We start from the raw sequence: 104,385 nt of genomic DNA on the forward strand, positions 1-104,385 counted from the left end.
TTTGGTTAGATTTTGCCCCCCCCTAAAGGTGGTGTTTCACTGCCAGAAGGGTTTGAACTCCCGGGAGCAGCACAAGCTGGAGCAAACCCTGGGCTTGGGGCAGAGATGAGCTGTTTGAGACCTGATCTTAGTGATTTAATGATATTTGAGTACCCAAACGCAGGAGTTTGGGTAGGGTTTGGGTAGGGTTTGGGTAGGGTTTGGGTAGGGTTTGGGTAGGGTTTGGGTAGGGTTTGGGTAGGGTTTGGGTAGGGTTTGGGTAGGGTTTGGGTAGGGTTTGGGTAGGGTTTGGGTAGAGTTTGGGTAGGGTTTGGGTAGAGTTTGGGTAGAGTTTGGGTAGAGTTTGGGTGTTTGTCAACAAGGGGTGTGCTGTGACAAGCTGCTGGTCTGGGCAGAGATGGGTCTGCAGATTGTGGTGGGACGTGCAGACCAAGGAGAACCTGAGCTTACCCTGTCGAGAGGATCTGAAGTGGTTGGGGCTTTGTACATATGGGATTTCTGAGCAAAGGAAGTTGCTTTTCAATGAGAAAGTGGCTCTTGAAAGGAAGGTTGGAATTTGTTTGAAGTTAAGAGTTTGTTAAAACCTTTGTTCAAGGTTTGTTGAAACCTAAAAGCTTTTCTAGCGTGAGGAGGGGGTCAGCACTGGGGATCACGGTGCCCTGAGGGTTGCGCGAGCATCCCTAGGAAATACTTGCCCAAGTTTCCCAGCTGTGCAAGGGAGGAAGGGGGGAAAAAAATTAATTGGGGTGGAAAAATGTCCTCTTGCCGAGGAGGTGAGAGGGAGAGCGATTCTGAACAGGGTTCCTCTTGCTGCTCTGCCACAGCTTGTCCATGGGCTGGCCTCGGGGCTGGTGTTTGGAAACGCTGGTGCTTGTGAAAGCAAAGCAGGGAGGGAAATTAGGTAGTGATAGGAGCCGTGTTTCAATCGGTCTGTGCGTGCTACGATAATGCTGGTGTTTGCCAGGTTATTTTGAAATCCACCCAGTCTCCTACAATTAAGCTGGGTTTTGTGGAGTCGCTGAAAACGGCTGATCCTTGTTCAACTTTCCCCCAAGGACGGAGCCGAGGTCACTTGTTCAGTGCATGTCGCTTCTGACCAGAGATAAGCACGAGCTGCAGAACTTAAATCCGTATTTTAAGCTCTGTTGGCACTAGGAGCTGGGTTTTGAGTTCAGTCTTTTGAGTTCCAGCCCCAGTGCCTGAATGCTGTTTTCTCCCCGCACCTGATTTTGGTTCAGGTTCAAATAAATCAGAACTGTGAAAGGAAGGTCCCTGTGTGTCCCACTTAACTCTACTATTCCTTGCTCTGTGTGTGTGTATGTATGTAATATATCTGTTCTATGTAAAAATAGATGTATACACATATATATACACACACACAAGAGGTTTAAAATAAATCTCTTCAAAATATTACTGCTGCAATGCATTAGCATGAAATTGCAGAGGACGTTTCGTGGAAGTCTGCCTTCACAGTAGGTTTTAAAAGCTTAAAAAAAAAAAATATCAGGAGCTTGCAGTAGAGAAAATGAAAAGCTTTTGCTTTACTGGTGAATAAATAATTGCAGGAGACAACGGTGGGGGGAAATTCAGATGTGCAGCTACGGGAGGGAAAGCAGCTGGAGTTTTGGGTGCCGCCTGGAGAAACAGCATTTGGGCAGAACAGGAGGAGGCAGAGCTAATAATGCAGTTTGCCTTTTTTTTTTAGAGCTTATTGCTTTGTTACTGGCATCCGAGATGCTTTTAGCGTCGACGGAAAGAAGTTTGGGTGTTCCTACAAAATGAGATGTTTACTCAAGCATTTTTTTAGAAGATGTGTCCTATCCGCTCGCTCCTGCCTGTTGCTCTCTGAGGAGCTCAGCTGAACGTCCCCTGACGAAGGTATGTCAATTTGTCATTTGTACCTGAAAATTTGTCTGTAAAGACAACTTCGTTTTGATTTCTATTTTTTGGGGGGGTTGTTTTTTTTTTTGCTCTTTGTCTAGTCCTCCTGTCTCCTATTACCACTTCTGTAACACCATTTTATCTCCTGCTCTGTAATTTGGATTGCTTCCTGAGTTTAAAATCCAATATGACTTCCCCCCCCCCCCCCCAAGGTGTTTTTGGGAGAGCTTTTCTTCAATAGGTTGATGTTCAAAATCCTGGGGAAGAAAATTTTAAAGGGGCCCTTTATCAAAGAAGAAGTTCTGCTCGTGTTTTCAGAGCCGTTGTCAGGCAGAAGGCAAGAGAGAATCAGGAAGAGATTTACGCGTTGTTTGCCGTTATTATTTTGGGAGAAAGGAGGAAAACCAAAGAAGTTACAGTCCCTGTGGTTAGTTGAAGTTCCCGGAGCTGCTGCAGGTCTGTCTGTCTGGCTGCAGCAAGGAATGTGTAACAGATCCTCACGCATGTGACAGTGGGATGGCGTCTATTTATGTCTCCGTAAACACGAAATCATGAAATACACGCCAGGGAAGATGGCGCTGGTGAAGTCCTTGTCTGACCTGGTCGGCAGTGGCTGGACTTGCACCTCTCCTGGGAGTACACAGTGAATTGGAACTTGCTGCAGAACATCGTGCTGCTGGGAGATGTTTATTGAAAGGGAAGTGGGTCAGACAATAAAGCAAAGAAACCACCCCCCGTGTCACCGGTCGGAGGGAGGTGCTGTGAGTTTCTGTGATAATATCTCACCCACCTTGTGGAGGTAAGAGCACTTCCCAGAGACAGTGTCTAGGGGGAAAAAAAAAAAAAAATCACCAAAAACCCCCATGTTTTCTTTTGCACAGTCCAGTTTTGAAATAAATTCTTGTTGAAACAGATGCGCAGCTGAGGCTTGGATCCTTTCTGCAAAATTAAAAAAAAAAAAGTGTCTCAAGATTGCAAAAGATGGGGAAAAAATATGTGGGAGAAATTGTCCACCCGTGCTTTGCTCTTGCCATTGTTAGGTGGTACCGATGGTGACCTGCAGGGTACAAGGCTGTGGTGGGGAAGATTCTGGTGGTGCTGGTTCTGCTGGAGCCTGCATGGGTCATGCCAACCCCTGCTCCTCTCCTGCAGAAGATGTGTCCCACTACCTGGGACATCCCTGGCACCTCTGCATCATCTCCAGTGCTGAGCCTGCATCCTGGCTGCAGTGGTCAGGCATGGTCCTCACCCCAGATGCTTAATTCCTCCCCAGATACTCAAGGACGGCCATAAATCTGCCTTGGGGTGGTCTCTCCCAGTCCAGCACCAGTACTGGGGGCAGCTTGATGATGTAGGGAGGCTGGGGCAGGCTCCCTGGGCTCGGGAGCCCGTTGGCAGAGGGGGATGAGGAGGCAGGGAGCGGGCTGTGCCCTGGGTTGCCCTGGGCAGGAGCTGGCTGGGACAGGCAGGAGCCTGCCTGTGCAGGCAGATGGGAGCTGGCAGGAAAAGCAGAGCCTGTCCTGGGGACTGGGTGAAAAAGTCATTCAAGGAGGGAGAGCACAAACACGGAGGGGGGGGTGGTAAGGAAAGAGAAGTGACACCTGGATTTACTTAATTCCCTGTTTTTTCTTCATTTCCCAGAAGCAGCAATCGAACTCCAGCCTTATTGTGGTAAGTGCCGGAGCAGACAGTCCTTCTGAAAACAAATAGTGGCCCCCCAGTCACATATAATGCCCCCAAGCCCCCCGGAGCAGCACGTGCCTTCATCTCTCCCCTCTGTAGCAGAGCCTATAGGGCATGCATTGCAACCCTGAGCCTGCTCCCTTGAGCCTGTATTTCTGTATTTCCCCAGAGAATAATCTGCTCCCAGCCCTGGTTTTTGGGAAGGTTGGGGGGGGGGGGGTGGGGTGGTGGAGGTGGGGGTGGAATTGTGTTAAGACTGAAAAAAAAAAATCAGGTGAAGTGGAAGGAGCAGCATCCCCCCACAAGCCTTCTACAGTACAGGAAAGGTCCTCAGTGGAATGCTGGGCCTCATGAGGAGGTTTCCATCGGGAGCCCAGGCTGGCAAGAGCAAAGAAAACCCCCAAACCCCAAAATCAGCTCATTTCCCCCCATGAAAATGTGTGTGTGCCCCATGTTGCCCGGCAGCTCTCTCAGCAGTGAAATGTTGGTGATTGGTGTGGAAATTTTGGCTAGAGGCGCCTTCAAACGGTTTTCCTATGAGCCTTGTAAAGGCAACCAAAGAAAGGATTGACACAGAAGAGTAGGAAGGCAAAAAAAGCTAAATTCTGTACAATTTCATCAATAGGCTATTTGCTGTTAGAGAAAACCAGGGATTTATGCCCCATGTTAAGCTCATCGTGGTGTGCAAACCGCTTTTGGGGGTACTTCAGAGCAAAGCACCACAGTTTTAAGTCTGGACGTTCTTTTTTTTTATTCTTCCCACTGGTTTTCAAGTGATGTTCTTGTGCTTTTCTCTGCCTCGGACTCGGCCGCGAGCGTTCAGGCTGCTCTGAGCCTTGTGCGACCCTCCTGCCCTTGAGATGAATCTCAACCCAACCCAACCACGGCGGGAGCTCACGGGGGGCTTCTCCCCCAGCACCTCTCCCTCTGCCTCCGGTCGGAAGTACAGCTACGGGAGTTTTGAGCTGTGATTTACATCCCAGCAAAAAGGGCTGCACCATATATTTAGGGTGCGGTGCTGGGTACCGTTTGATCTTGGCAACTGTGGGATTTAGAAGAAATAATACATCCAAACCCCTTAGTTTCTTTTGGTTTATTGATACTTACTCAGTCGCGGAAGCACACAAGGAGAATTACTGAGGTCTGGGTGTGTAAGAAAAGCAGGATCAAGCCTTTTGTTTTGCACCTTTAAACTCTAAAGGCTCAGTTTTGCTCCTGTGAAATTTGCTCATCCCTCACTGCATCTGCTGGGCAGGGGTGATGGATCCCTGGGTGGTGGGGGAAAAGAGGCTGAGCTCTCTCCAAAAAAGAACTCAGCCCAAACAACTTAAAGGGTATGAAATATTTTGACTTGTATTTCAAAAAAACAAGTTATGATCCACGTAAGAGCTTCAATGAAGCGGATTCCTTCTCCCAAGGAACAGGCGATGGGACAAGAGGAAACGGCCTCAAGTTGCACCAGGGGAGGTTCAGATTGGATATCAGGAACAATTTTGACACGGAAAGGGTTATTAAGCCTTGGAATGGGCTGCCCAGGGAAGGGGTTGAGGCACCATCCCTGGAGGTATTTAGAAGCTGGTTGACATAGTGCTTAGAGACATGGGTTAGTGATGGGTTTTATCAGAGTTAGGTTGATGGTTGGACTAGATGATCTGAAAGGTCCCTTCCAACCCAGGCAATTCTATGATAATTTGGTTGGTGGCTGCTTTGCCCCATGAATTCTGTTATATGAGGTATCTCTCAGTAAAAAAGCAATTCTGTTTTCTGCCTCGTGGCAGGCTGGCTTCGGGAAAACTTGATATTTCCAGGTACTTCAGCACTAGCGTTTAGACACTTGTCTCTCCTTACAAGCTGTATTTGTATTTAAAGAGCAGATGGACTCTCAGTGAGACGTGGTTCGTGTGAACGCTCTTGGTAAAAGACGATTGCAAAAGCGAAGGGAACGATCGCTCCGGGTTCACGGTTGGGGTGTAGGAACAAAAATGAGGCTAAATAGGGATGAGTCAACGCAGCCATGAAGTGCCTATTTATTGGTAAATAAGGGCTGGCTGCCGCTGCCTGCTCCGAAGCCCGGGTGCCCCCCGAGGGGTTTGGAAAGTGGTGATGCAAACTGATGAGTCACAAGTTTAGAACAATAGTTTCTTCATGTGAAATGACTCAGGATAAAAGAAAAACAGGTTTTTCAAGAAGCTGAGCCTTATGAAATTACAAAAAGGAATAAAATTAGAGGACATCTTTAACCCTGTGGTGAAAGCATTAAATCTTTTTCTCAAGAGTAAGGCGGTGGGTGCCTGAGGTCAGCGGGTTAGACCATGCCTGTTCTCAGTTTTCCACTTGGGGAGTGTGCAGATAATAAGAGCAAAAGAAGATGGATACTGTGTGTACGAGCATTAAGTATGTGTATAACAGCATCTCATACAACATCCTCTTCCCCATCCCCGTCTCCCTGTCCCACCCCAGGTTGGTCTCATGGAGCGGAGGGTTTGGCTCGCTGGAGGGATGCTCTCAGGGTGGTGGGACCTGTCTCAGGCCACGCGTGGCTGATGCTTCTGTCCCACATCTGCGGAAAATACTGCCCGACCTCCCCCCTTGCCCTGCCATGGACCAAACTGCCTCTTCCATGAACTAGAAACTCTTCTAGGTACGATGCTATACAAATAACATGTCCTCTTTATTATAGATAACCCTGTTTCCTCCAGAGAGGCTGGGAGATGCTGCTCTGTAGTTTCCGCGGCCCCACAAACATCCATTTTGGGTATTCTGTAGAGTTTTATTGCAGAAATTATCACTTTAGCGATCTGAATGCAAATATATACCTTTTTTTTTTTTTTTAAAGGATTTAATTAAATCAGAACAATTAAATAGAGGGGAGGGCAAGCTATGGTCTGTCAGTAAAACCACTGTGACGAGATTAATCCAGCAAGCCAAAAAAAAAGAAGGAAAGGTATATTTCCTTTCTTGTGCTACACGTATGCACGCGATGGGTAGTGATGGGTAGCCCTCTGTGTCCTGCACCTTGTTGAGTTTGTCTGAAGAAGGAGAAAGCTCAGGTCTTGCCCAGGGCTACTGGCATCTCCCAAGGGATTTTATTCAGAGTTGAAGTCTTCATTTCAGCCCCCCGGGAGGTTTCCTGCTCTCCCTGCTTTCCATCCATAGGTGGCAGCAGGCTTTAAAATCTTTAACCTCTCAATGTCGAGATGTTTTTTTAAGGAGCTCGGGGACTTGTGCCGTGATCTCTAGAACTTTGGTGTATGGAGCTGAATGAATTCTTTTCAAGGAACAAAACATCCTTTGCAGTTGTTCACTGAATGGCTCTGTGAAGGAAAATAGCAGAAAGTCAAGCTCGGGGGTAAGAAAGGGCGGCTGAGCACCTATTTTGGGCCAACACAGCCTTGCGAGGAGCAGTAATTTTGTCTGATGAGACACCCAGGAAAAACGATGTGGTTAAACGCAAGCTTTCCCTTGCAAAAGCGTGTGGATGCAGAAAGTTGTGTTTGTGATGCTGATTTAAGGTGTTTTTCTCAAATTCGCTTTTGCATTTTCTGTATGTCTCTGCCTGCATTTGGGGACCTATCTTCCCTCCCCCGTGGTGATGCCTGGCTCCTGTCTGGGTCCAGCCTCAGGTGGCATCACCCAGCGAGGGGCCTCAGCATGGTGGGGACACGGGGACAGCACTGGCAGTTCATGCTCTAGCAGTGTGTAGAGTACAATCTGCTCCATGGCGATGACAACCCCAGCTGCGAGGGGTGCTCAGGATCTCCAGCCCTCAGGATCTCCAACCCGGTGCCTCCAGCTCCAGCAACATCCCACCGCGGCTGCCCTGGGCTTGGCCATGCCATGAGCCAGCCCTTCTCCAGCCCCCCCATCCCAAATCCCCTTCTGAGGATGGAGCAGGTGAAGGATGAAGGTCAGTATCAAGCTGTCTCTGCTCCCAGCAGTTTTAGGTGGCCTCCCCTGCTTGCGGGTCCCCTCAACACGTCCCGGGGAGCGTGGTGCCACATGCTGAGTGTGCCATGGTTGACTCCTTCTCTCCAGTTTGCCTCTTATTTTCCTGTGCCAGGTTCACCCAAAGGGATCCGACCGTGTTGGCAAGGACCATCCAAAAGCTGTGTGCATCTGACTGCACGGCCCAGAGGTCAGTGGGCTCTGCGTGAGGCAGGGTGAGGAAGGCAGTCGTTTGGAGGAGGTAATGAGTCAAGGTGGCCTCCCAGGGTGATTAATCAGGAATTTATTAAAACATGGCTGGGCCTCGGGTGAGAAAGAAGAGCTTGGCAGCGGGTACATGCTGCTGCGCGGGAGCAGCGCCGGCCGAGGGTGGGAGAAACTCTCCATGCGAGTCCTCATGCTTCTCCTGCAAAAATTAATCATTGCTTTGATTGAATGAGATATTCCTCTCCACCTGCCCGTTAACCGATGGGGTGTTGCTGGAGCGATGGTAATGACTTGCTGGGAAACCACAAATCCATGTGCTGGTGCGGATGCCGTGCTCAGCTGCACCGTGGGGAATTGTATCTTCTTCTGGATGAACAGTAAATGAAGTCACATTTCCATTCTCAGCCTTCATTTCCTGATCCTGTCGGGAAACATACATGCTGATTTGTATTCAACTTTTCCTAATAACATGGATAAATACTTATGTTTTACAGAGCTTGCTCGCACAAGGCAAGGAGGTGATTTCAGGAAGGACACGGAGCTGTTGGAGTAGGTTCGGAGGAGGCCACGGAGATGCTGGGAGGGCTGGAGCCCCTCTGCTGTGAGGACAGGCTGAGAGAGTTGGGGGGGTTCAGCCTGGAGAAGAGAAGGCTCCGGGGAGACCTTAGAGCCCCTTCCAGTCCCTAAAGGGGCTCCGGGAGAGATGGGGAGGGACTCTTGATCACGAAGGGGAGCCATAGGATGAGGGGGAAGGGTTTGACACTGAAAGAGGGGAGATTGAGATGAGATATGAGGAAGAAATTCTTTGCTGTGAGGGTGGTGAGAGCCTGGCCCAGGTTGCCCAGAGAAGCTGTGGCTGCCCCATCCCTGGAGGGGTTCAAGGCCAGGTTGGATGGGGCTTTGAGCAACCTGCTCTGGTGGGAGGTGTCCCTGCCCATGGCAGGGGGGTGGGACTGAATGGTCTTTAAGGTCCCTTCCAACCCAAACCATTCTCTGATTCTATAATTCACTAGATGGGGGTGCAATACTGGTGCCACCACTGGGACATGGGGACCCTACACCAGGATCCGAGGCAGCTGTGCTCCCCAGGACATTATCCCACATTGCTGGCAGGCGGGACCTCTCCATCCCCACGGTCCCTACTCCAACAGAGCTCTAAGTGAAGCACGATCTCTTGTTTACAGCCCTTAGCTGGCATTGCAGGCAAAATTACCCCTATTTTGACACCTCTCAGAAGCCAGCAGCGATGAGTGACGGCTCTTCCAGAGGAGCAGCAGCTCCGCTCAGGCTGCCGTTGACAGTTGCAGATGACAGGAATATGAGGGCTTAATTATTTTATAATTAAGTTGAAGCGATCGTCTCATGTCTGTTTAGTGTCTAACATAAAATGAGTTCGTGATCTCGGTCTAGTTTGCAGTGGTCTTTGGTTAGAAGCCACCAGCGTGCGGGCTGTGAGCGGGTGCTGGCATCCTGGGGGGCAAAAAGGGGTTGGGGAGAGGGGTCCTGCCTGGGTGGTGGAGGCTGCACCAGAGACTGGGTTTCTGCGGTGTTCTAACTGGCTTTGGGTGGCTTGTTCCCCTTCCCTGCTCCAGGAAATTCTGAGGGAATAATTTTCATGTCAGATGGCTGTGAGAGCAGCGGTTCTTCATCGGTCATAGCATAAAATGCAGATTTGTGCAGGGGACAGGGATGTCACTGTGCAGGCAGTGGCTGTCCTTGGAGCTGGGCTCACTGTGGTCCTGCCTGGCCCAAGGTGGGAAGGTGGGGAAACCCTCAGCCTCCATCACCCTTACTGGTCCCGAGCACCCAGCAGGTCCCAGTACCCAGGAATATCAGCAAAAAGCCACTATTCAAACCATCAGCTTCTCAGTAACCCTCCAAAATCATGTTTCCTTGGAAGCAGAGTTCAGAGGATGGTCCACGTCCAGGATGAGCGCCTGCCTTGGCAATGGATGATGCCACACATCATGACCGTAAAGGACATGAGTCAAAGTCTCTCTTTCTCTCCATCTGGAATTGGATTTTTTTTTAGCCTTAAATTCCATGAATATAGTTTTTCCTATAAGATACTCAATGCAGTCGTGCCTGAAAGATACTCTTATGAGGCTAAAAATCCTTTTGATTTCAGGTAAATGCGGATGCTGGCTCTGCTGGGATGCTCAGCTGTAACCCCCACAGGTGGGATCTGCGTCAGGAGATGCTCTTTAATCCGGCAGCTTTGCCACCATTTTGCTTTTTGGTGGTGGTTGGTGCCATCCGGCCTTCTTTTATTGTTGTTTCTTTTTTTTTTTTTTTTTTTTTCTTTTTCTCAGCAAGAGCGGCATCGGAAACGGTAGGCCAGGTGTCAGGCCCTGTTTGTGTGTTAAAGGCATGTCACGTTGCGGCTCACATCTGCGTGAGGAAAGCCTAAAGGGAGGCATTGCAGGTTATCGGGGGGGGGGAATTTACAGCTTAAGCATCGCTCTTCATAGAAACCCCTTCTGCTCAGGCTCGGGCTGTCACTGCGTTATTCCCAGCCTCCGTCTGTGCCTGCTGCTCCAACGCTCCCAGTGCCTGCAATGACTTCCAGGAGAAGTTCAGCCGCTGTTTTGAAAACACCCGATTCCCTGTGGCTCGAGCCGGCCACGGCTTTCACCCGAAAAAGAGCTCAAAGTGCTTTTTGAGCTGCCTGACTCTGAGCCAGGGCGGCTCCCGGGAAGCGGGGGGACCCCTGGGATGCTCTTCCCCCCCCCCCCCCCCGTCAGACGGGTGATGCTCCGTCTCTACAGCGGGTGCCGCTTTGTATTTATTTGCACCGTTTCTCTGCATAAACCACATGGGTAAGTACCTGCCGTGCAGCGAAACAGGGCCGGTGCCAAACGGGAGCCTGCAAATCTCAGCGTCTCCCCACCCTTCCCCTGTGGTTTGCTGCATATTTTGCTAAAATAATGGTTAATGTGGTGCTCAATAAAAGCGCCGAAGCCGGGAGCCCCTCAGGAGTTTTGCCAGTGACCTCGCTGGGGCCTCGTATTCCTGCAGAAAAGAGCAATTCCCGCGTTTTCCTACCACAAAAGCCGCTCCCCAGTGCACAGCCCCGTATCCCTCTGGGTTGCTTCTCCTCCCTTCCATCCTGGGGCCAGCTGGACTGGGTAAACTGGGGTGAACTGGGGCAAATACGACCTGCAGCAGGCCGAGTGTTGCTTTTTCTGAAGGCTTTATTTTTTTATGGATTTATTTTGCCAGGTCCAGCCTTGTTGCTACTCGCCATCTCGCTGGATGGTGAGCAACCAGGATGGGCACATGGGGACAACCCGGTGTCACTTGGAGGAGCAGCGCTGGCTTGCCTGCGGGGCTGGAGTGCCACTTCGCCATCGGATTAGACTCGAGAAGTCATAAAATCATTGCGGTGATGTCTTCACACTGGTTTCATCCTTAAGCAAAGGGCACTGCACGCCCAGAGCATGGGGAAGCTGACGGTCCTCAGGCTGCAGCGTTGCCCAGCATGCTGGTGTGCCCTGGGGGTGTCCCTATCCCTGTCCCCATCCCTGCTGCTGGGGTGGGAAGATGCTCTGCAGGGGGGGAGGTGTGCAGCGTCGAGGGGAAGCTCTCTTGGAGCAAAGCCCCTCTCCCTCGCATCAGACCCAACACGAACTGCTTGGAGAGCTGCGTGTAGCTCGGGGGTGGGGGGAGATAAGCCCCAAGTTTTTATTTCTGAAGCCAGCTGGCCCAGACCAACTGCAGGAAAAGAAGAGGGAAGGAAAAAAAAAAAGAAAAAAAAAAGAAAAAAAAAAAACAAAGAAAGCAGCCTTCTGAAAAGCAGCATCCTCTTGAGCAGAGCTGGTGGTTGTTGAAAGTGGTGGCGGTGGCGGGGGGAGGAAGGAAGGAGGGGGCCCGGCGCTGCCGGGAAGCCAAACAACGCTCATTTTGGCTTTCTCTCCTCAGCGGCGTGTGGGCAGAGCGCTGGGATGCTGTGTCTCGGTTGCAGAGATGACTCATGCCTTTCGCAGGGAAGATGATGGGTCTCGGTGTCGCCGAGCGATGCCTTTCCCCTTCCCTGCCTGAAGGTGCCAAAACGGCCCCGAGGGAGAGGAGGGCCCTGGGGAGGAGAAAGGCTGAGCCCTGGCTGGGCCAGGCACCACCGCAGGCTCCTCGTCTAGGTTGGGAAGGAGATGTTATCTTCCCTGCCTTGATAATTTGGGGTCATAATCGCAAATGCCGGAGCGGGAGCTGAGCTGCACTGAGCTGCGTCCGGGCTCAGCTGTGCAGGACACTGGTGTGGGGACAAAGCCAGCGTGGAAGATGGGGAAATTTGGGCCAGTCGTTAGAGAAGAACTGGGGCTGGGTCGGCCTCAGCAGTGTTTTAGTCTGGGCTTTTCCTGAGGTTTACATTTGACGGTGTCACGGGATAAAAAACAAATTCCTCCACGGAGGAGCTGAGCCTGTAGCTCGGGTTGGGTCCAAGAGCATCCTAAAAGGGGCTGCAGTGCCCAAGCTGGGGAGCAGAGGGGACAGAGGGGGGTGGTTGTCGGGGGTCCTGGGCGATGAGCCGGTGTCCGCCCTCTGCAGCCTCCCCGCCGCTTCTGCTCCCGGCGGCGGGTACAAGCCTCCCCCGGGTTTCGGTGTTTCAGGTGTCATCGTGTTGCCCCCCGCCGTGAGTTTCGTTCTGACTTTCAGGTTGGGATGAGTCAAAAAAATCTCAGAGCAAAACGTAGCCGAAACTGCTGCCTGCGGCAGGGTTTCTGCCTGTGCCAGCTCGAGGGAGCATCCTCGGGGGGGGACAGCCCTGCGTGTCCCCAGGGCCGGGACACAGTCCCGGCCCCAGGCGCCTTCCCGGGAAAGGCAAAAAGGCACAAAGCAAAGGGATGGAGATGTTTTGTCGGCGAGCGCTCCGCTGCTTCCCTGCAAAAGCTCCTTTGAGCTGGGTTTAGTCAACGGCTGAGTCTGGGAGACGTTTCCATCACTGCTGGGAGCTGCCTCGTGCCTCTTCCCTACCATTCAGTAATGAGCCAATTCCTTCCTTATTTACCCCAGCAGTACAGCTCCTCGGATCCACGCAATCCCCAAGCCAGCAAACCTTTCCCCGATCTCCTCATTTCCAACAACTCCTTTTCATTGACACGTACAGAAACCAAAGATGCAAAATGAGTTTGGAAATGGAGGATGAGTTGGCTGCTGCCAGCCCCCGGCACCCCATCTCTTCCGCCTCCAGACTGGGAAATCTGCCAAAAGGTGATTTTTTTGCGAGGGTCCAAGCGCGGTTCCTTCTGGCTAGAAGGTAGTGATGCCCTTGGGCTCACTCGGCCACGCGTTCGTTAGGGTAAGATAATTCTGTGTGCTCAAGCCAGCGGTGGTGTTCTCTTAATTGGAAGGAGATGGGAATCCTTAGCTATGCCAAAGATTTTATGAATGTATTAAAAAAAAGCCAGTGAGCAGTCTCACAACCTGGTGAATGGCATCCTACGTGCCCTTATTAGAGAGCAGAGAGTTACAGGGAAGTTAATATTTCATTTGGGAAATAAATCTGCAGTCCATAAAAGCAGCCAGGCCCAGGTACTCTCATTTCTCCTGCCTCCTGTGACCCTGAGTCTATATCGGGGCTCCCAACGCCACCACCGAACCTCCCCCTGGTCTCTGCTGAAGCAGGGGGGGTCCCTGCTGTAATTAATAAACTGGGCTTGGCTTACGGTGCAGATGGGGCTGGTTGTTGGTGATGAAGCATCCCGAGGGTGACATATTCCCCCATTGGCTGTGTTGGCCTCTTCCTCCTGCGTCCAGAAGGGAAAGCAGAGCCGCTGGCAAAAATCAGTGCTGAATAGAAACCAGGGAGGGAAGAAAGTGGGGAAAAAAAAAATAAATTGATTGATTTATCCGGGCCGGAAATGAAGGAAGAAGTATTTTTCAGCGTCTTGTTCAGATTCTTTTAGTTTTGCTGAATTTCAGGGCATGGGGTGTTTCTGCCGGGAGCTGCATACACATCCATCCTACCCCTGAGCTTCCCTGAACCAGTACACCCTGTTCCAGCCCAAAACAATCCTCTCGGTGAAGTTTACAGCCATCAAAAATACATTTAATTTTGCTGTTAAGGTACCTTGGCCAAAATGTGCCTTCTCTTTCACAGAATCACAGAATGATATGGGGTTGGAAGGGACCTCTGGAGATCATCTAGTCCAACCCCCTGCCAGAGCAGGTCCACCCAGAGCAGGTTGCACAGGAACGTGTCCAGGTGGGGTTTGAATGTCTCCAGAGAAGGAGACTCCACCACCTCTCTGGGCAGCCTCTTCCAGGGCTCTGCCACCCTCACAGGAAAGAAGTTCCTCCTCATGTTTAGGTGGAACTTCTTACATTCAAGTTTGTGCCCATTTCCTCTTGTCCTGTCACTGGGAACCACTGAAAAAAGACTGGCCCCATCCTCTTGACACCCACCCTTTAAGTACTTATCGGCTCTGAACTTTTCAAGAAGTTCAGAGAAAGCCACCGTGAAAGCTGAGCAGTTCACCATTACTCTCCTGTTACTTACCACCAAATCCAAACAAAACACCCAGAACCAACCTTCCCCCCCCGCCCCCTCCACCTCACAACTGCTCCACTCGTCGCATGGGAAACCATCCGTTATCTCTTCTCTCCGCGTAGAACAACCCCGAACGCTCAGCGCCTATTTGCCTTGTCCCATACACATGTTGACATTTCTCATCCTTCTGTTATTGCAGATGCCGCAAAGGCAATAACCCTGAAATGTCACAGCTGCAGATTTGTATCGCGCAGATAAGATGCTGTGGTTAAATAAGGAATCACTCAACGTCTAAATATGAGGTAAAAGACAACAAAATCTGCAAGAATAAGAGCGACACAATGTACAGCACCTGCAGGGTTCACATCCCCTCTCAACCTGGGAAATTTTGAATGGCCTGAGATAGATAAAGTGATTTAACTGTCGTATAAAGTGCTGGAAAAAGCTCAGCCCCACCAGGCTTGGAGAGGAGATCGGCCCTCTGGGGTTTAAAGCTGATCTCTGCTCCTCGCCTTGCTCCCAGCAGCGTTGAGAGGTTGGTTTGTGAGGGACAGGCTGAACAAGTGACTTTATAGGAAAGTTACTCATCAGATATTTACGGTCTCTGCTGATGGACCATGCGGTGGGTCAGGTTTGTCCCATAGCTGGGCTTTCCGGGGGATGCCGGAAACCTGACCTGCCGGTGCCGCGCTGCTTGGGGGCTTTTTCCCAACACCCTCCTGAAGCATCTCCCTCCTCTTCCTCGGAGACAGTGTTGGTCTGAACTCAGCTCTTGCTGGGCGCCGCGGGAGCAATTCGTGCTCCAAAGAGATTTTTCGGTTTACCTGGAACCACTCACCAATGCTGAGAGTAATCTATTCCAGCGTTGCAGTCAAGTCTTTTCCCAGCTTGAGGGTGTCTTCAGGCAATAATTATATTTAGTTACCGCTATAACACGTGCTGGTGGCTGGTTGCTCCCAAACCAGCTGCGTCCCCCCTTTCCTTCCATCCAGTTTCGCCTTCGCTGCATGGAAGGGAGCTCGATGGAAACACCTTTGCAGGGTACTTCCCACCAGAGCTACTCCTTCTTTTAGGGATGGGAGAACCAGTTTTGAAGCTCAGGTCATATTTTCCAGCCGTAGAAGACAGCTGTGGGCCAGAGGCAGCGGTGACATCTCCCTTGTTGTCAGGTCAGGCAGTCGCTTCATCACCACCGACTGTTTTCTAGTGCTTGGGATGGAAAATATCGCACACACGTGGCAGACAGGCTGGTGTTGGTATGGGGGAGGCAGGTCCTGCTTGTGTCCTGGGCCCAACTGTATGCCTTGGCATCCCCACGCCTCAGAAAGCATCAAAAATCAGCCATGGGTGCTTTTTGCTGCTAGAGAAGAGCTGGCACCGAGGAGGGGATGCTCGGGGCACAGGGGATAGGTGTCCCCAACCTGCCTCTGGCCACTGCTTGTCTCCGGAGGGTGTTCTCTGTACAGTGGATTTAAAAAGCTGATTGGAACCAGTTCATCCCCCACGGATCTCCAGAATCAACCCCTCAGGGGGCCTGGCCCACCTCAGGGCTGTGTGCTGGTCTCTCTGGGTGTTGAAGACCCCCACGTCCCCCAGGATGGCACTTGGCTCAAGCTGAACTTTGGGACCGTGTGGCACGAGGACTGGCATCCTTGCTGCTATGCTTTATTCCCCCCAACTTAGTCACTGTAAAGCTGGAGCTGCGAAAATTGCCGATTTCCCTCTTTTAGAAATGCTTTATTGATCCTGCTTGCTTGTTAAGGGCAGGAATTTATCCCCCGCCTGCCGGTCCCTCCGCCCAGCCGGAGTGTTATTTGTGGTATCCCATACAACAAACACCTATTTTTAGCAGCATGTTCTTGGAAGGGGTTTTGGTACCTTGTTTTCCGCAGGGAATTCTCTCTCTTACAGGGTGCCTGGAGCTGCTTTGTTGGGCTCCAGCCTGCACAGGGGGAGGCTTGGATGGAAGCAGAGCACATGGCAGGTCCAGACCCACGGGGATGGCCAGTGTCCCTCCTTGATGGCAGCAGCGTCCTAAACAAACTCAGCATCTCCCTCCTGAGAAAAATTTTCCCAGGAGTTACGGCTGCAGATGTGTTATCTCACTTTTTGACCTGCCTGCCTCCCAGGAAAAACTCCATTTCATTGATTAGACCATTTCAAGCTCATTGCAGGGCTGCTAATGACCAAGCCCTAACAGCAATATTTTAACCTCCGCGTTTTCTCCCAGTGCTCAGTGTCAGCGTTATAAAGTACCACTTAAAATACAAGCGCAGGCAGTCAATTATTTTAATCTTTATTACATCTGAATGTACAGCAGCTACTCCCGAGCAAAAAGCAGTGTGTCTCATCCTCAGCAGAGTGGGTTTGGCTGGGAAACGCCATCCCACCGCTTTTGGGGAAACTCCATCCCACCACTTTGCGAAACTCCATCCCATCTCTGCACTCATCAGCAGAGCTCATGGACACCCCCCAGGCTCATTTCTGACGGCAGCCACAGCACAGACAACACCCCCTCAGCATCTAACTCCTGACTGGAAGGGGGCTGTGTTCCTCCTGTCTCCTTCAAATTCCCCTATAAATTGGTTTCTATTTGCATTTTTGATACCCCTGTGTAGACAAGGTCCATGATCAGCACCTGTGACGCGTTCTCATGGGTCAGGGAAGGATACAGGCAAAGCTGTGGGCTCACCTTGTGCCCCCAAAACTGCTTGGTTGGGATCTGAACACCTCCCCACCATGACTCCGTGGATGATCTCCGGCGTATGGGGTCATCACAGGAGTGGAAGGGGCTGCCCACAAGCAAAACCAGCCCATTCTCATCACTCCTGGTGGTCAAGACCAGGCTGTACAGGGCTTTGAGCAACCTGGTCTGGTGGGAGGTGTCCTTGCCCGTGGCAGGGGGTTGGAACTAGATGGTCTTTAAGGTCCCTTCTGACTCGAACCAATCTAGGATTCTATGATTCCTACTCCCCCACACTAATCCTCCCCCCCAAAAAAGGTGCCCAGTTGAACCCTGCACATCACAGCATGAGTCTATTTTTAACTCGTGTGTTAAATGAGCAGGGAAGGAGTTTGTCAAGTGGAGTTTGGGACGGGCAAGACATCAAGGCAGAGGTTGTGAAACCCAGCCGGTTCAGCCAGGGCCGGCGTTGGCTGGAGCAGGATTTTTTTTTTCCTTACTTTGTGGGTTAGTCATAGGTTTGTTTATTTTTTTAGAGGTTTTTTTTGTTCTTCTTCTTATTCATCTGTTGCAATCACGGCAGACACATCATTTCACAGCCCTACATGGAAATCCAAGACCAAGGAACTATTTTTAGAGCACAAAATGTCTCCCCTAAATGTATTAACTTTGGAAGAGTAAATATTAAATACACTCTCATCACATTAGAGGCATTTATGCGGAAGAACAGCACCAGCGTTTTTAATGGTTAGGGGAAATTATGTTATGCCAGTAGCACTTAATCAAACACAATAAAACAAGATCTTACTGCAATTCTTTCAGGATAAGTTGAAGGGAAATTAATTCATTTTCACATCCGTCGACGATGATTTACTGACACTGGGGCATATTTACCCCATTAGTATTTACGGTGGCACTTGCAATCCTTATGCAAAATGTATAGGGGAGAGCCTAACATTTATTTTGCAATTAAACTGGAATGATTCTTAGCCTGTTCGCTCCCAATCAAGGCATTCGGCACCATCTGTGATGAGGGCACTATGGCAAACCCCAAGCAAACAACACAGGGAAACCCTATGTGCTAAAAGTGCCTAAAATATATATATATTTTAATAGGAATAGCTTTTTGTAACTTTATTGGGGAAATATTTCTCAGGTTGGGCTGTGGAAGGATGATGTGGTGCTGCTGATGGAGCTCTGGTGTCCCAGGGCTGTCCCTGCTCTGCTAGGAGCCTGGAAAACCAGCAGTGACCCCGTGGCTAGTGGTTTGGGGACCAGTGCTGGTAGCTCTCAACTGGTGATGAGCAATGGGGCAAGGCACAGGTTTGGGTCCTGTCCTCGTGTTGCTCCTCACTGCAGAGGAAAGCCAGCTGGTTGGGCTAGAAGGTGCTTTCCTAAGAAGGATGCCAGGAATAAGGAGCTGAGCTGTTGTTGGTGGGTTGGTTTCATTGTCATCTCGGTTATTGTCACTAGTATCAGCTCTCTGGGAAAGGAGGCATGTACAAGGGCAATGTAGTCCTTTCAAGATGCCCCAAATTTTCTTCTCTCTCACTTTATTTCCAGGCATTTGAGTTCCATTTCCCACGACACATCCAGCCGTACCATCCCAGCCATCTCTGCTCTAATACAGGTGCCAGAGGCTGGGATGTATCTTCCCAGGAATTTGGCCAGCTCTCTCTCCCACGAGGCTCAGATATTTTGGAGACGAAATCCCTGCTGGTTTGTAAGGACATTGTTCTGCGTTCCCCAGCATCAGACCTACCAGGCCTTGCCGTGCTGTGTGTCATCGTCCCTCGGACTTTTTGGGAGTATCCCAGGGCCAGGAGCATCCCCAGGGCTTGAGGAGGTAAATCAGGGGAGTCAAACCAAAGGGTTTGTCTCAAACCAGAAGCACATTGGGCTGGCCTCGCTCCCTGCTTTATGAAATCAAACTCTTTAATATCTCCCTGCCTAGAACAGGTGAAAAACTTATTACAGAAGATGACTCCTGGCTCTGGACAGACGGGTTCATGCATGATGCTGCGGGCATCGCGCCTGCGCCGTGGGGCTCCGTGGACCAGCCAGGAGTTTGAGTTCATCACTGGGGTGCCCCGGGCACTGCGAGCAATAACACAGCCCAGTAATAAAATCCTTAGTTTGCAATAAACTGATCCTTTGCCTTTTCATTTAAGAACGAAATATAAGGCCATGGTAGTTTAAAGGTGGATTTCCTTCTCTCCTTCCCCCACCCCCCCAGAAGACCCATCTCAGATGGATGGTTTTAATGCCATCTTCACTCTGCACCATGATTTCCCTGATTAATCACTTTGGTAATAAATTGGACAAAGTATGTCTATTAAATATCTCATTTCCCTTCAGCAGTTTGGGCACTTGGTCAATTTTATAAGGAAAAAAAAAAAAAAAGGTGTTAGGAAACGCCAAAGAGGTAAGACAAGAAAGCCAATGGCCAATGATTCCTTGATGACTAATTGCCTGCCCAGATGAAGGAAGTGGTCACATGCCAATGGGTCCCACATCTCGTGGGAGGGGGTCCCGGCACCCAGCTTGAGTATTTGCTGAAATAAAGTAAAGCTGCTCCTCCAAACCTCCCGTCTCACAGCGGGGCTTCCCCTGCATGTTTTGCTCCAAGGTTGCAAAACAAGATTTAAATCTTGGGGCAGAGTGGCTGGAGCTGCCCGGCAGAAAAGGACCTGGGGGTGTTGGTCGACTGTCACCTGAACATGAGCCAGCAGTGTGCCCAGGTGGTCAAGAAGGCCAACAGCATCCTGGCCTGTCTCAGGAACAGCACGGGGAGTAGGAGTAGGGAGGTGATCGTCCCCCTGTACTGCTGAGGCCCCACCTTGAAGGCTGTGTCCAGTTTTGGGCCCTTTTTACCACAAAAAAGACACTGAGGTGCTGGAGCGGGTCCAGAGAAGGGCAACAGAGCTGGTGAGGGGTCTGGAGAACAGACCTCTCTTATGAGGAGCGGCTGAGGGAGCTGGGGGTGTTCAGCCTGGAGAAAAGGAGGCTGAGGGGAGACCTTCTCGCTCTCTACAACTCCCTGAAAGGAGGAGGTAGCCGGGGGGGGGGGGGGGTCGGTCTCTTCTCCCAAGGAACAGGCGATGGGACAAGAGGAAACGGCCTCAAATTGCACCAGGGGAGGTTCAGATTGGAGATTAGGAACAATTTTGACACGGAAAGGGTTATTAAGCCTTGGAATGGGCTGCCCAGGGAAGGGGTTGAGGCACCATCCCTGGAGGTATTTAAAAGCCGGGTTGACATAGTGCTTGGAGACATGGGTTAGTGATGGGTTTTTATCAGTTAGGTTGATGGTTGGACTAGATGATCTTAAAGGTCCCTTCCAACCCAGGCAATTCTAGATTATCTCCAGGAGAAAGGTGGTTCCCTTGAATTACAGAAACTTCAAGCATGGGGGACTTTGTGAGCACCCTCTTGCTTGGGCTTTCCCCTCCAGCTGTGACAAATGCCTCCAGCTGCGTTCCCCAGGCGCTCGCTGAGGTCTGGCAACAGAAACGTAAATGGAAAAGCAATGGAAATTCGGAAATTTGCTGTTCAGGGGCAACTATCAGCAGGGTGGGACCAGCCCCACATCCCCACGCGCTGAGCTGCATCCCTTGGGATGCTCCAAGGGGCCCTCTGGTCTGTGTGACCCTGCTCACTACACCGACACGGAGGTACACAGAAAACACTGCTTTATTGACTGCATTTGCCAACACATTGAGGAATGCAAAGGGGTGGTTTTTGTTTTTTTTTTTTCATAAGCAATGGGCCATGGTCCCAATGTGTATTAAAGCATACACTGTATCTAAACAGGATGAAAATAATGGCAGACAGAGCTATTCCAAGGCAACACAAATAGCATGCATAATACAGTCTCACACAGAACGAGTTTGATAACATTATATTGCTTTAAGGATTAACTAACATGGAAAATGTACAAAAAGGAGAAATAGGTTTTTGCATTAATGAAAAATACATTTTTTCTCTACAAAGGAATTTCTAATACAAGAAAATAAATATTGCAACATAAGCCAAAAATAATTTAAAATTGCTCTTTTCAATATATTTTCAATATTTCTCTTTTATATTAACAAATGGCACATCACGTTCTTTGAAACAAAGAAAACAGAAGGGTTTCTCCTCCTGCGACATTCATATCGTTTCCTGTAACTGATGTGAAGTGGGTCTGTTTCGTATGTGGAATGGCGCAAACTGCGGGGGGAAATGTCCTTTAAAGAACAACCAAACCTCACGCCCTGCCCTGCAGCATCATCCTCCTGCTCCTGCATCCCGCTCCCGCATCCCAGTCCTGCATCCCCGGTCCTGCATCCCGGCTCCATTCCACCCCCCCCACCACCTTTGGGCGGGGGCTCTGTGGGGCAGCAGGCACCCAAACCCCGTAAAATAGGTGCAGGCAAAATAATAATAATAATAATTTAAAAACTGGGTATGGGGGAAGAGGGGTGTGTGGAATCGGAGGTGCCCTCGGGAAAGCCCGCAGCCGTCGGGGCTGGGGCTGATGTTGGGGGCTGTGGTCCATGATGGGGGCGTGATGCAATTCTTTTTTTTTTTTTTTGCATCCTCATCCCAGCTACCAACGGCAGCCGCTTCTCCGGGGACACGGCCGCTCCGACAGTGCAAACGTCGATTCCTGCAGTTTATACATCTTAAAAGACAACATTTCTCTACTAAAATAAACCCTTTATTTTTTATTATTTTTTTTTTTTAAAACTTCGATTCATTTCAAAATACATTTACAGCAACATCAAAAATATTTGCCATGTGCATTTTCTCTCCCGAAGGCCGGGCTCCCCTGCTCCGAGGCGAGGTGATGGCGAGGACACACCGGGCAGGGGGATGCTCCAGCTCTCGCCAGAGCCCCTTCCCTCCGTGGGTGCCCCTTTTCTCCTCTCTTATTCCCCCCCAGCCCATTTTTCTCCCCGGGTCTGCCATGCTCCACCAGCCCCCTTTCGCTTTCCCCACCTAAACACCATTTCCCGATGGCAAAAGTGACATTTTTTGGGAGCGTTTCAAACTGTTTTATTGCCTGGCGCTGGTGGCGCCGGGTTGGTTGTTCTTTAAAGTCTCCCCCCTTTTTGCTTTCCTGTACTGAGAAGACAAGTAGTGCAGAAGCTGATGAATGGAGCTGTGTACAGTGAGATTTGTGGATTGCTTTTTTATTTTTTTAACCATAATTGAGTGAAGCACACGGAAGCAAGATTCATTAAAAGGCAGCATATTGATTATTGTTATGACTCTTATACTAGGATACTGTAGCTAAAGCTAGCAAGCCTGATAAGATAAACTAAGTCCTATTTACTGTATTTAACATTATCTGAACATACTGAGCCTTAATTAATGAGCAGATTTTCAATTCCAACCTCGACGGATTATGCGAATTTATAACAAAAGTGGTTCCCGTTTTGTTGATTTTCGGTTAGTTGGTTGGTTTGGTTTGGTTTTTTTTTCCTGCTAATAACGCGTGTAACATTTCTCCCATATGAGGAAGATTTTTTTTTTCCCACCCCCCCATCCCCACCCCAGGTAGGATCAGTCTCAGCCGGGTTCGTGTGGGGCTCAGCCGGGGCCGGGAGCGGGCGCTGGGCGTCCGACCCCCAAGCCCCCCCCGCCGCTCGCCAAGGCCTGGGGTGAGCTGGGCTGGCGTCGCCCATCTCTGCTGCAATTTAATCGCTAATAAGGACTTTGGAAGGCTGATAGAGATGATCTACTCTAAAACATCGATCGAAGGAATCTCTAGAGTTTCAAAAAGAAAGCTCACAGTGAAATGAGCAAAAAGCATCAGAAATCAAAACGGCAGGATGCGGTCTCGGAGCAGCAGCATCCCTCGGAGCAAGCTTGGAACCTAACGCCGCAGCAGTGTGTTATGAGTTGTGTCTTTAGTCCTTTGTTGCTAAATAACTTCCAATTTTATTTATTTTTTTTTTTTTTTCGTAATGACAAGTTTCCGGTTTCTGGCTGTGCTGCTTGACTGTCAAAATATTCTTTGGCATCCACAAAACTATTTGACTGATTGGTTTGACAATTGCAGGGTTTTTTTGTTTAGTGATGGGTTTAACCGGTTGCAGAAGTGTCCCAGGTTTGGTTTGTATTTTTTTTTTTTTTTAAGTTTTTTTTTTTTAAACATTTTTTATTTTTAAAAAACAACAACAACAAAAGTTTCAGTGAATTCCTTTTTTTTTTTTTTTTGTTCCCTGAGCTCACACTGGGGTCACTCCAATAAAACACGTAGCACGACTTAACTGTGACCTTTGAAGCCAAAACCGAAGTAATGGTGCAATTAAGTGCAAACATGGAAATTCGCCTGACTCGTAGGTAACATGGGCTTTTAAACAACATTTAAGGCTTATTGGGGACATTTTATGCATTAAATTATTGTAATATTTATAATGTCAGCTTCTGTGAATCACCCTCCCACAACAAGTCAACAGCTTGTAACCAGGATTTAAGAATAATAATAATAAAAAAAAAGGATGGGGAGGAATAAATTCACCATTTTCCATTGTAGCGTTTAGTAGGAAAACAGAATGGTGAAGGCAAGCGTTTCCATTTCCCCTCGGTGATGGTACATTTACCCTCGGGGCTAAGGATTTTGTTGTGCAAAGAGGATTTCACGGTGGGACCACGGGAGAGAAGCAGGGGCAGAAGAACTTCGCTCAACCTCTGGGGTTAAACCACCCCCGACTCCTCACCCTGGTTTTAAGAGGATGCTTTTCTCCTCCATCCTGCCCGGCGTTTTCCACTTCCCAGCTTGCCAAGCAGCTGACCGATTCACCTGAGTAAATCACTTGGGTTTTTCTGATGGCCCCAGCGGGGTCCAACGCCGCCCGCATCCCACGGGGCAGGGACGGGGAGAAGTTCTGCATCCTGGCCCCTGGACGGATCCCGACCAGATGGAAAGGTGAGGGGAAAAATAACGACCGAGGGTATGTTTTGGTTTTTTTTCCTAAAAATAGAAACGTAACATTGCTCTCTTCCACCCCAAGCGCTTTCCTCCAACAAGCTTTTTGTGCTTTAGTCATTATTTATTTTAGTATCGCTTATTTTGCTTCCTCGTATACGCGCACACAGGCGGGTATTTATTTCCCCTCCCGCAGCTGGCCGCTACCGTACCCTCCGCTCGCTCCCTGCTCTGGGGGCAACCGTCCCGGGCAGAAATCTGCCCCTCGTTAAATAATGCCCATTAATTAAACTGTCATCCCTGCAGAAAGCACGGGTACCGGCACCCTCTGCCCTCTCGGCATCCCCTGGCATCGGTCCCGCCGGGCATTCCCGGGAAGCGGGGGGACATTGGGGAGCCAGGGAGGGACCACTGCTGTCACGGTCATCGATGTCGGTGAAGCTGAAGCTGGATCTCAGGCGTATAGAGAAGAGAAAGACAACAGTGCCGAATTTCCAACTATATACACATATTAAAAATCCCCCTTTTGCTGTGACACCAGGCAGGAATTGGACATGGCAGTTGTAACTGGGTTGAGGCCTCGTGGAGCCGGCGGGGCCGGGAGGAGGAGTTAGGACGCCAGGATGCTCATCCTGACGATGTCCTCGCCGGCCGCATCCAGCTGGCCCCGCTGCGCCCTGCCGCCGCGGGACTCCCCATCCGAGTCGCTCATCTCTGCGTCGGAGAAGTAGCCGTCCGTCTCGGCCTCGAAACGACGCAGGGATGCTCCGCCGGCGCCCTCGGGCTTGGGGGGCTGCGACCGCCGAGTCCCTCGGCTCTCCTTTGGTAATTTGAACCGCACGACGGTTTTGGGGCTACCTACGGAGTCAGGCACTTTGGCCGCGGGGCTGGGCTCCGGCTGAGCGCAGCGCGGCGTCTCTTCCTCCTCTTCCTCCTCCTCTTCCTCCTCCTCCTCCTCCTCCATGCTGAGGCAGCCCCTGGCCCCGGCCGGGGGGTGAGACTCGCCGGCTTTGGGCAGAGAGCCCTTCTTGGCCGCCCTTTTTGCCTCTCCCGACCCTTTGCGGTCGGTGGGAAGCTTCGCCCCCCCTTTCTCCGACTTGCCCGGTCTGGAATCGGGAGCCAAGGGCTTGGTGGCATCATCTGACAAGTCGCTGGCGTTGTTAGTCCAGGGCTCCGAGCTCTCCGGGTGGCTCCCACCCAGGGCGGGGGGGCTGCTCCTGGGCAGCTTTTTCTTAGTGTTCGTTCTCGTTCTGCTTTTCACTTTCTTTGTGGCCTCGCTCTGCTTGAACGGGGACCGGAGGGAATGGTCCATCATGAAGCTCAGCAAGGTCTCCTCGTCCTGGAGGAGTTCCTCGGAGAGGCCGGGGGTGCTGTCCTCGTGGTGGGCATTGTTGAGGGACCACTCACTCATGGCCATGTTCTCGGCGGTGATCTGGACCGACTGTGCCAACCAGCTGTTGAAGAAGGTCCCGTCGATGGGGAAGGAGGTTGACAAGCCTGGAAAAAACATTAAGGGGAAGATTGGTTTAGAAGTCAGGAACTGCCACCGCCACCAACTTCACTGAAACTCCCCAGCACCAGAGAAACACTCAAAAGATCATAGAATCGTTCAGGTTGGAAGGGACTTCAAAGGTCATTTCGTTTCAACCCTGCTGCCATGGGCAGGGACACCTCCCACCAGACCAGGTTGCTCCAAGCCCCCTCCAACCTGGCCTTGAACCCCTCCAGGGATGGGGCAGCCACAGCTTCTCTGGGCAACCTGGGCCAGGCTCTCACCACCCTCACAGCAAAGAATTTCTTCTTAATCTCTAATCTAAATCTCCCCTCTTTCAGTGTCAAACCCTTCCCCCTCCTCCTATGGCTCCCCTCCCTGATCAAGAGTCCCTCCCCATCTCTCCTGTAGGTGAACAGATAAGATCAACCACCATGCACCACATCAAGGCACAGAAGGGGGTTTACTCCAGCACTGATGCTGAATTTGGGGTCTACTGAGGTCACAGCACAACAACCCGAGTGGTCCCTCTCATCCAACACTCCATCAGCCTCCCGGAATCTAAACGGAGCATCCTTCTGCAGCGAAGATGCTGAGCCCCAACCTGCCCCAGCACGGGTGGGAAACACATTCCCGTGCAAAGGCAGGGAGGGCAGGAGGTAGGTCTGAGAACACCTCCGAATACCTGGGAGGTGTGAAAACTGAAGAAGAGGAGGCAGAGATGACAGGCTGGGATGGAAACAGCCGAAAAACTTCCTAGTAATTATCTCTGAGAGCAAAAGCAAGCATTGTGGGCTGGGCCGGGTGTAATTAGCAACTGGGAAGGCATGTACCTGCACACACACACGCCGGATTAATCCCCGTAGCAGAAACCCACAGGTTCGACATCAGAGCTGGTTTTATGGATGGAGCAAACGGGATGCAGCAAACACCCCGTTTCCAAAGGGGCTCCTGCCTAAAACCCAAGAGCTTTGAGATGAACGTAACACAGCAGCGTCGGGGTGAGCAATGGGCAAAGCAGAGCAAGGCAGGGCAGCCCAGACCTCCCACAGAAACTCTCTGTACCCCCAGGAGGGTTTTATAGCACCCTCAGACTGTCCGAGAGCCCCATGGGACCAGTGCACCCGTGGGGCAGCTGAGAACGCACGAACTCATCCCCTCCAGCCCCACATGCCGCTGGAGGAAGTCAAACAAAATCCCAATTCCATATAAAAACCAGATGCAGTTGCCAAGGATTGTGTCAAACGAGACCTTTTTGCTCTGTTTTTTTTACTCCCCCCTCCCTCCCCCAACCCTGTCTGCAGCTGATGGGGGAGAGCCGGAGGTGGGTGAAGCATCCGCAGAGCCAGCCTGGATCTCCTCGCCCCCCGAGGGAATTCAGGAGCCCAGCTGTGCTTTGTGCCTGCCTCCTTGGATGCTCCTGGACCACCGGCGCGACCACACAGTCCTGGATGGTGTATGCCATGAAAATGCACGGCCCAGGCGCCGCGGTCATCATCAGTGCGCAGCGCAGAAGACACGGGGGGGTTAGCCCTGCTGCGGGGTGGGTAAGTCTGATTTTATCACCGCAAAGCCAAATCACGCTTCAGCAGCACATCACACAGGGGTTGTCACACATTGTCCCAATCCCCTGGGGCTGCGGCGGAGGATTTTACACCCCCTGCCCCACCAGGGACCATGTCTCCAACACGGTGTCTCCTGTAGGAGCTCGGTAATTCAGGCTGATGCCCACAAGGGAGACACGGAAGAGGCTCCCACGGCCTCAGGTGTAATTCCACCGTGTACGTGCAAGGAGGGATCAGGGGCTGGGACTCTAAACCCCGCTCCCCGAAACAGGGAGCCTCCAGCAGCACGGGTCAACTCTGCAGCCATAAAATCAGACTTACCCAGTTGTCCCAACACAGTTTCGTTGACTGATTTCCTTTTCTCTTTCTTCTCAGGACTATTTTTTCTACCATCTCTTCCTTTCCTTCTCGGGTCACTTTTCTTACCCTTTGTCTTCTTCCCAGTTTGTTCTGGCATTTTTCAGAAAAAAAGGAAAACTCCGTGTGAGACGAGGCACGAGGGATGCTGCTGTGAGCAAGTTCCCCTGGGGCACAACCCTGCGGTGGAGACCTGGGCCAGAGCTGCAAACAACTCCAAGCCAAAGGGAGAACAGCGGCCGCTTTTTGGCCAACTGCAGCCTAAGGTCTCTATAGGTTAAGAGAATCTGAATCCCATAGGTTATATAAAAAAAAAGAGGTTTGGGCCTTGGACATGAACTTAGCGTGGGGGCAGGAGCAGCCCTACTGAAGGCAGGGAACTCGCTGGAGACCCTACAGCCACCGCCGTATCCTCCCGGACCAGGGCTTTGGGGTGAGGACCTGCGGGAGCCGCTGAAGGGAGTAACCCCAAACCCTGCTCAGACACCTTCCAGGAGACATGGGGACCTCCAAACCCAGCGGTGTGTCACCCGTCACCGACAAGAGCATCTCCTGGAGGGATTCAGCTGCAAAGCATGTTTGACAGCAATGCTACCTACCGGCAGCGTTTTAAAGCAGACCTTGATTTGATTTGACCTTTCGGTGATAGTAACTGCTCGTGCTCATACTGTGCAGGGGTGAAAAAAACACCCAGAGCTATAAAACTTAAGCAGTCTATTGAGCATAAGTAAATGGAGTAGGAAAGATGACCAGTGTTGCCTATGGAAAGCCAGGGATGTAAGTCTTAGCTACGGAGACATTCAGCTAAAAATCAATATTTCCTAAATGGCTTTGAACTTCTACTGGATTTATTCCTCTTGGGTAAACGGGACAAATACCCTACAAAAGTACGACTTGTATTGCCAAGCAAAATACTTCAACAGCTTCTACCTACTCCACTGGGTCACTCTCCCACAGAAGTCCATGCTAAAACTACTATTAATTTTCAGAAGGAGAAAAATACTGCCCTTAAACCAAAATGTGGGTGGCTGATGGAAGTGGAGGCAAGACTTTTCAGAGTCTGGCCCGTAGGTTGAAGCCGTACAAGCTGTGCAGCTCTCGGAGCCAGGATTTTAAGAACGGAATTGATTTGTGGTGTCAGCCGGCAGCAGACCTGCAAAACCAGCCTCAGCGGAGGGGCCGCGGACTGACTGGGTCCGAGGGAATAACCTCTGCTCTCCCCTTGCTGCGGCAGTGGAAATGTACTGGGCGAGGAGGGGAGGGAATTCGCATTGCACCTGCCCGAGTCTGGATTTATGGAGGATTTACAGTCCCGGGGCTGCCAAGCCAGGAACCCATCCTGACCCAAGGACTCACCGAAAGAAAGAAAAGCAAAAGCAAAACTGCTATTATTTGCTGCGTTCCTGCCAAGTAACTAGAGAAAGGCAGACACATTTTTCACCCCGCTTACAAAATAAAAATCTAACTTCGTTTAGACAGCACAATGCGGCTAAAGAGAAACCCGAGCAGGACTTTTTGAAAAGGAACTTGTCAAAATAGCAGCCGTGTTTCAAAGCCAGACAGTGTTTACTTTACTTTCCACTCCATGCAAGAGAAATACAGGGGAGAGATGTGGGTTCGTTTTACACAGGCAGTTCTCAGTAATTTTATTAAAAATCTCCTGCTTAAATGATCATTTGTCAGCGGAAAAAATAAACCCCTCCAGTTTGGAGTTTTATGTGGGAGCCGTTCCAAAAAAACCTTTGTGCCAAAACCATCTTTGGAATAACCCCAACAGATGTCGGTCGATGACTACTGTCACAGCAGTTAAAAACTGGCCTCATCCAGGCAAAATAATGGAGATTTCTTCTTTTCTCCAAGAAACCCCAGAGCAGCCCGGTCGGGAGCTGTGCAGAGGGGATGCTACAGGAACCGTCCCCCCGATTTCAAACCAGTCAGGGCTTTGTAGTGATGGGAAACGCAGTGGTGAGTTATCCATAGCTTTGGTCCCACTGGGAGCCAAGTATCTTTATTTCTAAGTGTCATCAACTGGCACGGGATGGCTTAGCAAATGTGTGGGTGCTGGGAGCGCTCGGTAGCATCGGGGTCTGTAATGGTGCGTGTTTGGGATGGAACTGGGATGAGACAGCTAGGAGCTGAAGCAGAAAATAAAGACAGGGCTGCTTTCCACGGCTCTGCTGTGCGCTGCCACGCAGGGGTGGCACGGGCAGGGATGTGTAGCTGCCCTGGGAAGGGGGCAGCTGAAAGCTGAACCCTTCTCTGATCTCCTCCCCACTGGCTGCCCCTCCGTACTGTGCTGCTACCAGCCCCAGGGCTCGCTCCTGCCATCTGGCAGGACCTGGAGATCAGCAAGAAGACCACAGCCCGATGCTGTGCTTGCCTGCACTGTGACTGTCACAGCTAAGCAGGCCATCCCCTCTTCCCACATTTGGGATCGTAATTTATGGCCTGATGCTACATCCCAGCAAGGGAATTCCTCCTGAGCTTGGGAGACCCTGCGCATCAATGCCAAAAGGCTCTTGGGTCCTTAATGTCCCCCCAGCATGGGAAGGATGCAGATGCCCAAACCACCTGGAGATCTCAGGACCAAATTCCCACAGCCAGACCCTTTCCCTGGCAGCAGCTCAACCAGTCCCTGCTCAGGCTCAACCAAAAAACCCATCCCAGAGAGATGAGCAGCTCAGCTCGGTCAGGTCAGAGTAGAAAAAGAACTGGCAAACGCCAGCCATTTGGGGTAGGAGAGAAGAACATTTGCATCAAAAGCTATGAAGCAATCCCCCAGCCTGCACACCAATCCCTGCCTGAGTCACCCTCTCTCCGCCGGGTTGTCTCTATCACTCACCTTTAGGCAGGAGAAACATGACGGTAATGGCAGCAGTGCTTTTCCCTGAGTACACACATAACATTTTCCAGAAGGGCGACGGCACAACAGCAGTGCAGACAGCCCCAAAACACGAGCAGCAGAGTCCCAACACGCCTCCTCCTCGCTGGCCGGCATCCCCACCACGCTGGGGAGGGTCCCGGGAGGAGGTGCCACCTCCCACCCCATCGCTGCATTACAGCCAGGGTCGGGCATGTACCATTTTGGGGAATGCAGGTCCCCAGGGGCATTTCCAGCCACCTAACACCATGTTTGCGAGGGAGGTGAGCTCAAAAACCCTTCCTGGCAAAGTACCCTGTGCCCGTCTCCTCCTAAGAGCTGCAAAAGTTAAAGAGGGTTCGCCCAGCTGAAGAGCATCATGAGGTCCCCCCCGAAAACCTACAAAGCCCTGCAGCAACAGCGCCTGGCATCTGCCGTCAGGATCTGAGTTTGTTGCTCTTTTTTATCCACCCGATATCCACATTTTTATCCCCAGCTGGACCTGCCGCCAGCAGCATCACTGCTGGGAGCACCACCCAGCACAGAGTCCCCAGGTGCCAGGGAATGGCTCTTGGGATGAGCATCGTGGGGTCTCTGGTTGGTGGGAACAGCCGGGAACATCATTTTATGTTTTGTGTTATCGCTGGTTCAGCAAGGACATAGAGAGCAACACACAGTGTCACTGATCTGTGTCACACGGACCAAGATTTACAGGACCCACATCTCCCCAGAGCAATCCCTGGGGTCCCCGCCACTCCTGCCCCACATTGCTGCCTGGCTCTGGCCATCGAGAGGAATTTGCAGAGGCTCCAAGTCACAAACATCCCAACGTACATGTTTCCTAGCCTCCGAAACTTCAGTCAAAGGAAACTTTTGTCAAGGAAAGCTCAGCCCAGACGGTTCCTGAAGAAACCCCAACCATGTGATGGCTTCAAACGCAACTCCAAAGCCACAAACACAACAACCGTCGGAAGAGCCTGCCAAAGCGCCAGATGCTGCTGCTGGAAAAACTGTTCTGCAGCCACAGGGTTTGGTCTGAGCTGCCACCAAAGGGAAAAGGAGGAGGGAGCAGGAGCTCTGGGCTCCGGCACTGCTTGTGCAAAAAGGAAAAAAAAAAAAAAAAAGGACATAAGAGAATCAACTTTATTTCAGTTCCTTAAAAAAAAAAAGGTGCCAGAGGTTTTTCATGTAGTGGTGTGATGTTCTCCACTAATAGGGATGTGGAGCAGAGAACTGCAGCCGACCAGAGCTAAAGGAGCAACAGACATCCCACCAGCAGCGTAACCTTTGATTCCTGACAGAGCCAAAGGCATCTGCACCGAGTCCAACGCGAGGGCTGCTGACCCGTGCCAGGGAGCCAGCTGCCCTGGACCAGCCCCAAGACCAGCAGCCCCATGCCCAGGATCTGCCATCTCCTCCCAAACAGCTCCAACTCCACTTAAGTCACCGAAACGCTGCTTTAGCATCACCGCCTAACCAAAAGCTGGGTCCTTCTGACCCATTCCCGGGAGCTCCAACACTCCGGTCACCCAGCGTATGGCTTTATTGTGCTTTTCTGAACAAAACTGGAGATGGGCAAAATTGGAGATGTCCTTCAGGACAAGAGGAAATGGGCACAAACTTGAACGTAAGAAGTTCCATCTAAACATGAGGAGGAACTTCTTTACTTTGAGGGTGGCAGAGCCCTGGAAGAGGCTGCCCAGAGAGGTGGTGGAGTCTCCTTCTCTGGAGACATTCAAAACCTGCCTGGACACGTTCCTGTGCAACCTGCTCTGGGTGGCCCTGCTCTGGCAGGGGGGTTGGACGAGATGATCTCCAGAGGTCCCTTCCAACCCCGTACCATTCTGTGATGGGCAAAGGGTCAACATATGAACCATACTTAAATAAGACGGCAGGGGACAGGGCAGCTCTGGTTCCCTTGGGGTTGGGGCTGAGCCTTTGGCTTCAGAGGACGGCAGGGAGAGCGTCTGGGAGAAGCAGCTCTGGTAAACGGTACTGACCTGGGTAAAGATCTTTCTCAATAAGCTTCATCTGGAGATGGAAGATCTGCTCCTGGAGTTTACAAATGGTGTGTTTCATTTTCTCCCGTCTCGTCACCATGTAACAGAGATTTCTAACCTACAGAAACACAAGAAACAGCGTCTGGTTTAGGCAGGGCTCGAAGAGGGTCCCCTCAAGCTGTGTCTCTGCTTGTGTCGCCCTGAGACTTGGTCTCTCTTCACCTCACCATCATCCGTGCTGCACCAAACCTCCTACCGGGGCTCTCTGGATGCGCCGGGACTAGAGGTGAGGGCTCCTGATCCAAACTGTGTGACATATACGGGACAAAACCATGCAGTGAATGATTCACAGCCTAGATGTTCTGGCTCTGACAGCCAAGACCCCACAGGGGAGGATGAGGAGGGCTGGCCGGCTTCTCCAGCACACTCACGGAGCGTACAAAAGCTGCAAAAAGGAAGCACGGTATCTCCAGAGACACGGCTTTGCTTGCCCCACTAGCACGTCCCTCTTGTAGCACCAAGTCTCCCTGCAAAGCCCTGCAGATAGCGGCCAGCATGAGCGGGGCACCCACCCCCAAACCAGAACAGCCTTGGAAACCCCAAGCACGGCTCCTTCAGCCTCTGTCCCAACACTGGGGACAGCTTGGCCACCACCGCTCCCAGCGCTTGGGACAGCAGCGAGCTGGGACCGTCCTGCCCCGGAGGGCAGCCCCAGGTCCGAAAACCTCCCCAGGCAGGGGAGGAAAGTCTCCCTCCCCCTCTCTCCTGTCTTCTCCTGAACACGAACAATAAGCACGTTAATCTTTAACTTCTCCCATCAAAGGCCCGAGCCCACAGGCAGGGTTTGCACTTTGGCATCGGTGCTTCGGAGGGCACAAATTCAGCCCGAAAAACACAGCAGGGCGTCAAACGGGGCCCAGCGCGATGCTCAGCAGCTCCAAACACTCAGGATTAACTTCCAGTACATTTTGCAGCCCACCCTTTAACTCTGCTGTTGATACACGTCAGAGCACAAAGTGACCAAGACCCCAAAAAAAAGGGGAGCAGAGCCAGGAGAAACAGGCAAATTATTTTGTGATCTTACCCAGGTACAGCAACGGTGCTGCTTTAATCTCCTGTTAATTTTCACAGACCTATATGAAGAAGTTAATGCCTCTAAAGGATCTGGAACGTCTCGGGAGGGAAGATGCTGTAGAAGGAGCGCTATAATAGAGTTATAGGAAGGTCCAGCAGACACACAGAGCTTCGAGCATCCGAGCATCATCCATCCCTGCAGTGGCACCACACACGTGCCCTGTTCACACCCCACATAGAAATATGCTCCAAAAAAATGCCAAATGCTGAGGGGTACCTCGGTGCCCTGGGTCAATATGTCAGTTCTCATCCACAAACGGCTCCTTTTGCAGGGAGGGAGAGACCCTCTGCCCACAACTGGTGCAGGGAAGGGGCAGAGCCGGGATGGAGCTGCAGGTATCTGAGGGGGGATCTGATCAATGCTGATAAGTACTCAAAGGGTGGGTGTCAAGAGGACGGGGCCGCTCTTCTTTCAGTGGTGCCCAGCGACAGGACAAGAGGCAACGGGCACAAACTTGAATGTAAGAAGTTCCACCTAAACATGAGGAGGAACTTCTTTACTTTGAGGGTGGCAGAGCCCTGGCTGCCCAGGGAGGTGGTGGAGTCTCTGTCTCTGGAGACATTCAAACTCACCTGGACAAGTTCCTGTGCAACCTGCTCTGGGTGGACCTGCTTTGGCAGGGGGGGTTGGACTAGATGATCTCCAGAGGATCCTTCCAACCCTGTATCATTCTGTGATTCTGTATGAGGCTACCGAACTGCTGAACGTCAGAGCCTCACAAAACTACCCACTGCACTAAAGCAAATGCCAGGACAGAGCATAGAAAATCCAGCAAAACATCCAGGCCACGCTGGCCCAGGGCGGTAGCCACGTACCGGTGTGGCTCCCCTGCCCCAAATCTGGTCAGCATCCTCCTCTCCCCACGGTTACTCCTCCCACTTGCTCCCCATCTCCCTGCAAACCGCTGGTGCGTTTTGTCCCGGTTCAGGCAATTTTATTAACCAAGCAGGAAACCCTAAATGCAAACAGCAAAGCGCAAGGCACAAACGCTACTGCAGCAGCAGTTAAACCCCGCTCGGCACACAGGGCTGCTGATAAATACCCCAACACCCCCCAGCAGCCCCAGAGGTGTGCGACACCCGCTGGCATCTGCCTGGTGACAAATGTCAGTGCCACGCTCTTGGCCAGCCCCGCGTAAGGGCGGCTGGAGAGCCGGGCTCCGTCACCATGGCTGCGGCGGGCATCCGGGCTGTCGGAGGAAACGGGAGGGTTTCGGCTGCTGCGAAACAGAAAATGCTAATGGCAGCCCACAGGATTTGACGGCGTTTACTCAGCTTCCTGGCGCTGTGAAAGAGCGAAACTGCCTGCAAGAAGGCAGAGAGGAGGTGGCCTGAGCGGTGGCACAGGCAGTGATGCGCGTGGGTACATCCACACTCACGTGTGACCCTGATGTCTCCGATTCCTCCCCCTCCTCGTCCTCAAACACCTCTGTACAGAGGAAGGCTGGGGTATTTCCAGGCTTGGGGGACTGTCCCTGCGGGGTCGGGAACCTTTGTGCCTTTCACGGTGACAAAGCAAGCCAGGACCTCGTCCCACGCTTACCTAGTGTCTGCCACCAAAGGCTGAGAAGGAGCAGGACAACTGTGGCCACCCCCTAATAGCATCGATCTTACCTAAGGACAATTTAGAAACACTTATTTATATAGGAGAAAACGCTGCTCTTTTTTTTTGTTGAATCCCCCAGCTGCAAATACAAAGCAGCGAGCTATATGCTGTACATTGTACTATATTCCCTCTTTTTTGTGTGTGTGTTCTGGATTGGAGAAAACATCAAACTAAAATTTCTTTATGAGGGAAACAACTGCCTCTGGCAACCTGCGTCTCCAAGTGTTTGGCGGTATCTCTTCTCCGTGATTTGATATTCCTGGAAGAAAACATTACTTGTGCTCTGCTTAGAGACTGCTGGTATTTACACACACTTCCACAGCTAAACGCCGCCCAGCGCCGCTTCCCCAAGCCAAGCTTAGGTGCTGGTATGAAAGCCTGGAAACCACAGTTTTTTTTGTTAAAGCTAAATTAAACAACCAGTTCATGGAAAAAGCTTCTGATATAAAAAAAAAAAAAAAAAAAAAATAGAAAAGAGGTTTAAAAAAGGCCATAAGGATTCCCAGGCAATAGCTTTAATTTGCTGACGCTGGGAAGTGCAGAAATGACAGCGGTTCAGGGCTGGCAGAGGGAAACGCCGTCATCCCGGCTCCCCCCACTCCATCCGCCCGGCTGCTTCTGCCTCCCCAACTCTTGGATCCAGGCACCATTATCAGCCCCCAAAATCACAACCATTCCTGCCAGATTTAAGTGCTGAAAACACTAAGATAGCAACGCGATGCCTCGTAGGACACCCTTTGAAGGCCACCCCTCCAGGCTGCTCCTCTCCCACCCCTATGTGATGTGATGCCTCACCATTTGCAAGGGAAAGGGGGCGGCTGTGAACGGCACCGACAGACAGATCAGACACCTGGGATGCGCTGGCAGGAGTGGGATTTAAACCCCTATCACCCATCTGAGCACTGGACTTTGATCCGGCCAGTGTTTATTGTTCCCCCCTCTTGGAAGAAGAGCAAACAAACAGCTTTTCCAGGGCCAGGCGGCGGAACCCGGCAGGGAGTTGCTAAGCAGAGGCTGAACGAGGAATGACCCCCACAAAGCCTGGAGGCAACTCTGGAAAAACGAGAAAGCTGGTAAAACCCGTAGTTTTGACAGAAAGAAATCAAAGAGAAGCTGCCATGCCGTGACTTTGAATTAAGCAGCTCCTGGAGCAAGGCGCTGTGCCCAGCGATGCACACTGGGCTCGCCGCAGCTGGGAAAGTCAAGCTGGGAACAAGTGGGAGCAGAGGGAGGTAGGAGCAGCCTGGTTTAGATTTACAATATAGAGAGGCAGACGAGGGAAAAAAGTGAGCTGAACTTCCCAGATCCAGCAGCAGCAGCCTGTTGTCCGCTTTGTGCTGGGGACCCATTAATGGTGGCACCAGCCCAACACAGAGATGGAAAAGATGCGGCAAAGGCAGGAGCAAAGGAGGGACAGAGTGGTGGCAATGATGTATTCAGGGATGAAGGCTGGATGGACCACTGAAAAGAGACCAATAGCTTGAAATCCAAAAGCCTTTACACAGGAGAAGGCTCTCAGGCTCCGAGACCTGCCCGGGGAGGGGGATGCAGCAAGGGACCGGGGAGGGCTGGTCCAGAGCTGAAACCCCAGCTGGGCATGAACACAGTGCTCACCCGCACCGCCCTTCTCCCCAAGGGTTAAATTATGCCAGAGACCCACAGCAGCTTGGAGAGAGGGCTCAGGGATAGGCAGGGGCAGGCGCAGCATCACCGCCACCTTCACCTCCCAGGGAGCAGCACATCCCCTGCAGCATCCTCAGCTCAGGGCACCACGGCACCACATCCACCAGGTCAAAGCAGTGTTATTTTCCTGCTTTCCTCCTTCCTTGCCTGCTCCCAGCAACATCCTGAGCCCTTCCACGGTTTTTGCACCCTGGGTGGGCTGTCAGGAGGGGACCCAAGGAGGGGCCATGGATTCACCCCTCTGGCCGGAGCAGGAGAGGGGGGACCAGGCAGAGCTTGGGTTTTAAGCAGAGGAGGAGAGGCAGCTTGGTCCTTGCATGCCAGGCTCTGCTGCCCTGTTCTGTGCCCTTGTCCCCCCACACCAACGGTACTGTCCCCTCCCTGCCATCTCACCCCGGGTGCTGTGCTTCCTCCCCTGTGCTTCCTCCCCTGCCTTGCTTCTTGCCTTTCCTGCCCCTCCTCCTCTCCAGCCTGCCTCTGCCCCATCCCTGCTCCTTCCCTCCCTGCAGCCACGACAGCCAAATCCACAAGCGCAGGCTGGGGGGGTCCGGCATTGCTTTGGCATCGCTGCTCCCCCAAAAAGCTGCCATGGAGGCGGCTGGTCCCTCCCCTGTGGAAGGATGCCCTGTGCCATGGGGAGCTGCGGGTGCCTGCATCCTCTGCCTGCATCCTCCGGCTCCATCCTCTGCCTGCACCCTCTGCCTGCATCCCCCTGCTCCATCCTCTGCCTGCATCCCCTGGCTCCATCCTCTGCCTGCACCCTCTGCCTGCATCCCCCGGCTCCATCCTCTGCCTGCACCCTCTGCCTGCATCCCCCTGCTCCATCCTCTGCCTGCATCCCCCGGCTCCATCCTCTGCCTGCACCCTCTGCCTGCATCCCCCTGCTCCATCCTCTGCCTGCATCCTCCGGCTCCATCCTCTGCCTGCACCCTCTGCCTGCATCCCCCTGCTCCATCCTCTGCCTGCATCCCCCTGCTCCATCCTCTGCCTGCATCCCCCGGCTCCATCCTTTGCCTGCATCCCCCGGCTCCATCCTTTGCCTGCATCCTCTGCCTGCATCCCCCGGCTCCATCCTCAGGCTCCATCCTCCGGCACTGCTCTGCCTCCACCAGCAGCTCCCCGAGGAGCCGACCCACTTTCGGCTGCGGCAGGGCAGGGAATGCCCAGTCCCGCTGGCCCCGCAGCTCACTCCTGCCATTCCCCCACCCCAGTCTTTGATGTTTAAGGGAAGGAAATAAATGAAGTGTTCCTGTGCTTTGCTGCTGGAAAGCATCTGAGGGGCAGCACAGGATAATTTTGTGGTTTGAGACTGTTAAGATATAGTGGATATAAGCTGCAGCATCATCTGCCTCCCAGCCACCCGGCGCCACCGATGCACCTCTCCCCGCAGACATTTGCTCTTTTGAACCCCCGGCTGAGACCACCACTAATTTATTTCATCAGTGTCAGCGTTTTGGCAGCGATGACATACACATGCTGAGCACCAGAGAGAACTGGATGCTCCATGTGATCCACCACATTTCAAAAGACTTGCCTGGGGATAAGGCTAAGTGGGGAGATATGTGTGTGCCCCTCATCTCCTGAGTAACACTCTAGATGAAGGGATGCAACTGTTAGGGGAGCTGAACTGAGTCAAGAGGTGCCAGCACACAATAGAGCAGCCCCGATGGAACTTACTGGTACATCATTGAAGGCAAAACCTTACTCACCCTCTCCAGGTCTTGCCTGAGGTGCATGAAGAGCTTTAAGCGTCGGTAGAGAACGTCCTGCTCTTGCTGGGCCAAGTTGTCCACCTCATCCGTTTTTGGTGTCAGCAGCGGTTTGTTGGAATTTGCTTTCCTCTTCAGCTTCCAGTACTGGTAGACAAAATCTACCAGCGATTCGCTTAAGTCAAGGTTTTCCGCCACCTCCGAAGGCTTCACGAGTTCATAGAAGTCCTCCTCCAGCTGCTGGAGCTTCTGCTTCCGCAGCGTGACTTTCTCCAAGTCCAGCTGGGCTTGGTCGGGCTCTGTCCGTGCCTCCTCGGGCAACTTGGTGGCACCGGTGCTGTGCTCAAGGCAGAAGGACTTGAACTTCACTTCATCGTTGTCTGCTAGAATAGTCCGCATGTCCAGGTTGTGGTCGAAGGCGCAGGTGACGTGGAACGCGGTGACGCAGGCGGGCATGGAGCACTGCGGGGAGAAGAACAGGGCTCACTGCCAGGCCAAAGCATCATCAGTGGAGGAACTGCTTAGCAACTGGACCAATAAGGCTTATGACAAAAGCCGTGACACCCATCTGAGTGACAACACCTACCATGAAGTGATGGATGCTCCACTACAGGCACTCCTTATGGAGGAACATCTGTATTGCCCAAGTCTTACCCATGGGCCAGACACCACAAACCCAAGCAGAAGAAACCCAAGGTTGACTAGATATCAGCGAGCACCTTCCCACCTTACCTGCTTTAATTATTCTCCGTGACGAGCCCTGCTCATCTTTCACCTACCATAAACAGGAGCTTCCAGAGGTTCTTCCAACAAGACATGTCAACAGCCATAGACAACAGCACAGGCCAACAGGATGCTCAAAGACTGTCAATGGATTTCTCCTGATGGAGAAATTTTCACCTGTATTTCACCCTTAAGCTCCTCCACTCTTACCACATCTAAAGCTAATTTGCCATTTTTACTGAAAGCATAAGAATATGTCAAAGGTTATGAGTAAACGTGGTTATCTCAGAAGCAGCCAACGCTCCCGGAGCACGGTGCCTTTCTCCTCTAGAAATTACACAGCCTCTAATAGCTCCATTAAAAAAGGAAAAAAAAAGGCAACTCAGCACATACAGAGCAGAACATCACAAAATGAACTTTTCAGAACTAGTACAGTGGCTAGACTGTTGTCAAACTTGTATCAGACTAATTTTTTAACAATTTCCCTAACTTCCCTCATGCTTAAATTACTTTGGATCCCACAGGCAACAAATCTCAGCCTGGTTTCCCACAGAGGAACCCCCCCCCAGCCAGCGCTGCGCCCATGTCCACGTCAGTACCTTCTCCCCCTCTACTCATTAACCAGTTTTTAATGGCTCGGAGTGTCAGGTAATTATTTCAACCACAACCTATAAGAAATCAGTCTATTCCAGCTGCTAATGACCGGTTAAACTGCAATAATGAGACATTTTAAGTGGCCTATTACAGTAGGCACCGTATTTCAGCATTTATAGAAGACTTGTTCTTGTAGGGGATGAAAATGCAGTCATGGCCTGAAGGACCAGGCGGAGGCATGTGAAATTTCCTGGATGTTGATGGCAAACCATTGGGGATGCTGCAGGGTTTTACTGGGGCTTTGCTGCACTTTAATTCAAAAAAATAATTTAAAAAAAAATATTCTGGTAGTAGTTGAGGAACAGAAGTTTTATGGCTTTTTATCTTCATCCCATCAGCCCTGAATTCCTGCTCAGTCACCCAGCGTGTGAACTTTTGACATTGCTGCTTTTAGATATTTTCCCTTGACTTTGTTTATGAATCCACTGGTGCTTATGAAAGCGAGAGACTTGCTTTCTTGCCAGGGCCAAGAACAGCAGAGGCAAGTGGTGTCCAAGTCCTCTACTTCCAGGCCCTGCTCCAAAGCCTCTGAAACCAGCAGGAAGAGCTGGATGCAGACCCCGCCATGGCTCTGGGCAGGGATGCTGGGCACTAACTCCTGCAGGCACCAAAAGCAAGCGGATTATTAATTCCTAGCCCCCACTTACCCTTTTTTAATATGTCCTAATTCCAGCCTGAAATTGCTCGTGAAAATATCTGCTAACGTGCAAAAACCAGAGGTGGGCAGCGGGTGCCTGTCCTGCCCATCCCATGGGACAAGCCCTGTCCCAGCCTCCCACAGGGCTCAAGCATCAGGTCCATTCTCAATTATTTATTTCTGGTAACGAAGGAGGGACAGAGGGACCCCAGCCTAACTTAGAGCACCCAGATTTATTCGGTGCAGTCAGTATATCAGGCAGCAGGCACTCGCTCCTGCAGCCATGGGGCAAGCATTAATAGAAGGAGATGGGATGCAATCCCAGGTTGGAGGCCTCTGCCAGCTGGAAATGCCCATGATTGAGCTTTTTTCTTTGGTGGCCAAGATGGAAATGGAGCTACGGAGCTCCTGATGTACTCCTGATACACTCTTGACATACTCCCGATGTGCTCCATCCTGGCTGTTCTGGTATAAGCTGGGGGTGCTTCAAACTACAGCATCCTTTTGTGTGGTTACACACAAATATCTACGGTAGAGAAACTGGACACAGAGAACTTGCTGCCGTCAGTGAACTACGCGAGCTAAGGAAAGCCACCCAGCGATGTCCCCTCCCTCCTGTTTCTGTCACCAGTGCTAATAAGGGCATCAGCAAAACGGCTGTGGCTCCTGCCAGAACAACGTCCCGCTAACAGGAACCACCATCGCTCCACTTTAGGAATAAAGCAAATCGAATGACACCCGTCCTGGATCTCTCCTCCGACAGATGGCAAGCAGCACTTGTCAGAAACCGTGCCCAAAATGCCAACAGAAAATAATTAGGCAGCTCGGCTGACAGGGCAACAAAGGAAGGTACCTGGTCGGCCGTGGCTACCCCAGGACCTTGGCTAAACTGACAACAAAAACATATTGATCCATCCCAGAACGGGGCTGGATCTTCAAGGAAGGGAGGGATCTGCCACGCAGAATAAACCTGGCTCAAAAGACTGGCGCAGTCCCCAATATGCTTCGTTATCGATCGTGCTTCGTTATCTCACAGCACCTTTCGTTCATGGATTTCGGCATGCTTTGCTTATCCAGGTAAATCCATCCCCAAACACAATTCCGAGGGAGAAAGGGTGAAAACCGCACCAGAGATTAACGTGAGCTGTTAATTAGTCCTCAAACCACTCTTACTGGGAAGAAACAGAGGGATGGATTTGTTTGCCGAGGAGTTTACCGAGCTGCTCCGCTGCAGTTTGGGGCCGGAGGGGAAGGAAGCGGCTCCTCCAACAGAACCGTGAGGGGAATGCAGGAAGGAAAAATTAATTACCGGTGCTGAACCCCAGCCAAGTCATCAGCCACAACACTTGTGCGTCCTTACAAGAACTACCATGTGATTTCTAGTGACCACAGATGGTCTGGATCCTGGGAGCGCTTCTCAGCCGAAACAGGCAATTTCAGCATCGCAGGCATCCTGGGAGGATGCGAGGTGGAAGTGGAGGATGGTGTGGGGGCTGCATGGTGCACACACGCTTCTCTTCCCCTGATATCAAGCCGTATGTTTTCTGGGCTCCAGGCACAATGGGACGACAGCTCCAGGAACCACCACACCAGTTATCCCAGTGGATGGGGACCAGTGGCACAAGCAGCTCAAGGGGAGCTGGCAGCAACGGGCAGAGGAGGGATAATGAACGAGTGAGCGGTGGAGGACGCTTCCCAGGGCTTTTTGTCCAAAAAACAGCAACAAAAAGCAAGCTAGGAGACAATGACAGCAAAAGATCATGCCCTTTGGAGAAGCCTGCCAGCAGCTAACAGAGACCTGGCATTTAGCGCTGTGTTGAAAGGCCTTGGTGAGCTCTTCCAGTTGCTCTGACCAGCGAGGAGGGAGATGGTGGGGAGGGAGCTGGGTCCCAAGCAACTGTGGCCAGGACTCGGGCTATGCTGGAGCTCGGCTCCTGGCACACTCTTTTCCATCTCAGCAATGCAAGCGAGAAAATTGCCGCTGGATGCTGAGTTCTCTTTGGCATCTCCTGATGTCTGACCACAAGAACCAGCATGAAGTCATGATTTCCCCTTAAAGGGAGCTGGGGAAAGCGTGCCTCCGGGGCTGCATCCCTGCCCAGCCTCCGGGAGCTCCGACTCCGCTGTGGCCACACCGAGTGACACTGGGTTCACAGCTTGTACCAGAAAAGCAAGGTCAGAGGCATGGAGAGCAGCGGAGAGCCCTTCCTCAGGCTTCCCTGGATTTATTTCCCATTTGATAGTGGAATTTGGAGGGGGAAAAATACCTCGGTGGTCAAGGTTGGTGTTTTCTTAAGCGGCGGTGCTGCCTCTGAGCATCGCCATGTCCCTCTGGGATGACAGTCTTCTGCTCCTCTAACTTGTCTTCCGGATTTCACCTCCCGTTTCAACAAAGCCCAGTTCTAACCAGTCACTTGGAAAACACCTTCCTGGAAGCAACACCCCTCCTTCCCCAGACCTGCCCCACCTGGAGGACCTGAGTCCTGCTGCCGAGAATAAAAGCTCGGTGCTTTAACAGAGAACAACCTCCTCCTTTCAGAGCTGGGTCACAAACCCGAAACACTGACAAAAGTAGTTAGATTACACCTGTATAAACAGGGAGTAATCAAAAATATGCTCCATAAACATAAGCTTTCAAAACAGAGCTCTGTACCGCCGATGGGTACGGAGCATGTTTATTTATCTATGGGTGAACTCGCTGATTTACACCATAAATCCTTAAATAAAAGAACTGACTGCTTTTTTTTTTTTTTTTTCCCTTCTCCCCCTTTCCCTTGAAGCAAAACCATCCTGAGCGGGCAAACGCTCTGGTGACAATCTTGTGGGGACTTATAAGCCGTGAGCTGCCGGCACAGGAGACAATAAAGCTCCTGTTCCATCTCAGGTGACCTTTAATGCAAATCCATTCAGTCCCAGGGATCTCACGGCTCCCGTGCCACACCGGCGCTAAGAGGATGAAGCCTCAGAGAAGCTGAATTCTTTTTTCTGATGCTGCCAAGCCTGTTTGCCTCCTTCCCTGCCCTTCCGTTCTTTGAAAGCAGTTGCCGTTATGACACAGTATCTCCATCTGGCAGGGTGAATAAGCAGATCCACCCAGAGCCATCAAAAAAGAAGTGAGTCAACGCTAGAGATTTAAAGAAGTATTGTGAGATTTCATTTCAAGCTAAGGGGATTGCTTTTAAATAGCTCCCTTTAAAGCATTAAACCCAAGGCAGTCGCACAAACGCAGCGGAACCTGCAGACCTCCTATTCCTATCTCCTTTCTGCAACCAGCCAGCTATTTCTGGTCCCCAATAGTCACCACTGCCTACGCCGACCTCCGAGGTGCAGCTCCCGCTGCTGTACAGGAGCTGATCAGTCAGGATTGATGCACATCCAAAACTTTCTCCCAATTTTTCAAAGCTTAATGGCTATTCCAACCCCCTCTGCATGCCAAGGCTGCTTCTCCTGGGCTGGGGGATCTGGCTGCAGCAGATGCCCCAGCCCATCACCAAGGTCCACCGGGACACCACACCAGCAGGGCAGGGGGGAACCATCGCATGCAGACGAGCAGCAAAGCTCCCCAGATGCTCTCACGCTGAGCACGCTGCGTGTTGGATGGGAGCTTCTGCTCTTTGCTCTTCAGGAAGAGATACTATCCCATTTTTGTAATAGCTCAGTGTCCTGTTTTTTGGTCTGAAATGAGAACTTATCGCCCCCTTATCAGCATGCTGCTGCAGGGCAAGCAGGCAGTGAGATGTCTGCAGTGGTTTGCTCAGGTGTGGAGAAAACGTGGCAATGTAATACGTGGTAAATCCTCTATTTTCCAAGCCAGCAGGCTAGTGAGGACGACCTAATCCCAGGGTTTCCTGATACTCCCCCAACTGACGGGCTTCCCGGCCAACCACCACTGGTTTGTGAAATCCCTGGACTATGTATCCCACAAGGATCTCACTCTCCTGGCAGCTACGCCAAGCCTTTCTGCTGGAGGTTCCTGATTTCAAACCAAGGTCATTTGCAGTCCCGGTAATTAGTGTCACTACAGCAATATCACTGTGTTATGCAAAGAAAGTTAATCTGGATTCCTAGCACTCAATACACTAAATGATTGCAAACAACATCTGATGATGTCTGACAGGACCTCATGCTCCCTGTCTTAGGTTTGCTCAGAGCAAGAATAAGCCTTGGCTGGATTGTGTCCACCAACCTCTCAGGAATCTCCAGTGGCTACTACAGGCACAACCCCAGAGGTCTGAGTTTCTTCGGTGCCACCGTTACGTACCTGAATACACGTCCCAGTGCACTCCTTGCAGAGGCTGCAGGACAAAGCCCATCTGCTTGCTGGGATATGTGAGATCTTCGTAATGGGTTCCATTTTTTCAGGACATCCAATGCTAACCTGGTCACGAAACAGAAGACAAGTTGTAAGTAGTGGTTACCAGCCCAAATCTCCTACAGGGGGATGTCTGTGGCAGTCTGAATTCTTTATTTTTCAGGGCCACTTGTGATTTGGAAAAGAAACAACACCCCAACTCCCCAAACCAGAAATAAATCTAGATGAAATGTCGGTGTTTTCTTTGAAATAATTCCTCATTTTGATGTTGCTGTGTATCTCAGGTGGGCACATGAAATTAGCTTTACCCTGGCCAGGCAGGTCCTGTAAATGCCCCCCACCTCTGTGTCCTCCCTTAAAAGGGCACCCCTTGGCTGCTAATTAAACACACAACCCAATGATCAACCAGCATCGCAGCTCGGACCTTGGTGCGGCTTGACAAGCCAAACTGGACTTGCCATTTCGACCATTAACAAACATCCTGAGATGTTCAACCTTGAGACTTGAAACCAGGCCCGTGCCCATCCGCATGTCAAGAGGAGGTTGGAAAAACATCTTACTTCAGGTATCCATAAGGCACAGCTAACGTGGACCCATTTCGTCCCGCTCCGGGTGGGCTTCAGCGCTCCCCCTCTCTTGGGGCACAGTAGACACTTTGGCTGGACCCCCAGGGCGCAGGTCCGGCAGAGCCAGCTCCCGATGGGGACCTTCAGGATGCCGTAGCACGCCTGCGTGGACAGGAGGGAGGAGGTTAGTCCCAGCAGCCCAGGAAGAGCATCCTCCAGGGCCTCCTCCTTCACTCACACCTTTTTCACTACTGTTGGCTTATGGCCACCACATCTGGGCATTCTAATGACAAACAGATGTAAAGCAGCTCCACAAACACAGACAGTGAGGTTAAGTTCTTCCTTCCTTGCTTCCTTCCCTATTTTCACATGGATACTCATACATATCCGTATGTCCTGGGTTTTAATTAAAAACTAAGTCTGCAAACATGCTGTGTATCACGCCAAGCATCCACCTGGCTCCAGGTCGGGGGCAGGTGGGGCAACCAGGCTGCTCCATCGGAGCCCCACCACCGGTGGGCATCTATCCACTCATCTCCTGCCCGTTCCTGAAGAGCTCCCAGACCCGGAACGACTCGGAGAAGTAAGAAAAGCCATGGGGAGAAAACCTCTGAGGTATCTGAGGGCTGAAAAGCCACAACCCCATGATTGAGAAAGATGGACCACACTGGTTACACACCCAACCCAGCCTGAAGGGGAAGCGAAAATAACTACGGAAAGGTAAAAAAGGGAAACCAATAGTTATGAATATAAATGAGAAGGGCGGAACCATAAAGGACAGTAAATCTAAAGGACGGTAAATCTAAAGGAGGCAAGGACTTTGATGGGTGGACTGTTTGGTGGATGAGGAATCGGTTGGATGGTCACATCCAGAGGGCAGTAAGGGACCTGGACAAGCTGGAGAGGTGGGCTACCTCTCCAGGTGGGCCTCATGAGGTTCACAAGGCCAAGTCCAGGGTCCTGCACCTGAGTAGGGGCAACCACCAGTATCAATACAGGCTGGGGATGAAGGGATGGAGAGCAGCCCTGAGAGAAGAACTTGGAGGTGTCAGTGGATGAGAAGCTCAACATGCCCTGGCACTGTGTAATGGCAGCCCAGAAAGCCCCCCACATCCTGGGCTGCATCCCCAGCAGCGTGGCCAGCAGGGCGAGGGGGGGGATTCTGCCCCTCTGCTCTGCTCTGGGGAGACCCCCCCTGCCCAGTGCTGCCTCCAGCTCCGGGGCCACCAACAGCAGAAGGACATGGAGCTGTTGGAGCGGGACCAGAGGAGGCCACGGAGATGCTGGGAGGGCTGGAGCCCCTCTGCTGTGAGGACAGGCTGAGAGAGCTGGGGGGGGTTCAGCCTGGAGAAGAGAAGGCTCCGGGGAGACCTTCGAGCCCCTTCCAGTCAAACTATTCTATGATTTTGGGATTCTAAGGACAAGTCTATGGCCATGAGAGTGAGAGCTAAAGGACTTGGGTCACCGACAGAGCTCCTCGACCTCCTGCCGTAGCACAGGATGCAGAGAAGCCAAAGTGTTTCATAAATATTTCTCTTCCATGCTTGGGGAAGAGCCAAATGATAAGCCGTATCGCATAATGACGATGATAAAATACTTTCCACTCCGGCTGTAACTTACGACTGTATTAAACAGCTACTACTAAAACTAGACAGTTTTTAACCGTCAGGTCCCGATAACTCGCCCTTAAGGGCTTTTTCAGAGAGCGGCAGACAACTGCCCTGGGCACTGACGCGGGGCTGTGTCACTATTTTCAGCCAGGCGATGTAATTAATTCTAGATCTGGCTGCCCCAACATCCCTCCAGAAGGCAGGCGGGCAGTGCTGATAAGGACCCCCAGCGCTGCCGGCTGGAAATTCAGCCCAGGCACTTGTCAGCTCCACTTCTTGGAAGCTTAACCCCCCCCAGAAAAACGGCTTTTCACCCTGCTGACGCAGGTCACCACCACCAAGAGCGACAGCGCTGCAGGTGGGGATGGGGCAGAGGGGGCACAAGGAGACGTGTGAGCGTGGGAAACGCGTATCTTTAATCTTTCCTGGCCAAGAACAGACCTTATAACATGGCTTTTGGTCGCCCCGAAGCACGAATTGACTCCGATAGTGATTGCCAAGGGGAAAAAGCCACTTTGTGAACAGATTATTAGGATAACAAGGAATTAAGGGAGGTAATATCATTGCTGCGAGTCTACACGGTTCAGAGAGACTTAACTGTGTGTTCCACAGCGTCTCCAAATCTGATAGATAACCCATTTCTGTAACAGAGTTTTATAAAACATCTGATTTAGTACCAGACAAAAATCAACCTGGTATGTACAGGAGAATAAACTGGAGGACTGATCTCAAAATCCAGGGGAAAACAGGAATTATGACCAGGTGGGCATCTCTAGCAGAGTCTTGGCTCTCAGTTATTTATTCCTAGAGGTTGTAGAGCAGCTGAAGGTGCAATTCTGCTCTGAGGAGCTCTGTCCTGGCCAGGGAGAGGCTCTGGAAACAAGGTGGGTTATCACCTAAATGCTCTCCCGGGCCAGCACCAGCCAGAAGGTGCTCCAGGAACACGGAGCCAAAGCAATGCTGAGTAGGAGCAGAGCAGCTATTTTTATCGCTGCGCCTGTCACGGGTGCAACGTCACCGAGAAGGGGATGCCAAAAAACACGGGGAGTATGCTGAGCCACAGAAAAGGTTGGTGTGGTCCATGAAACAGCGGGAGGGCTTGGCCGTGTCCCCACGCCAGGGAATGGGGACTTGGTAATGACAGGACCACGGGGCGGTGGCTGGAATCTGGGGATGGATCATCCCTGTGCTAAAGAGTAGTGAGATGCTGCTACCACAAGAAGATTCCTCCTCGCTGAATATTTTAAAATTAAGACTGCACGTCTTTTCCAAAAGCTACACTTCATAGGAATTAATTAATAGCAAGCCTCACAGCTTGGTGTTATGCAGATGAGATGATTACAACGATACCTTCCAGCACCATAACCCACACCAAGGCGTGCCTGAGCACAACCCTGCCTCTGCCCCTTCCCGCTGGGATGCAGGAGGATGAGGCATCGCTCCGGCCGTGTCCTGCTGCACCCCAGCTCCTCTCTGCCACTGCCCGAATCCACGAAGCCCATGGCATCAGCACCCAGATGCCCACAGGAAAGCACCGTCCCCAACAAGTTTTGGATGTGGGGCCGGCAAGGGGAGGGGGTTACATGATGCCACGTAACACCCCGTGCTGTGGCTCTGGCCTTTGTGGCTTAGGGCGTAAATCAGGGCAGAGATTAAATCACAGGCAGCTTAAGGGCTGCCATCGGGCTTAGGGCTGGACTCTGCGCCCTGAAAACAACGGAAAATCACCCTTTTCTTTCAACAGCCTTGAAATCCAGCCCGTCGCATCCCCCTCTGGAACACCGCTCTGCTCCCAGCGCTGGGGACGCTGCCGAAAGCAGAGCCCACGGGGTCCCACAGCCCGTGGTGGGCACAGCCGGTGTCCCTTTGTCCCCACCGCAGTCCCCTACACTGACAGCCTTCCTTGAGCCCCTGCCCATCGGCACGTGTCAGCTCACGGCCTGACATTGCCACTTGGGCTTGTTAAAAAAAAAACACCCCAACACGCACAAAAAAAAACCCCAACTCCAACCCTGGATCTGATTCACCGATGGAAACCATTCAAACACCCACCTCCCGCAACTATAGATATCTCCAACGCTCTCCCACCTCCAGGAAGCGCTGATGGAAAAGCTGCCCAAAAGATGAGCAAATGGCTCGCTTCAGAGGGGGGGAAAAAAAAAAAAGAAAAAAAAAGGAAAAAAAAAAAAAAAAACCCAAACCCAAACTCCTTCACACAGAGGGTGAAACCCAGGAGCTGCCGTCACCATCCCAGCACCGCACGGCACTTCCCCTCAAAGCACAACCAGCAAAACCTCCCCGGACCCGCACGGGACCCGGGCAGACCCTCACACAGCTGCCTTCTCCTTGTCAAGGTTTCCCCAAGCTCAAGAGCCTCCAGAATTCCCCCCTTCCCCCCCCCTCAGCAAGGGCTTGGAGCATTTGCATTCACTTCTAAAAATAAAATTATTTTCCTCCGGGCAGCAAAATAAACTGAAATCCTACACTCGTGCAGCAGGGAAGCTGGGACAGACACCCTGCGATGCGAGACAGTTGCTAGGGGAGCTGGGAAGGTCCTGCTACCCCCAGTATAAGGCTGTGGAGGACACTGGAGGTCCGGGCAAGCCCACCCCACCGGCGAGTGCAGGGCTGCAGCCCCGCATCCCTCCCAGCCCACCAGCCAGTCCCGCACACCGTGCTGGTCACCCCTGGGTGCTAAAGGTCCCACGGCTGCAGTTTAATAAAGCAAGGTGGGGTAAAGAATTAAGAATAAGCCCATTAACGGAAGAGGAGGCATGAAATATCACGGAGACCAGAGAATGAGGAGGAGGGGGCAAAGTAAGCTCAAAGGAAGTGGTTTTCAACCTCTGCTTGTGTATTTTGTGGGGCTAAGAAAAGTAAGAAAAGGAAGTTTGCCGTCTGCCAGCTATCCAAGACCCCATTTTCTATCCTCGCTCCACTGGAGACGCGCCGGGAAACCTTCGGAAAAGCTTAACGGGGGTCTACAGCAGCCCAGGGGATGGTGGGGATGGGAGGAACCCAGAGGAGGGGGTGACAGCAGCGTGACCAGCCCAAACCTGCCACTGTCCCCCGCGGCCGGGGCTCACCTGGTGCACGCAGACGTTGCACTTGTCGCAGAAGACCATCTCGTTGCCGTCCTCCCCCTCCGGTGAGCGGCAGACGTCGCACACCACGTCCTCGTCGTACTCGATGCCCAAGCCCTCCTCCGTTTCGATGGCGATGTTCATGTTCTCGTAGCACATGGTCTCCAGCTCCTCCAGCACTCGCTCCAGGGTGATCTCATCCAGCTCGGGCTTTTCTGCAAGGCAGAAGAGGGGACACTGATGGGGGTTCCGGCGCGGGAGCCCATCCGCCCTCGGGGCAACGTTTTGCCGAGGGCTGAGCATTTTAGATGGCAAGCGGAGAGGCAAATCCAGGGTGACGGTACGAGCGGCGACTCAGAAAACGGCTGCCTCCCCCCCAGCTCGGGATGCAGTTTGTGTTTCATAGACAGTAACAAAATATTGCTGCTGGCTGAGAGGAAAGAAACCCATTCAGCTGAAGCAACGCGGATAATTAGGTCTGACAGTTTAAATGTTCAAGGAGACAAGTTTTGCAAAGATGCTTTCTGCAGCGAGGGCTCAGACGAGCTTTGGCAAACACAAAGTCAATGCTTTAATTGTTAAGGCTGAAAATTGACCCTTTTAGAGCCAATTAAATGGAACCGTAAAAGTGAAGCCAAATGCTGAAATTAAGGACAAATAAAGTGTTTTTTCCCTCCAGTTGGGTTTAGTGGAATAAGAAGGTCAGACACCGCTGTGTCGTGCTTCATTCCCCCCGTACCAGGATCTGAAGTGGCAGAGGTGCTTTGCCAGAGGTTTCTCCGGAGTGACAACCAGGAACATGAGTCCAATAACCAGAAAAAGGCTTCTTCAGAGCAGCAACCTCCGGCAGCGGGATACCCGGCCACCGTTATGGGGAGGATGCTGCTGCCAGGAGGTTGGCAGCACCAAAACGGTGCCACTCTTGAGCACTGCTCCCAGAGGAGCCTCTCACCCGCACACTAAGACCCCGGTACCATAATCCCAACGTGAGACGACTCCAGGTAAGTTAAAAAAATAAGAAGGAAAAAAAAAAATAATCTGTCAGCAGCAGGAATGAGGTTCTCTGTGAGAGGTAAGAGGCAGAGTTAAGCCTCCACCGCACCCCGTCTCCCCGTGAGCACTACTGCATCACCGGGGAAGGCACGGAGATGGGGACGGAGGTACCCGCAGGATGCAATACGAAACGTTTAATCTTTGCATTTATTTGCGTATATTATCCGTGATGATGGCCGGAAAGCACCAGACAGCGGAGGAGCCTGCCCCGTGCCGCCGACCACCTTTCTTGTTGCAAGGCAACGGGAGAAAAAAATCTCATTTACAAGCAAAGAAGAGGAAAAAAAAAGGCTTGAGGAAGTACTGATGTGAAGTAGTTACTATTTAAATTTGCTATCCTGGGCATCTCTTGAGCCAGAATGTGACAGAGCCAGAATGTGACATCCCTGTCCCAGGCCCCCGGAACTGGGGAGGGATGGGACACGGGGGTCCCGGGCAGTGTTCCCAGCCCCTCCAGCTGGAGGATGCCAGCGAAGGCTGCACCTTCCCCCCCCCCGACGGCCACAGACCGGCTGAAAAACTCTGTCAAGGGGGAACGCAACCCGTGGGCGAGCTCGGCAAGCAAACACACCATTGTCTGCCTTTTTAAGCTCTTCCCCGATGTTTCGCATTGGCACGGTTTCCCTTGGCTTGACAAGTCTCTGCAAACATCTAGCCTGGCATTTTACATGTCTGTGTCGAGTCTGAGATACCATCTCAGACAGACAACACTGTTCCCTATCGCAGCCCTTTCAAGCGCCGGGGCTGCTGTGCCGCAACACGCCGAGGAACCTGACGATACCTGTTTTTATTACGGAGCAGCCCCGGCAACGGGCGCGGGATCCGTGCAGAGCCCGCCCCAGGCTGGCACCGGGGCGATGTGAAGCATCCCACGCTGGCACGGCGAGCCCCGTAGCCGGGACGGAGCCGATGGCTGGCTCTTGGCATCGTGCTGGTTGGACGCAACAGGGCAGGGAGGGGGTTACAGGCAAAGCCAGAGCGTTAGTTTTTGCCTTAATGGTGTCCCTTTCTTTATAAACACACCGCCCGAGCTGCACTTGCTCCACAAAGAGCCACAAGCCATGACTTCATGCGAGCATTACACAAGCCCAGCAAGAACATTCTGCTCTCGGTCAGTGTTTCAACTCCGCATCTGTGACCACGATCCCGGGCGCCTGAGTGTCAGCTTGGAGTTATTCCCTTTCGCCCAACATTTCAGGCCCTGGTCTCTCTGCTCTCCTGGAAAGCAAAAGCCACGGAGATGCTGGGAGGGCTGGAGCCCCTCTGCTGGGAGGACAGGCTGAGAGAGTTGGGGGGGTTCAGCCTGGAGACGAGAAGGCTCCGGGGAGACCTCAGAGCCCCTTCCAGTCCCTAAAGGGGCTCCAGGAGAGGTGGGAAGGGACTCTTGATCAGGGAGGGGAGCCATAGGACAAGGGGGAAGGGTCTTAAACTGAAAGGGGGGGAGATTTACATTAGAGATTAGGAAGAAATCCTTTCCTGTGAGGGTGGTGAGAAACCGACCCAGGTTGCCCAGAGAAGCTGTAGATGCCCCATCCCTAGGGGAGTTCAAGGCCAGGTTGGATGGGGTTTTAAGCAACTTGTTCTAGTGGGAGGTGTCCCTGCCCATGGCAGGGGGGTGGGACTGGATTGTCTTTAAGGTTCCTTCCAGCTCAAACCATTCTATGATTCTGTGATTCTGTGAAAATGATCATTAAAGCGTTCCCGGTGCTTTTCCCCACGCACTTTCTAGAGCCTGTGCCGAGGGCAGGCAGAGAGCCGGCAGCTGCAGGCAGCGCCAGGAAGGAAAGGGAGGGGGGTTTCCACAGGAATCATGACCCTGACCTGCCCACAGGGTCGGGATCGCGCTGGCATCGCCACCGTTCCTGTTTCACCTCCAGTGGGAAGAACCAGCTCCCATCCCACCCGCTGCACTTCCCACCCGCAGCGATGCCCCGGCACCGCTTAACCCCGGGGAGAAAGTCCCCGTCGATCCCTAAACTCTCGCACTGTAGCAAGACCAGCCCTTTCCCGGGGTTTCCTTATCAGCCTACGTGCGATGAGGTTGTTATACCACTACCTCAAAAAAATATAGATCTCCCCCTCCCTCCCGCGCGCACACACACACACACACACGCGCGCGCACGCTCTCACACTCCATTTAGATGTAATTACATTAGGAATTTGTTTGCCAAGCGCCATTCAGAATACCTCGGAGCTTATTGAATTGACAATTGCACTTGATGGGGATGAAGCGATTAATCGCTTATGAAACACTAAACAATGGGGCCTGGGGGTGAAGTGCTTTTTCCATTTGTGCTCCATTTATCTCCTTCTGCATCATATAAAGTTTGTGCTACTGAACTCCATTCATAAAATTGTCATCTTTTTGGCTGAGAAAAAAGCTATCTGTATTGATCGTGGCCAGCTAAACAGCAAAACCAAAAATACTCCACCAAAACACTCCCTACGCACACGCAAGTGACACCATTATTGTCCCCAGGGAAGGAAGAGCAAAGACCCAGATACTGATCTTAGGTACAATGAAGAAATCCATCAACATCCAAGGAGTGAGTCACACTTGAGCCCAGCACTGGGACTGTGGGCTCTACCCAGCCCCTTGGTCAGTTGGGGTAAGTGTCCCCTCCCTGCCTGTGTCCCCTCCCAACTTTTTGTGTCTCCCCCAGCCTACTCACTGGTGGAGGAGCAGAAAAGGCCTTGACTGCTCAACAACAACCAAAACCAGCAGTGTGCCATCAACACCGTTCTCATCCCAAATCCAAAACACAGCCCCACACCAGCTGCAAGCAAGAAAGTCAACTCTATCCAGGTTGAAACCATGTCATTCTCCACCCTGTATTCCATACCATTTCCATCATGCTCAGGTTCCACATTATCCATTAACCACCACCCCTCTTCCCATCCTTTCACAGAATACACAGGTATCATTCCCTTAGTCTATGGACCATCCCTGTGGAATATCTGTAAAACTCCTGTAAATGTCCATAAATGTCTACAAATGTCCACAAAATGTCCACTGAGTTCATTTAGTCCATGACTTTGGATTGAGACACTGGCCCAGGTTGCCCAGGGAAGTTGTGGATGCCCCATCCCTGAAGGGGTTCAAGGCCAGGCTGGATGGGGCTTTGAGCAACCTGGTCTGGTGAGAGGTGTCCCTTCCCATGGCAGGATGTTGGAACTGGATGATCTTTAAGGTCCCTTCCAACCTGAACCATTCCATGGTTCTATGACTTTGTGCTCCATCTGTTATGGTGGTGACTCAGGACAGGGGAGGTGGTATGTTGCATGGAGTTACTGGGCACCAAAGCCAGCTCAGGTGAGGTCACTGCTGCCCTTGCACTGCTTCTTGTAAGGCTTGTCCCCCACTGGTTCCTGCTCTAGCAATTCCCATAACATGCAACTCGAATCCCTGGGAGCACTGCCTCCCACCCCATCCCAGCTGGAGAAGATCCTTTCCCATCCCAGAGCAGGGTGCTGGCAGGCAGCACGTACCCAGCCAAAGGAAGCATCCCCCAGAGCAGAAAGGGGACTTTGCTTTGTAAATGGAGGAGGAGAAGAGGTGCCAGACGATGATGCACTAAAGGAGGTCTCCAGATCTGATTCGGGAAGGCAAAACATGTAGGAACCCGGCCTTTCTTTTGAATTTTGCTCCCAGCAGAAAACTCTTCCCCGTATCTCTGCCACTGGGATCTGCCACGATCCCAGCAGCCACCCAGTATCTCTGTTATCCCCAGGGGGCTCCTGAGGCACCCGCCCTGACCCCACGCACGTCAGCTCCCCCAAACTGCCCATACTGCGGCTGAAACACAGAATTGATATATTTTAACCCAAAGGAGCTGGGCTGGCACCAAAGGCACAGCACGGGGTCTGGGAAAACCACGAGGCACATTCCTTTGCGCAACGCTGCTCTCCGTTATAATTGCTTCTGTAATATCGTAATTTATGTGGCATGAAGGAGCAATATTCTTCTGCTAAATGAATTCTCAGCTACTCCTTGTCGTGGTGTGAGCCGACTCACTGCGTGGGGAGAGAAAAAAATAGGTGGAGAGCCACCTTTTGCAAAACAGAGACCAATTTCTGACTAAACTGCGCTCCACTAAAATCAATTTACTGAAACAATAAATCCTTTTACCCGGCGGAGGATACCTGGAGATAAAACAGCTCATGAACAAACAGCCATCAGGACTGCAGGCTGTGCCATTAGTTGATTCACAAGCTACAAATCTTGGAGTCTGTTTGTCAGTAAAAATACATATAAACAAGCAAAATTACTGTTTTTCTTAGGAAACAAAAAAAAAAAGGAAAGCACTTGTGAGATGATGTAGGCTTCTCTCTTAGTATCTTTGAAAAACTGAGAGTGAAGGGACGCCAGCTCCCTGATGAGATAGGGTGTCCACACTCTGGACGGGGACCACAGGCTCCTGAGATCTTCCAGCCCACTGTCCCTCCAGCTCGCCCTGGGCAAGTCACTCCAAACCCACCTGCTTCAGCTCCTGCCTTGGCAAAGCTGCGCTAAGGATCCTTCCCACCTCAGATCCCGGGAGAATGAAAGCAGGCCGAAGAGAAAAAGCACTGGTGAGAAGCTAAAACTGAGTTTAGGCACCACCGTGCAGAAGGACACTTTGGGAGAAGCACAATTTGCCTCCAATTAAGGCTGGGAGCTGAGCACCCACCCGCTCAAGACACCCATGGGGACACCAGCCACCCCTGTCCCAGGCTGGGTGCTCCCCTGGGCATCCTGGGTCCTGCCCCAAACCTCCTTGGCAAAGCTCAAGGGATGTTGGACAACCACCTGGCCAACGCATCAGACCACTCGGGGCTCCCCCAGCCACCTCCACCCCATCACCTGCAGGCACACGATGCCTGGGAGATGCACAACTGTACCTTCGGGTTTTTTTTATCAACAAAGGTGAATTTATAAATTCACCTTTAACGTCAAGCGTGACCAAGAAAACAAACAGCGACACGCACCCTGCGTGAGCTGAGCATCCGCCGTGAAACTTCTAGATATTTTGTTACTAACGCAGCCTGCTAATGCACTTAAAAAGATTTACAGGAACAAATTATCACCCTTTCTGCCACCCACCGACATCAATTATTGCTCAAATTTAAGATGATGACAAAATGGTTTTCAGAAGCCACTTTATAAGCCGCCGCCTCTCTCCAGCGATGCTCGGCACTGACAGAGCTGTCCCGGAGCACTTCTGATGAAAAGCCTCCTCCCTCCACCCAGCAGCAAAACTCCCAACATTGCTGGAAACCACCGCAATTACTGCGAGGGATTTATGGAAACGGCAAAACGACGACTTGACACAAAAACTGACGGCACTGAAAAACGCGGAGGCAAAATGTCTAAAGCTTCTCCCGCCGACTTCCAACCCTGCTAATCTACACGTTGGCACAGCTTTCCTGGCAGTACCTGTTTATGTAAGGAGTTAAATAAGCTCAGCTTATTAAATCGGGGTATTGACACCTGCATTGAGAGCAACGGCTCATCAGGGAGCGCCGGCGCCTGCCCCCGGGGCAGCTCGGGCGAGTCCTCCTCCCGTTGATACCCACGGCGTTAATCCCCATCAACGGCGCTGTAATCGAGAACAGCTTCCAGCCCGAAATCTGTTCCCAGGGTACTTCTACGCTGTACACCGGGTGGGTACCTCGATTAAAGACGCCTCTGGCCTGCCATATCCCGCCAGGTCGCGGGGGATTTGCTGGTTCCTCTACCTGGGCACCCGAGTGCTCCGCTGCCGAAAGGATTCCTCGGGCAGCAGAGCTCAGGATCTCGGCGGAGAACAAAGATTCCAGGCGACGGGCAGCTGTTTGTTGTGGGCTGCAGCACAGACATGTTAGAAAACAGCTCCAAACTGGCAGGATTTCCTCAAAACAAAACAGAAATCCAAACAAACAGACCCTGAATTATTAACGGGCAAAGCTTTCTCCAGCGATGATGGGGTTCCATCGCCCGAGCGGTCCCTTATGGCTGTGAGCTGGGGGGAAGACACTGGAAAGGGGGGAAGCTGGTGGTTAAAGGGAATGGATCCCAGTACAAAAAGGACAGACCTCCATACATCCCGGAGCTGGGGAGCATCCCTGCGGGGGGATGGCACCCTTGGGATCCCCTGCATCGGGGGGCAGTGGTCCTCATGGCAGGGCTCCCCCCAGTCAGCAGCACTGGTGGGGAACGGGGTGGCCTCTGCCACCACAGCACAGTGGGGAACTGCGCCCGAAGTCGTTAAAATAATGGAAGAGCTTCAGATGACAGATTTTGGGGTGGCCCTGCGCAGCGGATGGAGCCTGGTCATGGTGATGGGCACCCTTGTGGGTGGGTGGCAGCTCTGCCCAGGTGGTGCCAATGTGCTGCCTTGGGGCGAAAAAGGGGCTCCCCGAATCCCGAAAGGATGTGGTGGGATGGGATTAGCCTCGGGCAAGGACTCGCAGAGCTGCTGGGTGGCAAGCAGCCGCTCTCTGAGGCGTACGTACATTCACAGCCCCTGCTCCATTGAGCACATCTTCCCCGGGGGGGGTTACTCCACCGACTTGGGTCTATTCCACGTCTACTTGACCAACCTCACCTCCGCCGAGGGAGGCATCATCTCATTAGCACACAGCCGTATCTCAAGCACGTGGTGATGAATTCCCCCTGGAGCTTCAAAAGCAATACATGTGACCTTTGCATGTTCCTGCCATAAAATACCAGGAACACCTCCAGCTCCCAAGATAGAAGCTGTGGTGGGCATATGTGAGCAGCATACACCATATGGATTAAGTCAAGGGAATACTTAGAAACTTCGGCTCTGCCTTCAGCAAAATTGATTCCGGCAACGATTTTAGCAATTTCTTGAGGATTTTGCCGTGTGTTTATGAAGTGCCGATCACCGCAAAGGGATCTTTCAGCCTGGGTTCTTTGAAGTCTCTCTAGCCCCACTCTTACAATGGCTTTGGATTTAGTGGAGATCACAAAATGCAGCATAAAATGTTAATATTAAAATGAAGACTTTCCTCTAAAAGGAAAGGCCTGTGCTGCCTGGAGTGGCATAGACATAAATCTCGTTCAGGGTTTCATTCAGACTCCTTCAGACCCACTTTTTTTTACTATCTCATATTGCAGCAGCAACAAATAAAACATTTAGGCATGCTTAAATATTGATTTCATCTCCAGCACACAGAAGTTCCTTTCTACCAAGTACAGTAACAAACTACCGAGGCATCTCACTGGGGGATTTAAAACTATTTAAAGCTCTTTTATGTGTAAAACTTTTGCTTTTCGGAGCAAATTCCATCTAATTGGGAGAGGAGCCAGCAGAGCGCAGAGAGCCGAAGCTATCTGGAGGTTTATCTGATCTCGGTGATAAAATTCCATCCCCGGGGTGACCTAAAAAGGACTGGAAAAGGCATGTGCTATGTGCTACGTGGATCAACGCTGCGCTAACGGCAAAGAGAGATGGATGATCTCATAGGTGTTTTCCAGCTCTCCTCCCCGCGGCGCCTCAAGAGCCAGTCAGAGACCAGGCTCCTTCTTTGTCACTAAATATTTTGGCAATGACACATTGTGCCCCTGGACTGCCCAGTGACAACAGCTCAGCTAAACACCCAGGAGGAATTTAAACTTCTGCATATCTCTTGAGGCTGGGAGATAATTCCCGACTTCTCTGAGTAGGAGGAGAGGCTGCCATTCTCCAGTTAAGTCATGTTAATGATCTCAGAGATTAGCGGAGCTGGTTTGGAAATCTCAGTATGTCATTAATGTCGAGGGCTTCCGGGAGAAAGCGCTATTTATGGACTGCCTCCAGAACGACCTAGGCAGGCGGCAATCTTCTGTGTCGAGTGGTGAAGGGCACTCAAGTCCCATCCCCGCTGCATGGCTTCTCCCATCTGGGAAGCAGAGGGAGCAGAGCCTCTGCTCCGGCACAGCCCATGAGGTGAGCAGCGATAGTAACAGCCTTCCTCTATGTGCACCCAAAACCCATCACTTCCACGGGCAGGAAAACGCATCCTCAAAGAAGCTGGCTGCCTATGCAGCCCTGATGCCCCGTAGCATTTGTGGTCCAGCCTTGCAGTACCCGTGGTCCAGCCCCGCAACATCCGTGGTCCAGCTCTGCAGCATCCGTGGTCCAGCCCCACAGCATCTGTGATCCAGCCCTGCAGTCCCCGTGGTCCAGCCCCGCAGCATCCATGGTCCAGCCCCACAACATACCTGGTCCAGCCCCACAACATCCCTGGTCCAGCTCTGAAGCATCCATGGTCCAGACCCACAGCCTCTGTGGTCCAGCCCTGCAGCATCCATGGTCCAGCCTCACAACAGCCAGTATGGGGTGATGTGACCATGGTCCCACAGCCCTGAGCACCATCACCCGTCCTGCTCCCTACCTGCCAGAGCCCCGGCTCCCCGTGGCGCCCGGGATGGGTTATTAATCAATGCCACATGCTTTCCCTTTCAAGTCACTGGAAAAAATGCACTAGCCCTCGCATTGCTAGAGAAGTCGGGAGGGCTGGGGGATGGGGTGAGATATCAGAGCCCTTCGGGCTGAAGCTACATCCACAATGGATTTCACACGCCAAACGCCGGTTTACAAAGCTCCTCTCTCCCCAGCATATTTAAGGCTCAGCCAGTAATTACAGCGCTCTTTCAGACACAGAAATGGGCTGGAGAATCAGCTGGCGGACAGTGAGGCTCTCTGCTGAAACCCCCTAGGTTCGTTATTACCACTGATAGCTGGTTACTGCAGGAGGGCTCAGGGGCTCCATCAGAGACCGTGGTCCCATCCAGCCTGGTGCTGCACAAACACCTCCTAAGGACAGTTCTTCAGCAAGCGGATAAATGACAAGGAGCTGGAGGAAGGAAAATGCAGCTTGGTCGAAATTGCAGAGGGTCAGCAGCAAAGCACCCTCTGTGTCCCGGTGATGCCAGCCCACCCAACACGCTGCGAGGAGCGGGGCCACCAGGGGTATGCGGCTGTGAGGATGCTCAACCTGCCCTCCCAAATCCAACGCGTTCCCACCCGCGCCCGGACGGCACCCGTCTCATCTCACCCTTCCAGTTACCCACCAGCCCGGGATCTCCACATCTGAAAGCTATTTAAGACACTGCATTTGTAACCTAATACTTTGAAGAAATAATAAAGCGAGCCAAATTTAACCCAAGAGAGCTGGAGAAGCCAAATCTCTGCCCGCTGCCTTTCTAGAGACTTATGAAATATGTACAAGGGGGAGGTGGAAATACAGACAAGCCTTCTCTGAAGCCCAAGGACACGTCTGATGGCCACCCACCTGTGGAGACGACAAGGGAAATGAAGCAGGAGACATGGTCAGAAGGATGTCCAGGGCGGTGCAAGCTGGTTTCTCAATGCAGTACTGCAGCTGTGTGGCGTTAGGAAGTGTGGGTCCTCTGCAAGGCACCCAAGAGCAACCAACCAACTCGCCTTTGCCCAGGAGCACCCTGTGCTCTGCCCAAGGACTTTAGCATAGCTGCCAGTGTCTCAAAACCTGGGTGTGCTAATGACAGAGCTGAAGCTGCTGATACAGGACCAGTTAACGAGGACAAAGCTGAGGGCGATTTGCTGGCGATACTACAGGCTCCACAACACCGAGACTACGGGAAAGCCGATACACAGGATACGTGTAATAGATAATTGGCCAAACTCTAAAAGCAGCCACTTCAACTTTCTCAAGGTCCCGGAGAACACGGTAAACAAAATTTGCTTGTAAATCATTAGTCCATCAGAAGAAGAGAGATCTTCTGCAACCAAGATCAGACAACGTGGTGGCCAAGTTCTGAGCCCGTTGATGCTCCACGCAAGCCTACAGAACTGAATCTTGCTGCAATTTGCTGAATCTCACTGCAGGGCTTCTCCAGGAGGCTGCGAGACTCAGCACAACCTTCCTGTCCCGCAGTGCACGGTTCCCTCTGCTCAAGCACTTTCTCACACACTTTGTCTCACCCTTGAAAGACCTTTGCAGCGGGGAGTAACGCTTCATGTAGACACGCTGCAGCTTTCACTGACCTCGCAAGGTGAAAGGTTTTATTGTGTTATTGCTCTTACCTGCGTGGCAGCAACCACGCCAGAGCAACCCTTACCTAACAAGGACTGGAAAATCCCTCCACGGTCTGGCAGGACTTCACCCCCGCGTGTCCGTGCCAACAGATCTGCCCAGCAGACCATGCTAAGCACCAGTGCCAGTGGTCAAATTCCAAGTCCGGGTACTTGCACTCAACCGAAATGCTCTAATGGACTTTAGGAATGTGCAGTGATATAACAGCAGTGACATGGGCAACACCACGCTGTGGTATTTAGAGACACCTGGGAAAAGAGAAACAATCCGGGACCAGCGTTTCTGAGAATTACACGTTTTGACTATGAAATCCTCTTTCCTCTGACTCCATCTGCCCAGTTGGCTATGGATGGAGAAATGCTGGAGAAATGCGTTCAGATGTGGCCAAAGGAAGAGGAGTCAGGGTCAACACACCCACCCTGACCAGCACCTCCTCCTGCAGTAGGGATGCCGCAGGGATGAGTACAGGAGATGACAATGGTCATACAATCAGAGCACAGTCCTGAGTGATCTGCGTCTATCGGTTCTTCTGCAAACCTGCTCCATGGGGCAACCTGCACTGTTCCTACCATCATCTGGTTCACCCCGTTCTTCTTGCACCACATCCCAAAACCCCTACGTGAAGCGAGCGGCACTGAAATGCACTCAAGATTCCTGCGCTGAAGCAATTTGTGTCATCTCCTTTGGAGAGCCTGAACAAAAATTTCTTCCTCAAGGCCTTGTGTTCCACATGATCACTTAAAAGGACTGAATGCCCACTCTGGGATGCCCAGGCAAGGAGAAAAACAGCAGCAATACTCACCCATCTCCTTGAGCTCCATATTAACAAGCTCCAACCAGCAAGCATCGAGCTCGTCCAGGTCATAGCGGCTCACTCCTTGCAAGTAAGTCCTCGTAGCTTCCGAAATCTCGGAGCCGGGCAGGCTACTCGGTGAAACCTGTGAAGGCGAGTTCTCCAGCTGGGGTATGATCCTGGAAGAAAAGTAAGAGAGGCTGAGAAAGAGCTACAGCTCACAAAAGTTTCCCATTTCTTGCCCTGGAGGGTGCGACCACGCCATGTCCAAACCTGACTCTAAGAAGGAAAGCAAGCTCAGCAAAATCCAAGGGGTTTTGTGCTCCTGGTGTCATCTCCTGCGCTTCGGATGCTGTGAGGACTACAACTCGGGACACAAGCACTTTCCCAAAGACTGCTGGTCTGAGCACCTTATGTGATGGTTTGAGTTGGGATGCCTCAAAACAACCTGATTTTCAGAAAACGCTGAGCAAAGCCCAGAGTTTGTGCTTTTCTCAGTGTTCCAGAGAAAAGCAGCAGCACGGCAGCATGGCTCCGGCACGGAAAATCAGGAATTTTGGTTTTGGCCTGTGTATCCGTCTACCTCAATGTATCCTTCCCTGCAGATTGGTGGCGTAACACCAATCCCTTCAGAAATACACCCAGTACCCCTCCCACACACAGGCTTTACTGCTCCATCTCATTCTTCCTAAACACCCGCTGATGTTTTTCGGTACGAACCAGCCCGTTCCCCGCAGGGATCCTCGCTGCAGAGCAGCGGTGGGGAAGCACCGAGCGGGCAGCTCTGTGCCGGGCTCTCCCCGGGAACATGCCTGCTCTTCAACAGCTCCACAATTCCCCCTCACACCATGAGGAATTAAGCTATTTTTCCACTTTGCGTGGCTCATTTCTTCCTCCCCGCCCTGCATTACCACCAGCCTGGTGGCAGCAGCCTCCTACGTGTTTGGATTCCCGAATCAAATAACTCGACCTACGGCTACAGCCGACAGCATCAACCTCTCGTTGCTCCCTGAGACGTTAGAGGGTTGTTTCTCCCCACAGGGGGTCATGCAGGAATAGCACACCAGGGCAGAAACAGCCCATTTGGGAGAAATACCCTGTCCTGCCTGTGAAAGTGGGAAGTTTGATGTGGAAAGCACGTGCAAGCACAAGATTGGGGCTGTTACGAATAGCGATGCTCTTGCCCAGAGCCAGTGGTCCCACCAGCAAGGGGGGACCGTGACACCAACCCATCCCTGCTCCATGGCCCAGAAGGGGCATCCCACACACCCCGAAAGGCAGGATGAGCCCGAGCCAAGGGATAAACATGGGGACGAGGCTTCGGGAAGGGCTTCTGCTCATCCCTGTTGTCTCAGCCACGCTGCAAACACAGCTCCTTCCTGCAAACCCAGCTCCTTCCCCGCTGCGGACAGGACGGTGGCACACAGGCACTGGATTTGGCACCACCACATGCTCTGCACCCCGTGAATATGAGACTCTCTGCCCAGAGGATGAATTTAAGCGCAGTGCCCTGTCCTAGTTACAGTGGGAAACATGAGCTCAGCCAGCAGCAGCCGAGCGCCTTCTCCCCACCGAGCGCCTTCTCCCCATCGTGCCCTGTCTGAAGTGCTCAGCAGGAGCAGAGGCATCCATCGAGGTTCTCCTGAGGTCTCTGAAGACTGGAGGAAGCCCCAGCTCTGCCGGTGCTTCCTCTCTTGCCTGGTCTGGGACCAGACTGCAAGAAAAATGAATTGCAGGTTGGCGACCAGAAGTTGCCCAGCTTTTCTTGCTGCCCTGCCCCTGACGATGCCCGCAGTCTCGGCTGGGCTCTCCGCTTCCAGCCCCACTGCACCAAAGTGGATTGATGGGCTCAGGCTGAGAGTCAGTCCCATCACAGGTCCACGGCAACTTTCCTTCACCTACAGCAACAGTTTTCCCATTTATCTACAGAAATTAACTCTTTGTATGTGAAAAAACGAGGTCTGATGGATACAATGGTCCAAATACTCATTCGTAGCAACACTGACTCCTCCAGCCATTGACTTCACACAAGCAACTACTGCTAATTTACCAGGGCACAACAGAGACCAGATCCTGGTCCTGGGCTGCTCAGATGAGATGCCCAAGCAACTTTGCGCAGGTACCCACTCCCCAGAGCACCCTTTGCAGGCAAAGTGACCCCTGATTTAGCCAAGCACCTGCGACCTAACCCCCACGTTGCCACCACGGGATGCCTCCAGCATCCTTGGAGGGCTCCACCCCTCCCTTTGGCAGGCTCGGCAACGGAGAACATCCCACGGTGATCTGCGAGATTTGTTCAGAGCCCTCTCTAATCGCAACCAGAGGGACGGGGATAGGAGCCGGCTCATCTGCTGCAAACTCCCCGCACAGAAAGCGAACAGGCGCTGGCTGTCAGCTCTTCTGCCTCTTCTTGGCAACTCTGCGGCAACACGCATGACACTTGCCATGCACACGTCAACAGTGTCGCGCGTAATGACATGCAAGCAGGGGACGAGCTGGAAATGAAAAGCAGCCTGGGGTGCCAGCTGACAGATCCCCGCGAAGCCGGGAGCTGGAGCTCGCCGCGGTATTTGCACAGCTCACGTTTCCTCCCCGAAATACCACCTCCCGGCACAAAACGTCAACACAGAAAGATGCTGCAAAGCAACAAACAAGCAAACAGCAACCCGCTGCAGCGCGTCTTCCCCTGCCGAGCAGCTTCTCCGCCGCGCAAATCGAGGAGCCGACCCTCCTCTTGCACCAGCACCAGCTGGGAAGCCCCTGCAAGACTTTTATCTGCCTTCTGTCCCGATACGTTAAGTTGATGTCAGAGCATCGAGCGCTCCGTGACGGGGCTGGGGCAAAGCCATCGTGTCCATCACGTAACCAGCCGAATCGTGGTACCACATGCTCCCAGGTCTGTGTGTGCCAAAGAAATTCATACACAGCTGCCCTCGGGAAGGGGACCCTGCTTGCCTTGCCCAAGTTGGGAAGGAAATCTGTGGCAGGGCAGGAAAACAAACCTGGAGTTTCTCTACTCCCAACGTTAAACTAAACATAGTTTAATTGCTGTCCTCTGCCACCATGACCATTGCAGGCACTTCCAGAGCCACCAGTGGGAGAAGCAATAATTTGACTGCTCAGAGAGGGAAACATCAAGCAAGGGGTTCTTTTTGCCTCTTTTGCCTTACTTTCCCCTCAGCAGTAAATTGAAAATAAAGATGTGCCCCAATGCCCTGAGGACATCTCCAAATTTCAGTTCAGGATCTGAAAATAACCCCATGAAAAGACAGGTCTCAGTCCCCAGATTTTAAAATGACCTCACTCCAATCTAGGCCAGGGCCTGGGGATTCAGTAACGTCTGTATTTAATGCAGAGAGCAGTAATAACACTGAAACCAGGCGTGCTCCGATCAGGCTTCAGGAGTCTCATCTAAGGAGCTTCCAACCCCCTAAAATATCCAGGAGTTGCTGATGCAACGTAAGTTGGTCCAGGAAGGACTGAACTTCTTCCCTGGGAGCCTACAGGAGAGGTGGGGAGGGACTCTTGATCAGGGAGGGGAGCCATAGGATGAGGGGGAATGGTTTTACACTGAAAAAGGGGAGATTTAGATTAGAGATTAGGAAGAAATTCTTTGCTGTGAGGGTGGTGAGAGCCTGGCCCAGGTTGCCCAGAGAAGCTGTGGCTGCCCCATCCCTGGAGGGGTTCAAGGCCAGGTTGGACGGGGCTTTGAGCAACCTGGTCTGGTGGGAGGTGTCCCTGCCCAGGGCAGGGGGTGGCACTGGATGGGCTTTAAGCTCCCTTCCAACTCTAACCATCCTATGATTCTATGATCCCCACAAGCCCAGGTCCAGCTTGACTTTGCAAAGCCCCAGACCCTCTGTGGCTCAGCAGCAGGCTGGACACAGCCGTCTTACAGGAGAAAAGCTCAGAGCTGTCACTAGAAAACCCACCTCCTCCAACTGGGATGAATGTTCCCGTTGGAAAGAGCCATCCGGGCAGGCAGGGGACGGCGCCGTAAGCCTTCGTTAAGCCGAGTTACACAAGCTGCTGGCCCCACAGCCGGCTGTGACAGGTGACAGCCTGACACCGGGCCAGCCGGGGATGCGCGGGAGAAAGCGGCTGCTATTTTTAGCCTGGCATAAAAGTGCAAAGATTAATGCTCTGTGTACACATCAAAGGGGCGGCCCAAACAGGTTGTTTTACTGTATTGACAGCCACTGGGTCTGATAAGGATGCTGAGTGGAGAAAGTCAGCCCCAAAGTGTGTGTGCCACCTCTGCCTTCTTACCCCAGGGAAAGGAAAAGTCCTTTCTCCTGTGAGAAAGGACTTTTGCTGAACCCGATGCTCAAGAGATGGGACACAAATGACCCTCCTCGGTCACGCAGCTGCCTGCCAAACCCTACTGAACCCCCCTGAAACCCGGATGTGTGTCTCAGATCTGGATCTGATCTCAGATCTCCCAGATCTGGTGATGCAGAGATCACATGGAGCATCCCGGGGTGACTGATGGTGACAGCACCGCCAGCACAAAAGCTCCACGTTCAGCCCTTCCTAACGCTGTTAGAAGTCAAAACTCTGTTTTAACCAAGTTCAAACTGTTAGGAACGCTGTTAGGAAGTTAACTGGGAAGTTAACTCCTAACGGAGTTAAAACTCTGTTTTAACGGGAACTGGAATTTACAGAGCGCCTCTTCGCTTCTCACCACGTCACTGATGACGACGATCGAGTTAATTAAGACACAAAGATCTGACGGGGAGCTCCACATGCCCGCTGGCACTCAGTTTAAAAGGTCTGAAACGTGCCAAGGCGGCGATGGCAGGTGCCTCCCCCCGCCTGGAAACACACGTTTCGGGGAGGGTTGATCCAAGGCTGCAGCACTCGGCTACCGCAGCAGCATCTCACTGCCGTTTGCTTCCGTTATTCCACTCTATAAGGAAAAAGTATGAATATGAAAGTATCTTCTTAAGAGAACCACTGAACCTTCCTTTTGGAGTTTTCTCTTCGTGGGCAGGACCCTGTGTCCTCGTGCCCACCATGGGCTGGCACCCCCCAAAGTTAATTAAGACTCGGGTTTGCTGGAACACGTTCATGCCGTATTCTCACCATTCCAAACACCAGCAACCAGAAGGTCAGAAATGAAGAGACTGCACACAGAAGACACCTGGCAGAGAACTTCTAACCCCCAAACCTGTTTTCTGTAACCAAGGGAAGAGATGAAAAAGGAAGACACCCCAAATGGTCTGCAGCCCACCGAGCCCCTTGGCATGAGATCTCTTGAGGGTACTGCAGCCATGGGGGAGGAAAGGACCAGGCTGGATGGGGCTTTGAGCAACCTGCTCTAGTGGGAGGTGTCCCTGCCCAGGGCAGGGGGGTTGGAACTCGATGATCTTCAAGGTCCCTTCCAACTCAAACCATTCTATGAAAGTGCATCAGCCAGAGCCTCCCCAGGGAGTGTCCCCTCCATCCCAAGGGGTGCAGGAGGCTGTTGGGGGCTCATACAGGACACCCCAAGCCTCCAGAAAGCCCAAGCAGGACGCGATGCCCCGAGGCGAGTAGCTTCCCGTCAATTCCTGCATTTGCTTTAGTGGGTAAAATCATGTTCCTAAAAAGCAACCTGTTCCTCCCTGACACACGCTAACACACCTGCAAAGAGCTGCTCCGTGTTCAGATATGAAGATCAATGACTGCAGAGACAGTTGCCTTGGGCTAGAAGAAATGGTGGAAGGAAGAGATGGCACAATTGAATACAAGAGAGCAATCCTTTGGAAAAAAAAACATGCCCTGATTTACAGCAATAGAGAAAACAGACCATGCTGTGCCCCCCTCCTCATCTACAATAACCTCAAGAAAATGGGGGCCCAGAAAGCTGTAAGCTTTGTGCTGCTCAGACACACTGCAGTGCAGGCCCAGCTAGAAAAAGGGAAGGAACCACTGAGGCCACCCCCACCAGCACCTCCTGCCCATGTCCCACCAGGCTCCGAGAGCTGGTGCTGGCAGGGACATCATCAGGGCTTTGCTTTCCTGCAGGAATGGGGCTTACTCCCTTTGGAAACAACCACTTTTCCAAACAGCTGCTCAGTGGAAAAAGGAAAACCCAGGCTGGGCGATGAGGATGTCTGCACATGTGCCACCAACTCGCACAATTTCTGCGGTGAGTTTTGCACAATGTGCTAATATTCTTCACATCCCGAGCTCTGGCATCAGCAATCCCATAGGAACCAATCCTTCCTTCTTATTTCCAGTCTCGCTTTCTAGTTTTCCCCTCCTATTCCAGGCTCAGGCGCGGTGGGGAAGATGCAGGACTTCTTACCTGCTTCAGGATGGACGCAGGAGACGAGGGATGCCCACAGCTGTCACCGGGGCAGTGGCAGGCATTAGGTGTCCAGAGGAGTCTGGCAATATGCGGGTACATTCTAGAGGAGACGTTTTTCTCAATATTGGTAAAAATACCCATTCCTCACCCCTGGTGAGAGCCACCAGCATGGCCATGCTGTGCCCTGGCATCTGCCTCGGCTCTGAGAGCCCGCACCCCCTCCTGTGACAGGCACCGACGCAGCCACCCAGGCATTCCATTGATTTTTCTTTTCTCGGAGAGAAAGCAAGAGTCAAACTCTTAATTACCTCAATTACCAGTTTTGCTGTTTCCCTTTATCTGTATTGAAGGGCTTCTGTTGGCTTGCTTAGAAAATTTTCTCCTTTTTAAAGAAGCAGATGTAGTCAGGTAAACAGCAAAAGCATCGCTGGGAAATTCATTGCCGGGCTATTTGTGAGGCTGAGAGTTCACCCTCCAGCTCGTTTGCGCTGATCTGCTGTCTCCATCGGGGCCAATTCCTGCACAGATCTCCACAGCACAAGAGGAATTTCATGCCTCTTCCAGGGTTTTTCCCGTTCCCCCAGAGTTTTGATGCTTTAGTCATTCATCCCTAGTATTTGTTCAAAAAGGCAAGACGCGCTCGGCCCCAGGCTGTACCAGCCCTGGCATGTTCCAAGTCAATGGTGACGGTGACACGCAAGCATCCCCGCAGCCAGGGACTCTGTGCAGGGCATGTCCAACCAACCCGCCCGGACTGGGTCTGTGTAAAAAGCAAGAACATGCTCCAAAAAAAGCCCCAAACCACCTAAACTACAGCAAAAGAATCTTGGGTAGCAAGCAATGTGTTATGAAACACACGGACAAGGCAAGATCCCGAGCTTCCGAGGCTCTGTGATGTGCAGGGGGGTTGAGAGAAGGAGAAGTATCATCCGTGACCCCAGTTAGGGGATAGAAATGGTCGCGAGGCCAGGATGGCTCATACCCCAACAGGGAACGTCTCAAATGCACCAGAATGGGCAGGTGGCAGAGCACAAATAATACCAAAGAGGGAAATTAAAACATTACAGAAACAAACGGCATGGCCTGAAAGTTCATTAGTAAAACATAGGTGCAACACAGAGACTCATTACCCTATTATAGCAACACAAGGATTTTCTTCATCTCAAAAATATCTTAATCAAACAGAAACCTCTTTGCTGAGTCCTGAAGTTTTGCTCAGGTAAAAAAACCTGCTTCTACTGAAAGTTAAAAAAAACCCCACCGCGCTGCTGAAGAGCACAGCAAGCATCACGCTCTCCAAATGATGTTGTTCTTGAGGAAAAGAAGTGGTCCTGGGCAAAAGCTTCTTGGGGTGCCACCAAAAAGGTCAGGGAACCGTGAGGTGTCCTGACCCTCCACCCTGTGAGTGCTCTTCAACACCATCCCCACCACCCTCCTAGAGTAACCCCCAAAGCCCTGCTCATCCCTCCAGCCTCTACAGTGGGGGACGGGAAGGGATGGAGCTGCCCAGCTCCAGGGTGGCACCGTGGCTTTACCTGCATCTCAGCACCGTCACGGAGCACCCAACCACAGCAGACTCACAACCACGAGAGAACCTGGGACGTGGGCAATGGGTGGCCTCACTGTGCAACCACCAAAATGCTGCAGCTCTCCCTGCGCCACCACGGCAAAGCCTCCGCCGAGCGCCGAACCCTTCGCAGAAGCTCAATTACTCTGGAGGAGCATTTATTCCTTTATTTATCCAGCCAGCCAGAGACACGGCATTTAAAGAAAAACCTACCTATATCAATCAAGGGCCTATTTAAGCGAAGGGCTGAAAACTGGGATCAGCCTGAAAAGCACAACAAACCCGAGGCCATTAGTCTGAAAGTGGGTCTCAAGGGCACTTGAGGAAAAGGAGTAAGTGGACCCCAACACTCTTGAGGATCACATCTATCCCTGGAGAAGATTACACGGCAATAAAATATACTCAGCAAATTGCCATGGTTAATCTCATCTCTGTAAACTGAATGCTTCACTTGGCTGAAGGGAAAAGGGCATTTTTTTTCCCATACGCTCCCTTTTAATATACTAGATAGAAATAATTAATCCTGCATAGTGTTTCTCTTCTGAAAATACTTAATTTTATTACACGGAAGGCTTTAGTCAGTCATCTTTTCTTTACCTACGTTCCAGTCTAAATTAGTCTTGTCCAGTGTCCATAAATTAATGAGCTTAGGAAAGTCAGTGGAAAGATAACTCTGCCAGCAACCTTCAGCAGAGGCTGATACTGTTCTCACCGCCAGCTCCACTCGCGGGGGAATTCTCCTGTGGCACACCACGACTTTAAAAAGGCAATTTAAAGGGATGATTTTCATTTTCTGTTTATTAAAATAGTATCCAGGCAGGCCATTCGGACCAGATGCCCAATCTTCTTAGGAACTTAAGCTAATAGATTTTATAGGCGCTATTGCTTCTCAACAGCGGAGCGGAATAGAAGATGTCAGGAGAAGAGCCTGGTGGTATAAGGGCGAAGGACGGGGTTGCAGACAGTGGTGGACGGTCACGGTAACGAGCTGCAACCCACAAACAAGATTTTGTGACCATCAGCGCATCCAGCCCCAGATTTACCGACCGTGGTACGCCTACTTACTCCACTTCTGTGGCTTCTATAGTGTCTGTAAAACCATGAGCCAAAAACTATACTCCCAAAGCTGGGTTCAAAGAAGAAAGGGATCACCAAGAAGATATTAAATGGGTTAGGTTTTAAATTAACTGGCCGGTTGTTTAGACCAGCATGTAACCTGGCGGAAGGAGCCTAAAAGCCTCTTTAGGGTCCAGGTGTTGATGCTAAGAGGTGCCCGTGCACTTCACCACTCCCCTCCTTGACTGAGGATGCTCCGGGTAACGTTGGGGACGTCCTGGTTCCCAGCTCAAGAGCTCACAGCCCTGTGGGCAGCCTGCTGTCACCCCTGGCACAAGCCATGGGCAGGAGACCCAAAACCAGAGATCCAGGACCCCGCGGGAAGGACCGACCACTGGTACCCAGTGTCTGCCAAGGCGTCCTCCTGTGTGATGGAGCAGAGAAAGGGCTGGAGGTCCTGGGGAGGAGAGGGCGACACTGTGTGTCTGGTCAGGCCACTGGCACCAAATCCTTTTACTCAAAAACAAACAAGAACCTCAACAGAATTAAAGCCCTGTTTTTCAGCTGGCACTGCTGGGACCGCTTTGTGCAGAAAAGTAAGAATCTGCAGCATTTCCTTATCAGCTACAGGAGCCAAAACCCCTCAAGATTTGGCAATACCCTTTGAAAATCCACAAAAATTCCTACGCACGTAACAGAGCGGCTGCGGGCGCAGGGCTCAGCCCGAGGGTCAAAAATGGGTCTGGGAAGAGGAACCTGCAGTGGCTGGCTGGTCTGATGGCACTTTTGTGCTGTTTGCAAGCTATCCTTGTGTCAGGGGCTGTAACCAGCACATTTCTAGCAAAAATAGTTGATGGATGTACCGTAACATCAGCCCTTTCCTTGGACATCCGTGCTCGAGCAAGCAGCCCGGTGTAGCTGCAGGGTTCACCATGACTCCTGCTAACTGGGATGATGGATGGCTGGGCTGGCACTACCCCCTGGTACAACCTAAACCTGCACCAAAACGCTTGTCCCCAAAACCTACACAGGTGGTAAACACTCGGTTCAGCTCTGAAGCTCTCGTTCGGCTTCTTGCTGCTGTTTTGGGAGAACAAAGCAGCTGGACTTGGCTCTAGGAGGATCCACCAAGCTCCTGTGACAGGAGCACCTGTCCCCAAAAGGCACCTCTGGACTACTTCAACACCGGTGGCCAATGCTCAGCCCCGTGAAAGTCCCTTTGTGCCACCCAAGTGGCACTCGGGATGCTCAGGAAGGGGTTAATGCTGCTTGCAGCAGTGTCCTGCCCTCCGGGTACCAGCAGCCAGTGAGTGTGGCTGCAGGTGACGTAATGCTGGGTGGCTGCGCAGGCTGCACACCCCATCCCTCCATCCCTTCATCCCTCTGGCGCTGGAGGTGTGGCAGGGACCCCGGGATACGTCAGGGACCCCGGGATCCTCTGCCAGGCAGGAACCAGCCCAGGACAGCATGGCTCAGCTACACCCACTGTTTTTTTTCCAGCTGAATCCCAGACGCTCAGCACTTCCCAAGCAATGAATATTAGAAAATGATCATTATCAGCTTTTAAAACAGCCTCGGAGATCTGGAGCACAGAGCCAGCAGCATCCCCCCGCTCCGCAGGGCACAGCCGACACCAACACCGTGCCCGTGTCACAGCTGGGAAACTCCTTCTGGTCCCGGGACCACCCAGATTCTCGCTGTTTGGGTTTGGAAATCCCCCTCTGATGACGCTATTTCTGTGCAAAATGTCAAGGATGGGGTCGGGTGGCCCCTCACATGCTGCTGGCGGTTCAGGATTCATACAGGCAGGTTCTGGAAGTTTTAGAGAAATGCAGCTGAAGCTCCAAATTACAATTAACAGGTGCAATAAGAAAAAAAAAAAAAAAAAATCTCCATTTTCCCCTCTCCATCTAAAAATCTCCTCCAGTAACAGTCTGTAACCAGAGTGGGTCCTTCCAGGCCTCTGGAATAATGCAATCCTCTAAGGAGAAAGTGATTCACTCTTCTTTGATGTGATAAAAAGAGGAAAACAAGTGAACAGGAGGCACTAAACAGCCATCTTGTTAAACCCAGACAGCTTTTCCAATTTCGTTTCTGAGCTGTTTATCACCGTATAAAAAGCCTGATACTCCGCAGACCAGATGAAGACCAGAGCGCTGATGCCCCTGTCTTTCTCACGTTCATATTCCAGCCCAAATCTCACCGAGATTTAGCTCAACAATGTATTATTTAAAGCCTCAACTCTGATTCAGTGCCCAGAAGACTATTTCAATGTAGACCTGGTAAACAAGCGCCCAGGTGCGGTGCTGGGAAGCTGCAGAGCGGCGGCGGCGGAGGAGAGGACGGGCACCATTTCCCAGCAGGGTTCATCTGCACAAACTTCTGTGCAAGAAGAAAAACCCGGCCGCACGGAGAGCCAGCGCCGGCCAGGCAGCCGTCTGCTGGTGGGCTGCTTGGAACAACAAGACGCAGATGTTTTTCTGGTTGACTAGACAAACACAGCGCCTGGGCTGAGAGCGAAACACATTATTTTTGATGCTGTGCAAGGAACTTCTCTGTCTTCCTTTCACAGAATCACAAAATGATTTGGGGTTCGAAGGGACCTCTGGAGATCATCTAGTCCAACCCCCCCTGCCAAAACAGGTCCACCCAGAGCAGGTTGCACAGGAACGTGTCCAGGTGGGGTCTGAGTGTCTCCAGAGACAGAGACTCCACCACCTCTCTGGGCAGCCTCTTCCAGGGCTCTGCCACCCTCACGGGAAAGAAGTTTCCTCCTCCTGTTTAGGTGGAACTTCTTATGTTCAAGTTTGTGCCCGTTACCTCTTGTCCTGTCACTGGGCACCACTGAAAAAAGACTGGCCCCGTCCTCATGACACCCTCCCTTTAAGTATTTATAGGCGTTGATCAGATCCCCCCTCAGTCTTCTCTTCTCCAGACTAAAAAGACCCAAGTCCCTCAGCCTCTCCTCACAAGAGAGATGCTCCAGGCCCCTCATCATCTTTGTAGCCCTCTGCTGTACCCTCTCCAGCAGTTCCCTGTCCTTCTTGAACTGGGAGCCCAGAACTGGTCCCAGTGCTCCAGATGGGGCCTCACCAGTGCAGAGTAGAGGGGGAGGAGGACCTCCCTCCACCTGCTGGTCACACTCTTCCTGATGCACCCCAGGATGCCACTGGCCTTCTTGGCCACAAGGGCACATTGCTGGCTCACGGGCATCCTGTTGTCCACCAGGACTCCCAGGTCTTTTTCCACTTTCCCCCTTTCAGTAGGGAATTCAGCCTTAACGGCAGCGGGAGGGGGCACAGCCTGTGCTGCTCTCCTCCCTCCAGAACCCAGCAAAACACTGCGGTCCCCAACCCCAGGGCAGCTGCAGAGGATGCTCAGGCAGCATCTCTCCCCGCGGGCATGCAGGGCAGAACCAGCACCAGCTCCAGCACCCATGGGTGCTGCTCTCCTCCTTCTCCCAGAGCACCACCCACCTACCTGGTGGCCCTTCAGGGACCTGTGCTCCCCAAACCCAGCCAGCAGGCTGCTTGGATTCCACTCATTTCCATTTAAGCAATATATATCTTGGAATTGCTACCAGGGAAGCCTGGGACACTTGAGCGTATGCTTTCTGGATATAAAAAGACGAAAAACGCTGCTTCTTCATGTAACTTAAGCCAAACTACTAACGTTAAAGCATCTGGAATTAATTATCTCAGCCAGATAATGTTTCCATAATTATTTCAGTAACGCAAACAGCTCCACTTGTACTTCCATCCACCTACTAACGGGGAGCAGAGGCAGAGGCTGCGAGCGACGGCACCTGCCGTGGGCGAGCACGAGCCACAGCGGATTGGGAAGCGGCCAAACCCCCTGCCCCGACCCTGCTGCTGGCTGAGTTGAGCATCAGAGAGCTCCAAATACACAGGAGGGCACAACGATGGCTATTCCTGTGATTAGGAATCCTTACACAAAGCCAACCCAACGAAAGCAAAGCTTTGAGGAATTTGAAAAGGCAGCGTCCAGCCTTTTTTTTTTTTTTTTTTGGTTTGTTTTTAATGGGTTTTGAGGCAGTGCACTAACACTGAACCCTAGAACACATGAGAACAGTTCTGAGGCTGAGTCACTTGAAGCAGCACACAGCCCATCCCACAAAACCAGAAGGGATCTGTCTGCGCCCTGCACGGACTGCTAGAGAGCTACGCTGCCAGATCTTCTTCAAATGCACTGAAAAAAACCCATCTCGCCACGGTACCGGCAACACGGAGCCTCTACAGACTCAGCTCGCTTTCCAGCCACGCAGGAAAATTCAAAAGGATTATCCACAGCAGCAAGAACCGAGCAGGAATTCCCGCTGCCGGGCTGTCCTGCTCCTCCCATCGCTCTGAAGAGCGCTTAAGAGTAATAGTTTCTTGTATTGTTCAGTGGGGACAACAAGGTGCACTAAATCACTAAGCGGTGATTTAATTACCGCTGCGGCTGCAAGCAGCAGCAATCAGATCTTGCTATGGTTTTGCCCGGCCCTGAGCTAAACTCGTGGCTCTGGATGGAGAGAGGAGGTGATGGAGAGAGATGCGGAGGTGATGGAGAGAGATGTGGAAGCTCCCGAGGCTGTACCAAACCGGAGCCCGTGCCAGGAACCGTAAAGCTCGGTACGGAGCAGCGGGAATCCAGCCCGCTCCTTCTATCCACTCGCTGCTGAAACACACTTGACCTTCTGTGTGCCTGATCCAGTACAAACCACAGGCATCCACTGGGAGGATTAGCAAACATTTAAAATAAAAGTCCGTGTGGCTGGGTAGTAGGTAAGAACAGGCTGGATTAACACGTTTCCCGGAGCAAACTAATAAAGGTGAGGACCTGCTGAAAGCCCACACGAGAACTTGTCAGGCAGATTGTAAAACAGAAATGATTGCAAGTAACAGACAGAGTAAATCAGGCTTATTCCTTTGCAAAGCACTCCCAGGCACCGGGGCACAAACTGGCAACCCTCTGCCGCGCCGATACCACCTTCTGCACAGCCTCCGAACCACCGACCTGCTGCTGCCTAAATATATTTACATTTAAATACCTACATTATGTATTTAAAGACCAGCAGGACAGACCAGCCCGCAAACAACCCGTCGTCCCCCCCCGCCGCTGGCAGGGACAAGGGCTGCGGGAGCAGATCCGACTGGAAAACTCCCTTTCCCAGGGGCAGGGCTGCAGAGGGAACCCACTGATGTTCCATCACCGGGGGTTTTTTGCTGCCCTTGATGGGTGCCACCAGCCAGATCGTCCTCGCCACAACCAGGCGTCACCCGGGGGGTCCCCGGGAGCGCACAGACAGCGAGCTTTTCCTCTCCCCGCGCTCCCATGTCCCAGTGATCTAAACATTTCGGCCTGGGGCGGTTGGGATTTTTATTTCTTTTGATCAGAGTGGAGTCTCAGATCTTGAAAGGGAAGCAGACATGTATTTCTGAAGCATAGCAGCATCCAGGCATATTTAAGGGCAGGCAGCCACAGAACTGGGGGTAGCTGGCCCAAAAAACCAGCCCTTTGTAAAATCACCAGCAAGCCCCAAACTCACAGGGTTTTCATGATGAGCTGGAGGGAAGAAAAGAAAAAAGGGAAAGAAAAAAAAAAAAAAGAAAGAAAGGAGAAAAAAAAAATGGAGGAAAAATAAAGGAGAAAAAAAAGGAGGAAAAAAAAGGAGAAAAAAAGAGGAAAAAAAAGGAGAAAAAAAGAGGAAAAAAAAGGAGAAAAAAAGAGGAAAAAAAAGGAGAAAAAAAAAAGAAGGATCACATAAAAAAAAAAAAAAGCTCTGCTCCAAAAGATACACAAACTGCTGCAGAATCCTGCCTGCCCCTTCTGCAGCAAAGCCCAAGGGAAGCTGCTGATGAGTCAACAGCCAGCCTGCGTCGCCGGCCGAGGAGAGGAAGTCCAATCCTCACACTCTGAGAACAAAGTGTGCTGGTTCATAGAGAACACGCTGAGACCGAGGAAGCCTCGGAAAGCCCTTCCCGGGCTGGGAGCCGCGCTGCCGCAAGGATACAGTCTGGCCGCCACCCAGGGATCCTGCTGCCAACAGGGAAAGAGGGAGAGGTGAGGTCCCGGCATCGCTGGGATGTGTTCACGGTGCCACCCCGTTGCCGGGCCAGCCTGGCCACCGCTCCTCGGCACCACCACCACCACCACGTCGCAGAGATCGCTCCCCGAGTTGTTTTCTCCCTTCCCTGGAATCACTCCCTCCCTGCGCTGGGTGCTGTGGATGCGGCACCCATCCCCGCTGACGAGGGTCCACTCAGTGGGAGCAGAGGGGAAGAAGGGCAGGGACGCGCCCCAGTCCTACTGGTGCACCAGTTAATTCTTCTCTTTGCCCCAGTAATTCATCTCCGACGTCGACCCCCGTGAGCAGACCTGCTCCGCGTCCTTCCTCTTGCTCCCCTCTGCCACGATGCTGGTACCACAAAACCACGACAGGAACACCCCTGCCAACAGCTCTACACCCCCTCAAAGAACCTCTGCACCTCCCGGAGATGTTGGGGCAACTCCTCATGGGGACTGGAGTCCAGTAAAGACCAACAGAGCTGGAAGGCGACCAACGCCGGGCAGGTCCACACCGCGATGCGGGCACAGCCAGCCCATCGATGGATGCCCAGCAGCGCGGCAAGGAGCTGCTCCACCTGCATGTGTGGCTGCCGGAGGAGAGGGACCAGAAGGGACCTGCCGGAGGAGGACAGGACAGGGACAGGAGGGACGGCGGTTTGCACCGGTGCCGCCGCCATCGCCGAGCGGGTACTCGCAGAGGTTGCGCCTTCCTGTTGCCACAGCACTTTCTGTTTTCTGTTCAAACAGGGCCACGGCAAGGAGGCAAGTATAGATCCGCAACGCCAAGAATATCTGGGAAGGCTGCCAGCGGAGGAGCAGCCTTCCTGCTCGTCCTCCCGCTGTGCGCACATTCACAGGAAACAGAATCCACAGCACATACTAATGTGCCTCACTTAATGCCAGATCCAAGAGCCACCTCTAGATCCCGCCTGCAAACCCCCCTCAGCCGCATGCCAAAAATGTTCCGTCATTAAATAAAGGAGGAATGAAAGCCCCTACAGGCGCATAAAACCCCACGTAGGTGCCACTGCTTTATGGAGTGATGCCCTCCGCCGAGCACGCTCAACCTGCCACCGTGTCCAGCACCGGCATTGCCACCAGCGGGTAGGGACGAGCCTGGGTTGGGTCCCTGCACACCCGCTCTTCAACAGGGGCTTCACAACCTCCACAAGCACCAACCAGTCAGGCCCACTTTCCTCTTGGGTGCATCACGGTGTGAAGACAAAGCTCATCTAAAGCTTCTCTTCCCCTTCACAACAGGAGTGGTACCTGCAGCCCCGATGCTCCTATCGCAGTAACTCTTCATGCTACTTTATTTTGCATAATCATAGAATGGTCAGAGTTGGAAGGGACCTTAAAGATCATCTAGTTCCAACCCCCCTGCCATGGGCAGGGACACCTCCACTAGAGCAGGTTGCTCAAAGCCCCATCCAGCCTGGTCTTAAACACTTCCAGGGATGGGGCATCCACAGCTTCCCTGGGCAACCTGTTCCAGTGCCTCACCACCCTCACAGTCAAGAACTTCTTCCTAATATCTAATCTAAATCTCCCCTCTTCCAATTTAAAACCATTACCCCTTGTCCTGTCACTACACTTTCTGACAGAGAGTCCCTCTCCGGCTCTCCTGTAGGCTCCCTTCAGATATCGGAAGGCTGCTATGAGGTCTCCCCGGAGCCTTCTCTTCTCCAGGCTGAACAACCCCAGCTCTCTCAGCCTGTCTTCATAGGGGAGATGCTCCATCCCTCTGATCATCTTCGTGGCCCTCCACTGGACCCGTTCCAACAGGTCCATGTCCTTCCTGTGTTGAGGACTCCAAAGCTGGACACAGTACTCCAGGTGGGGTCTCACGAGCCCAGAGACCTTAAACCTGAGCTATGCTGAGATGGTCCAGCATTGAATCCAGCACCCGAGTGTGCCCCCCCACAACAGACTGGGACCCTGTGCCACTGACTCATGGTGGAAACCTCTGTGCCTCAGTTTAACCAAGTGTAAAATGACCTCAGAGCTCACACGGGGGCTGTAAAGCTCATCTCTGGTTCTGGAAATCCAGAGGAGATCCTTCGGCTATGGGCTCTGGAAGAGGCGGGATGTACTGCCATCACTGGGATGCAGTGTCACCACTGGGATGCAGTGTCATCATCACCCACATCCCAAGGCAGGTGACCTGGAGACGCATGGGCAGAAGATGCCAGCCCACAGGACGGGAAACTCTCCTCGACTCCTCATTCCCCTGCTCCCATCTGACCACAAGCACCTTTTCTCACCACGCTGGAGCCCTTCAAGCTTTGGGCAACTCTCAGGCGTGTTACCATACAAAATAAAATGCTTCTCAGTAACGACGAGCCAGAAACGATCCGTGGAGAGGAAGCAGCTGATCTCCCGTGTTGCCTGATATCCCTGGCATGCGGGTGGCCACCGGCAGCATCCCTGCCTCCCGGGACACCCAGCCAAGAGATGCTGCACCTCTTCCCCCACCGCTTTCCTCCCAACTGCACTGCGATTTGTGCTAACCTAGAAAGGACCCTGGGGTTTAAGGTGGCTCTTAGCGGAGGCATTTTGAGACGGCGGCTTTCTGGGGAAAGCATTCCTTAAAACGCAGCTCTTTCCTTCTGCCTCACCCCCAGCTTTTGACATTTCAGAGCTCCAGAAAAAAATAAAATGTTTCAAAAAAAAAAATAAAAAAAAATATCTAATTTTCAGCTTTGGAGGCACAAAACCTCGGGTAGGGAGAGCTGGTTTCCAAGCGCCCAGGCAGGAGATGAAAAGAGCAGCAGCGGCTGCGTACAAGGCACCTTTCAGAGGGCAAGATCCATCTCTGGAGTGGGAAGTGACCCTCGCACCCTCCCTGGCAAAATCTCTGGGAACTGGCCCCCTGGGGTCCCAGGATGATGGGCTACTATTTTTCAGGCAGCACTTGCCTGTTCTCCAGCTCCCGGGGCTCCAATGGCTTCTCCCCATCCGCCTCCCTCTAGGAATTTCACATGGAAATGGCTGTCAGGAGTGACAACAGGACCAGATTACCACGGGCATCCATCCTCTGCTGCCACGAACCCAAGGACAGGATACTCTCTCACACCCCACCTTTGAGATGGGGCGGGGGGGGGGGGGGGGGGGGGGGGAAGCAAAACGCTGCCCCAACGGCAAGGAACAGCAGGGGCTGCTGGGCTCCAAATTTCCCAGTCTAGGGAAAAATCAGCACTGGGATTTTTTTTCAGTGAAGGAAAGAATTCGGATTGTCCACACTGGCAGGATCCATTGGGTTTATGTGAAATTTTTTGTTTGATTTGGAGAAAAAGGAAAGTTTGGGAAGAAAGGGGGAAAAGGGGTGCAGAGCCCACGGGGCGGCAGCTCAGGTGGGACCAGCGAGGCAGCCGGGATGGAGATGGGGGCAAGTTAAAGCAATTAATCTAGGGAGGCAAATGGAATTGTAAGGCGGCCTAGAGAGGCAGATGAAATACAGCCATCTCTTGCGAAAAAATACTTGACATTTCTCCAAAGGAGGGAGAAGCTGCGAGAGGGAGCTGTCTGATGCTGGAGATGCAAAAGGGATTGCGGTCTTCATCTGTCCTTGGCAGCCCAAACGCTGCTCTCTCCATCCCCGACTCACAGCGGTGACCCGAGTGGGAAAACACCGAGGGCAGGGATGCTGTCGGGAGAGAGAGAACTGCTCGGGAGGAGCGCACCCGCCTCTGCCGTGCCTTCTGGTGTGCGTGCCGAGGGATGCTGTCCTGATTAAAAGAAAAAAATCTGGCAGTGTCACCGCTCGTCCCCCCTGGGGATGCGCATCACGGCCACAAACCAGGTGCAACCATTAAGGGCTGCTGTAAAATGAGCTCTTCATTCCATTCACATCGCACTAGCGATGGCGAAATACCCTCAACAGGCTCCAGTCCCAGGACAAAGCCCTCCGAGCCACGCTCGCTGCCTTGCCAGCAGAGAGAGATGGTTCAGGTAGACGAGACACAATGCAGGATGGACAGACAGACAGACCTCCGAAGAAGCTAAGGCTGTGGGCAAGCAGCATGATCCCGCAGCAGCCCTGGAGGAGCAGCCTGGGATGAGCAGGGCATGTGGTAACCTGGAGGGGCTGCAGAAATCCACCTGGGATTAGCTGAGGGTGATGGAGCCACTAATGAGTATCTTTAAGAGGTCATGGAGCACGGGTCAGATTTCAGGAGACCAGAAGAAGACACATAGTATCTGCCCTTAAAAAGAAAACTCGGGGAAAACCACTGAAACGCATAAAAAAAGCAGTTGACATGAACACACACAGAAGATTACACGGGATAAGGACCAACCAGCATGGGCTGGGACCTCTGCGGTGGGTGGACAGAAGAGGAGCAGATGGGACCTATCAAGGTTTCAATGCTACCATCAGGAGGTGCTCACCAGTGTCCGTGGGCTGTGCCGAGACCTCTGTGTGCCCATGTTTCCTCACGCAGACACGGAGCACGCTTGTTTAATCTGCCGAGTTTAACTCAGACGACGGGAAAGCCACAAACTCTTTGGAGAGCAAGGCTTGGAAACAAAACGGCATTGAGGAACTGAAGAAAGAGCTGGAAATACTGCAAGAGGCAGTTCATCAAGGATTATGGAGTAGCGCCGAGCTTGAGAATAATCAAAGGAGCAAAAAAAACCCCAAGAATTAGGAAATTTTTCCAAGATGGGCAGTGTGAAATCCAAGCTCAAGGTGAGTGGGCAGCACCAGGCTGTGGTGGGGTGTCTGATGTCCCCTCTGAAGCCTGTGGCACATCCTCACAACGACATGGGTGAAAGGAGGGGAAGCCTGGAAGATGGCGACAAAAACATTCACGGCTCCAGAATACATGACCTTTGATGGAAGCTTGTAATGAATGGATCTGCTTAGTCCGGATGAGAGAGGACTGAGAGGAGACATGACAGCGATCCCAAAAATTGTGAAAGATACTGGGAAAGAGCTGGTGCCGGAGCAGGATGCAGTGAGATGGGGACCTGGGAAGGATGCTTTGCTTTAGGAGCATCCCTGCGCGGGAGCAGGCAGCACCGGCAGAGCTGCCCCAGGCTCCCCAAAAAGAAGGGCTTGGAGAAAAGCCAAGGGGCACGTCTGTAGCCTGCCCTGTGTGCCGGCACCCCCCCGGCTCAGAGCTCTGGGATGCAAAACCCCAGCCGACGGAATGCCGGGGAGCAGTGCCCACGTCCGCCCGCTCTCTGGGCTGGCTTTACTCAGCCCAGGCTATCACTTTTTTGGCTGGAAATAGCACCGGCGCGAGCCCTCAGCTGGGCAGCAGAGCGCTTGCGAGTCCAGACTGCGGTTAAACTATCAAAGACAACTAAAAAAAGATATTCCACACACAGGGTTTCTTTTTTTTCCACACCCCCCTCTTTTTTTTTTGGTGTTTTTTTTTTTCTTTTCTTTTTTTTCTTTTTTTTTTCCCAAGGATTAAATCAACTCAACAGCCCCCTTTACAACTTCCCTTTTGATGTGTTCAGACTCATTAAAGTTTCATTTCTTTCTCTGTTTTCCCCCCGGGGTGGGGGGGGGGGGGGGGGAGGAGGGAGGAAGGGGAGCGTACACAAAAGTTTACTTCAGAAGCGGGGCCGGCAGCTGCAGCACCAGCTGCTCTTGCTGTGGGACAAGAGGAGCCTCCGCTCCTCTCCCAAATCCCTCAGCAAAACGTGGCCTCGAGCAGCCGCCTGCGAGTTTTGGGGTCCGACCCTGCAAGTTTTAGGGTCCCTCCCCAACCTGCCTGGTTCCCCCCCACCGGCAGCACCAGCCTTTCGCCCCCCACCACCTCCCCGGCTTCATCCGTCGCCCCGGGATAATCCCCCGCACACAGCGAACGGGGAGCAGCTCCCCCACGTTTCTTTTCTGCCCGAGCAGCTGTTGAAGTGCCTATTTTAAAACTCAGTTCCCTATTTTAAAATAGCTAACGAGACACCGATCTAGGCCAAGAGACATCGTCTCTACAAGGTCCAGGAGACGCCTGCCTATTCGCTGGGCTCTTTTACCCAAGCCCCGAATCTCGGCATGTCCATCACATTTCCAACACACGCACAACCAGCTTACACAGGAAAAAGGGAAGTTTTTAATTTAAGGGCCAACTCCTGCACCCTTGCCGTGAAATACCAGCGGTGCAGCCACGTGGTTCTAGATGGAGACGCATCAACCAGCCGGGCAGAGGCTGACGTTCTGGGTGGTTTTCTGCTGGTAATTTTTTTTTTTTTTTATCCTCCCTTTGATTTTATCAGGTCTTTTTCAAAATTCCCCGACCCAGAGCTGGCCTGCCCGGCACGGCTCCTCACTGCTGCCCAAGAAAAGCTGGGAACACACCAGAGGGACTTTCAGAAAGTGACTGTCCCATGGCAGGAGGTCTCTGTGCATCCCCTTTAGATGCTCTCCAAGATGGTGTCCGCCCCACCAAGGTAGAGCGGAACCCCACGGAGGGGACCAGGCAGAGGGGACCCACTGAGGAGACACCACAGAGGGGACCAGGCAGAGGGGACCCACGGAGGGGACCAGGCAGAGGGGACCCCGCTCGCTTACCTGACCACGGGCTCGGGGATGGCCTCGGCGCTCGCCGGCACCTGGACGCCTTTCTCCCACTCTTGCCTCCAGGGATCGGCCAGGACGTAGTACTCGTCGGGGCTCAGCTGGAAGGAGTCGGGGATCTTCATGGCCGTTATCAGATCCGTACGGAAAACCTGCATCGGAGGCAAAAAACAAACATCCAACATGCAGGGTCTGGCAGAGGCTGGGTGCGAGGGCGCCCTGGGGAATCGGTCCCCAAGGGACAGTGCGGCGGGTGCCTGCGTCCCCAACGGTATGGCTTCAGGATGTCATTTTATGTCACCTCCGGGGTGAGGTCTGGGCAGGAGAAACAAGGCACACGGGCAAGGAATCCCCTGCCTGGCCAAGCAGCATCAAGGAATTCCCTTGCCTCAAGCACCAAAAGCCCAAGCCCCCGCAGCTGCAACCCCTCTGAGCTCCCCAGCCCAGGCAGACACGAAATCCAGCCGCAGGCTGCAAATTCAGCTGAGACACAGACTGAAAACTGGTGTTAGGGTAAAGAAACACCAGGCTGCTTTCTCTTAGGGGATCAGTGTTTCCTACATAGGACACAATGTAGGATGCACGGCACCAAGGGATGCACGGCAACTGGGCTTCTGCACAGTCAGCCTTACTGGGGGGAAATTATGTTCTTGGCATGAAGGAAGCTGTGGGAATCAACAGAGCCACCTCATCGCCCCAAGCACCTTCACGTCCCCCATCGCCGTGTCACCTCGTTACCCCAAGCACCTTCACGTCCCCATCATCCTGTCACTCCCTGCTCTGAGCGGGGACAGCCCAAAGCTGAAGGTTCCCCCCATCGGGGCTCGGTTGCTCCAGTGGAGCAAAAGGCAAAAAATAAAGCCAGGCTGGGTTATGCTAAAGCTGGAAAATACCTGACTAAACAGTAATCCAGGTGCCTGCTTCCATATCCACAGCCAAACACAGGGAGATTTTTCCTCACCCAATAAAGCTCCTGTGAGACCAACACGGGACCCCTCCTGCACGGAAACCCCCCAGCGCCTCGGAGAGTGAAGGGGCTCGCTCTGGCCCTGCAGAGCCTTCCCCCAATACACTACGATGAAAACCACATTCCAAAAGAAAAAATCCCTCAGGGTAAATGAGGTTTTCCTTCCAGAGGGTTGCCTGACAGCAATGACTCGAGCAATCCTGCCTCTTGCAGCATGAAAATAAATTGTAAATGAAAATGGATGATTTCTCCTCTCTACCATCTGCTATTAGCTGAGATAATAACCGGCGGTGTCAGCAGCCGTGCCCGGACACCGACTCACTCCATCCACTCCATCCCTGCGACTTCTGCAGGGCAAGGATGGATCAGGTGTTTTCTTCAGACGCTGTTTAATCCGTTCTCCAAATGAGGATTGCTTTGTCAGAACCCCAACGAATGACACAACACGGTTTTACACTTTTGATACGAAGGTTCACGCGCTTTGGAGAGTATTTGGGAAACCAAATCGGCTGAGATACAGGAAACTAGACATTAACTAAGACCACTGAGACCAGTATTTAGGTCAGTTTGTTTAATCCTCAGAGTCTCAGCTGCTAACCCAATTAGAGTTAAATACAATACATAAACAAGCTTTTTCTATGTTGGGACCTCTCTGAATTGTACTGGTACCTTCCTCCCGCTGCATCTGCTTGGAGACATTTTTGTCTTGATTGGAGTTGGCCAGACGCAGCCTCAGCGCATCCTTCAATACGCATAATTAACAGCCTACATATTACAGACAGAATTAGGCTCAGTTTGCGAAAGATCAGGTTCCTCTAAGTCTCCACGTGCTACAAATGCATGGTTACGGATGCCACCAACTCTCTCAGCCTGTCCTCACAGCAGAGGGGCTCCTGCCCTCGGAGCATCTTCTTGCGCACAGGCAGCACCAGGTGACAGCCGGAGAGGTGACAGGCCCCATCTCTTTGAGGTAACACTAGCGGTGGGTGGCCAGGGTGGATTTATGTCAACGTCTGGCTCATCACCTTCCTCCTACCCACGAAGAGGGAGACGGAGAAGCCTGAACCAACATGCCCTGTCTGGTCCCCCTCAGGGCTGCAGTCCACGAGCAGGAAATAAAACAGCTCCCTCCGACCCTGGCGTCAGAAAACTAAACACATTTCACTTTGCTTACAGCTATTACTTAGATAATTTCTTTAGGCTGTTTGCTGGGGTCATGGCTTCGGCGGTCCAGGCGCCCCAGCAGCATCCCACAGGCAGCTGGCCGGGCATCCCACGCCACTCACCACCGCTCTGACCAGCAGGACCAGCCTCACCGATGTTCCACAACACCCTCAGCAGATACAAAACCCTCCAGCAAACCGTGTGCAGTACCTCGCAGCGCTGGAAAACACAGCAACGGGATCAGCCCTCTGTATAATTTCTCCCCTCTACACGGTGTGGACCCCAGGCTCCTGTTTTCTTGCGTTAAGTCTTCCCCAAATTCATCCCTTCTGGCTTTTCAGCTCACATCAGCAGAGCAGCTTAAGTTTTAATTTTAAGCCAAATAAGCACGATTGTATCTATTTCCCTGAAGATGGTAAGGCGCATCGCAGGCTGGATTTGCAATCTCGCTACTTCATTTATTTAGTCCTTCTTGGAAAACAGATAAGCTGGCCCATCCAAAGGCGGCACACACGCCCGCACTTTATCACAGCGATGCCTCTGTCTTTTCATGAAGAACTGGAAATGCTCAAATTATTAACTATCAAAGCAGAACACTTTAGAAATGATAGAACGGCACAGAAATTGTAAAGGAAAGCAGATCAGTTGTCTGGAAATCTCCCAACAGCTAATACGCTCAAATTGTAATCTAAATGTCTTTTTGTTTTGAATTGTCTGGGATTAGGGTTGGGAAAAGACTCAATTATTCTACTCAAACTCTTCTGAATTATTTATGAAAACCAAATAAAGGATAAATTGGGCACTGATGAACCGAGGACCTGGCGGCGAGGAGAAAGTTGGGTACCAGAAAACAAGCAATTTTCCCTCAATAGGAGTGTTTACTGTTTCTCCGCGGCTGCAAGAGCGGACAAATTGTCTCCCAGGCCGGGCTGCTCCGGTCCCTGCTCCCCCCACGGCCCTGGCCCGGCTCCGTCCTCCCCTTTCAGCCCGGCACTGGCTTCCAGTTTATTGCCTATTGATCCACCGCCGATGGGGAAGGCCAAGCCGAGATGTTCCTTTTATTACCTCTGCTCGCTCGGGAACCTCAGGCAGGTTCCAGCGATGCTCGGAGACACATCACGACGATGCCCAGGGCCCAGCCTCGCCCTTTGCTACCCTCAGCTTCGAAGATGGGGGAAAAAGAACATGAAATTGCCAAAATCTCAAGATATTTTTGCCTTCGTATTTCTAAGCGAGAGAGACTAGGAGTCAGGGTCGGCGTGCTCGTGGAGTCCCAGAGCTCAGGCAGGAGAAAGGCGCATGGAGAAAACCTCCCAATCAATCCCTGTTGATCCCACAGCCGTGGGTGAGCAAAAAAAAGTGTTTCACAGCAGGGCACGGTGAGGAAAAGGCAAAAAGAAGCAAAATGCCCAACATTCCCCCAGGAGATGCAGCAGAGAGGTGAATCTAGCAGCTCCTGCTGGGGGCTGCACCTCTTGCGCCCCATTGCCAGCCCTGGGCAACTATGGCAGGACCATCCCTGCATCCACCACAGGTCCTGTTGCACCCACCACCACCCAGGCACCCATGGCAGGACCATCCCTGCCACCCACCATGGGTCCTGCTGCACCCACCACTGCCTGGGCACACACAGCAGGACCATCCCTGCACCCACCACAGGTCCTGCTGTACCCACCGCCACTCAGACACTCATGGCAGGACCATCTCTGCACCCACCATGGATCCCGTTACACCCACCACCAGCTGGACACCCCATGGCAGAACCATCCCTGCAGCCCACCACAGGTCCTGCTGCTCCACGCTCTACCAGAGCAGCCCAAGGAAGACACCAACCTCCCCCCCCAGCAGCTCAGGCCACCAGCTCAGAAGTCCTGCTGTCCCACCAGCCGTGGGGAGAAGCTGTCTGATCGCACACACAGTCCCATCCAGATCTTTTTGTGTAGAGAACAGCTTCTAGGTGATTATTCCTTCCTGGTTCGAAGAACTGCTGGGCAGTCTCAGACTCGAGCTCACCCCTCCTGTCCCAGCACCACCACCGCCAGCCACAGCCTGGTCCTGCAAATCCAACCGCTCTGGATCAGCTCCATTTCCATGGTCCACAAGCCTTTAAGTTACCCCCGGCACTCACTTTTCACAGGCAGGACAAGCCTCTATTACCAGCCTCTCCTATTTCTCCATCCTTTCAGCCCACCAGTTTGTGGTGTTGAACTGACTGCCTCCCCAGGACAGCCGGTCCCAGCGGTCCAGGAACATCAAAACTCACTGGGACACCAAAGCCATCACATTCCCCAGCGATACATCAATATATTTTGTTATTGCTGTGGTGAAGCAAACATATCTTCCCGTTTTCAACCCTAGGCTTCACTCTGCTCCAGCCTGGGATGGGAAGGATGCTCCTGGAGTTACCACAGGGACCTGCAAGGCAGGGGGTGGATTCAGCTCCTCCCTGAGCCAAAAGAACGTCATACATCATCCGTTCCACCTTGCAGAGGAGATGGCTGCCGGGCACCTCCAGGAGCTCTCAGCATCGCTTTGTCCATCGCTTGGGCAACCTCGGCTAGAAATGGCTCCCCACGGGAGGAGATGCCGTGGAACATAGTTCCTCGCTGTGATGGGCACACCATGACGGATCAGGAACCCTCAGCTAAGGACTCCAGGCTACCCTGCTTTGCAGCATCATTCCTCCTCCTCCTCTTCCTCCTCCTCCATGGCTGACCAGCCCCTCTCCAAGCCTCTCCACCACCTTTCTGTGCAATCCTCGCTATCAATTTCCAATTTCTTTGACTCACTCACAAGCGAGTCAAGTAATAAAGTGGCCCAGCAATCTCACCGCCATTCAGCTCCCGCTTTATGGGCTCTGTCAAGGACTCAGCTTTTTCAAGTGACTGCACCGCAGGTCCGAGCCTGCCAATTATCCCCGCAGCCCCAAATACCGGCCCGAAACCACCAAATTCAGATCCCCTGGAAACGACTTTCCGCTCCTACGAAACCAGCTCCTGGGCGAGAGCCAAAAAGCTGTATCCGTTCTGGGCTTTAAATCGAAACGAAAAGAAAACTCGTCTAGCGCCGTGTTTAATTAGCTTTAAAAACTGCAGCCAGCCCAAGGAGCGCCGCGCAGGATCCGGCACGGCTTCAGCATCCCCTGACATGGGTACCCAGCCGGGGCTGCTGGCTCCAGGCTCTGGGTAAAAACCAGCTTGGGTGAAAACAGGCTCCGAAGGGACCAGGAAGCTCAGCCAAATGCAGCCACCCCCCTTCACACGAGGGTTCCCGAGCCAGCAGGAATTGTCTTACACATTTTCCCCAGCATCCGCACTCAGCTGACCCTGGGGCTTTTAGATCTTGGGGCTTTTAGACCTTGGGGCAGAGGGAGAAGGTCCCTCCCTGCTCCCAACACTGGGATAGGATGCAGGTTTTTTCCATACACATAAATGTTTATATCCCCAACGCTTTAGCAAAAATAAAGTCTTTCCAAAGCACTCCACGCTGCAAAGCACCAGTAGAAAATGTCAGAGAAATGAAGCCCATTGTTCAAAACCAGGTGCATGCGGGGAAGCGCAACGTTCTCGCCAGGGAGAGGGCAGGCAGGAGAGGTGGGAACCACAGCCTGCATCCGGAATCTCCCATGGGAATCTGCTCCTTCCTATAACCCAGCAAACCTGCAATCCTCCCCCGACGCCCTCGCATCCACCGCAGCCGTACGGGATCTCACACCGAGGACCTCTCCGTAGCACGCTCTGAGCATCGCTCCGGACCACAGCCTGTCACCACGAGTGGGTTTTTTTAAGGTTTTCTTTAGGTTTTGGTTCAACACTCATTTTTTCACAGTCCTGGCAGCCATGTCCCCTGTACCCCCCCCAGCCATAACCCTCTTCCTCCACCCACACTGGGACCAGGGGTGTCCCCAGCTCCCTCCTCGTTTCCAGCCAGAGCTGTTAGCCCTTCACTCTCTCAAGCATAAAATTGTTTGTTGTAGCTCATGAGTCACAAGGATTTTTACAGAAAGAGAAAACAACGGGAACAATGGGAGCCCTGGGAATAGGTTTTGGTTGTACAAACTGTCTTCGTATCAGCTTGAGCCGGCACCTCCGCGGGTGCAGCCCTCGGCTGCCCCTCCTGCCCCCCAGCCCTATTTCCCTGCTGTTATAGCACGTTTTTCCTGCCTTTTCCATAATGAAACAGGCGGCGATATTCAGTTGCAAGGCTCCGAAACGTGGCAATGCCTGGTGTGTGTTTGTAAGCAGCGATATTATCTGCCTGTGGGGAAAAAAAATACTTACTCTCATGTTCATTTGGGAGCCAGCCTGCTATCTCTTCATCTAGTCTTGCTTCCTCTCAAAATGCTGAATGTTAAAGATTCAATGAACAACAGAATTTAAAATAGGAACAAGCAGCATTTTTGTCTGGCCCTTCTCAGCACCCAGAAGACAATGGCATTAATCTGTTATCCCCACGCCGGCTTGGGAAAAGTGACAAAGCCACCGCAGTCAAACCTTTCAACAGAGAGGGATTTTCTCCTCGTCCAGCCCAGTAAAAGCACGTCCAGTCTTGCTTGGCCATACTCATAAAAGCCCTTCTTCAAGCCTGGAGAGCCCAGGGACTAAATTCACATTGCACTGGGCCTTTATATACCCATTGCAGGGGAAAAAAACCCAAGATCTAATGCGCCAAGAATTATTTTTTGGAAGGGAAACAACGAGGATGTCTGTTAATAGGGTTAAATCCTTGTAAAGAGATATAAAAAGACATCTTTCAAAGCGCGGAAGTAATATCTAAACAAGGCGAGCAGAAAATAATGTAAATTGTATAAATTTGTCGTTTCCCCTTCATCTTGAGCCCTGCCTGCAGCTGCGGTCCCCTGGTCTCCAGAAGATCTGGGATGAAGGACGATAATGATGGATGGGGAGACGAGGAGCACCCACCGAGGAGAGCTGAGACCACGCAGGGCTCTTCAGCTTAGAAAAGGGATGGTTTTAGGGCTGTCAGGCAGGTGGTCTGCACCAAAAAAACATGGTTTCTCCCCCCCCCCCAATATATTCTAGCAGAGCAACTCATCGCAGGGTAGCGGTTTTGGATCCCAAGCAGTTCGGGAGCTAATGACTAAGAGAGCGGGGAAAGCAGTGACTCAAGAGGCAGCAGCCGAGGGAGTCCCCGGGCCACTGATGGCTGGGAGCTGGCAGATAGAACCGGCGACTATCATTATACACTTGCCTTGCTCTTATATTCTCTCCTTAGACACTGACAACTGCTCCCTGTCAGAAACGGGAGAGAGGGCTTGATGACTGCAGTCTAACCGGCGAGGCTGGCGCTCATACCCCCAAGCAGCCCGATAGCCAGGGGCAGGATTGCGCTAACGCACCGCTAAAAGCAGGAGAAATCCACGCTTCAGGCGCATCTTCTTCCCCGCTGCAGGTTCAGCATCCAAGAGAGGGAGGACCCAAGCGAGCATCCCCCTCCCCTCCAGCTCCCGGGGCAAGGACCAGGACCTGCATCTTCTCGGCTGGCGGTGCCCGGGGATGGGTACCGTCCACCACGCTCCATTTGGGGCCAGGTTCGGAGGCAAACGAGCTCTAACGAGATTAATTAAAATGACCAGATTGGTAGACTGCTATCACTGCAGATGCAAGAAGCTGCTAGCAGCTCCCCACATCCATCCCCTGCCTCCGGGCAAAGGCAGGGCAGGAGAGCCATGCCCATGCCCGGGGCATCGTCCCCATCGCACCATGGCTCTGCCCCAAGGTCTCCGCTGCCCAGGCGAGGGGCAGGGGAGGACAATTGTCACCTCGGCAAGGGAGGCAGCGAGAGGGAGTCCTGGTGCCTGGGACACGTCAGGAGAGAGCCTGGGCAGAGCCCCGTGACAGGCACAGATAAATATAATCGCCCTCCCTGGCAATGGCCCCCTTCGCGGATGTTTACAAACAGCTCAGTACTTTTCCATGTTAAGAAGCTTGTTTTTCCAGATGCCTTGTATCGGGTGGTTTTTAATGTGTATAGTTAATCCCTTCTCACAGAGTCTTTCATAATAAACATCACCCCCTGACCCGGCTAACAACTATGTAACACTAATGCTTTTGATTTTTTTTATCCCCTGCTCGGGTTGTCAGGGGGAATGGAGACAGCAGCTCCCACAGAAACAAGGACACGACTCCGAGAGGAGCAGGAGAGCTCGGAGGTTCCCCACACACACACTCCCCCCAGCCCATCCTCCGGCATCGCCGCCCCTCGGGACTCGCCTGGACCCTCTCCACCTCGATGGAGGCTCAGCTCTTGACAAACCTACCAGCCACACGTAACCCGGAGTTTTGAGTCACTGTTTGAAAAGGCTTGTCCAGCCCCAAAATGTCTGTTTATGGGGTTCAATGTCTGATAATACATTCATAGAATCATACAATGGTTTGGATTGGAAGGGACTTTAAGATCACCAAGTTCCACACCCATGCCCTGGGCAGGGACACCTCCCGCTAGACCAGACTGCTCAAAGCCCCATCCAACCTGGCCTTGAACACCTCCAGGAATGGGATTCATCACGCTCTCCGTGTCACCCTCCCAGGATTTCCATCCTCAGTGTGATGGAAAGGGACCACAAAGAGCAAGGTACGTCAGTATTCCATGTGAAGCAGGTTTGACAGTGTTGTGGTTTATGTTTTACACTTCCCAGTACTCGCTCCAGCAGGACACGATGTCCATCCCAGTCCACGCCTGAAATCCTTCAGGGCTCCTGCAGGAAATCCCCCGGGACATGCCAGGCTCTGCAGCACTTCACAGGTGACAGGCAGTGGATGCAGAGCACGGACCAGACGGGTTCACGGGTGCTCACGGTAAGAGCAGAAGGTGGGTCTCGCATGGGAAAGTGTGGAAGATGCTGTTGTAGAGAAAAATCCATAAACCAGCGCTCACTGGAGTGAGCTCCAAACCATTACTGTGCATCACTACAGGTCTCGGACCTGCTGTGCGGGGCAATCCTGCGTCCAACACCAGGATAATCCACATCCTCCTAACCCTTGGGTTTCACCTGGAGCTGGATTCAAGCAGAGCAAGGTCCCAGTAGCCGTGGAGAAAATGCAGGGCAAGGGGAGCAGAGCTGAGATCCGGACCAGTCCCATCTGCTCCGGTTCCCACCATGCTTTTGTAAAAGATGGTTTGTCAGCTTGAGCATCCTGGCCAAACTCCAACTTGAGTCATTACACATGGCCTCCCCGAATTCCCCTGGAGTTTCAGTTCAGATATGCCACCGGGGCTCACTTTCTGTCCCAACTGTTGCTAGGCTGGGCACTGTTCAGCTTTTGCTCCACTTTATTTGTTCCAGAGCTACATTTCACTGAGAACCATCCTCTGGGGCATAAAGGAGCATGAAGCAGAGGGATGAGCTGGAACTCGGTGGTCCCACATCTGACGTCTCCCCGGGTGCCACGGACTAAGATCCAGCTTTCACTCCAGCTGTTGTACAGCAGCAAAACTTGCATCTGGGTCTGCACGTCCCTCACAAAGCGCAGGAGGATTTTCACTTGGAGTCTTGACTTGGACTTATACCCAGAAACTTCATTAGCGGCCAGGTAAACTCCCAGCTGGCTGATAAAGCTGGTTTATATTAAAGACAAAAGCGTGTCCGTACCTGTGATGATGCAGGAAGAGGTCTCCCGATGCAGGAAGAGATCTCCTGGTGCAGGTTCTTTCGGAGGAGGATTTTACTGGGTGGCAGGCAGGGTGGCACGTGTGGCACACGAGTCACATCCTCGTACATCTAACCAGGTATAACGCCGGGCACCTCCATGGGACTCCTGAAGGCTCCAACACGGCCAGCCTGCTGCCTTTGCAGACACGTCGGGCACAGGGATGGGCACTTATGTCAGAGAGGGGGCAATGGTGTCCCAGGAGGAGGAGATGCCCTAAATGCTTTGCTTTTTCAACGGCGGATTGAGCTCTCAAAATACATCCCCTCACCCATATCGAGAGACACAGATCTAATCAAAAAATGACATTACCAGCCCTAACACACAACTTTCCAACAGCCCTGTCAGCAGCCAGTGACATCTGTACCCCTGGTGCTTTGCTCTCTGGAGCGTTTCCAATCACCTCAGCTGGCAAAAACAGCTTTTCAGCCCCTCTCTTTACCCAAGGCACAAGGAACTCGGACTTTTTAAAGTCTCTGTCCACTGCCAACACATTAGATACATCAATGTAAATCTGTCACAGAGACAAGAACAAAGTGCAGCTGTAATTCAGGTAGTGACCACAGGAAAACCTCAAAATCTCTACTCAGCTTGATGCAAAGGGAGGATGTTAAGAGAGGTTTTGTGTTTACCGGGGCCACAGCCTCAGGAGAAGCATAAACCTGGGGGCTCGGGCAGGAGTTTACAGCCTGGGAGACGGCATTAGCCATGCTGGCTTCACGGGCTTCTAAACTTAGCTCTGTTTGACTCCGGACCCTGGTCAAGAGGAAAGGGAATGCGAGAACAATGTCCCTCTGGCTTTGCTCATGCTGCTCTTGAAGCGAAGATGACCACAGCTAAACACTGCAGTTGCTACAACAGCAGCTCATGCCTCGTATAGTTTCCACGTCTAGTGGAAATGCATCCGAGGCACGCGAGGGAAAACAGCGCATGGCATTGGCCCTTCCAGCCTGGTCCTTGGGAAAGGCTGCTTCTCCCCACCCCAGCCCATTGCAGAGCTGGCAGGGGGGAGCTGGGCATTGCCCCCCAGGGTGGGCAATGCTGCCCGTACCCGTAAGGAGCGAGGGAAAACCCTGCCACAAGGTCAGACACCAACGGCCTCACCTTAATGCCCTTGAGCCCCGTGACAGGAGGAAACCCAACACAACGTAATCTCCAACTCAGCTGTGCTGTCTCTCTTCTCACAGCTCTCTGCACCTCCCCCTTGTTCACCAGGAGGAGCCTCCGTGCCACCGAGCCACCCACCCCTGGCATCAGTGCCGTTCATGAGAGGACAACCAGGTGGGCACCCAAATTGGGGAACCTCAGCATGTAGCCATCTTGATACTCTAGGACCTCCCAGTCCCACCAAACTCAATCTCTTCCCCCTTGCATCAACAGGGATGGAGTGGGCACAAGGACCCCAATGGAGTGGGCACAAGGACCTCCCCACCACTCATCCAACATGCCCACCAGGTACCTCCACCTGCTCCCTCCCAGCAGAGCCGAGCAGGAGGCTGAGGCTGGCACCGCCAGCAGGAGCTGTGGCTTTTCCTTGGAAGATGCCCTCTCCCAGCACCCACTGCCAGCCGGGGGCACGCTGGTTGCCACCACATGTGGGCAAGTATGGCCACAGGGGAAAACTCTTCCTTTGGCAAAAGCCTAAAAACTTACATACCTCAGAGGGCTTCTTCTCCTTCTGCCGTGACCAGGTGGATTTGGTATTTGGAATTTTGGAGCATCTGGAGGCGGACGTGGTGTGACCTGCAACGAGGCAACAGAGACGGGTTACCAACAAAAGAGACAGAAGTTTTGTCCACACCTTTGTCACCAGCCCCACCACCGCTACTGCAGCCTCAACCAACACTACGAGGTGACAATACCTTGAGATGGCATTATTTTTGTGCACATCTCAGGATATTTCACCAGAACAGATTAACATCACTTTGCTGCTGCTAAGGATGACGAAACAGAGACCCCTGAAACCTAAAAAAAGCCTGTTGTCAAATGCAGACATCAGAATTGCAAACCCAAAGTCATGAGGAAGAACAGCTTCTAAGAGGGAATGGGTCAGGGCCAGCTCTCCTAGAACCAGGAATCTACCATAATCAGGAATTAAGGAGATAAGAGTAAAAAATTTTCTAACAAGGACGCTTAAAGACAAGCATCTGAACTCGAGGATTTCAGACCCTATGGTCAAAAATATTGACCAAATTGGGCAAAACTCCTCTGCCCGTGTCCGGACTAATAACTTCCACGTCTGCGTGTGGTTCAGCATCTACTGGGAACCACGCGACAGGACACACCGAGCGAAAGCGCTTTACGGTTTTCGGTAGTAAAAGAGTATTTGCTTTGGGATTTGGGATTACTTTACTCCGGGAGCGTTATGAATGGACTCTCATCATCCCAACCAGAGCGGCAGCATCACCGGCGCTACCACTTCCACACGGCAAGGGCAGCCGGAGCATGAAACATCCTGGGATCATTATGTTATTAACTTTTATTTCCAGCCCAGAGGTGCTGTTAGCACTACTACTATCACCAATAATAAATAAATAAATAAATAAATAAATAAGGGAAAAGAAAAAAAAAGAAAATAATACTAAAACTAATTACTGGAATCTTTTTATAATAACAATAACGGTCGGGTCTCCTGTGCAGCAGGATCACTTCAGATTCCACTCTACACAAGTGTTTTGCTGGGGGTGCAACAAATTAACTATCAATAGGGCTATTTAACACCGATTTTATCCTTGGGTGGCCGAATAGGACGAAATAAGCAAATGCCAAGCCCAACAGGTCCCTGCGTGCCAGGACTTCAGAAGGGCTCTGGGCTGGGCCTGGGGGACCGGGGATGTCCCCAGCGCGGTGGGAAAGGTCCCTCCCTCCGCCAGCTCAAGCAGTGGAGTCCCTCCTGAGCCCAGACCAGTCTCAGATGCCAATTTTTGCTCGCAGGGGAAGAGGCACCAGCTCACCTTGCCCTGTTTACTCGATAAACCCACTTTCTTAGATTCCATAAAACGAAGGCCAGATTAGATGGCATCAGTTCCCCAAGGACAACTGTCTTCCTGACGGCAGTGCCTCGATGTCATTTCAGTGGGCTCCACAGAAATGCATTCTTTTTTTATCATTCCGGTACATCAGAGGACTGAGGAGGCAAAGCCCTACGCCGAAGTCCCTACACTGTGGCCACCGGGAAACACCGCTTCACTGGCCACCTCGCCCAAATCCTTGCAGCAGCAGCTCTGCCGCTCACACCGAGAGCTCCAGTCACTGATTGCCACCCTGTCCCCTCTTCACCATCTCCAACGTGGTGCTACAACTACGCAGACTTGGGTAACACACCGCCACCACCCCTTCCCGGCCGCCGCCACCCCTTCCCGGCGGAGGCAGGATAAAGAAGGTCATGACTTCGTTTACAATTATCCTGCAGGAGAGCATTTGTCAACAGCTTAGATATCACCTGCAGCATGAATATCCAAGCCCAACAGAGATAAGGCTTCGTTGTTTAATACGGTGATTAAAGATGCCTTCCTCCCCCCCCCCCCCCAAAATGCAGAGGAGCCAGCGAGCGCGGCTGGGCTTGGTAAACCCTTGCGCATCTGGGGATTAGGAGATGGGAAGTTTGGAGCACGGCTTCCAAAACAAACCCCTTTCTGAGACAGAGATGTTTTATTTTACGAGAAGCCAGCGGTGTTGACAGAGCTTGAAAGGCTTTTCTGGAGGCAGGGCTCAGCACCCCCCCTCCCCCAGACCCCCCGGCAGGATGGGGGTCCCCTCCAGCAGCCGAACAGCAGGTTCCCGTCGGCGGTAGCGGTGCGAACTCCGCTCACGCTGACAATTTTTTTGGCTAAAGCTGTGGGAACGGCAGCCAAACCCAGCAAGATCAGCCTTTCCATAACCCCCTGTAATCTCCCCATCATCCTGTTAGGAAAAAAAAAAGGCCCAGAAGTTTTAGTCTCTTTAGCAAAGTCCCTTTCGTTCTCGGATATCCAGCAGCCAGATCCCATAAAGCACGGAGAGCAAATTCCCAGCAGGGCCCAGATGAAATTACTGAGACCTCTGTAAGAAACCAAGAGCTGAATGACTGAAATTCGTAGGAAACTCCGGAGCCCAGACAAGGGATTAGAGTCGTGCCTCGAAGGGAGTGAGCGCTGAGGCACTGCGGTATGTCTGCAGTGGGTGAAACCCCAGGAGAAGTGGGAGAGCGCTCTATTTATAGCCAAAATTCAGCACATTTGCACATGTTTATTGTTGAGCACATGCTTCTGTGCTTCCCTGAATGAGGATGAAGTGAGGTAGATGTTGAAAAGCAAGCGTGGGCTTGCAGGCTTTGCTGGCTTGAGCCTTATCCCTTTCCCCACATCACTCTTCAGCTGGCGAGAAGGGAACCAGGCGGCTCCAGTTTTCCCCTGACTCCAGCAAAAACTTCCCTTTTGCCCCAGTACAACTCAGTCAAGAGCGAACCAGTCTCGGGCTGCAGCTCACCGGGAAGGACAACTCCACTACAAAAGGATGTTTGCTTCGTTAGCAGATTTGCAATCAGTGGCTCTCCCTGTCTCCCAGCCTCCTCACAGGAGGGAGACGCTCTCATCAGTTAAGAGCAGCCACAGCCGGGCATTTAAATTGATATCAGCTTGTTGCTGCCTTTCTGACAAACCCAGCCCGGCGCACAATTCATTGTGCGGAGACTTCCCAGTAAAATGCAGCTTCCTCCACCCTTTGCAAAGTAATTATTCAAGCGTTTTCCCTGCTGGAGGTGAATCGCTTAGTTATCTCGTTCAAAGCCTCGAATTAAAGGTCTTACTGTCAGTGGTGTCTGAGTTATCACTGCTGATCGAGTACTTGCGTCGTTTTTCTTCCATCTGTAACAAAAGAAATTGAACATTACACTTAATGCCCAGGAAACTCATCTCAGCACCAAATCGCTGTTATCTCTGAGTATCTGCGCACCACGTTATCCCAGCACCAGCCGGTACTTACCCTCACCACAGACAACTACCCAGGGGCTTAAAAAAAAGGAAGACAACAACCCTCACAGGGCTTTTTTAAAAACTTTAAGGGCGTCGGTGTTTCTCTACCAGCCTTCCCCTGCTCCCAGGAGGTACAGCGAGTACACTTCGATCACTCGGCTTTGTGTGGCAATTTGCCTGTGCAGGATTCACAACCGAATGGCCTTCCCTCTCTCTGCAAGAGCATCCCCACCGGAGGATGCCCCACCGTGGACCACAGGATGCTCCACCATGGACCAGAGGATGCCCTGTCGTGGACCGGAGGATGCTCCGCCACAGACTGAGGTGCTGTTGGACGGGACGAACAACAAAAACCCGCCTGGGCTGCAAATCTGAGAAGTGCAGAGACAGGAGAATGGAAACTGTGCACCCTCTCGGTATGTCTGCAGGGGAAAGTCCAAGCATCCCGGCGCTAAGAGGACCCCTGTGTATGATGAGGCTGGGGTTTTACCCTCTGACTCATCTTCCCACTCAGCCGGTATCTACTTCTTTGAAGAGTTCTGGTGTATCTGCCACACTGCCAGCACACTAGCCAAGCCTGCAACATGCTAGCCAAGCCTGCAGTTGTCATCACCCTGAGCTGCTCTGCCTGCCCCTCTGGCACAGCCCCCCCCCCCCCCCAGCACCACAGCTCCCAGGGAAGAGAGCAAGCGGCTCCCACACAGCTGCTGGGACTTCTCCATCCTCTCGGAGCCAAACCCACAGCAGCGGGTACCACCGCAGCGATTAGGAGGACAGGAGAGCCCCTTTCAAGCTCAGCTGCTGATTCGCTTTGTGACTTTGAACAAGCCACAGAACCGCTTGAAATGAGCGGGTTCTTCTGAACTCGCCCCTCAGGAACCAAGCACTCAGGAGCTGAAAGTCAAGGACCTGTATCAGTGGATGCTTTAAAGGGGAAAGGAAAAAGGAAGGGAAGGGGAAAAGGAAGGGAAGGGGAAAAGGAAGGGAAGGGGAAAAGGAAGGGAAGGGGAAAAGGAAGGGAAGGGGAAAAGGAAGGGAAGGGGAAAAGGAAGGGAAGGGGAAAAGGAAGGGAAGGGGAAAAGGAAGGGAAGGGGAAAAGGAAGGGAAGGGGAAAAGGAAGGGAAGGGGAAAAGGAAGGGAAGGGGAAAAGGAAGGGAAGGGGAAAAGGAAGGGAAGGGGAAAAGGAAGGGAAGGGGAAAAGGAAGGGAAGGGGAAAAGGAAGGGAAAAAGGAAGGGAAGGGAAGGGAAGGGAAGGGAAGGGAAGGGAAGGGAAGGGAAGGGAAGGGAAGGGAAGGGAAGGGAAGGGAAGGGAAGGGAAGGGAAGGGAAGGGAAGGGAAGGGAAGGGAAGGGAAGGGAAGGGAAGGGAAGGGAAGGGAAGGGGAAAAAAAGAAAAGAAAAAAAAAAAAGTTTTTAACCTCTGAAGACTGGTGCCTGATCAATGTGGTCCCCAATACAGGGCTCTGGAAGGAAAGTGCTACCCACGGACTGGACAACTCTCCAACAGGCTGTGAGCTAAAATACCCCCGCAGGAAACAATGTTAATCTCGTGGAGATCTTCCTAGTACTTTCTGAGATATTTTGTAAGAATCCAAGGGTGTTAACACGGCACAGACACTACTGCTTCCGCAAAGGGTAAGCGGGAACGGTGATGAACCCCTGGATCTGTGTGGCTGGGTCACAGCAGGTAGAAGCAGCGCAGAGACTGGGTAGCAGGCCAGAGCATCCCATTTCCCCCCAAACAACAGGAAAAGTTCCACAGAAGCGTATAAAACCCTTGCCACGGCTGTATTTTACAATATACGTGCTGTGTTTTATCACGCCATTAGAAGGGATAACACTACAAAGTATCATAAACATTTAACTATCAGTGTTGCGGTAAGGCACTGCCCTGTCAAAACATGATATAAAACGTTCCTTAAGAATATGGCAATATCAATACTTCCCCTCCGTGATTCGAGGGGAAACAGATGTTATTAAACCAGCCTTGTTTCCAGTCGCCATTAGATTTTGCTTGGGGAAAATGATATTGAAGACGGCTCAAACTGCAGTTTACTTACTTTTAGCAGAAATTCTACCTGAACTTTTTTTTTTAAACTGGTTCCTACTGGTTTGAAGTAGCAAACGGGCTTTTGGAGCACAAAGCCGGAGCTTTGCTTTTATGGATTCTGGAGTCCCTGGTCACAGGGCTTAAATAAGCCAAAGCCACTGGGGAAAAGAAACACCTGAGCTGAAGCAAAGGAATGCTACTGGTACCCAGTGGGATTTCCAGCGGTTCCCAGCTTTGCCTGTACAGCAAGTGGCATTGATACCCCCCTCCTTCCAAGGGAGGGGAGAAGGCGTAGGATTAATGCACAGCACAGATGTCAGGATGCTGGGATTGGCTTTTGGCTGGGATATATATGGAGAAGATGCACTGATCATCCCTTTAAGTGAACTCGATCCCTGTATCCTGCTCCTGTCCTACACCTCCCTACACAACACACTTTTATACACTCACTATATAAAATTATGAATTTATATTCACACACAGAAGAGCTTCACATTGCAGGTAAGACAGTGGCCTGGCTTCAGTCAATCATTTTACCCGTTTGGCAGGCTCCAAGGCAGCATCCTCTGCTACGAACTGCATTAAATCACCCTGAATGGAATTCTGGCTCGAGCGAAGTACGGGCATCTCTGAGCACAGAAGCACTGAGAGGGCACAGGACGGCCCACAGGGTGCTGAAGGGAGAAAAATTTGGGGCCAAAACCACAGAGCTCAACCAGATCTTTTCATAAAGCGATTTAACTTCCAGGCAGTGCTAAGAAGATGCTGTTTTCTGAAGGACCCATCTTCTTGAGCAGCCAAACAGTAGTAAACCGCATGGCACTTAACGGAGGAATTTAGTGTAGAAAATGGGTAATTGGGCCATTTCCCCAGCTGGGTTATAAAGTCTAATGGTGGCTGCGAGAGCCCTGGGCTCCCGAAACCCCCAGCGCACCGGGACCCACATCCCTCCTATGGAGCAAGCGCTCAGGAACCATTCAGTTGGTGTAACTACTGAGCAATTTCCAGTCTCCACAAAATAAGGTCTCCGCTCCAGAATTAATCTTTTGTTTACATTAGAAGCTAATTTCACCTTTAACTGACCCATTCCTCGGCATGGCATCATTATTACAGTCATAAACAAATACCAAAAAAATTTGTAATACTTTGAAAAGGTCACTGTTAGGTCAAACTTGGCCCAAAATCTAGTTTTTATGGAGCCAGAAACCAAGAGAAAGGTTTCTATGTATGCTTGCTTAAAAAAAATTCAAACAGAAACAGATGTGGGTTTCTTTTATAAACAAATGAACATCCCCCTGAAGTGTCTGCAACTCACAATCCGCAGGCACAGCCCAGCAAACCCGAAAAACGGAATTGCTCACGAACTACCACATGTTTCAGCGTCGCCTTTGTTCAAGCTGAGAAAGGCAGAGAAACGCTAAAGCGAGGAAGATGATGGCCCTCCATCAGCCTAAACAAATGTAAATCGCTAGGGCCTTGGACAAATTAGCCGCAGGACCGGCGGTAAATTTGAGATGATGGCCTCAGGCTGCCTGGTCCTGCCTCGCAGCAGGGGAGGAAGGTTGAAGAGCTTTTAGAGATGCGATTGCGACCAGCCCATATAAACTGGGAGAAGGGAAGGCAGCAGCACCCTTCAGCACACCCTTCCTGAGCTCCTGTCCCACCTGGGCACTCCTCCCTGCACCCTAAACCGAAATAAAATGCCTCATCCAGCCTTTCCAGCCAACGAACAACTGCTTCTGCCCAGCTCCTCGCCCTCTGCGAACCCCTCCAGCATCCTTCTGCGCTGGCTGGGGAATCCGCTGACGTTTCCCTGCTCCAGCAAGTCCACGTGGGATTCGGAGCTCCTGGTGGCATCACAGCAGCGTGTGTCTGCAAGAACGAACCATTCTGGCTTGCAGCAAGCGAACTACATTCGTACCTGCCCGTGCACACAGGCGACAGGCACAGAAACCTGCAGAAGTTGCAGTAAAAAGGAGGGGGGGGGGGTGGGGAGAAAAAAAGAAAAAAAAGGGTATTTTCTCCTTTTTCTCATCACCTCTTCCCAGCGCTCATCGGCACGCGAAGGGATGCAGCGCTCGGTCCCCCCCGCGCCGTCACCTCTGACGCTGTGACAGTTGAGCAACACCGGGCTGAATCCTGTGCTCTGTTTGTGAGCTGCAATGAGACTGCAGAAAACCACTTCCCTGTTTGTTCTTCCAGCGCAGAAATAGGAACACAAACAGAACATAGTGCCCCCAGCGGCACCAACACCGGCTCCGGCCACCCCGGACCCCCCTTCCCAGGGACCCCCCCCCCCCCTAGTTCCCAGCCACCCCGTCCCATCGCTCCAGGGACCCCCGTCCCATCGGGTGGGTGATGAGGAGTCCAGGGGCAGCTCATCCATCCTCTTCCCCTCAGCCTTTAACTATTTCTTGGCTCTGTCTAGGAACACCAGCAGGTTGTTAGAAAGTATAACCAGAAGGGTGGAGAGCTGGAAGGTCCCAGCCTTTACACCCTAGGAGGGTTGTCCTCCTCAGATTGCCTTTTCTCATGAAGAATTTTGGAGCCAAGCACTGCTCTAAGGAGGCTCGGAGAGAGCGGCAGCACCCCCCGACGCAGGCACAGCCCCCAATTTCACAATAAGAGAAGCACAAACTTTTTGGACCGAAGGATGCGCATCGGCTGTGCCACCAGACCGTCACCAAATCCTGGTGCGCAGCCCTTCACACCTCGGGGGAAGCCGCCCTGCTCTTTGCTTAACCTCCCTGGTGACCCTGCAAAGTGTAAATCCAGAAAGGCACGATCCTGGTCCCCAGGAAAAGCCAATTTTCTGGGCAGTGGGAGCCTGTCCCCGCCAGCCGGGGCTCGCCAGTCCCTCGCTGTCACCTCCAACCTCTCCAGCAAAACCCCAACTGCCCAGGTGAAGAGAGAGCCATTCCTCCTCCCCTCCACAGCAACTCCGCTCCCTGCCTTGGCTCCCTGGGGCAAAACTTAATCTCATTTAAATTTAAAACAAAACAAGCCCTCGTTTACTTCCTGTGCTTTGCCTTCTTCCACATCTACAAGGGGATTTTTTTGGTCTTTGCTACTCACATTTATAACTTTGCTTGCCTCTTCTGACTTGTTACCCTCTAATTATCCCTTTTTTTTTTTTTTTTTTCCCTTCTCCAGCAAGCCCAGGCAGAGCACAGGTAACCAGAAAGGTTACTGCGGGCACTCGGGGCCACCCCAGCCTTGGGGCAGGAGGGAGCAGGCAGGGACACGGGACAAGGGCAGGGACAGAGGGACAGAGGGCATGGCTCCTCGCCCGCAGCCGGCTGCCCCATCCTGCAGGTCCCCGAGCATCCACAGTTCAAGAGGAAAATCAACAGGAGCTATGGGCACTCCAAACTTTGTACCAAATACCCAGAGAAAGGCAAAGACCAGACCTTATTTCAAATACGTTACTTCGAGGACCACCCATCCACCAACTTTCAGAACTTGGTGTCAAAACACCATCAGCAGCCACCACTACTTTAAATGAATTGCATCTCCCTGCCCACAGCCCTCACGTGTACCCTCCCACCCTCTGCTCCAAGCCTTCATTTCTGGACATCAGCCTCAATTTTCCTAGGAAAAACAAATTTAACCTTTGATTTAACCTTTCTGCAAGCTATTTTTACTTCTATCTCAAGCTTATTTTAACCTCAGTAGCCAATAAATGCTTAAAGGTCAAACACCATTCCTAAGAGCCGGGCTCCTCACCCCTGGGAGAAAGCCTGAGATCATTGATTTTTTTTTTTTAATTTTTTTTTTTTTTTCCCCCCAAAGCAAAAGCCCCTCTTAGAAAAATGTCCCAGCGGTAAGAAACCTGCAAGTCAACAATTTTCACTGGGGGTGCCGAGAGAAGGAGCTGGGAATTTTCCCTCTGAACGCCATCCTTCTCACTCAAAACCCGCGCAGGATGTACAGGTATGGCGAGATATATATATATATATATAATTTTTTTTTTTCCTCTCTTCTAATTGCACCCGAGCTTGACAATCCAGCATCCCCTCCTCCCCCCCCCCCTTCCCTTCCTTCTGCTTTCGCACCGCTTCCCAACTTCCAGCTCGCTGCCTCCTCCATCCCCAGGAGCGGAGCAGCCGCGGATGATGGGGGGGGGGGGGGCGGCAGGTAAGGGCTTCCCAGCCCCGCATCCTAAAACCAACGCGGTTGCAGGTGGGGAAGGGGCAGGAGTGGGTGCGGGGGGGGCATGTTTTTGGGCCCGGGCGATGCGGGGGGAGCGGGGGGGGGGGGGGGCGGCGGCCGCCGCCCCCCCCCCCCCCCCCCCCCCCCGCTCCCCCCGCATCGCCCGGGGACCAGCAGCGATGGGGCAGGCGGGAACCGAACCAGCAACCACCACGCCCCCGGGTACC

At 52.2% G+C, this 104,385-nt stretch overlaps 1 protein-coding gene across 2 annotated transcripts; it reads right to left on the reverse strand.

Annotated features, from left to right (window-relative positions):
• Window positions 1-20,568: 20,568 nt before the first annotated feature.
• JADE2 (jade family PHD finger 2) lies at window positions 20,569-97,950 on the reverse strand. 2 transcript variants are annotated; one of them, XM_074156267.1, is made up of 11 exons: window positions 97,793-97,950; window positions 94,664-94,749; window positions 83,200-83,357; window positions 61,696-61,865; window positions 49,800-50,011; window positions 45,098-45,265; window positions 44,487-44,603; window positions 38,212-38,673; window positions 32,080-32,197; window positions 27,184-27,312; window positions 20,569-25,302 (listed from the first exon to the last, which is right to left on the reverse strand). In XM_074156267.1, the coding sequence occupies exons 1-11, from the start codon at window positions 97,896-97,898 to the stop codon at window positions 24,416-24,418; spliced, it is 2,613 nt and encodes an 870-aa protein (XP_074012368.1). In that variant the 5' UTR covers window positions 97,899-97,950; the 3' UTR covers window positions 20,569-24,415. The 2 variants fall into 2 exon arrangements, with proteins under 2 accessions (XP_074012368.1, XP_074012369.1); XM_074156268.1 differs by lacking the exon at window positions 27,184-27,312.
• Window positions 97,951-104,385: the final 6,435 nt, after the last annotated feature.

This window comes from Numenius arquata, chromosome 11 (assembly GCF_964106895.1).
Source record: "Numenius arquata chromosome 11, bNumArq3.hap1.1, whole genome shotgun sequence".
NCBI lineage: Eukaryota > Metazoa > Chordata > Aves > Charadriiformes > Scolopacidae > Numenius > Numenius arquata.

Coding starts and splice junctions, on each gene's coding strand:
- JADE2 (XM_074156267.1), bottom strand. CDS start 97,898: ATGAGTTTCCTGGGCATTAAGTGTAATGTTCAATTTCTTTTGTTACAG. Junction 27,313..32,079: donor TGAGAAAGATCTTTACCCAG/GTCAGTACCGTT, acceptor GAAAAATGCCAG/AACAAACTGGGAAGAAGACA. Junction 25,303..27,183: donor AACTGTGTTGGGACAACTGG/GTAAGTCTGATT, acceptor TGTTTTTTCCAG/GCTTGTCAACCTCCTTCCCC.